The sequence below is a fragment of the Tachyglossus aculeatus genome, chromosome 7 (genome assembly GCF_015852505.1).
Source record: "Tachyglossus aculeatus isolate mTacAcu1 chromosome 7, mTacAcu1.pri, whole genome shotgun sequence".
In the NCBI taxonomy this organism is placed as follows: domain Eukaryota; kingdom Metazoa; phylum Chordata; class Mammalia; order Monotremata; family Tachyglossidae; genus Tachyglossus; species Tachyglossus aculeatus.
The window spans coordinates 35,687,335-35,831,513 of NC_052072.1; the positions used below are offsets into that span (position 1 = coordinate 35,687,335).

Here is a 144,179-nt window from a genome sequence, read left to right on the forward strand (position 1 = left end):
TAGAATATTGTGTTCTAATTCTATATTAGAATGCTATATTTTATTTTATATGGTATGCTGATACTTTTCTGGAGAAGCAGCGTGGCTCAGGGGAAAGAGCCCGGGCTTTGGAGTCAGAGGGCATGGGTTCAAATCCCGACTCCGCCAATTGTCAGCTGTGTGACTTCGGGCAAGTCTTTTAACTTCTCTGGGCCTCAGTTCCCTCATCTGGAAAATGGGGATGAAGACTGTGAGCCCCCCGTGGGACAACCTGATCACCTTGTGACCTCCCCAGCGCTTAGAACAGCACCCATATATGTGTATATATGTTTGTACGTTCTAGACTGCAAGCCCGCTGTTGGGTAGGGACCGTCTCTATATGTTGCCAACTTGGACTTCCCAAGCGCTTAGTACAGTGCTCTGCACACAGTAAGCGCTCAATCAATCAATCAGTCACTCAATCAATCAATCAATTGTATTTATTGAGCACTTACTGTGTGCAGGGCACTGTACTAAGCGCTTGGGAAGTACAAGTTGGCAACATATAGAGACAGTCCCTACCCAACAGTCTAAAAGGGGGAGATAAATACGATTGAATGAATGAATGTACGTATTTATTACTCTATTTATTTATTTATTTTATTTGTACATATTTATTCTATTTATTTTATTTTGTTAATATGTTCTGTTTTGTGGTCTGTCTCCCCCTTCTAGACTGTGAGCCCGCTGTTAGGTTGGGACTGTCTCTAGATGTTGCCAACTTGGACTTCCCAAGCGCTTAGTATAGTGCTCTGCACACAGTAAGCGCTCAATAAATACGATTGAATGAATGAATGAATGCTTTGCACATAGTAAGCGCTTAATAAATGCCATTATTATTATTATTTCTAAAATTTTATGGAATTGGTCCATCAATGGTGTTTATTGAGCGCTTACTGTGTGTAGAGCACTGTACTAAGAGCACGGGCGAGCACAATCTGAGTTGGTATTCATTCATTATTCATTCAGTCAATCGTATTTATCGAGTGCTTTACTGTGTGCAGAGCACTGTACTAAGCGCTTGGGAAGTACAAATCGGCCACATATAGAGACGGTCCCTATCCAGCAACGGGCTCACAGTCTATAAGGGGGAGACAGACAACAAAACATGTAGACAGGTGTCAATGCCATCAGAATACTTCCCAAGCGCTTAGTACAGTGCTCTGCACACAGTAAACGCTCAATAAATACGAGTGAATGAACGAATAGAATTATAGCTATAAGCACATCCTATAGCGAAACAGCGTGGCTTAGTGGAAAGAGCCCGGGCTTAGGAGTGGGAGGTCGTGGGTTCTAAACTTCCCAAGCGCTTAGTACAGTGCTCTGCACACAGTAAGCGCTCAATAAATACGATTGATTGATTGACAGTGAGCCCCCTCCTTCCTCTCCCCCTCGTCCCCCTCTCCATCCCCCCCGCTTTACCTCCTTCCCTTCCCCACAGCACCTGTCTATATGTATATATGTTTGTATGTATTTATTACTCTATTTATTTATTTATTTTACTTGTACATATCTATTCAATGTATTTTATTTTGTTAATATGTTTGGTTTTGTTCTCTGTCTCCCCCTTCTTGACTGTGAGCCCCCTGTTGGGTAGGGACCGTCTCTCTATGTTGCCAACTTGTCCTTCCCAAGCGCTTAGTACAGTGCTCTGCACACAGTAAGCGCTCAATACGATTGATGATGATGATGAATAAATACGATTGATTGATTGATTGATTGATTCTATTTAATTTTGTTAATGTGTTTGGTTTTGTTGTCCGTCTCCCCCTTCTAGACTGTGAGCCCACTGTTGGGTAGGGACCGTCTCTCTATGTTGCCAACTTGTCCTTCCCAAGCGCTTAGTACAGCGCTCTTCACATAGTAAGCGCTCAATGAATACGATTGATGATGATGATGAATAAATACGATTGATTGATTGATTGATTCTATTTAATTTTGTTAATATGTTTGGTTTTGTTGTCCGTCTCCCCCTTCTAGACTGTGAGCCCACTGTTGGGTAGGGACTGTCTCTGTATGTTGCCAACTTGTACTTCCCAAGCGCTTAGTACAGTGCTCTGCACACAGTAAGCGCTCAATAAATACGATTGATTGACAGTGAGCCCCCTCCTTCCCCCGGCCTTCCGTCCTTCCCTTCCCCACAGCACCTGTATATATGTTTGTACGGATCTATTACTCTATTTATTTATTTATTTTACTTGTACATATCTATTCAATTTATTTTATTTTGTTAATATGTTTGATTTTGTGCTCTGTCTCCCCCTTCTAGACTGTGAGCCCACTGTTGGGTAGGGACCGTCCCTCTATGTTGCCAACTTGTCCTTCCCAAGCGCTTAGTCCAGTGCTCTGCACACAGTAAGCGTTCAATAAATAGGATTGATTGATTGATCGATTCCCCGCCTCCCCCGTCGCCCGCCATGACGAGAACAACTGCGCTCGGGTAGGCCGCCGAGCCCGACCGCGCATGCGCAGGGGCGGGGGGCGCAGCAAGGCGTGATTGACAGGCGCGGCCACCAATGAGAGGCCGTCCCGCTCCCAGAAGCCGTTGAACGGCCGAGTGGGGTCCCGCCTTCCTCTGCTCCCTCCCCTCCCGCCATTTTTTTTTTTTTTTTTTTTTTTTTTTTTTTTTACCTCAGGAGGCCTGTCCTTTTTTTCCTCGCCTTCGTCCCCCATTAAGACTGTGCTGTGCACCCATTAGGCGCTCAATAAATACTATTGAATAACTAACTGAATGTCCCTCAGGCTCGCCCCCCATTAACACTGTGCTGTGCACCCAGTAGTCGCTCAATAAATACGATTTAATAGCTGACTGACTGAATGTCCCTCAGGCTCGCCCCAGTTCCCCTTTCATCATCAATCATCATCATCAATCGTATTTATTGAGCGCTTACTATGTGCAGAGCACTGTACTAAGCGCTTGGGAAGTCCAAATTGGCAACCTATAGAGCCAGTCCCTACCCAACAGTGGGCTCACAGTCTAAAAGGGGGAGACAGAGAACAAAACCAAACATACTAACAAAATAAAATAAATAGGATAGATATGTACAAGTAAAATAAATAAATAGAGTAATAAATATGTACAACCATATATACATATAGACAGGTGCTGTGGGGAAGGGAAGGAGGTAAGATGGGGGGTTGGAGAGGGGGGAGGGGGAGAGGAAGGAAGGGGCTCAGTCAGGGAAGGCCTCCTGGAGGAGGTGAGCTCTCAGCAGGGCCTTGAAGGGAGGAAGAGAGCTAGCTTTCCCCCTCGCCCCCCATTAACACAGGGCTGTGCACCCAATAGCCGCTCAATAAATCAATCAATCGTATTTACTGAGCGCTTACTGTGTGCAGAGCACTGTACTAAGCGCTTGGGAAGTCCAAGTTGGCAACATGTACAGTCCCTACCCAACAGTGGGTTCACAGTCTAGAAGGGGGAGACAGAGAAAAAAATCAATCAATCAATCGTATTTATTGAGAGCTTACTGTGTGCAGAGCACTGGACTAAGCGCTTGGGAAGGACAAGTTGGCAACATATAGAGACAGTCCCTACCCAACAGGGGGCTCACAGTCTAGAAGGGGGAGACAGAGAACAAATCAATCAATCAATCAATCGTATTTATTGAGCAATTACTGTGTGCAGAGCACTGTACTAAGCGCTTGGGAAGTCCAAGTTGGCAACATATAGAGACGGTCCCTACCCAACAGGGGGCTCACAGTCTAGAAGGGGGAGACAGAGAACAAAACCAAACATACTAACAAAATAAAATAAATAGAATAGATATGTACAAGTAAAATAAATAAATAGAGTAATAAATATGTACAAACATATACATATATACAGGTGCTGTGGGGAAGGGAAGGAGGTAAGATCATCATCAATCATATTTACTGAGCGCTTACTGTGTGCAGAGCACTGTACTAAGCGCTTGGGAAGCCCAAGTTGGCAACATAGAGAGACGGTCCCTACCCAACAGCGAGCTCACAGTCTAGAAGGGGGAGACAGAGAACAAAACCAAACATACTAACAAAATAAAATAAATAGAATAGATATGTACAAGTAAAATAAATCAATAAATAGAGTAATAAATATGTACAAACTTATATACATATATACAGGTGCCGTGGGGAAGGGAAGGAGGGAGGATGGAGAGGGGGACGACCCTCAGGCTCTCCCCAGTTCCCCTTTCCCCCTCGCCCCCCCATTCACACAGGGCTGTGCACCTAATAGCCGCTCAGTCAATCAATCAATCGTATTTATTGAGCGCTTACTGTGTGCAGAGCACTGTACCAAGCGCTTGGGAAGTCCAAGTTGGCAACATATAGAGACAGTCCCTACCCAACAGGGGGCTCACAGTCTAGAAGGGGGAGACAGAGAACAAAACCAAACATACTAACAAAATAAAATAAATAGAATAGATATGTACAAGAAAAATAAATAGAGTAATAAATATGTACAAACATATATACATATATACAGGTGCTGTGGGGAAGGTAAGGAGGTAAGATGAGAGGGATGGAGAGGGGGACGAGGGGGAGAGGAAGGAAGGGGCTCAGTCTGGGACACAGGGGTGTGCACCCAGTAGCCGCTCAATAAATACGATTGAATAACTGACTGACTGTCCCTCAGGCTCCCCTTTCCCCCTCGCCCCCCATTAACACAGGGCTGTGCACCCAATAGCCGCTCAATCAATCAATCAATCGTATTTATTGAGCGCTTACTGTGTGCAGAGCACTGTACTAAGCGCTTGGGAAGTACAAGTTGGCAACATATAGATAATCAATCAATCAATCGTATTTATTGAGCGCTTACTGTGTGCAGAGCACTGTACTAAGCGCTTGGGAAGTACAAGTTGGCAACATATAGAGACGGCCCCTACCCAACAGTGGGCTCACAGTCGAGAAGGGGGAGACAGAGAACAAAACCAAACATACTAACAAAATAAAATAAAGAGAATAGATATGAACAAGTAAAATAAATAAATAGAGTAATAAATGTGGAGGCTTAGAGAAGCAGCATGGCTCAGTAGAAAAGATCCCGGGCTTTGGAGTCAGAGGTCGTGGGTTCAAATCCCGGCTCCGCCAGTTGTCAGCTGTGTGACTTTGTGCAGGTCACTTCACTTCTCTGTGCCTCAGTTACCTCATCTGTAAAATGGGGATGAAGACTGTGAGCCCCGCGTGGGACAACCTGATCACCTTGTAACCTCCCCAGCGCTTAGAACAGTGCTTTGTACATAGTAAGCGCTTAATAAATGCCATTATTATTATTATTATTATGTACAAACATATATACAGGTGCCGTGGGGAAGGGAAGGAGGTAAGATGAGGGGGATGGAGAGGGGGGTGAGGGGGAGAGGAAGGAAGGGGCTCAGTCTGGGACACAGGGCTGTGCACCCAGTAGCCACTCAATAAATTGTTGCCGACTTGTGCAACCCAACACAATAAGTTGTGTTGCCGACTTGGACTTCCCAAGCGCTTAGTCCAATCAATCAATCAATCAATCAATCAATCGTATTTATTGAGCGCTTACTGTGTGCAAAGCACTGTACTAAGCGCTTGGGAAGTCCAAGTTGGCAACATACAGAGACGGTCCCTACCCAACAGCGGGCTCACAGTCTAGAAGGGGGAGACAGATTTGCCACCTTGTATTTCCCAAGCGCTTAGTCCAGTGCTCTGCACACAGTAAGCGCTCAATAAATACGATTGATTGATACTAACAAAATAAAATAGAATAGATATGTACAAGTAAAATAAATAGAGTAATAAATATGTACAAACATATATACACATATACAGGTGCCGTGGGGAAGGGAAGGAGGTAAGATGAGAGGGATGGAGAGGGGGACGAGGGGGAGAGGAAGGAAGGGGCTCAGTCTGGGACACAGGGCTGTGCACCCAGTGGCCGCTCAATAAATAGTTGCCGACTTGTGCAACGCAACACAATAAGTTGTGTGGCCGACTTGTACTTCCCAAGCGCTTAGTCCAATCAATCAATCGTATTTATTGAGCGCTTACTGTGTGCAGAGCGCTGGACTGTGAGCCCACTGTTGGGTAGGGACTGTCTCTATATGTTGCCAACTTGGACTTCCCAAGCGCTTAGTACAGTGCTCTGCGACATATAAGTACAAGTTGGCAACATATAGAGACAGTCCCTAACAGTGGGCTCACAGTCCAGCGCTTTAGCACACAGTAAGCGCTCAATAAATACGATTGATACGATTGAATAACTGACTGACTGTCCCTCAGGCTCCCCTTTCCCCCTCGCCCCCCAGTACCACAGGGCTGCGCGCCCAATGGCCGCTCAATAAGTACGATTGAATGACTGTTTGGACGTCCCCCAAGGCCCGCCCGCGTGACTCGAATGTCAAAGAGGGAGGGGACAGGGCGTCACGGGCCGGCCGCCCTCAGGACCCGTCATGGCCCCTCAGCGGGGCCTGAGGCAGTTGTTGTTGCTGCTAATGGCGGCCTTCTGCCCCCTTGGCTGGACCCTTTTCTCCAGACGGTTCAGGGCGTTTCCGGCCCCTCTGGCCTCGGGCCCGAGCGAGCAATGGTTCCAGCAGAGGCTGGACCACTTTAACGGGGCGGAGGGCCGAGTCTGGGACCAGGTAAATCAATCAATCAATCGTATTTATTGAGCGCTTACTGTGTGCGGAGCACTGTACTAAGCGCTTGGGAAGGACAAGTCGGCAACACATAGAGACGGCCCCTACCCAACAGTGGGGTCGGAAGAGCTTGACAGGGAACATGGCGGCGGGGGAGGGCGGACAACGGTTTCCCTGAGGCCCAACACGGCCCTGAGGGGAGCCAGGAGGCCGTGGCCCTGAGAGGAATAATAATAATAATAATAATAATAATAATAGCATTTATTAAGCGCTTACTATGCGCAAAGGAATCAATCAATCGTACTTATTGAGCGCTTACTGTGTGCAGAGCACTGTACTAAGCGCTTGGGAAGTCCAAGTTGGCAACATATAGAGACAGTCCCTACCCAACAGTGGGCTCGCAGTCTAAAAGAACTGTTCTAAGCGCTGGGGAGGATACAGAGTAATCAGGTTGTCCCATGGGGGGCCCCGCAGTCTTCATCCCCATTTTCCAGATGAGGGAACTGAGGCGCAGAGAAGCGAGGTGACTTGCCCAAAGTCACCCAGCCGACAAGCGGCAGAGCCGGGATTTGAAGCCATGACCTCCGACTCCAAAGCCCGGGCTCTTTCCACCGATCCCCATTTTCCAGATGAGGGAACTGAGGCGCAGAGAAGTGAGGTGACTTGCCCAAAGTCACCCAGCCGACAAGCGGCAGAGCCGGGATTTGAAGCCGTGACCTCGGACTCCAAACCGGGCTCTTTCCACCGATCCCCATTTTCCAGATGAGGGAACTGAGGCGCAGGGAAGTGAGGTGACTTGCCCAAAGTCACCCAGCCGACAAGTGGCAGAGCCGGGATTTGAAGCCGTGACCTCGGACTCCAAAGCCCGGGCTCTTTCCACTGATCCCCATTTTCCAGATGAGGGAACTGAGGTGCAGAGAAGTGAGGTGACTTGCCCAAAGTCACCCAGCCGACAAGTGGCAGAGCAGGGATTTGAACCCGTGACCTCGGACTCCAAAGCCCGGGCTCTTTCCACCGATCCCCATTTTCCAGATGAGGGAACTATTTTATTTTGTTAATATGTTTGGTTTTGTTCTCCGTCTCCCCCTTCTAGACTGTGAGCCCACTGTTGGGTAGGGATCGTCTCTAGATGTCACCAACTGGGACTTCCCAAGCGTTTAGTCCAGTGCTCCGCACACAGTAAGCGCCCAATAAATATGATTGATTGATTGATTGATTGGTATTTGTTAAGTGCTTACTACTAATTTAATGACGGCATTTATTAAGCGCTTACTATGTGCCAAGCACTGTTCTAAGCGCTGGGGAGGTTACAAGGCGATCGGGTTGCCCCACGGGGGGCTCACAGTTTTAATCCCCATTTTCCAGATGAGGGAACTGAGGCACAGAGAAGTGACTTGCCCAAGATCACACAGCTGACAAATGGCAGAGTCGGGATTAGAACCCATGACCTGTGACTCCCAAGCCCGTGATCTTTCCACTGAGCCACGCTGCTTCTCTATGCTGCTCCTCACAACGACCCTATTTAATAATAGTAATAATTCATTCATTAATCGTATTTCCTGAGCGTTTACTGTGAGCCCACTGTTGGGTAGGGACCTTCTCTATATGTTGCCAACTTGGACTTCCCAAGCGCTTAGTACAGTGCTCTGCACACAGTAAGCGCTCAATACATACGATTGATTGATTGATTGATTACTGTGTGTAGAGCACTGGACTAAGCGCTTGGAAAATACAATTCAGCAACAGATAGAGACAGTCGCTACCCAACAACGGGCTCAGTGGACAGGTATCAATGCCATCAGAATCGATAAATAGAATTATATATATATATATATATATATATATGCACATCAGTAATAAAATAGAGTAAATGATGATGGCATTTGTTAAGCGCTTCCTGTGTGCAAAGCACTGTTCTAAGCGCCAGGGTAGATAACAATAATAATAATAATGATGATGGTATTTGTTAAGCGCTTACTATGTGCCAGGCACGGTACTAAGCGCCGGGGTGATGACAAGCAAATCGGGTTGGACACAGTCCCTGTCCGTGGCTCAATGGAAAGAGCGCGGGCTTTGGAGTCCGAGGTCATGGGTTCAAATCCCAGCTCTGCCAATTGTCAGCTGGGTGACTTTGGGCAAGTCACTTCACTTCTCCGGGCCTCAGTTACCTCATCTGTTAAATGGGGATTAAGACTGTGAGCCTCCTGTGGGACAACCTGATCACTTTGTAACCTCCCCAGCGCTTAGAACGGTGCTTTGCACATAGTAAGCGCTTAATAAATGCCATTATTATTATTATTATTATTATTATTAATCCCCATTTTACAGATGGGGGAACCGAGGCCCAGAGAAGTGAAGCGACTTGCTCAAGGCGACCCAGCAGAGAAGCAGTGTGGCTTAGTGGCAAGAGCCTGGGCTTGGGAGGATGTGGGTTCTAATCCTGGCTCCGCCACTCGTCTGTGAACTTGGGCAAGCCCCTTAACTTCTCTGTGCCTCAGTTACCCCCCACTGTAAAATGGGACTTGAGACTGGGAGCCCCACGGGAGACAACCTGATGACCTTGATCCAGCGTTCAGAACAGTGCTTGGCACACAGAGAATCAATCAATCGTATTTATTGAGCGCTTACTGTGTGCAGAGCACTGTACTAAGCGCTTGGGAAGTACAAGTTGGCAACATATAGAGACAGCCCCTACCCAACAGCGGGCTCTCAGTCTAGAAGAAGCAGCGTGGCTCAGTGGAAATGGAAAGAGCCTGGGCTTTGGAGTCAGAGGTCATGGGTTCAAATCCTGGCTGCGCCAATTGTCAGCTGTGTGACTTGGGGCAAGCCACTTCACTTCTCTGTGCCTCAGTTACCTCATCTGTAAAATGGGGATTAAGACTGTGCACCCCCTGTGGGACAACCTGATCGCCTTGTAACCTCCCCGGCGCTTAGAACAGTGCTCTGCACATAGTAAGCGCTTAATAAATGCCATCATTATTATTATTGTTATTATAGTAAGCTGGCTGTTTTGTTTTGTTGTGTGTCTCCCCCCTTCTAGAATGTGAGCCCGCTTAGTACAGTGCCAAGTGCTTAGTACAGTGCTCTGCACACAGTAAGCACTCAATAAATACGATTGAATGAATGTTGGATAGAGATTGTCTGTATTTGCCGAGTTGTAATAATAATAATGACGGTATTTGTTAAGCGCTTACTTTGTGCCAAGCACTGTGCCAAGGTTATCAGGTTGTCCCACGTGGGGTTCACAGTCTTAATCCTCATTTTATAGGTGAGGTAACCGAGGCACAGAGATGTGAAGTGACTTGCCCAGGGTCACACAGCTGACAAGTGGCAGAGCCGGGATTAGAACCCATAATAATAATAATAATGATGGCATTTTTAAGTGCTTACTATGTGCAAAGCACTGTTGTAAGTGCTGGGGAGGTTACAAGTGATCAGGTTGTCCCATGGGGGGCCTCACAGTCTTAATCCCCATTTTCCAGATGAGGTAACTGAGGCACAGAGAAGTGAAGTGACTTGCCCAAAGTAACACAGCCGACAATTGGCAGAGCCGGGATTAGAACCCATGACCTCTGGCTCCCAAACCCGGGCTCTTTCCACTGATCAGCGCTGCAAAGTGTACTTTCCAAGCGCTTAGTACAGTGGTCTGCACATTGTAAGCGCTCAGAAACTACAATTGAATGAATAAGCGCTTAACAAATGCCATAATTATAAGCGGCGGAGGTAGGATTAGAACCCACGTCCTCCTGACTCTCAAGCCCGGGTTGTTGCCACTACGCCCTACTTTCATTCAATCGTGGTAGGGCAGAACTTAAACTAGGCAGTGTGGCTCAGTGGAAAGAGCACGGGCTTTGGAGTCAGAGGTAATGGGTTCTAATTCCGCTCTGCCACTTAATGATAATAATAATAATGATGGCATTTGTTAAGCGCTTACTATGTGCAGAGCACTGTTCTAAGCGCTGGTGGGGATACAAGGTGATCAAGTTGTCCCACGTGGGGCTCACAATCTTAATCCCCATTTTACAGGTGAGGTAACTGAGGCTCGGCGAAGTCAAGTGCCTTGCCCAAGGCCACACAGCAGACATGTGGCGCAGCTGGGATTCGAACCCATGACCTCCGACTCCAAAGCCTGGGCTCTTTCCACTGAGCCACGCTGCTTCTCGCTTGTCAGCCGTGTGACCCTGGGCGAGTCCCTTCACTTCTCTGTGCCTCAGTTACCTCATCTGTAAAATGGGGATTAAGACTGGGAGCCCCCCGTGGGACACCCTGATCACCTTGTAACCTCCTCGGCGCTTAGAACAGTGCTTTGCACATAGTAAGCGCTTAATACATACCATGATTATTATTATTATTATTACTACAGCCCCCCACCCCCAGGCAGTGAGGGGCTATTCATTCCCCTCAATAAAGCGCTCAGTAAGCACTCAATAAATACGATTGATTGATTGATTGATTCATTCATTCATTCAATCGTATTTATTGAGCTCTTACTGTGTGTGCCTCTAGAGCACTGTACTAAACGCTTGGGAAGTCCAAGTTGGCAACATATGGAGACGGTCCCTACCCAACAGTGGGCTCACAGTCTAGAAGGGGGAGACAAAAAGAGGGGGTGGGTGGGTGCATTATTCCCAAATTCTGTGGGCTGGGGGATTCTCGTTTTACCTTGGATTTAAAGTAAACTCCCTTTGGCTCTGAACTGGCCAGATGGTGGGTCCTCCCTTTTGATTCTCCCAGAAGGTTCGGGTTCCCGGTCGTTGAAAATGTCGAGACTTCTCTATTTTGCAGTTTGGAGCATTTGACCCCAAGAACTCGGAGCCAGGAAATTCCCCAAATTTCCTGCCGGTCAACGTGCTTCTGAAACCGCGGCCAAGACGGCCCTTCCGTCTGTACTGTTTAACCTGGTGCTGTCATTCTCGTTTCCCCTTATTTTATTTCGTCAGTGTGTTTGGTTATATATACATATATATGTGGTGTGTTTGGTTATATAAACTTATATACATATATACAGGTGCTGTGGGGAAGGGAAGTGTGTTTGGGTTTGTTCTCCGTCTCCCCCTTTTAGACTGTGAGCCCACTGTTGGGTAGGGACTGTCTCTATATGTTGCCAACTTGGACTTCCCAGGCGCTTAGTACAGTGCTCTGCACACAGTAAGCGCTCAATAAATACGATTGATTAATTGATTGAGTTGTGAGGGCGGGGGAAAAAATCCCCTAAAAGTACCATCGTTTTGCAGACTGAGGCGGAAATTGGCTTTTGCTGCTCGGGGAATTGAGAGGAAACAGTGCTGTCAGCTCCATTCCCACGTATGTCCAATTTTAAACATGCTGCTCAGGCGAAACGGCCATGGAGAAAATCTTTTGCCTCCAGGAACGAACACTGGAAGTAAAATAACTTTTGAAGGTCTCTGTCCAGGAGAGAGTAGAGATCGAAACCCCTAATTTTTTTATTCCAACCATCCTATTTATTTTATTTTTAATATGTTTTGTTCTCTGTCTCCCCCTTCTAGACCGTGAGCCCGCCGTTGGGTAGGGACTGTCTCTATATGTTCCCAACTTGTACTTCCCAAGTGCTTAGTACAGTGCTCTGCACACAGTAAGCGCTCAATAAATACGATTGATTGATTGATAAACTTGTTAACTTTAGCACTGCATTTTTTAATTTCCCTCCCACATTGAAAGGGAACAAAGCGCAGGGCATATTTAAAAAAAAAAACTTGCCCGGAGCCTTACCACTTATTCTAAAAGTGGGTTTATTTTTATGGCCATATTTTAATTAAGGTGTATCTAGATGTTTTGATAGGTTATAATTTCCCTGGGTCGTTTTAAAGTTTACCTATTTTAAAGCCACACGTCCTTCTGCATTTCTTCTTCAATCGATTAATATTTATTGAGCACTTCTAATAATATTAATGACGTCATTTGTTAAGCGCTTACTATGTGCCAAGTTCTAAGAGCTGGGGGAGACATAAGGTAATCAGGTTTTCCCACACGGGGCTCACATTCTTAATCCCCATTTTACAAATGAGGTCACTGAGGCACAGAGAATTAAGTGACTTGCCCAAACGTGCAGAACACTGTACTAAGTGCTTGGGAGAGTACAATGCTACAAAATTAGCAGACATGTTCCCTGCCTGTAATGGGTTTACAGTTGAGAAGGGCAGATTGAAGTTAAGAGCAGCGTTGCTCTTACCCGGGCTTGGGAGTCAGATGTCAAATTTCTAATCCTGTCTCCTCCACTTGTCAGCTGTGTGACTTTGGGCAAGTCACTTAACTTCTCTGGGCCTCAGTTACTTCATTGGTAAAATGGGGGTGAAGACTGTGAGCCCCACGTGGGACAACATCATCACCTTGTATCCCCCCAGCGCTTAGAACGGTGCTTGGCACATAGTAAGCGCTTAACAAATGCCATTATTATTATCATTATTATTATATGTGACTTAAAGATATATTCTTTGTTGCCAGTCAGAGATCATCCATTTTAGGTAAAATTATTAAATTCATTATAGGCACCACTTCTCCACTTTATTGCTGGAAATGTTAGACCAATTGCTGGAACTTTACATATGCGTGCATTGATGAAGAAATTCCTAAACATTGTACATCAGGTCTCATCCCTCTTACTTAAGAACTTGTTTTCCACTACATCCCAATTGTTATCCTTAATTGCTCTCAAGATAACTTACTCATTGTCTGTAGAAGTTCCCAAACTGCCTGGTACTTTCTGTTCATTCAAATAGGATGGGCCACGGATCTCTTTCTCTTCAAAGCCCCTCATTTATTCATTCAGTCGTATTTATTGAGTGCCTGCTGTGTGCAGAGCACTGTACTAAGCGCTTGGGAAGTACAAGTCGGCAACGTATGGAGACGGTCCCTACCCAACAACAGGCTCAGAAATCACATCTCCTTCAAGAGGCCTCTCCCCTGATTAATCTCTAATCTTCCATAATGACAATAGTCATCGTATTTGTTAAGTGCTTACTATATGCCAGGCACTCTATTAAGCGCCAGGTTGATACAACATAATCAGATTAAATATAGTCTTTGTCCCCCATGGGACTCAGTCTAAGGGAAAAGGAGAACAAGAATTGAATCCCTGTTTTACAGATGAGTGTCCCACATGGGACTCAGTCTAAGGGAAAAGGAGGACAAGAATGGAATCCCTGTTTTACAGATGAGGAAACTGAGGCAAAGAGAAGGTACCTAATTTGCCCAAGGTCAAACAGCAAGTAAGTAGCAGAGCTGTGATTAAAGCCCAGGTCCTTGATTCCCCCCAGGCCTGTGCTTTCTTCACAAGGCCACTTAATAGCCTCCTCTTCCTGTTGCCTGCTCAGTATGCTGAGAGGCACCACATAAGTATTCGAGTACTCACAGTGCTCAGTAGCACTTCCATGCGTAGCTTACTCACTACCCTATTATTTAAGCACCAACTCCTGTACGAATATCCTTTTCCTTCTTCCTTCTATATATGCTTTACTTTGGAGTCTGTCTCCCTTAAGCAGAGTGGCTACGTGGAAAGAGCCCGGGCTTTGGAGTCAGTAGTCGTAGGTTCAAATCCTGGCTCTGCCAGTTGTCAGCTGTGTGGCTTTGGACAAGTCACTTCACTTCTCTGGGCCTCAGTTACCTCATCTGTAAAATGGGGATTGACTGTGAGCCCCCCGTGGGACAACCTGATCACCTTGTCACCTCCCCAGTGCTTAGAACTGTGCTTTGCATATAGTAAGCGCTTAATAAATGCCATTATTATTATTATTATAAGATCCTTGAGGGCAGGAATTGCCTACTGTCTTAACTCTTTCCAAACATCCAGCAGTATGCATTCATTCATTCAATCGTATTTATTGAGCACTTGCTGTGTGCAGAACACTGTACTAAGCGCTTGGAAAGTACAGTTTGGCAACAGATAGAGACTATGTCTACCTAACAGCGGGCTCACAGTCCAGAAAGGGGAGACAGACAACAAAATCGATTTATCGATTGAGAAAATGTATCTCTTTTCAAAACTTGTTTCTTGATTGACTCCCCTTCCAATGTTCTTTTCTCTCTTTACTCTCTGTCTTTGAGGTAGGAAAATCATTTGGTATGTGGGTGTATGCATTAGGCAAAATTTTGTTCCATTGGCTATTAGGCCAACATTCAGAAGAAATAAGAATCATTAATTACTCTGACTCTTACATACCCCGGAATCAGTCAATCCATCGTATTTATTGAGTGATTACTATGTGCAGAGCCCTGTACTAAGCACTTACAATATAGATAACAATATAACAAAGTTGGCAGACACGTTCACTCCAATGAGTTTACAGGTCCAGAGTACGATCCAGTGTCCCTCAGTGCCTCAGCCTTGAATGGAAAACAATTCAATATTCTTCGGCTAGATTTGTGAAGTCATATTATTGAACGCCACGGAAATGTGTAATTGGAGTAACATCAGCTACTTATTTCTTACCTGATGCACCTCATTCCTACCCTTGTTGGTTTTGACAGCTACTGGAACCTGATTCTAACAGAGATCAGTTTTAATGTTAGAGTTACTTTTCCTGTGGCATAAGAAACTGGATGCTGGAGCATCTTTGTGTTTAATGTGTTTTTTGCGTGTCTTGGAGTACATTTTAAATCTTACCCTTAGATATATTTAGAAGGCAGGTTTCTTGTCTGAGTATAGGATAGTAGATGGAAACAGTGAAAATTGCAGAATCTGTTTAGTTGCTAATAACTATATTGCTTAGTCTGGTTACTTTCCCTTTCTTTTCAACTGTCACATTTGACTTTAGATTTGTCTTGAGGCTCGGAAGCATTTGAGTATGTAAAGGTCTTTGATAAGGTGAACTCTCTGGGAGAAGCGTTCGAATCAATGATTTCAACTCAGTGCTATGTCTGTTTCTAGAAGGATGTCTGACTGCCAACTTGTACTTCCCAAGCGCTTAGTACAGTGCTCTGCACACAGTAAGTGCTCAATAAATACGATTGATTGATTGATTGACTGATAAACAATCAGTGGTCAGCCCCAAGGGCAAGTACTAATTCATATGTCCTTCAGTTTGCAGGGTATATACGGAAAGAGCCTTTGACAAGGTATTGGCAGGGATTAAAATCAAACCGAAAAACAATCCCTAAGGAAAATCCGTAAATATTTCTTGCCCTCTCTCTTCGCAGCAATATTTCATTAATGATACATTCTATAAAACCGGCGGCCCAGTGTTCTTGATGATTGGAGGAGAGGGCCCTGCCAATCCAGCCTGGATGCAACATGGTACCTGGCTAACGTATGCTGAAAAACTGGGAGCTCTGTGCCTGTTGCTGGAACACCGGTTTTATGGTAAAAGCCATCCCACCAAGTAAGTTTTTATTTTGTTTTGTGTTTTGTGGGGACTTTTGTTTAAAGAAATTTTCAACTCAAGGTGGCTGACCACACGGAGGCAGTAATGACCGGCTGTAACAAGTGATTTCTACAGTCTCATAGGATGTCAAGGCTCCAATTTAAATTGCAGGGAGAGGGTAAAAGATCTGTATTCGTCTCAAGATTGTTTTGCTCATTCTCATTCCCACCTTTGATTTCACGGGATACTTTTTCAAAAAACCTGGCTTGTTTGCTTTGAGTCTTGGTAACCAAGTATGTTAAATTTGAATTTAAAACTTCTTATGAAGGTTGCAGAAAACCTATGTAAAAGAATCTCTTATTTATGTACATTCAAATAGCAGCTGTATTTCTAATTACCAATATAATGAATGTGTGTGATGTATATTTTTGAATAGAAAACCCTTCACAAGTTTTGATTAACTCGGTTCAAAGTGAGGATAGTTTCTCCCTAAACACTTTGGAAGTCAGTCTCAATAGAAAACCCTTCACAAGTTTTGATTAACTCGGTTCAAAGTGAGGATAGTTTCTCCCTAAACACTTTGGAAGTCAGTCTCCACTAATTTTTCTTTTTAATATGATAATAATGATGGCATTTGTTAAGCGCTTGCTATGTGCCAAGCACTGTTCTAAGCACTGGGGAGGATAGAAGGTGATCAGGTTATCCCACGTGGGGCTCACAGTCTTAATCCCCATTTTCCAAATGAGGTAACCGTGGCCCAGAGAAGTTAAGTGACTTTCCCAAAGTCACACAGCTGACAATTGGCAGAGGCAGGACTCAAACCCATGACCTCGGACTCCCAAGCCCGTGCTCTTTTCACTGAACCACGCTGCTTCTCAGCGTGGCTTTTTAGTTACTTCTGTGAACCTGCAGCTTTGAAGTCCTTCCCTTTCTGTGTGAAGCTACCGCAACCAAATGAGATCTCTGAGTGAATTGTGAATTCATCTGCTGCAATTATATACATTTCAGATTAGTATTTCTATTGAAGGAATCAAGAACTTTCAAAAATGGTATGCATATTGGAAGGCTCTCATGAGAACCAGAGTGGCTTATTGGAAAGAGGTTGGGCCTGTTAGGGAACCTCGATTTTAACCCTGGTGTTGCCCTATTGCCTGCTCTGTGACTTTAAGCAAGTAACTGAATTTCTCTGTGCTTCAGTTTCCTCATTTGTAAAACAGGGATTAAATGCCTCTTCTCCCCTCCACTTAAACTGTGAGATCCTTGCGAGGTAGGAGCTGTCTGGTCTGGTTATCTTAGTATCTACCCTAGCACTCATTCAAGTGCTTGACACACAGTAAGTGCTTAATAAATACCACTATTTCTTCCTTTGAAGCAAATATGGGAGATGTGGGAAGTTTCTGTCATAGATGCTCTTATTCTTGACTTTATGAAAGCTTGAGGAGTGATTGAATTGTTAACAGCCTATTCCTAGGAAGCATTATGTGGAGAGCTTCCATCCAGGTCAGACTATGATTCTTCATTGGCCATGTGGTTACATGACTGTTGTCCAGTTGAAGTGAAATAAATGGATTAACTTATTCCTGAGCACTTACTGTGGGGAGAGCACTGTACTATGTTCTTGGGAGAGGACAATATGACAGAGTTGGTAGACTAGTTCCCTGCCCAAAGTGAGCTTACAGTCTAGAGGGGAAGAACAGACATTAATATAAAATGAAACCATGGATATGTTCATAAATGCTGTGGGGCTAAAGAAACTGGCTAAACCGTCCACTTGGTTTTTGTCTCAGTGCACACAGAATCACAAAGAGGCAGACTTTTCTTGATATTACCGAATTATTCCTTCACTTACAAACCGTCACATTTTCCCAATGAACAAAGCGCCGAGCTCGCCTAGCTACCGTCACTCTTCAAATTTTAGATTGAAGGTTGAACAAGGAATATCTGTTTCCACAGCGAACTCATATTGTACTCTCCCAAGTGCTCTGCATTTAGTGAGCGCCCAGTGAAGACTTGCCCAAGATCATACGGGAGGAAAATGACAGAGCCAGGATTAGAACCTTAACTGACCCCCGGGCCGGGTCTCTTTCCACTAAGCCACACTGCTTCTCAACACTAGCAAGGACAAGAGGGTAGTTTGGGAGGCAGTAAAATGTGCTTAATAGTTGGAGGAATAAGATCAATGAAACCCTTCAGGGCTTTCATTGTTATGATGACCATTAATCTACCTAAACAATGCCAACATCACTGAACATTTATCGATCAAGGAAACAGCAACTGAAAAGTATGAGATCTTCCCAGGGTACGCAGCAAATCAATGGCAGAGTAATGATTCTTCTTCAGTGTCTTTTGAACGCTGGTTAAGTAGCCAATGAGACAAAAAAATCATACCCAAACATTCACAGTGAAGATTGATCTGATGCACTACAGTTGGTTTAAAAATGCGTGCTACAGTAATCTTCTCACCTGACAGATGAGCCTTAAGTGGGATTCCAGTCAACTGTAACGGTCTGTTTAACATTTGGTTCGTAGGGATCTGAGCACTTCCAACCTCCACTACCTCAGCAGCCGGCAAGCTTTGGCCGACCTCGCCCACTTCCGAACCGTGATGGCAGAGAAGCTAGGACTGGGCAATAACAAGTGGGTTGCCTTTGGAGGTTCTTATCCAGGATCTCTCGCGGCGTGGTTTCGACTGAAATATCCTCATTTGGTTGATGTCGCAGTAGCCACCAGCGCACCCATGTACGCTGTGATGAACTTTCCCGGTGAGTACACGACAGTTAGCGATTTCTGGTGACAGGAAATCTGAGACTCACTCGGCGGTTAGGCAAATGCCCGCAGAGATTTGGAACAGCAGCTTCAATAAGCAGGCCGTAGGGACACGAGAAATAGACTGCACTGTACTTTGTGGTATGGTGGGAGGCTCCCTTGATACTTACGAATACTTTCTGGAAGTCATGGATCCAGCCAGTGCCCCCAGAATTGCTCCGTGTAGGGATCGTAAGCGCGTTATGGGCGGGGAACTAGCGCTCAATAAATGCGATTGATTGCTAATTCTGTCATACTTTCCCAAGCGCTGTGGGCTGGGAATGTGCTTGTTCATTCATTCAGTCGTATTCACTGAGCGCTTACTGTGTGCAGAGCACTGTACTAAGCGCTTGGGAAGTACAAGTCGGCAACATATAGAGGCGGTCCTTACCCAGCAACGGGCTCACAGTCTAGAAGGGGGAGACAGAGAACGAAACAAAACATGTAGACAGGTGTCAAAATCGTCAGAATAAATAGAATTATAGCTACATGCGCACCGTTAACAAAATAAATAGAATAGTAAATATGTACAAGTAAAATAAATAGAGTAATAAAGCTGTACAGATATATTCAAGCGCTGTGGGGAGGGGAAAGAGGTAGGGTGGGGGAGAGGATTATATTGTAAGTGCGCAAATACGATTGACTGACTGACTGCTCTACACATAGTAAGTGCTCAGTAAGCTGCTTCATGGGAAAGATCATGGCATAATGCATAGAGCACGGACCTGGGAATAAGAAGGTAATGGGTTGTCATTGTCTAATGTGTGGCCTTGGACAAGTCACTTCACTTCCCTGTGCCTCAGTTACCTCATCTGTAAAATGGGGATTAAGACTGTGAGCCCCATGAGGGACAGGGATTGTGTCCAATCTAATTCGCTTGTATCCACCTCAGTGCTTAGTACAGTGCCTGGCACATAGTAAGCACTTAACAAATACCATTATTATTGTTAGTAGTAGTAAAAAATACCATTGTTCTTTTTTTTGTTGTTGTTTTTTTAAATGAGTTTTCTGGGAATCTCCAGAGATGGTCTGGGAGAAACTGGTGGCTATGAATTTGTTTTCTCTGGTCTAGAAATAACTAGGTCAAGAATCAATCAATCAATGAATGGTATTTATTGAGCTCTTACTGTGTCCAGATCACTGTACTAAGTGCTTGGGAGAGTACAACAGAGTTGGTAGAGATTTTCCCTGCCCCCAAGGAGTTTACAGTCCAGAGGGGGACCCAAATTTAATATAAATACACTCAGACTGAGTGTTTTTTTTTTTTTTTTCCTATGGTTTTCAAGTCACCTCAACCCTGAAGAAAAATAGCTTGCTCTGTCAAGTATAAGATTAAGGAATTGACTTAATATACTGATAAATCATAACTTGTATGTGTACTTCAGAAGTGGGGAGAGAGGAAGACTACCTTCTTCTTGGTCGATTTAAAACTCACTTATTGCAAAACTTCATGCCTTTCTTCCCTTTCAATCATGGATTGCCTCTTTTAGAGTAGACTGCACGATGAAGTGATTTACTGTGAACACCGTAAATTCTCCTTTGTCGTACTGGGATCGAATGCTGTAAATGTTTTCATGTAAATGTATTCATTCATTCAATTGTATTTATTGAGCGCTTACTGTGTGCAGAGCACTATGCGCTTTGGAGAGTAAAAACTAACAAACGGACAACAAACCTCCAAACTCTTGACCTCATTCGAGAGAGGCTTCCTAATTATAATGGTTTTTGTTAAACACTTGCTATGTACTGAAGGCCGGGGCAGATACAAGATGTAGGTCTTGCCCGCCCTGGGGCTCACAGTCCAAGTAGGAGGGAGAGCGGGTATTGAGCGCTCAATAAATACAATTGAATGAATGAATGAATCCCCATTTTACAGATGAGGAATCTGAGGACCAGAGAAGTAAAGTGACTTGCCCAAGATCAGATAGCAGACAAGTGGCAGAGCTGGGATTAGAACCCAGGTCCTCTGGCGCCTGGGCCCATGCTCTTTCCACTAGGTTTTGCTGGCTACTGGAGGAAAATGCTTATTATTTTCTGAAACTTTCATTTTGATTGACTCCTCCAATTCTCATTTCTGCCTTTACTCCCAGTTTTTGAGTGAGGAAAATCAACTGGAGATGGTTTGTTGCTCTTTTGTGAATGTTTGGGTATGATTTTTTTGTCTCACTGGCTACTTAACCAGGGTTCAAAAGACACTGAAGAAGAATCATTACTCTGCCATTGATTTGCTGCGTACCCTGGGAAGATCTCACACTTTTCAGTTGCTGTTTCCTTGATCGATAAATGTTCAGTGATGTTAGCATTGTTTAGGTAGATTAATGGTCGTCATAACAATGAAAGCCCTGAACATTGATCTTGTTCCTCCAACTATTAAGCACATTTTCCTGCCTGCCAAACTACCCTCTTGTCCTTGCTAGTGTTGAGAAGCAGTGTGGCTTAGTGGAAAGAGACCCGGCCTGGGGGTCAGTTAAGGTTCTAATTCTGGCTCTGTCATTTTCCTCCCGTATGATCTTGGGCAAGTCACCCAACTTCTCAGTGCTTGCCTCCTCATCTGAAAAATAGCCATTCAGGACCTCATCTCTCTCTCCTATATACCTTAAGCCCCATATATAGCCTATATCGTGTATCCATCCCAGTGCTTTAGCTGAATTGTCAAAATGCAAACGTCCACAAAAGGAACTACAAAATCATGAATGAAAGTCGCTGTTGACAAAAATTCTCTATAATTCCTTTACTAAAGAAAAAAAAAAAAAATATATATATATATGTATTTCCTTAAGGACAGGGACTGTGTCTGATCTGAAGATCATATATGTACCCCAGTGCTTAGTACAGTATTTGGCCCAGAGTAAGCACTTAAATACCGTTATTATTACTACTACTGGGTCCGCTGATTCCACTGTTGCTGTCCATGTTATTAGAACCAGGCCATAAGCTGGTTCCTGGTGAGCAATGTAGGCATTTTAGCTTAGATCCTCCTCTCCATCATGAATGTGCTGTACACCCACCCATGGCATTGCCTATCAGCCACAGACCCACCTTGCTTTCTCCAATAAAAGTCTGCCTCCATCCATTGAGGACAGTTCAGTCAATTCCTCTATAGCACAGGTTTCAATTAAGCCTTTTCCATAGGACAATATTAGGGACTTTGGAAACGTTCTTGCAGCAACGTGTGTGTTTTGGAGAAATGATTTCCACATGTTCAGGGTGACCGTCAAGACCTGAGTGCTCTAGCACCTGTTTTTCGAGCCCATCTCCCTGCAGGGTGAATTTCCACTACATTCTCTGACTCCTGACCATCATTTATTTCAGTCGTACATCACCGATAGTGCTGACTGGTGTGTCGCCTTGCTCCTGAACAGACACAGATTGATGTATGGGCTGCAGTTTATTTGAACAGTATAGGCTACAGATGATTTGTACAGTTATCAGAGAAGTTATATCCTATTTTTTTCCGTTTCTTACAGAGTATCTGGAAATAGTTCAGAAATCCCTGAGGACGTTTAGAAGAGAATGCCCAGAAATCGTAAGAGAGGCATCAGACACCGTGGTGGAAATGCTGAAGTACCAGGCAAACTACCTTAAGATCACAAAAGATTTCAAGTAAGCCACTTGATTTATGTGAGGAATTGCTGGAGAAAGGGGAAATACATATATATATATTTTTTTTTTTTCTTTAGTCAAGGAATTGTAGAGAATTTTTGTCAACAGCGACTTTCATTCATGATTTTGTAGTTCCTTTTGTGGACGTTTGCATTTTGACAATTCAGCTAAAGCACTGGGATGGATACAAGATATAGGCTATGTCCCACCTAGGGCTCAGAGTCTAGGAAGGAGAGGGAACAGTAGTCCTTAGTGTCAAATCAAGCTGGTATCATTTTGACCAGAAGGGATCTTATCGTCATTCAGAATTACTTTTCATTAATGAAGTTCAAGAAATATTTTGTTCCAGTGAGCCACAGGTTAGAGGAATGGCCATTTCTCCCAGGGGAATTCCATGGGAGACAGTAGAAAATGCCCCTTTGAAGCGTGGGTGCGGGCCACTGCGATCAGGTGGAACAGTCTTGGATTGTGTTTCTGAAACTTCTGGGTGCATTTTGACTTCCTTTCATACGGACCTAACATCCAGCTTCGTATTTAGAGGAGGGTGGTATGGCTTGGAGTTCCCAGACATACAGCGTAATCCAATTTTGAGCCGGCCCAACCAGTCCAGAACTGATGTGCCACCAGATTCCTTTATGTTCGGTATTCTTATTTTTACCCATCCAGGCTCCCTCGGCTTCGGCTCCCGCTGCCTATTTCCAGGGATTAGGGGTGGTGCCAGTGTTTTCAGGGGCCTGGGAGGGGAAAGCAATGACTTGGTAACAGTGAAGGGGGTCAGGGCTCAACCTGGTGACATCCTCAGCAACTATGTAAATTCTGCAAACTGCGGCAAAGAGCCTTGCACGCGTCCTTGCGATGGATTTATATAGCCTTTGGAAATTACATTAGTGTCAGCAGAGAGAGGCCCAGAATTCTTCAGTGCCATCTGTAGTCAACGTCGTTTTTTAGGGGCTCACAGCAGCTCTGCTGAAAAGGGAAGAGGCTGAGATTTGAAAGTTAGTCTAATACTGTATAGTGTGGAGATTCGTGGTGGATAATACCATGACATCTTCTTTGCATTTGTTCCATTGTTGTGGGCCAGAGGAATTAATTTTCCTGAATATTATTTGACTAGTAAGGGGTGCCACCTTGATCTTCATGTCCAATATAACTAAAGGAATATTCAGTTCATTCATTCAGTTGTGCTTACTGTGTGCAGAGCACTGTACTAAATGCTTGGAAAGTACAATTCGGCAACAGATAGAGACAATCCCTACCCAACAACGGGCTCGCAGTCTAGAAGGGGAAGACAGACAACAAAACAAGTAGACAGGCATCAGTAGCATCAAAATAGATACATAGAATTGTAGGTATATACTCGTCATTAGTAAAATAAATGGAATAAGAAATATGTACAAATATCCACAAGTGCTCTGGGGCGGGGAAGGGGGTAAAGCAGAGGGAGGGAGTAGGGGCGATGGGGAGGGGAAGAGGAGCAGAGGAAAAGGGGGGCTCAGTCTGGGAAGGCCTCCTGGAAGAGGTGAGCTTTCAGTAGGGCTTTGAAGGGGGGAAGAGAGCCAATTTGTTGTCAGACTTTTGTCCAACCTTCTTCTAAAATTTTTTGGTTTTGTAAAGTATTTTTCCTTTTTCCAAAGTGCCGTACTACCAGTGCATGGCTAATAGAAAGAGCACCAGCCTGAGAATTAGAGCACCTGGTTTCCAATCTCATCTCTGAGGCTTGCCTGCTATGTGACCTTGGGCAAGTCCCTGTATTTCTATATGTCTCATTTTCCTCATCTGTAAACTGAGGATTAAATACCCATCGCCCCGTCCCCCTTTTAGACTGTGAGCCTTCTCTCTCCTCTACCCCCAACCCCCGCCACAGTGTGGGACGGGGGGACTGTGTCCAACCTGATTATCTTAGAACAGTGCTTTGTACATAGTAAGCGCTTAATAAATGCCATTATTATTATTATTATTATTGTATCTACTCCAGCTCTTAATACTGCATTTGACAAAAGGAAGAGCTTAACAAATGTTGTTGTTATTATTTTTATTATTGCTATTGTCATTCCTTATAGCATCCCTGGGAGGTAGGGCGAGACGATTGGTATTTCCATTCTAAGTTGAAGGGACTGAGGCTCAGAAAGGTAATGTGACCTGCTCAAGTTCCCACATAGAATTGGGACTAGAATTCAGGCTTCCCGTATCCATGCTCTGCCCACCAGCCCTTGCTGAAGTATGAAAGCGCTCTTCAATATCTCAACATCGAGAAAACCGGGGAGGCATCTTGAATTTCGCTAATCATTTGGCAATCCCAGTCACATTCCTGAAAGGCACAAGAAGAGGGAAAGCATATATATCAATGAAAAGGAGTCTGCAGATTTTGATCGGGGGGCAGTAGGGTATGTGACAGTAAAGGCTGTTGGTGAGCACATCAGTGTAGTTTGGTAGGGCCAGAAAACTAAAGTGGTCCCAGGGCCCCCTTCAGTGTGTTTATCGGTTTATGAAATGGATAGAGCCCAGTCCCGGTACTGAGAATGTCATGGGTTCTAATCCCGGCTCCGCCACTTGTCTGCTGTGCGACCTTGGGCAAGTCGCTTCGCTTGTCTGTGCCTCAGTTACCTCATCTGTAAAATGGGGACTGAGATTGTGAGCCCCACGTGGGACAGGGACAGTGCCCAACCCAATTTGCCTGTATCCACCCCAGCCCGGTGCGTAGTAAGCTCTTAGCAAATACCATAATTATTATTATTATGAACCACCACGAGGCCCGGATCTGCTCTCGTTTCCCCACAGAACCTTCAAACTAAGAGATTGTTCTTGCCAGAGCAGCTGAGAGCTGGAGTGCACTTACTATCATCAATCGTATTTATTGAGCGCTCACTGTGTGCAGAGCACCGTACTAAGCGCTTGGGAAGTACAAATTGGCAACATATAGAGACAGTCGCTACCCAACAGTGGGCTTACAGTCTAAAAGGGGGAGACAGAGAACAAAACGAAACATACTAACAAAATAAAATAAATAGAATAGATATGTACAAGTAAAATAAATAAATAAATAAATAGAGTAATAAATATGTACAAACATATATACATATATACAGGATATATGCATATATACTTACTAGATCTCCTTCTGGGGACAACTGGGGTCCCTGAAGATTTGCCAGTACAGTCAGCAATAGACAGCAGCTGTCCTGCTCATCTTTGGGATTTTTGAGTTTCCTTTGGACATGTAAAACCTTGATATGAGTGTGTAAAGTGACCAGAAAAATGTTCATTATGTTGAAAGCCTGCTATGTCCCAAGTTACCTTTTTTTTTTTTTCGGTGAGTGGGGAGGGATTTTGTCATTCATGGGCCCATTTATTAGTTCATTCTCCAGACTTCTCTTAATGCCCTACAGTCATGAGTTCCCATCGTATTCACTAATGATGTGTTCTTGGCTCAGGAATAGGACAGTATAGCTGTCTGGAAAGTATTTTAAGCAGTATTTTAACCGAGCGTCAAGACTTCTGGTTGGTTGAAAGGAAGACCCCTTTAGTCATAGTTAGGTCAGGTGTCCCCTCTTTCTTCTCACCTTCAGGGCCCATATATGCATTTAAAAATAAGGGCTTGATTCAGACGTTCAAAGGTCTAGGGCTATTGATTTGAAGGAACTCAGGTTTGGAGCATTATGACCTTATGTTTCATATACTTACGAGGCATTTAGAAATGGGGTCTCTTGCACAGTTAACAGCCGTGGCCATAACCTGTTATTAAAAACATTTTTATTTCCCTCTTGCGTCTGTCTCCTAAAATTACAGCCGTGAGTCAGGGTATGCTGGCTGGTTACCTGTTTCATAATTTAAAGGAAAATTCAGGCAGGATTTCTTCACCCCCACCACGCTCCCTTAGAGTTGGGCTTGTTATGAAGGAGAAATAGAATCACTCCTCCAGGAGCTATAAAAGAACAATGTAACTTCCAGACTTGAGAACCAAATGGCAACTCTTTGGCCCTTAGCACAATCAGCTGAAGACTTTGGGGAAGTCAAGGTGGAGTTATTAACAAGATGGGGCTGCAGGAGAGTGAAACCCTACCCCCGTGATCTCCACTAAGGCAATCTCTAACCTGATGGGGTAGAGGAAAGCCCCTTGGCCTAGGGGAAGAGGTCAATCCTGGAGTCCAGTACATACACAGAGACTTCTCCCCTACCCCTGGACCCCAAGCTCCACCAGAAGTGTGAGGAGCCCCCAGGTTTTTCCTCTCCCCTCATGTGAAAAGTTGGCATCCTCCTAAGAATTCCAAAATCCAGCTGGACCATGCTAACCAGCATGGCCTAGCGGATCGAGCAAATGCCTGGGGTTAGACTGTGAGCCCACTGTTGGGTAGGGACTGTCTCTATATGTTGCCAACTTGTTCTTCCCAAGCGCTTAGTACAGTGCTCTGTACACAGTAAGCGCTCAATAAATACGATTGATTGATTGATTGATTGATTGGACCGTGCTAACCAGCATGGCCTAGCGGATCGAGCAAATGCCTGGGTTTAGACTGTGAGCCCACTGTTGGGTAGGGACTGTCTCTATATGTTGCCAACTTGTACTTCTCAAGCGCTTAGTCCAGTGCTCTGCACACAGTAAGCGCTCAATAAATACGATTGATTGATTGATTGATTGATTGATTGATTGGACCATGCTAACCAGCATGGCCTAGCGGATCGAGCAAATGCCTGGGGTTAGACTGTGAGCCCACTGTTGGGTAGGGACTGTCTCTATATGTTGCCAACTTGTACTTCCCAAGCGCTTAGTACAGTGCTCTGCACACAGTAAGCGCTCAATAAATACGATTGATTGATTGATTGATTGATTGGACCGTGCTAACCAGCATGGCCTAGCGGATCGAGTAAATGCCTGGGGTTAGACTGTGAGCCCACTGTTGGGTAGGGACTGTCTCTATATGTTGCCAACTTGTACTTCCCAAGCGCTTAGTCCAGTGCTGTGCACACAGTAAGCTCTCAATAAATACGACTGATTGATTGATTGAGTCAGAAGGACCTGGATTATAATCCTGGCTCTGATACTTGTCTGCTTGGTGGCCTTGGGCCCGAGTCACTTCACTTTTCTGTGCCTGTTACCTCATCTGTAAAGCCCGTTTTGGGGTAGGGACCGTCTCTATATGTTGCCAACTTGTACTTCCCAAGCGCTTAGTACAGTGCTTTGCGCCCAGTAAATATGATTGAATGAATGAATGAATTGGCTGGCTGCCCCGTGTCAGACACAGACTGTGTCCACCCTGATTAGCTTGTATCTGTGCTTAGAGTACCCTTCTAGACTGTGAGCCCACTGTTGGGTAGGGACCGTCTCTATATGTTGCCAACTTGTACTTCCCAAGCGCTTAGTACAGTGCTTTGCGCTCAGTAAATACGATTGAATGAATGAATGAATTGGCTGGCTGCCCCATGTCAGACACAGGCTGTGTCCAACCTGATTAGCTTGTATCTGCGCTTAGAGTACCCTTCTAGACTGTGAGCCCACTGTTGGGTAGGGACCGTCTCTGTATGTTGTCAACTTGTACTTCCCAAGCGCTTAGTACAGTGCTCTGCACACAGTAAGCGCTCAATAAATACGATTGAATGAATGAATGAACGTAGTATGCTCTTCAATGCCTTAACTCTTAAAAACGCAATACCTATTCTTTCATTCATTCAATCGTATTTATTGAGCGCTTACTGTGTGCAGAGCACTGTACTAAGCGCTGGGGAAGTACAAGTTGGCAACATATAGAGACGGTCCCTACCCAAAAACCTATCTCTGCTGAGAAATGACTCAGTGGCATTTATTGAGGGTTTTCTGGGTGTAGAGCACTGGATTAAGCTCTTGGGAGAGTAAAATGCAACAGAATCGATAAACATGTTCTCTGCCCCTCTACAGTCTACAGTAAAATGGAGAATAATAAATAATAATTGTGGTATTTAAATGATTATTTTGTGTCAAGGACTGTACCAAGTACTGGGGTAGGAGCAAGATAATCAGGTTGGACCACCCTTGTCCCACAGAGGGCTCATATTCTAAAAATGAGAAAACAGTTTATTTTATTTTGTTAATATGTTTTGTTCTCTGTCTCCCCCTTCTAGACTGTGAGCCCACTGTTGGGTAGGGACCGTCTCAATATGTTGCCAACTTGTACTTCCCAAGCGCTTAGTACAGTGCTCTGCGCACAGTAAGCGCTCAATAAATACGATTGAATGAATGAATGAATGAATCTCCATTTTGCAGGTGAGAAAACTGGCACGGAAGTTGTGACTCTCCATGGCCACTCACACAGCAGGCAAATGGCAGGGGCAGGATTCGAACCCAGGATGCCTGACTCCTGGAACCTTGGCCTTCCCAGTAGGTCCCGTTTGCTACTTCCAGCTCAGTATTTTGGTTGACAGGAGCATCAAGAGCCTCTTAAAGAGGCTCTGCTTATTGCCTTTCTTTGAAATGTGCGTTTAATACTTCATGAGCCTGAGGCTGTCCGTCCGTTGAAAAGAACAGGCTGACCAATCCTTGAAGGGATTTCAGGAGGCAGAAGGGGACTTGTGTGTGCGTCGAGCTCTAGAAATAGCACATCAATCGATCAATCAATCGTATTTATTGAGCGCTTACTGTGTGCAGAGCACTGTACTAAGCGCTTGGGAAGTACAAGTTGGCAACATATAGAGGCAGTCCCTACCCAACAGTGGGCTCACAGTCTAAAAGCATATGGCATTGTTTAGGGGAAAAGGCCAGGTTTTTGCTTCTGGTTAGCAGTTCATTCATTCAGTCGTATTTATTGAGCGCTTACTGTGTGCAGAGCACTGTACTAAGTGCTTGTCCCACTGTCAGCAGTTCTAAGAGTTCTAATCTAGTTCTAATCTATCCATCATGATTTTTTCCTTCCCAAATAATGGGTTAAGCCGTTTCTGATGGCCTGATATAGGCAGCGGTGACAAGGTAGAACTAAGAACGAAGTCCTAACACAGCAGAACTAAGCAGTTCCACTTGTCAGGCTGCCCCTCACAGTACTGCATTCATTCATTCATTCATTCATTCAATCGTATTTATTGAGCGCTTACTGTGTGCAGAGCACTGTGGGAGGCAGCAGATGGTTCCCCTCCCGGGGAGTCCTTCCATTTGCACCGAAAACAGCCACAGATTTAGTACCAGCAGAGAACTAGGAGGAGGAAAAAGAAGGCTGTGTTCCTTTCCGAGGCCACCAACGGTGATTTATCCCACCTTCAGAGCTAGACTCAATAGCTTTAAGCACACAGTGAAACCTACTTTCATTCCAGTAGCGCATTTCAGCTCTCCTTTTGTTTTTAATATTGGAGATGGTAACTCTGGCTAATGAGTGTATTTTTTTGGCTTCATAAGATTATATAAGAGCAGGCTTATAATTCTTCATTGAGCTAAAATAGACTGTCTGCATTGGAGGCAACCAGTTGGATGTGGTCATTTCATTGCATGTTTATCTGGAGTTCTTCTGACCCATTTATTGAAGAACTTTCACTTTAAGAATACAGCCACCTTGGCATTTCTTTAATGGATTTTAGGAACACCCATTTAGACTGTGAGCCCACTGTTGGGTAGGGACTGTCTCTATATGTTGCCAATTTGTACTTCCCAAGCACTTAGTACAGTGCTCTGCACATAGTAAGCGCTCAATAAATACGATTGATGAACCCATTCCAGTCAGTCATATTTATTGAGTGCTTCCTATGTGCAGAGCACTGTACTATTCTATTTATTTTATTTTGTTAATATGTTTTGTTCTCTGTCTCCCCCTTCTAGACTGTGAGCCCACTGTTGGTAGGGACCGTCTCTATATGTTGCCAACTTGTACTTCCCAAGTGCTTAGTACAGTGCTCTGCACACAGTAAGCGCTCAATAAATACGATTGAATGACTGAATCATAACGGAGTTGGCAGGCTCATTCCCTGTCCACAATGAGCCTACAGAATACTCTTGAGTCTTTTAGTTCCCCAGTAATTCTCAAGACGTGCTTCCTTATCCGCAGCTACTTTGGAGGTTTAAGTGACTTCAGCAAGAAATAGGACTTTGGTTCCTGAATTATTTAGGTGAACTACACCTCTTTACAATCAATCAATCGTATTTATTGAGCGCTTCCTGTGTGCAGAGCACTGTACTAAGCTCTTGGGAAGTACAAGTTGGCAACATATAGAGACGGTCCCTACGCAACAGTGGGCTCACAGTCGAGAAATATTTTACAATGAAACAATGCTCATTCATTTAAAAATAAAAACATCTGCTGCTTCCTTTGGGGTGAAGTCCTTTGCTGCAGGTCTGCTCCACCTCCTCCACCCTTAGGGCAGGTTTGCTTCCAGATCACTGGGACTAAACATTGCCCTGCCAATTGGTGGGGCAGGTAATTTTTAGCCCTGGAAAGTACAGGTGAGAATCGCACTCCCTTGCCATTGGCCTCTAAGCCTTCAGGGCCTCTAAATAGCCTGACTGTGGCCAGCTGGCTAATGAGGAAGAGGTGGAGGTAGCAGCTAAATAGGTGGGCGGAGGAAGGTGACAGGAAGAGTTCTGATAGTTGAACTGTGGCTAAGGAAGCGGGCAGTGTGCTACGGTTGACATTAAATATCTATTTTTAAATATGGCTTATGTGAAGCCCTTTTTGGGACCATTTTTAAGGTGTCTTTTACCAACACCATTTGTGTAAAAAGCAAACTGTGACAAGTTATAAGACAAAGCGTGATGATTTCCAGTGATGACTTAGGACTATGAGGGTCAGTATTTTCTGCAGTCTGTTATCCTTTATTCTGTCACGGTGGCCGTTTTCCTTCAACCTTTACCTTGAGCCTTTTGGGGAGGGGAAGGAGCAACTAGCTATGGATTCCCTCAGATATCTATTTTTCTTTGTATTCCCTTTGATTTCTGTTTCTTTTTCCTTCATCTTGGGGAAGGGCTGATTGCAACCATTCCCGAACGTTATTTCCTCATCCTTCAGCACATTATTTCCTCATCCTTCAGCTCCTGAAAAATGGTGAGCACTGGGGCATGTTATCCTTCATGAGTTTTTCCTTCCCAAATAATGGGTTAAGCCATTTCTGATGGCCTGATATAGGCAGTGGTGACAAGGTAGAGGTAATCTTTATGCTCTGGGCCTTCATGGTCTGTTTTTTATTATTATTTAAGCGCTTACTATGTGCCAGGCACTGTAATAATAATAATTATAATGGTATTTGTTAAGTGCTTACTATGTGCAAAGCACTGTTCTAAGCGCTGGGGAGGTTACAAGGAGATCAGGTTGTCCCGGGGGCCTCACAGTTTTAATCCCCATTTTACAGCTGAGGTAACACAGAGAAGTTAAGTGACTTGCCCAGAGTCACACAGCTGACAGTTGGCAGAGCTGGGATTTGAACCCATGACCTCTGACTCCAAAGCCTGTGCTCTTTCCACTGAGCCACACTGCTTCTCTATCTATATCTGTACCAACCGCTGGGATAGATACAAGCTAACCAGATCGGACACAGTCCCCGTCCCACATGGGTTCACAGTCTTAATCTATAGACGGAGCTCATTATCGGCTGGGAATGTGTCTGTTAATTTCTCTTGTACTCTCCTCAGTGCTTAGATCAGTGCTCTGCATAAAATAAGTGTTCAGTTACTTGCCCAAGGTCACACAGCAGACAAATGGTGGAGCTGGGAATAGAACCCAGGTTCTCCTGATTCCCATCCCTGTGCTTTTTTTCAGTAGCCTTCGCTGCCTCTCAACCCTTTGAGGGATGTTCTTGATCCACAGCGATACCAGACGTGCAGCTAAGTTCAGGCTTTCTATAAATAGTTCTGTCTCCTTTTTAAAAAATAGTATTTGTTCATAGTATTTATGGTATTTGGTAAGCACTTACTATGTGCTAAGCACTGTTGAGTGAAGAAAGTATTTCTTGGTGGGCCCTCTCATTACATATCCTCAAACAAGTGCTTTTCTGTTTTCAACATTGTGGTGCCCCAAAGGACTGAGGCAGGAGATGTGTTCGTTTTCGGTGATATAGATTACCTGGTTGACCTTTATTGGAAATGGGGTTGTTAGAAGGAGACTTTTCTGAGGCTAAGGTGAAAGTTTTTTTTTTTTTTAAAGGCGTTTTTGCCCCAAGTGCTACCTACAGATAGGCAGAGGAATTGGAGTTATGAAATGAGACTATTTTTAAAAATCCCCATGTTTTTATGCCAATTGTAGGACCAAGTGTACAGTTTTTAATATGCTGGCAGATTGTTCATCAGTGCTTTTACAAACAGACACAGCCAGGGTAGGTGTATGAACTAAATATATTAACTCTCTGTCTGGGGCTCAGAATAAGTGACTCGCTGTCCTATACGACCATAAGACAAGAAGTTGTGAAAGGACACTCACTTTGTTGATCATGCTAAGATCGTTTTGTTTAGGAAGATCGCTGCTAGCCTCTGGTGTCAGTGAAACAATCGGTCATAAAGGGCATGGAAATTATATTCATTCATTCAATCGTATTTATTGAGCGCTTACTGTGTGCAGAGCACTGTACTAAGCGCTTGGGAAGTACAAGTTGGCATGATCACTGATGGAAATCACTGTTAATCTGGGGGTGGAGGGAGAAGAGAGAGAAGGGGGAAAGGGGACAGAGGAAGGGAGGGACAGAAGGAAGGAAGAAGAGCGAGAGACAGAGAGAGAAAATGGTATTTATTAAGCACTTACTAAGTGCCGGGCACTGTACTAAGTGCTGGGGTGGATATAAGTGCAGATGGTTAGACTAAGGTTTTCCCCAAATCCTACTTTGACCAAATTAAACAAACTGGAAGAACTTTCTGCTTTCACTTGATGCAGCCAGTATTCTAAGTGCTGTTCATGATGCTTCTAATTGCTCTTCCATGTACAAATTCAAACCGTTGAAAACTAAGCGAGCTATTAACCACTGTGACATCGAAGTCTTCCCTAAAAGGTTCAACTTTGTGTCCAAGCTAGCCAGTGCAAAGATGTGGAGCCCTGGCTTTTATAAAGCGAGAGAGGTACCCCTACCATTCCTCAGGGCTAAGAGACTACATTTGTGTCTAGGCTCACAAGGGTAAAGTTCTGAAACCCTGATGTTTATAAGATGAGGAGCGATAAATTCACTGTTAATCAAGGCTGTGAGACTACATTTCCTAGAAGGTGCTGCCTGCTGAATTTGGACTTGACGTAAAAGCCCTTATCCTCCTCAAACCATTCACTTTCGGCCAAGTGGATCTGGGCTGGGAGGAGATTCATGAGGAGGTAGGGACAAGGGGCAGGATCGGTTCATTATCCTGTCAGCTCGACTGGTTCCAGGTAGATTGGGGCCTGCCTTTGTTTCGATGTTTTCGGCAAGAAGGTACCAGAGGCCTTCTTCCTCTTGGCCTCCCTCTCTGAGAGCAGGTGACGGGGAGGGTGCCTGAAGACAGATGGGCCTGATGGCTGAGCAGGTGAGAGCAGCAGCGGGGAGCAGTTGGAGCTGATCTGCTTCATGCTGCTGCCCAGGTTATCTTTGTCCAGAAACGCTCTGGGCATATCACTCCCCTCCTCAAAAATCTCCAGTGGCTACCAATCAATCTGCGCATCAGGCAGAAACTCCTCACCCTGGGCTTCAAGGCTGTCCATCCCCTCGCCCCCTCCTACCTCACCTCCCTTCTCTCCTTCTCCAGCCCAGCCCGCACCCTCCGCTCCTCCGCCGCTAATCTCCTCACCGTACCTCGTTCTCGCCTGTCCCGCCATCGACCCCCGGCCCACATCATCCCCCCGGGCCTGGAATGCCCTCCCTCTGCCCATCCACCAAGCTAGCTCTCTTCCTCCCTTCAAGGCCCTGCTGAGAGCTCACCTCCTCCAGGAGGCCTTCCCAGACTGAGCCCCTTCCTTCCTCTCCCCCTCCTCCCCCTCTCCATCCCCCCATCTTACCTCCTTCCCTTCCCCACAGCACCTGTATATATGTATATATGTTTGCACATATTTATTACTCTATTTATTTATTTATTTATTTTACTTGTACATAGCTATTCTATTTATTTTATTTTGTTAGTATGTTTGGTTTTGTTCTCTGTCTCCCCCTTTTAGACTGTGAGCCCACTGTTGGGTAGGGACTGTCTCTATATGTTGCCAATTTGTACTTCCCAAGCGCTTAGTACAGTGCTCTGCACATAGTAAGCGCTCAATAAATACGATTGATGATGATGATGATCTGCAAAAGTCGCATTCTTCCCCCCAACTTTCCCAGCTTTTGCAGCTGGTGCTACCTTGCAGGGGCGTTCCCAAGAATCTGGCAGCCTGCAACACTCTGCCGCTCCCTGAGTCTGAGCAAAAATGCATCTAATAGTAGTGAGTGGCATATTAACCTGAAGGATGTTTAGGAACGTCGTTGAGCCCACTGTTGGGTAGGGACCATCTCTATATGTTGCCAACTTGTACTTCCCAAGCGCTTAGTACAGTGCTCTGCACACAGTAAGCGCTCAATAAATACGATTGAATGATGAATGAATGCTTGCCCACAACCATTTTTAAGCCCAGGATAATTTAACTCTGGTCTTGAGGACCTGTTCTGATCATCCAAACCAAGAAATAGATCTTTTTAGCGTAATAATAATGATGGTATTTATTAAGCGCTTACTATGTGCAAAGCACTGTTCTAAGTGATGGGAAGGTTACAAGGTGATCAGGTTGTCCCACGGGGGGCTCACAGTCTTAATCCCCATTTTACAGATGAGGTAACTGAGGCACAGAGAAGTGAGGTGACTTGCCCAAAGTCACACAGCTGACAATTGGGGGAGCTGGGATTTAAACCCATGACCTCTGACTCCAAAGCCCGGGCTCTTTCCACTGAGCCACACTGCTGCTTAGATTTTCATGCTGCCGCAGCCATAGTTTTTTGGAGCAAGCCATTCACAACTTATCCTTGTGGAAACAGTCGCTTAGTACAGTGCTCTGCACACAGTAAGCGCTCAATAAATACGATTGAATGAATGAATGAATGCGTGCCCACAACCATTTTTAGGCCCAGGATAATTTAACTCTGGTCTTGAGGACCTGTTCTGATCATCCAAACCAAGAAATAGACCTTTTTAGCGTAATAATAATGATGGTATTTATTAAGCGCTTACTATGTGCAAAGCACTGTTCTAAGCGCTGGGAAGGTTACAAGGTGATCAGGTTGTCCCACGGGGGGCTCACAGTCTTAATCCCCATTTTACAGATGAGGTAACTGAGGCCCAGAGAAGTGAAGTGACTTGCCCAAAGTCACACAGCTGACAATTGGCGGAGCCGGGATTTAAACCCATGACCTCTGACTCCAAAGCCCGGGCTCTTTCCACTGAGCCACACTGCTGCTTAGATTTTCATGCTGCCACAGCCATAGTTTTATGGAGCAAGCCATTCACAACTTATCCTTGTGGAAACAGTCGCTTAGTACAGTGCTCTGCACACAGTAAGCGCTCAATAAATACGATTGAATGAAAGAGTCAAGGTTTCCTGGGTGAATAACCACGTTCTGAGGGATTTAGAAGATACCCTTGTCCTCTCCCTTGGTTACTCTTCTTGTACCTCTCTGTCTTGAGCCTTCCCTGGTTTGTTCTACTTCCCGTGGTCCTCTCCTTCCTGCTCCTCCCTTCCACCTCCCTTCCTCTCCCTAGTACCATAATTCATTCATTGTCTTATTTATTGAGCGCTTACCATGTGTAGACCACTGTACTAAGCGCTTGGGAAGTACAAGTCGACAACATATATAGACGGTCCCTACCCTATAACGGACTCACAGTCTAGAAGGGGGAGACAGACAGGCATTTGGCCTGTAACAAACTATTATTTAAATTGTATATTATAAATTATTTATGGTAATGTCTGTGTACCTCTTTAGACCGTAAGCTCATCTTGGGCAGGGAATGCATCTTCCAACCCTGCATTCATTCATTGTCTTATTTATTGAGCGCTTACCGTGTGTAGAGCACTGTACTAAGCGCTTGGGAAGTACAAGTCGACAACATATAGAGACGGTCCCTACCCTATAACGGACTCACAGTCTAGAAGGGGGAGATAGACATGCATTTGGCCTGAAACAAACTATTATTTAAATTGTATATTATAAATTATGTTACTGTCTGTGTATCCCTTTAGACCGTAAGCTCATTTTGGGCAGGGGAATGCGTCTTCCAACCCTGTATTGGGCTCTCAAATGCTTAGTACAGTGCTTTGCACACAGTAAGCACAAATGCTATTGCTAATGATGACAATAATAGCTACAATATCAAAGGGTGTAGCAATTCAAGAACTGCTTGAATTTAACAGTACTGGGCCCTTCTCGTTCATTTATTCCTCCAGTAGTATTTTTTAAGCACTTACTGTATGCACAGCACTGTAATGCCTTCTGAGGAGAAATACAAGAATTAGATGTGGCTCCTGGCCCCAGAGGGGCTCACGAGTTTAAGAATGTGAGGAGAGAGGGTTGGTGACAGATATCTTATTAAAGATTGAAATAAAGCAACAAAACATAAAGAAACAAAGATAGCAATAAATACAGTAAGAGGAGCAGTTTCAGGCTTCTCACCATGCGGGCATAGTCCCGTTCTGAAGTTGGGGTGGTGTGTGTGGCGGAGGGGAGAGGGAGAGTGAGTGTTGGATTTGTTTATAGTTCAGGATTACTTAAAAAATCTGGAACTGTTCTGGCTAATCTGGATTTTATAATCATCCTATCAGAAAACTGTCAAGCAATTTTAAGGTGTATCACGAGTGAAAACAGCTTGACAACTCCCAATTACCCAGAATACTAGTCCTAAAATACACGGTGGCTAGAAATGAACATTTTAAAATAACTGGACCTTTTATATGCTTATATGTTGCTGTACACTGTTCTATGGTACAAAGCACATCTCTTCCTTAGTCAATTCTATTGAACACCTACTGTGCAGAGCGTTGTACTAAGCACTTGAGAGAATACAGCAGAGTTAGAAGACAAAATCCTTGCCCTCAAGGAGCTGACACTCTTACATGGGAGACTGACACAAAATAACTTAGAAGTCAACAGAAAAGAAAATGGATATGTAGATACATCCCTAAGCATCATCATCATCATCATCATCATCATCAATCGTATTTATTGAGCGCTTACTATGTGCAGAGCACTGTACTAAGCGCTTGGGAAGTACAAATTGGCAACATATAGAGACAGTCCCTACCCAACAGTGTGCTCACAGTCTAAAAGAAGGGAAGTCAGTAGGTAGAGAAGTGCTACAGGTGGGTATGAGTTCATAAGTGCTTAGGTGGTACAGGAGTCTTGAGGTGAAAGTTGGAGGGAGAAAAGAAATAAATCCAGGAAGCCTCACAGTCTTAATCCCCATTTTACAGGTGATGGAACTGAAGCACAGAGAAGCTAAATATCTTGCTCAGTGTCATGCAGCAGACAAATGGTGGAGCTGGGATTAGAACTCAGGTTCTTCTGAATTCGAGGCCCCAGCTTTATCCACTAAGGCTTGCTGTCTCCTGTCATCTGGCCTGCAGGGAATAGAGGGAATACTAAAGTCCCAATTATCTAATTTAGAGCTCGGATTATTCCCTCTTCACACCCCACCCCCGGGCCAGAAAGCCAGAAAAACGTATCCCAGAAATTTGGAAAATGCCTTCAGAGTAGCGGGAAGGCCCTTGCTTCTGTCATGGTATATCCATAACTGCCATCTAATGGATGATGGTAATATGGAAATCTGCTATTAGAGTAGATGGAAAATATGCATATGCTACCCTCTCAAATGTAATTACCCTTTGATTGCTATTCCTTGATTGTAATTCCTAGCATCGTCTAACGTCGAGAGTACTGTGTATTATTAAAGGCCTCATTTGTCTAGAGAGCTTCTCTGGCGTGAAGATAGTTACATGGAAGGTATGAGACACTGTTAGCATTATTGTATTAAGTGCTATCTGACAAGCAGTATATTAAGCACTGGGGTTAATCAGGTTGGGCACAGTCCCTATACCTCATTTTTTTAATGGCATTTATTAAGCGCTTACTATACCTCATTTTTTTAATGGCATTTATTAAGCACTTACTATGTGCAAAACACTGTTCTAAGCACTGGGGAGGTGACAAGGTGATCAGATTGTCCCACGGGGGGCTGACAGTCTTAATCCCCATTTTACAGATGAGGTAGCTGAGGCATAGAGAAGTTAAATGACTTGCCCAAAGTCACACAGCTGACAATTGGTGGTCAGAATTTGAACCCATGACCGCTGACTCCAAAGCCCAGGCTCTTTCCACTGAGCCACGCTGCTTCTCATGGGGTTCATGGTGTAAGTAGGAGGGAAAACAGGCATTGAATCCCCATTTTATAGTTGGGTAAACTGAGGCACAGAGAAGTTAAGTGACTTGCCCAAGGTCACAGAAACAAGCAGCTGGCAGAGCTGGTTTTGATCTCAGGCCCTCTGACTCAGGTCTTATTCTCTTTCCACTGGCCACGCTACCCCTTATTGGCAAAGGATTTACAATTGGACAAAAGAGGTACACATAGAAAAAAAATTAATTAAAAGCAAATTAAAATGACCAATCCATTTTCTCTTACCTTACATGTTTACAATACTGTAGAACATTCTAGATGAAAAATGTAGTTTTAGTTAACATTAGTATGGTCAACCTCTCTTAATGAGGTTGCCTTGAATTCTAACCTCAGGCTCTTTTTAGCTTTGAAGAAAACTCCCTTTTACTCGCATTGAATTCTGACTGGTGGAGGAGAAAAATCAACTGAACTTTGGCAGGTGACTAAAAAGTATTTTCCAAAATGCACTGAGGGTTTTTTTTTGTTTTTTCGTTTTTTTAAATTGAGTTACTGAATCTCCTCCACTGGTTAGGGCAATTCTCTACCAGTTCTTGCACCTGCCAGTCCTCTCTCCCTTGAGTCTTCCTCTGCCCACAGAATCTCTCTTCCTTGGATATATGACTTTGTTCTGTAGAAGTTTGGTGTAGCTGTCAAAACATTAACTAACCGTTTAATTTTGAACTGCCTTATCAAATTGTTTCAGTGGAACCAATCTCTTCCCTCCCCCCCCCCTCTCAAAAAGAAGCCATCTGGTAAAAACACAAAACCTTCAAAAATCATGGGATGTGAATATCAAATCTATGTAATGTTATGTAAGCTAAAGAGATGTTGCGTTGGCTTCTGCTTTGTCCCAAGAGCTGCAACACGTAACTTTCAAACCTTCTAGACTGTTAAGCGCCTTCTCGCTCTCCTTTTTTTTTTTTTAAGGGTATTGATTAAGCACTTACCCTGTGTCAAGCACTGTTCTAAGCACTGGGGTAGATATGTTAACCAGCTTGGATATAGTCCCTGTCCCACATGGGGCTTGCAGTCTAAGTAACAGTCTAAACCACAGCCTCCTTGTGTGCAGGAAATTTGTCTTCCAACTCTGTTGTACTCTCCCAAGCCCTTAGCTCAGCACTCTGCATGCAGTAAGTGTTCAATAATACCATTGATTGACTGATTCAAGAAATGGAGCAATTGTCAATTAGGAAAATAATGTCTCTGAACAATCTTTTTGTTTTTTTCTGTTGAATAAAATTTAGTTACCTGTCTTCCACCCCCTCTGCAGTATTCTACAGAGTGGAGTAGAAATCACAGCCGAAATGCTCCAGGAAGGCTAGTTTGGAATGGCACTGAAAACTGCGATATAACTAGCCTTATTCTACATTAATCTGTCCTGATGTGCAGTCCAGCAGAATGAGAACCATTCAAATTGGTGGTGATTATTCAGAAATAAGGCAGATTTCTTTCTCTCTCTCTCTCTTTTCTTCTCTCTCCTTGTCACTGTCTCTGACTCTGTCTTTATGACTGGGTCCTTTGTAGCCAGTATTTTGGCTAGTCTGTTTTTCTTAACCACTGATGAGTTTAGTTTCATTTTGGGGTGCAGTCTTTTATATGTAAAGAAGCAAAAACAAATCTGTACCAAAATCTATTTTGTTTTGGGCAGATGAGGCAGTTCTGAATGATACCATACTTACTAGTGCACTGTACGGTACACGGCCAATTATTTTGTGTTAACTATCTTGTGAATTCCTGAGCAATTAATATGAACTACGGGTGACAGAATTTGATGACTCTGTGGCATTAGTAATCTCAAAGAGGTTTGACTTGATTCTTCAGGTGTTTAGCCATACAAATATGGCTTTGGGTCTTTCGAATATTTCTCGGGAAATGTCCGTTTAAAATGAGCATCAGTCAACAAACTTGGAATCCAAAATAAAACACATTTGACTCGATTACCAGCAGAGTCAGAAGAGTAGGGGCGGGAAGAGATGGGTAAGCGGGCAGGTCTTTTGGATCTGGGAGAGGGAAACAGGGGTGATGGTGTGGTCGCCTGTCTGCTTCAGAGCCCCGGAGGCAGTCAGCGTGGAAAAAGTGAAGAGGGCTCCTGTTCCTCTTCTCCCTGGCCTGACAAGACTGTCTATCCCTGAGGTTGGGAAGAATCCGTAGCTACAGTTCCATAGGATGCAGCGTAGCCTGGAGGAAAGAGCATGGGCCTGGGAATCAGAGGACCTGTGTTATAATCCCAACATCTCCCACTTGTCTGCTGTGTGACCCGTGAAAATCACTTAATTTCGTGCTTCTGTTTCCTCCCCTGTGAAATGGGGAGTAAAACAGTGAGCCCACATGGGACAGGGTCTATGTCCGACCTGATTATCTTGTATCCATCCCAGCACTTAGAACAGTGCCTGGCACTTTAGTAAATGCTTAACAAAAACTATTATTATTTTATTAGCACCGGTACTATCTGAGGGCATTTCCCTCTCCATCCCCCCATCTTACCTCCTTCCCTTCCCCACAGCACCTGTATATATGTACATATGGTTGTGCATATTTATTACTCTATTTATTTATTTATTTTACTTGTACATTTCTATCCTATTTATTTTATTTTGTTGGTATGTTTGGTTTTGTTCTCTGTCTCCCCCTTTTAGACTGTGAGCCCACTGTTGGGTAGGGACTGTCTCTATGTGTTGCCAATTTGTACTTCCCAAGCGCTTAGTACAGTGCTCTGCACATAGTAAGCGCTCAATAAATACGATTGATTGATTGATTGGAGGGGCAGGAGGAGTCGAAGGGGAAATGTTAAGATAATGGCTGCCCTGGGCCTGTGGCCCCACTGTCTTCTGTTTACTAGTAACGTCAAGGTAGCAAAGGTACTTGTGGCTACCATGATTATCACGTTTAATAAATAAGCACATTTTATATGTGTTAAATACTGATGCAAAGCGTCAGCAAAACTTAAGTGTTCAGTTTTGTAATTCTTTTGTTTCAAATCACAAAACGAAAACAAACCAAACGTGCTGTGTCCAGCATTTTTCAGCACCTCGTAGATACTTAGTTTTAGTACTTGTTCTCAAGCTTTAATACTCATTCTCAAGCTGAAACTCTTGGGTTTCACTGACGTATCTCTACCAATTGCTTGGAATTTTTTTCTGGTTAGATTTTTAGAATTCAAAATTCCCTTTCTTTGCAAAGTAAAAGCCCCGATACAGCTAACCTTTTAAAGCTATTTAGTTGTCTCTCTTTACTATATTCTGCATATTAAGGACAGTAAGTTAAAATGGAATAATATGTCAAAGTGTCCTGGAAACTAATACTGTGTTTTCTTTCCCGCAGATTATGTGAACAGCTTCAGATAAACTCAAACATGGACTCTGCATATTTCCTTGAAAGTCTGGCTAGTAATTTCATGGATGTGGTTCAGTACAATGAAGATAACAGAGCTTTTGAGGTAAGCAAAAAAGAAATATCAAAGGGGAGAATAACTTGTCAGAAAATAGGAATGGGGCAAGGGGTGAGAAGTCTAATTGTCAAAATGCCTGGGAATTGAATGTTTTCTTAGTCAAAAATTAAACCAAGTACAAATCCCCAGCCCAAAGAAATGACTAGTTAGACAAAAATTAAACCAGTCCAGTCCATAGAAACCATAATTATTTAGCATGATCCAGTACCAAGTGAGTGACAAGGGTATGTCTGCCAATACATTTTTTTAAATCCCATTTCTTCTTTCCTCTTCTTTTGCATCTTTTATTTCAGGGGAAAAAATGTCACTTAAAAGGCCGTAATGTCAAGGAATAGCTCTTCTTTGGGAACTTAGTCATAGACTTTCAAAACTAGTTTATCCATGTTAAACCTAATCTTATCGTTTCAGTGTAAAGACAGTATCAACAGTGCCTTTCACAAGGACCCCACAGTAGCAAAAATGATTAGGTAATGGAAAATAACAGAATTGTAGGCTTTTGAAGGTGGGTATAGATCTACTATTAGGTCTCTCACTTCCTTCTCCTTCTCATCTCTCTCTTCCCAGTCTATTTTCCCCAACACTCTCTCCATAGAGTGTGTCCATAGTTCCTGGTGGTGCTTTAAAACCAATATTTTTTTCTGACCTGTTCATTGTAGGTCAGAGAAGCAGCATGGGCCTAGTCGATAGAACACGGGAGTCAGAAGGACCTGGGTTCTTGTCCCGGCTCTGCCACTTGTCTGCTGTGTTACCTTGAGCAAGTCACTTCACTTCTCTGTGCCTCCTTTACCTCATCTGTAAAATAGGGATTACTACTGTGAGCCCCATGTAGGGCATTGACTGGGTCCACGCTGATTGTCTTGTATATGCCCCAGTGCTTAGAACAATTCCTGGCACATAGTAAGTGCTTAACAAATACCATTAAAAAATACCATGTACTGAGTTGGCTTCCCTCTTCTTGTGACCGCTCATTTAATGCCCCGTAAAGCACTGACTGGTTGGGACACTAGTAAGCCCAGCTATTTACAATAGCTAGCTTTATTTCTTATCTTATGCAAATGTCAACCCTTCTAGACCTTCTAAGGTGAATTTCACATAGCTAAATTCTACTGATGTGGACAACACTTCAGATGCTACCTTGAATTCTGAATATAACTGGTGATGTAACTGTATATAAGACAAAATTGGGAGCTGCCGTTAAGTTTTTTAATTTTCCCATCCAATCTACGAATCAAACTTCTGCAAACTTGGTTTTGCCTGTGCCAAAAATACGTTTTGATTAAAGTGAAAGTTCAAATGAGAATGGCATGTCGTGTTACTTGGGATTGAAATGACAGAGGAGCAAAAAAATTCCCAAATGGATGAGTCAGTAGGATTCCTCGAGCTCCAGCTATGTGCGGAATTGTACTAAGCCTGAGGGAGAGTACATAAGAGGTGGAAGACCCCATCCCTGCCCTCAAGGAACTGGAGTCTAACAGAAGAAATAAACACAAAATAAATAATCAGTGAACTGTTACAAATATAGTATAGTCAAAGTGCTTATGCTATAGGAACTATAGGACCTTTTTGTCCCTTTCTAAAAGGGACCATTTTCTCAGTGTGATTCAACCTTTTCTCCTAATTTCTCATTATGTGATAGAGAAACAATGTGGCCTATTGGAAAAAGTATAGGACTGGAGGTTGGGAGACAGGTTCTTTCTAATCATATTTCTGCCTCCGATCTGCTGTGTGTTCTTGGGAAGTATACTTTACCTCTCTGGGCCTCAGTTTTCTCAACTGTAAAATGGGGATAAAATAGATTGTCATGTGGAACAGAGACTGTATCCAGTCTGATAACTTTGTTTCTACCCCAGTGTTTGGCTTAGTTAAAATTTTGTTAGAAAAGGAATGAATTAACAAAGTCTAAGTTGCCTGACTTTTGCAGTCAATTTTATTATTAATATAAAATGCTTCCTCCTTTAGCATTCTTCAGGACTACTTACAACAATGTTGTAGCCTACTGCAGCTCTCTAGACCACAAAAAGTATATGAAAACGGTGGTTATATCGCCTTTTTAGTCATGTTGGAAGCTCTGATGGTAATTTAAAGTTTTGGTAATGAGAAAAGGAAAGTCAGAGCCTTTTTGTGTTTTCAGTTTGCCTTTACTGAGTCACTGTATAATCCATTCCTCTGAGGGATTCCTATGGATAGGAAATGTGAATAAGGATTTTACTTGAGTATATTTCACAGGGGAATTTAAAGAGGCAGATTGAAAATGGTGAGGAGGATGTTTTGTGTGAAGCTACTAATTAGGATGCTGGAGTTAAAGGTTTTCTGTGACCTGGGGAAGTTTGTGCGTGGCCTTAGCAAAGTACAAAAGGGAAACTCCATTTCATAGCTCTTATAGACGGGTGTAGAACTTAAGTAAGGAGAACGTGAAAGCTGTGCTTATTTCCTAGTCCCTGCAGCCATGTACACATTGGACCCTTCATCGTCATCATCATCATCATCATCATCATTGTCAGTGGTTTTTGACACTTCGTGTCATGATGATGATGTTTCCTCTTATTAACCAGTAATGCTTAGTACACTTAAATCTTTACATTGCTATGAATTGATTGTAAGTGGGCAGGGAGCATGTCTACCAACTATACTGTATTCTTCCAAGTGTACAGTGCAGTGCTCTGTACATGAAAGTGCTCAATAAATATCATCATTAATTGCTCGAATAGGAAACATCTCTCCAGTGGGTTGAATGTGAAGTAGAGAAGCAGCATGGCATAGCAGATAGTGCACGGGCCCAGAGGTCAGAAGGACCTTGGATTCTAATCCTGGCTCTGCCACTTGTCTGCTGTGTGGCCTTGGGCTAGTCACTTATCTTCTCTGTGCCTCAGTTACCTCATCTGTAAAATGGGGATTACTGCGAACCTCATGTGGAACAGGAACTGTGTCCAACCTGATTAGCTTGTATCAACCTCAATGCTTAGTACAGTGCCTGACATATTTAGCGCTGAACAAATGCCATTAAAGAAAGATATTTTCAATGCCTACATAATTGTTTTAAAGGTCTAGTTAATCAGTGGTGTTTACAGAGTACTATACTAAGTGCTTGGGAGAGTACAGTATAGCAGGGTTGGTAGACGTGTTCCCTGCCCACAAAGATTTTACACTCTAGGGTGGAAGGTGGACATTAAAATAAATTAAAAATCTGTACATAAGGGTTCTGGGGCCGAAGGTGAGGTGAATAACGAGTGTGTTAAAAGGATACAGATCCAAGTGCATAGGTGACACAAAAGGGAGAGGGAGTATTTGGGTGAGAAGATCGGGATCTGTTTGGAACATTCATTCAGTCATATTTATTGAACGCTTACGGTGTGCAAAGCACTGTAGTAAGTGCTTGGAAAGTACAATTTGGCAACAGAGACAACCCCTATCCAACAATGGTCTCACAGTCTAGAAGAACATGGAACATGTTAATGGTAATAATAATAATGATGGTATTTGTTAAACGCTTACTATGTGCCAAGCACTGTTCTAAGCGCTGGGGTAGATAGATATAGGGTAATCAGGCTGTCCCACATGGGGCTCACAGTTTTAATCCCCATTGTACAGGTGAGGTCACTGAGGCACAGTGAAGTGACTTGCCCAAAGTCACACAGCCAATAAGTGGTGGGGCCGGAATTAGAACTCATGACCTCTGACTCCCAAGCCCGGGCTCTTTCCACTGAGCCACGCTGCTTCTCTGTTAAGTGTTATGTTAAGTGTGAGGTGACAGTGGGGCATCCATGTAGAGATGTTCTGAACGCAGGAGAAAATGTGAGACTACAGAGGAGAAAGAGCAGGGCTGAAGAGGTAAATTTGAGATAGTAGTTGAAGCCATGGGAGCGAATGACTTCTCCAAGGGCGTGAGTGTTGGTGGAGAATAAAAGGGGACCCCAAACTGAGCCCTGGGGGACCCTACTGTTAAAGGGAGGAAGGAATCTGCAAAAGAGATTGTCAGAGATAGGAGAGGAACCTCGAGAGTACGTGTCAATGAAGCCAAAATTGAATACTGTTTCAAGTAGAAGGGGCTGATCCACAGTGTCCAAGGCACCTGAGATGTCAAGAAGGTTTAGGTTGGAATAGAGGCTGATGATGCAGTCAAGACAGTCATGGGTGACCTTTGAGCGGGCAGTTTCTGTGGAATGAACGAGGCAGAAACCAGATTGGAGTGAATTGGAGGAGAGGAAGTGGAAGCAGCAGGTGTAGACGGCTCACTCAAAGAGCTTGGGCATAAGTAGTAAGAGGGAGATTGAGGCAATAACTGGAGGAAGCCGTGGGGTCAAGGAAGGGTGTTTTTAGGATAGGGTATACAAGAGCACATGTTTGATAGCAGTGGGGAAGAAGCCATTGAAAAGTGAATGGTTGAAGAAGGAAGGGGGCAAGCGTTTTGATAAGGTATGAAGGAATGGGGTCAGAGGCACAGGTCGGGGGGTAGATTTTGTGAGGAGGGAAAGGTCTCCTGCGATACTGCTGGGAAACTGGGGACGTGCAAGAGCGGGGAAGGAGGAGGGAGGGCCTGGAGAGGAGCGAGGGAGAGTTTCCATTTTACAATAAAATTTGTGGCCAGAGCGTTTGGGAAGAGAGGGGAGGGTGAACAGAGGTTTGAGGAGGAAGTTAAACATCTGGAACGGTAGGCCTGCCAGTGGGCATGGGGGTGAATAAGGATGGAGAAATAATGTTGCTCGGCAGAGGGCAGAGTTAAAGTAGGGGAGGATGAATTGTAAATGGATGTCAACCCGGTGTCTGGATTTCCACCTGGAGTGCTCCACAGCTGATGACGATGATGGGGGTCACCATCATCACTGGAGAAAGTGTACTGTGCAGGTCATCTAGGGTTGCGGGTTAGTGGTATGAGATTGGCAGAGGGGCACAGGAGCAATGGACTAGTCCAGTGCTCTGCACACAGTAAGCGCTCAATAAATACGATTGAATGAACAAATTAATGACTAGAGGTCAGTGGAGAGGATTGTGTTGAGGGTGCTGATTTGCACGTGAAGAAAAGATATTTTGGATATGGAGACCAAATGGGGTATGTTGACTTTAGAAAATTGGAGGGGGTTGAAAGATTGGAGGTCTCTATGGGAAATATGGCTGATTTGCGGGGAGTGGGTATCATCATCATCATCATCAATCGTATTTATTGAGCGCTTACTGTGGGCAGAGCACCGTACTAAGCACTTGGGAAGTACAAGTTGGTAACATATAGAGACAGTCCCTACCCAGCAGTGGGCTCACAGTCTAAAAGGGGGAGACAGAGAACAAAACCAAACATACTAACAAAATAAAATAGAGTATTTATATAAATAAATAAATAGGGTATGTGGAAGGAAAGCAGGTGAGGAGACTGTGGTCTGAGAAGAATTTCAGAGTTCATGAGAATAGAGATTGTACAGTGACTAGAGTTCATGTGATCAACTGTGTCTCCAAGTTGGTGAGTGGGTAAGGTAGGGTGGAAGTCACTGGAGCTGAGGAGAGAGAAGAGGTGTACAATGAAAGGATCGTTGAGGATATCTACATGGATATTGAAGTTCCCAAGGATCGAGGAAGTGATGGATAAAGAGAGAAGGAAAGAGGGATGGAAATCATTCAGAAAATTGGAGGTGGGGCCTGGGGTCGGTAGATGACCGTGACTTAACTGGAGTGGGTGGAAGACACAGATGTTGCGGGCTTCAGAGGAGGGGAAAGAGAGGGATGGGGCTAGACTGTGAGCTCGTTGAGGGCAGGGAATGTCACTATTTATTGTTGTACTGTACTTTCCCAAGCACTTAGTACAGTGCTCTGCACACTTTAAGCACTTAATAAATATGATTGAACGAATGAGATGGGATGCTGTGAAAGTGGCATTGGGGTAGCAAGGAGAATGCCGGATTCTTTCACTTCCCCAAGGAGTCTTGGGGAGGATAGACAATGAGGCCCCCCTCCATTAGAGAGAGGCCAGGGAGACTTTACCATGTTGAGTGAGCCAGGTTTCAGTAATACCTAAGAGGAGCAGGAAAACTGTGAGTGGCTCAACCTTAACAGATCAACCTTTTCCTCTAAAGCCAATTCTTTTCTTTAATGGGAAGCAGTAATAGGACGGAACAGTTAAAAATCCATAAATAAGGAAAAAACTCATTTAGCCACTTCTGTATCACAAAACCTTTTACCAGAGCTGCTAATAAGTAACAACATTTGACAAATTTATTTGACTTTTTATGAACTTTGCCCACTGCTTTGGTCACGATTCTCATGAGCAGCATTCAATAGACTTGCCCCCTCCTATCTTACCTCACTGATCTCCTTGTACAGACAGTCCAGGCTGTACACTTCGCTCCTCTGGCACCAGCTAGCTCACTGTGCCCCTTTCTTATCTCACTGCCAACCCCTTTCCCACATCCTCCCTCTGGCCTGAAACTCCTTTCTCCTCCTCCTCCTCCTCAATATCAGCCAGACCACCACTGTCCTCTCCTTCAAAGCCTTGGTATTCACCCCACGCTCAGCCCCACAACACTTATGTCCACATCCGTGACTTATTTATATAAATGCCTTTCTCCACCTTTAAAATGTGTGCTCATTGAGGGCAGGGAACCTGTCCACCAACTCTCTTGTATTTTACTTCTTCAAGTGCTTAGTACCTTGCTCTGTACCCAGTCAGCACTCAGTAAATACCATTGATTGATTTAAATGAACTGCAGTCAACAGAGGAGAAGTCCTGCATACTCTTCAGATGAATATCTCGTTGTTGAGGCATCAAGATTGTAATAGTCAACCTTGCATTCCCAGGAATTAGAGTTATGAAGCTCATTGCAGTCTCTGAAGTCGGTAGCCGATTAGTCCTATTGTAAACATATAATTAGGCGCTCGTGTTCACAAGGTCATGTCTCCCTATCACTCTTGGGGTCCACTGCTCCCTTCAACCATCTTATATAGCATCCCATGAAAGGACTGTAAACTCTACTGGGCAGGGAAGGCTCATGGAGCCTGTGACCTTGAAAACCCAGCTCTGGGTCTTTTTTTTTTTTTTTAAATGGTATTTGTTAAGCACTTACTATGTGCAAAGCACTGTCCTAAGCGCTGGGGAGGTTACAAGGTGATCAGGTTGTCCCACGGGGGGCTCACAGTTTTAATCCTCATTTTACAGATGAGGTAACTGAGGCCCAGAGAACTTAAGTGACTTGCCCAAAGTCACACAGCTGACAGTTGGCGGAGCCGGGATTTGAACCCATGACCTCTGACTCCAAAGCCCGGGCTCTTTCCTCTGAGCCACGCTGCTTCAGAAGCAGGCAATCGCTTGCCTTTTGAGGCTCACAAGTTCTAGACTGTGAGCCTGTTGTTGGGTAAGGACCGTCTCTATATGTTGCCAACTTGTACTTCCCAAGCGCTTAGTACAGTGTTCTGCACACAGTAAGTGCTCAATAAATACGATTGATTGAATGAATGAATGAATGACCATGAAACAAGTGGCCAAAGAGGTCACCAGAATTAAGCAACACCTCAAACCATGAAGTTGCAAATTGATAAGGACTAAGTGGACTAAATCTTGTTCCTTTTTCTTTATACTTTTTTGGTGACTTTCTGTTCTCAAGAATAGTAATGATGATGGCATTTATTAAGCACTTACTATGTGCAGAGCACTGTTCTAAGTGCTGGGGAGGTTACAAAGTCATCAGGTTGTCCCACGGGGGACTCACAGTCTTAAACCCCATTTTACAGATGAGGCAACTGAGGCCCAGAGAAGTTAAGTGACTTGCCCAAAGTCACACAGCTGACAAGTGGCGGAGCCGGGATTTGAACCCATGACCTCTGACTCCAAAGCCCATGCTCTTTCCACTGAGCCACGTGTTAGTACTTATCCTGTATGAAGTAATGTCTGATGGCCCTGACTACATACATATGATTTTTGGAATTTTTCTCTGTTGAATAAATCCAAGGTTAGAAAAATGGCAGGGCACACCATTAACTAAAGGTCCATCTTCCTAAAAAATAGATGGGTAAATGGTTTGGTCAGAGTACTTATACAGTCATTTTTCAAAATAATGTTCTTAAAAGTACTTATCAAGTCAGAATGTAATACTAAGCTATGACCCTCCACTGTGTGGGGAGGAAGTAGCAAGTCCATAGTCTGCAGTTAATTCGAGGCCCAGTAATTAAATTTGTTGAATGCTTAGGACTGCTGCAGGCTACAGCATTTGTCAGGGCTGATGAAGCCAACCGATTTAGTGCTTTGATGGAAAAAACACCAGGCCACCTTCTAATTAGAACCTCATGGTTTATTTTGGTCATGAAAAGTTTAATGCCAAAACACAGAAATCATCAGGAATAGAGATAAGGTTGCAATAGCAGATCACATCCTCCCTAAAAATGTTTAACCAGTCAGTCAATGGCATTTATTGAGGGAGCACCGTAATAAGCGCTTGGGAGAGAACAATTCAGCAGAACTGGCAGATACGATCCATGCCCATAATGGGCCAGTGAGAAAATCCACTTTTTGCTCTTCCTGCAATTTGACATTACAGAGGCAAAAATTGATGGCTTTTGTCAAGCTAAACTGGACAGTGATAGAGTACTTTTGCAAAACCATTATAACAAGTGATCATTTCTTAATGAATGAGGTACCAACATTGTTCTGAACACTGGCAGGGCACAAGAACATCTAGTGAACAAGAGGTGACAGTTGCATGGGAGCTCTTTAAAATAAAAATAGGAAGTACCCAGAGAAACACTCCATCTGTACACTCAGTTTACCTATAATGTGAGGTTTCGTGCCTATCGAGTCCAAAGTTAAGGTCACAATTCATTCATTCATTCAATCGTATTTATTGAGCGCTTACTGTGTGCAGAGCACTGTATATCTCCCTCTCATCACTCTTGCCAATAACCTTTAGCTCATACCCACTCTTCTGCCTGCAAGTTTTTGGGGTTTTTTAAATGGTATTTGTTAAGTGCTTACTATGTGCCAGGCACTGTACTAAGCGCTGGGGAGAGTACGGTGCAGCAGAGTTAGTAGACAGATTCCCTATCCACAAGGACCATACAATTTGCCTTTCTTGAATAATTCATAGTACTCTAGTTGCAGTAACCGAACAGCCATTCTTGGCTTTTATGTGTTGCAATTATACCTTCAGAATTTATGAACCTATATGTTTATTTATATTTTTCATTTGTGTATTCAATGATCTATTCAGCCATTCATCCAGGTATATTGGTACTACGTCCTGTTATATCCTTATTCGTCCTGCTTACAGTATTTGTGACTACCTTTTACCTGTCTTTGTCTCCCCTCTTCAGATTGTGAGAGTGCCTTCTAAGTAGGAAATTTGTGCCTTGCTTCTGTTGCACTATCCCAAATGCTTGGTATAATGCTTTGCACTCAAAGGGAGCTCAATGAATACCATAGATTTCACTTTGGTCCAGATTTTTTATTAATATCAATACATATATTTTTAAGAACTGAAATCTTTGCTTTCATAGGGAGTGAAGGGGACAAATATCACTATCAACGTGCTGTGTGACATTATGTCCGATATTTCACTTGGGACACCATACGACAGATATGCAACAGTTGTTCGTCTGTTGCTGAACGCTTTTGAAATGACATGTCTGGATGCGAGCTACAGTAATTATGTGCAGGAAATGACTAACTTTTCCTGGGATGGGCCAGCTGCAACAGGAGGTAAAAAAAAAAAAAATCTTCCCTAAAATTCCGCTTTGGCAATTGAGAAATTAGTCAACCAGTCAACTACATTCAAAGTCTAGATCACACGAGCTCTGCTGTATTTATCCAATCTCCTCCAAGTGAGAGCTAGTCTCCAAATAGATGGTCGTGGGCTCCATTTGGTTGGGAGTCGCTCTGCACTGGTCCAAGTGGAGCTAATTTTCTTGATGAGTAAGTTGGTCAGTAAGTGAATTTGGGTGTTTTTTATTTTCAATGGTATTTCAGTGCTTACTATGTGTCAAGCGTTGTTCTAAGAACTAGGGTGGATACAAGTCGATCAGGCTAGATACAGTCCCTATCCCACACATCTCACAAGTCAAGGAGGAGGGAGAGCAGGGACTGAATCCCCGTTTTGCAGTTGAGGAAACTGAGGCATAGAGAAGTTAAGAGACTTACCCAAGGTCACACAGCAAGCAAGTTGTGGAGCCGGGATTAGAACCCAGATCCTCTAGCTGCCAGGCCGTGCTTTATCCACTAGGCCATGCTGCTGGTTTGGGGTTTTTTTTCTTGTTAATACTGACCATTAGCTGTTGTCAGTGGTTTATCATCTCTTAGATTCTCCTAGTGAGCCTGAAATTTTCACTGTCAACAGCAGCCGACCTTCCAGAAATTTCAAGCTCTGATGTGAACAATACTTTGATTGGTAGATTTTGTGACTTAGGCTTCAAAAACTTATTTTATTGTGCTGTAATATAATCAAGATTTTTAAGGGCTAAGGAAAAATGCACTGGCGTAGGATCATTTGTCTTTTTTTTGTTCCGGGCCAGATCTCTCTCGTCCAAAGTAAGAAATTGTCTGCATAATAGCTATTTCCGTTCACTGGTAACATGATAGGAGGAAAAAAGAGTGGGTTTTTTTAGTAGTTTAATGCATGAAAGGATGTTCAGACTTATGGTCAGAATTTGGGGAAACCAAGACTTGCATGGCCCTTAATAAAAGGGTATTGGTCAATCCTCAAAGCCCTTTTTAAAAATTAAAAAAACCCTCATGTATCAGTTCCATGAGAAGAATGTAATTAAACGGAGTCAAAATATCTTTTTATAGGCAGGCAGTGGGTGTATCAGACTTGCACCGAATTTGGCTTCTTCCAGAGCACCGATTCCAAAAAACAGCCCTTCTCTGGATTCCCTTTGCGGTAAGTATATGTATTAAAATGTAGCTTTAGTGCAGTATTCAACTCTGTGTCGTGCAGGATTTAAAAGGAGGTTTAAACCAACTAGAACCATCTCCTCCAAGAGGTCTTCCCTGACTTAAGACCTCTTTTCCTTTCCCTCAACTCCCTTCTGCATCGCCATGACTTGTTCCCTTTATTTATCGCCCATCCCAGCCCCACAGCACTTATGCACATATCTGTAATTTAAATACTTACCTTATGTGTCTCCCCCTCTAGACTATAAGCTCACTGTGGGCAGGGAATGCTTGTTCTACTGCATTCTCCCAAGCAGTTAGTACAGTGCACTGCACACAGTAAATGCTCAATAAATTGACTGACTCCAAAGAGACAAATATGGTAACAATGAAGTTGCATTTCCAAATGGCAGCAGTTGAGGTCTGTGTAATTCAATAAAACTAGGCCAAATTAAATTTGGGCACATGGTGTTGTGTTCATTTTAGAAATTACTGCTCGAGAATGTGGAAGTTCAAATTGATCTAGGCACACTCATAAGTGAAAAGAGTGTTTCTTGCTCTTAATATTCCTTCAAAATTTATGGGGTAGATATGTTTGTGCTTGAACTAGAAAGATCCAACAGAATCTAACTCTTGGAGGTATAAAAAGCACAAATATATCCTTAACAGAGATTGCAAGAGATTCACTTGTTTGATTTTGGAATCTTACAGACATTTTAGACTGTGTGACACACAGCAAGTAACTACCAATGCTAGGATCCAACGCCATCAGTTTTTGGAGTGATAACAATCACTTCATGAACGTTCATCATATTGAACATAAAAAAATTTGTCCCTATTCCAGGGGGTGCTTCTGTCTGAAATTAGATGTGATCTTAGATGAAGGTGAAAGAATTTCAGCTAAATAACTTCCCTGGTGATTTCTCCCAGAAGGATAAGAGGGAGGATGGAGGGATAAGTATTGAGATTAAATAGGAACAGGAGCACAGTGAAAAATATCCTGGAAGCCAAAGGCAATGCAGGATTGTAGGGTAAATGGAAGTCCAGAGCTAAAGTAGAGCTGGGATATGTCCATGCAGAGTTGGTAACTCAAGTCTTGTAAAGGGATGAGCTGCAAGATGTCAACATTAAGAAGATAAAAGGCAGAAGAGAAGCCAGAGAGAGAAATTAAGAAGGGGCAATCGGAGAGGTAGGAGAAAGATCAGGGTAGTATCATGTCAACAAAGCTGAGGCCTTATCAGATTCTAAGTGTGAGGGACAATAATAATAATAATGATGGCACTTATTAAGCACTTACTATGTGCAAAGCACTGTTCTAAGTGCTGGGGAGGTTACAAGGTGATCAGCTTGCCCTGTGGGGGCTCACAGTCTTAATCCCCATTTTACAGATGTGGGAATTGAGGCTCAGAGAAGTTAAGTGCCTTGCCCAAAGTCACACAGCTGACAATTGGAGGAGACAGGATTTGAACCCATGACCTTTGTCTCCCCCTTTTAAACTGTGAGCCCACTGTTGGGTAGGGACTGTCTCTATATGTTGCCAATTTGTACTTCCCAAGCGCTTAGTACAGTGCTCTGCACACAGTAAGCGCTCAATAAATACGATTGATGATGATGATGACCTCTGACTCCGTGCTCTTTCCACTGAGCCGTGCTGCTTCTCAAGTAGGACTTATGGCTCCATTTTACAGGCTGGAGGGAGCCTGTAATGGAATGGAATGGAAATAGGTCAAGAATTCCAACATGGATTCTCCTGATTCTGTCTAAGATACAAGATGTCCAACCTCCACCGTTTTACATTCTATATTAATGACCCAAGCAAACTGACTCATTTAACCACAGATGCTTTTATTGCCTTTCCCTTATAATCTTTCCATTCTTTGTTCCTCCCTAAAGCCAAAATGACATGTTTTTCTGTCCTTTGGTGAGAAGTGACCTGAGAGCAGGGAATGGGCATCCTCTGGATTCCCCTGCATTGCCTGAATTCAAGAGTGGGCCTGGCTTTTTAGATGAGACTGTATTAAAGTATCTAAAGAACATTTTTTTGGTTGAGGGGTAAAAATAGATTAAAAAAAAATAAATTTATTGCCGGAACAACTTCATTGCTAAAAAATATCCAGATAAAACACAAAAATGGAGTTGTGAACTATCCCAATTTAATTATTTAGGAAATTCTTTGTCAGTGTGATATACATTGCTTGTTTTTATCCCAAGAGTGTAACAAGAACCCATTTTCTAAGCTTTTTCTGAGTGGTTATATCATTGATAGAAAAACAGCGTGGCTCAGTGGAAAGAGCACGGGCTTGGGAGTTGGAGGTCATGGGTTCAAATCCCAGCTCCGCCAATTGTCAGCTGGGTGACTTTGGGCAAGTCACTTCACTTCTCTGTGCCTCAGTTACCTCATCTGTAAAACGGGGATTAGGAGTGCGAGCCCCACAAGGGACAACCTGATCACCTTGTATCCTCCCCAGCGCTTAGCATAGTGCTTTGCACATAGTAAACGCTTAACAAATACCAAAATTATTATTATTATTATTATTGGATCCCCAAGAGGTATAGATGGTAGGGCCATGTCTCCCCAACCCCTAAATTAACCCATTCTCATTGTTTGCAGTTATCATCTTCAGCAGTGCTCAGATTTGTATGGCCAAGAATTCAACAGCACTCTAATTGCCAATGCCATTCGGGACACCAATGAGAATTACGGAGGCTTTAATATCACGGGCAGCCGGATAGTCTTTCCAAATGGCTCAATTGATCCATGGAGTGCATTAGGAGTCATCAGTGACATCAGTGAAGACTTACTAGCCACTTTCGTCAAAGGTAATCCATTTACTCGCGGTCGGAGGCAGGAGAGTCAGAAATGAGGCATGGATGGGAGAAGGTGAGCTTGAGAGGAAGAAAGAGTGAGCTGATATTCATTCATTCATTCAGCCATGCTTATTGAGCACTTATTGTGTGCAAAGCACTGTATTAAGTGCCTGGAAATTGCAATACAGCAATAAAGAGAGACAATCCCCGATATTAATGCCTTAAAGCTAATTTCAGCTTGATGCAGAGGGAAAAAGGGTAACCATTACAGGTGTTTTTGAGGAATGGGGAGGGGTGTGGAAGAAGAACAGTTTAAAAAGATGATCCTCTTAGTACAGTGTCTGGCATGTAATAAGCGCTTAACCAAATGCATTTAAAAAAAGTGTGGTGAAGTATGAACTGCAGACCGTAGGCAGGAAGACGAGTGAGGCGGTGGATACTGTTGTTGTGAAGAGATATGAGAAGGGCCAGAACCTTGTTGGCTGGGTGGCAGCTGTTTGGATAGTGGGAAAGGGGCAGTAGATCTGGGGAATACTATGGAGGAAAAACTGGCAGGATTTAGCAGCTAACAAGATGAGAGTTAAGAAGGAGTGAGGAGTCAAAGAAAATGCCAAGGTTGCAAGCTTTGGAGACGGGGAGGATGTCGATATTGTCAGCAGTGATAGGGAAGTTAGGTGGATGAGAGGATTTGAGAGGCAATATACGAGGAGATCAGTTTTCAACAGACTGAGCTCAAGGTCCCAGCAGAATATCCACGTGAAGGTGTCCTGGAGGCAAAAGGAAATGTAAAATTACAGAAGGGAAGTGAGTTCAGGGTTAAGTGTAAATGAGTATAAAGTGAGAAGAATAGAGGACCCAGGACAGAGTCGCGAGGAGCTCCCACAGGTAGTGGAGTGAGTGATGGAAGAGGGAGAGGAAAAGAGACAGAAATAACCATCGAGTTAGCAACAAAACCAGGAGGCAGTTGAGTTGGTGAAATCAAGATTAAATAGGGTGTTCAGAAGAAGGTGACTGAAGGCTGTAAACTTGTGGGCAGAGAACGTGTCTACCAATTCTGTTACAATGTACTCTCCCAAGTGCGTAGTACAGTGCTCTGCACACAGTAAGCGCTCAGTAAATTACTGATTGATTCGAAATGTTAAAGAAATCACCTCAGACAATGATAGACACCATTAGATTTGGAAAGGATGAGGCGATTTATTTTCCTTGAGGAGTGCATTTTCAGTGGAGTGAAGGGAGTGGAAGCCAGACCATAGTGGGCCATAAGGGGAGTCGGAGGAGAGAAATTTGGAGGCAGTAAGTGTATACAACCCATTGGAGGAGTTTGGACAGGAATGGGAGTGGGGAGTTGGGGCACTATATCATCAATAAGCAGGGTGACCCCTAGGATATGGGTGATCACGGGACTGTTCTTTTATACCCCATACTTTGATGGAGGGGGCAGGGGAGGGCTTTCACTCTGTCAATCCTATCACTAACTCCTCTCCGTGTTTAGAAAAGTGCAGGCATGAAAGGGAAAGGCGGATAGATGCTACAAATCGTGGCCACAGGGTAACCCCCAAATCAAAGGCTCTGGCAGGAAAGGGGGAGATCTAAGGAGGCAGTTGTACTACTTCCAAAGCAGTGTGGCAAAGGAGTTTGTGTAATGGCTTGTTTGTCATTGCCAAATACATACAGAACTGGGATCGCACCATCAGCAACTTCGTTTTGAAATACGGTGGATGGCCGTAAACATACATGCTACGCTAGGCACCATGTTCTCTGCAAAGGGAGAAAGTTTTAAAATGCAGTCCACTTTGTCAAATCTATTTTAGAAATTTTTTCAAGCTCTTATCCACAAGTCTGGAGAAGAATTTTTCTGGCTGTGTGATATCAGGGTTTTAATGTCATTATTTTGGATGAAGTTCTGTTTACCCTTTTAGTCCTTCTGTTCTGATACTACTTTTTTCCATTACAGGTACAGCCCATTGTGCGACTATGTACCCTGAACGAACCGAAGATTCAGTTGAGCTCGTAAACGCACGAGTGCGCGTGTTCAGGTTGCTGCAGAAGTGGCTTAAACAATAAATCGCCTAGAAATACACTGTTGAAGAAATGCAATGATTATCCTTCCCTCTCATTGCTTAAAGTCAAAGCCCGCTGAAAGGAGGAAGCCAAGTGAGCCAGCAGAAAAGCATGGATGGACAAAATTTTATCAGTCAATATCTAAGTTAGTTTTGACTTTATGAGTTTAGAAGAAATCTCATGTGGATTTTTTTTCCAAATAAAAAAAGCTCAGTGGCCAGTACCCCTGGGCCTCAGCTGTCAATCATGCATACTACAGGAAGCTGGCACAAGGAAGTAAAGCCATGAGCAGGATAACAAGCCCAAACAGATGGTTTCGAAATGAACCTGGTTCAGTTCAAACAACTATGGTGGTTATCAAAACCACTGTTCATTGGATTGAATCAAGGCCCTAAATGTTTAGCAGCAGGCGGGATCCACTCAGGATGCCTTTTATTTTGTGCTGCGCCATTTAGTTCCTCTGCTTTAAGCATAGTATCTCATAGAGAATGCACACTGCAGTTTACTTATATTTTTTTATCCTGAATATAAAATTTAAAAAAGCCCTAGAAATTGTATAGCTAGCATAATGATTTATACTAGGGACGTTTTCAATCACTGTTCTATTTATGCATCCAATAAATGCTGTTGAATGAATTACAGTGGATGGGGTTTGTTTTAATGCAGCAAAACGTGTAAGTTTACATTTTTAATGCTGCATTTCAATCTTTCCCCAATATTTCCACCAAATGTAAAATCTTTGTACCCTTTTAATACACCACGCTTTTCCAGGGTGTAACAATTGCCAGATTTTGTGTTTTGAACAACCAGGGGGGTTTAAACCAGTCAGTGGTATTCATTGAGTGCCTACTAGGGATAGAGCACTGCGATACGATGCAACAGGGTTAACACACATTCCCTATCTACAGAGGACCACATCAGGTGCATCTTCAAAGAATTAGAATATTCTTTAAATGGAATTGGTGACGTATTTAAATGATGGGTCCTGTAATAGTGATTTCAAATGCCATGTCCACTGAGATTTGCTACAGTAGTAATAGTACTTATTGAGCATCTGCCTTGTGCAAAGGATTGGGAAATGGAAGATTGTGAAGGCCTTAGGAACCAGGGACTGTGTCTAACTCTCACTGTGTCTAAGAGCTGGGACATGCACATGAGTGAAAATTAGACACAGTCTCCGGTTTCCACGGGGCTCACAATCTTAACAATAACGACTGAGGGGGGTCTGGCGATGGACGTGTATAGGAAGGTGAAGCGAAACACAGAAACAATCTAAAAGATAGGGAAATTTATAAACATAAAGACAAAAAGAGCAAATAGGACAGGGTTAGAGGAGCAGAGTTTCAAGCTCCTCAAGGCTCAGACTCCAGTGATCTCAGCCTCAGTAACTGCTCCCTCTCGGCCTTCTAAGTGGCTGCTGCCTTTCCATTGTGGCCCTGCGGTCACTGCTCCCGGGCTTCCCATCCCACTGGCTCAGAGAAGGCCGTGGCGATGTTTTGGGATGGCACAGAGAGGGGCGGAGGGAGTGACCAGCAGTGGAACTCACTGGATGGGAGACCAAAACCGCACACTGCCAGGGTTTAGGCCCTTCCCATCCCGGAGGAATCCCCTCCGCTCTTGCTTGTAGGAACAATTTTCTTCCCTCTATTTTTCACCTCAGTGCTCTAGTCGATCGTATTTTCAGTCAATCATTTACTGAGCATTAACTGTGTGTGCAAAGCACTGTACTAAGTGCTCGGGAGAGTACAATATAACAGAAACAGTCCCTGCCCACAGCGAGCCTACAGTCTAGTCTACAGTGACTGTAGTTGAGGGATATGTGGGTTTTTTAGGTTCTATCACATGGAGAATTGTTCATGAGGAGGGTTGACCCATTTCCCTCAGCTAGGCAAAACATATTACTGGCATGATGTCGGAGTCGGCTACAAATATAAAGGTATTTAATGTTGCCTTAATTTTCACCATTTGGGCTCACAGTTGTTTGAAAATAGTGAATGTTTTCAGTGCCACTCCCTAGTTTCCAAATGTGAGAAAAATTGTGGTGTAAAATGAGATACAAGCTACTTCAAAAGTATTTTTATTAGTTGTACGTAGTTTTTCATTGTCACTGTATACATTTATATTAGAGAAATCAATAGAATTATGGAGAAAAATCATTTTCATCAGTCATGTGACAAGGGTTCGTTGTGATTTCCATTGTCAGGTCATTTTTCTGCCTAACTTTACTTTGCTTCTCTGAGTATTAATATACCTAGTAAAGAAGCTTAAGTTATGAAGAAAGAGGTTGAAAAGCGTACCATTTCGTCGTTCCTCTTCAAAGCAGGAATCTTCCTGAATTGTAATTTTGCCAGTACACCCTCCCCTTCTTAAAGTCAATTTTGCAAGTGGGGCAAAAGTTATTCAACTAATCTTTAAAGAAAAATTATTGAAGTGAATTTAGGTTGTATGCATCAGTTAAGCCGCTGAGAACTTGGACCTGCAGTTATGGAATACATGTGGTTTGCAGCTGAAAGTCAGTTCCTAGGAAAACATTGAGGCGATTTTTTTTAGTTTTTCATTTTAGCATAAAGGCAAAGTCTGAACACTTATTCTGTGCAGAGCAGTGTACCAAGTGCTTGGGAGAGTACAAAATAACCCAGTTGGTGGACATGTTCCTTGCCTTGCCTTGCCTTGTTTCAGCTTACGGTTGAAAAGCAGTGTGGTTTAGTGGAAAGATCACGAGCTTGGGAGTCACAGGATGTGGGTTCTAATTCTGGCTCCACCATTTGTGTGCTATGTGACCTTGGGCAAGCCACTTAACTTCTCTATGCCTCGATTACCTCATTTGTAAAATGGGAACTTAGACTGTGAGCCCCACTTGGGACAACCTGATTACCTTGTATCTACCCCAACACTTAGAACGGTGCTTGGCACATAATAAGCGCTTTACAAATCCCATAATTATTATTACTATTATTAGAGGGATATAGAGACATTAGATAAATTACGGATATATGCAGAAGTGCTGTGGGTCTAAGGGAGGGAGTGAATAGAAAGGGTGTGAATCCAAATGCAAGTTTGACACAGAAGGGAGTGGGAGGAAAGGAAAGTTGATGAAGACCTCTTGGAGGAGGCATGTTTTTAATAAGACTTTGAAGGTAGGGAGTGAATGTCTGTCGGCTAAGAAGAGGAAGGGTGTTCCAGGCCAGAGGCAGGATGTGGGTGAGAGGTTGGCAGCAAGGTAGAAGAAATTGAGGTACAGAAAGTAGGTTGGCCCGGGAGAAGTGAAGTGTCGTGGGCTGGGTTGTAATAGGAAATCAGAGAGGTAAATGAGGAGGTAATAAGATGATTGAGTGCTTTAAAAGTGTATGATAAGGACTTCTTGTTTGTTGCGGAGGTGGCTGGGCAGCCACCGGAGGTCCTTGAGGAGTGGGGAAACATCGACTGGGTAGAAAAATAATCCAGGCAACAGAGTGAAGTATAGACTGAAATGCCGAGAGGAAAGAGGCAGGGAGGTCAGCAAGGAAGCTGAATCAGTAATCAAAGCGGGATAGGAAAGTGCTTGGATTAACATGATAGCTGTTTGGATGGAGAGGAATGGGTGAATTTTAGTGATGTTGTGAAGGCTGGTCTTAATTTCTGATAATAATAATGGTATTTGTTAAGCAGCGTGGCTCTGGAAAGAGCACGGGCTTTGGAGCCAGAGGTCGTGGGTTCTAATTCCGGCTCCTCCAACTGTCAGCTGTGTGACTTTGGGCAAGTCACTTAACTTCTCTGGGCCTCAGTTACCTCATCTGGAAAATGGGGGTTAAGACTGTGAGCCCCCCGTGGGACAACCTGATCACATTGTAACCTCCCCAGTGCTTAGAACAGTGCTTGGCACATAATAAGCGCTTAATAAATGCCATTATTATTATTATTAAGCACTTACTACGTGCCAAGCATTGTACAAGATAATCAGTCACACACAGTGTGTCTGTGATTTCTCTGAGTCATTTTATTCAGGCTGGGTCATTCAGAATATTGAAATGAAAACACTTCCCAAAATTCTCCTGACAATTTGCGAAACGACATGGAAATTTGGATCTTTGCCCCCTTTCACAGGTTATTTTGGGTCATATTTTGGGGACATATTTCTTTATTCCATTTCTGCCCTGGGTCTCTTCCCCTCCCTTCCCAGCCACTCCAGGCCTACAAATACTTGAGAACTTTTACCTCCCATGGGTTCTTTTGACCATTTTTTTCCTAACACAAATTCTTTCCAAAGGAAACAATCACTAAAGTAACTCTGTGTCAGAAAACATTTGCAGGTGATTATAGTGGAATTTTACTGTGAGATTTTGATCACTGCAGTAGCAGCATGTCCTAGTGGACAGCGTATGCGCCTGGGAATCAAAAGATCTTGGATTCTAATCCCAGTTTTGCCAATTTCATTCATTCACTCATTCAATCATATTTATTGAGCGCTTACTGTGTGCAGAGCACTGTACTAAGCGCTTGGGAAGTACAAGTTGGCAACATGTGTGATCTTGGGCAAGTTGCTTTATGTCTTTGTGCCTCAGTTACCTCATCTGTAAAATAGAGATTAAGACTAAGCCCCATATGGGACATGAACTGTGTCCAACTTGACTAGCTTATATCTATCCTAGCCTTAGTCCAGTGTTTGGCACTTAGTAAATACTCAACAAATACCATAAAAAAGTGACAAGATCAATCAATTTTATTTATTGAGCACTTGGTGCAGAGCACTGTACTAAGCACGTGGGTGAGTACAATGCAACAGAATTAGCGGACACATTCCCTGACCATAATGAGTTTACAGATGAGCTTAGAGGTCTAAAGATCTGTATGCTTCAATTAACATTTATTTTCATTTATCTGTATGTCTTCTGTGGAAGTTACTCTCTTCAGTCATCTCACCCAAGAAAAATATGATGAGCTGAATTCTCCCCCTAGGACATCAGAGGATACAAAAATGTACCTTCAAAGGAACCGTTTTATACTCAATTCAATCAAGATTCACTCCTTGGGAGGTAGCACCCTTCTAACCAAGGACGCTTGTGCATTTCCAAGAAACGTTCACGGGAGCTGTTAGAAGGAATGAGAAGTGGCCAGCTAACACTCCAAAGTTTTTTTGCCTTCTTTGCTTCAAACATCCTGTTCTTCGTCAGACACCCTTTTAGCTGTTCCCCTCAGAGAGTTTTTACCTCCGTGGTTATCGTGTGCCCAGCCAGCAGCATCAGGGTCACTAAAACTAATCACCATTAAAATGCTTTGGGTTCTTGCGACAGTACTATAGTTTAAACTCGTCTTGCTTGGCAAGATGGAGGATGAAGTGTTAATTTGATTTTTAGTATGAGAGAAGGATTTCCAGAAAAAACATTTCCAGTAGCTGTAAAAAGTTGTTCCTGGGCTACATGACAAGAATGCCTGCCCACGGCCTTTTACCACGGATATGCTTGGGGCCTTCTAAAAGCCAGGGCCCCGACTCCACAGAAACGTCCTGCACAATTCCAGGATGGAAAAACTAGGGATTCTTCCAACCCAATCTAAAAGAGTTTAGGTTTTTATGCGGCCCGGTTTATACTACTACTAGAAGGCTATGGGCACCAAAGTCTCAATTGTACAGCAAATGCATATGAAACAGGCATCTTAAACACAGCCCAAGTACTTCCTTCTCCACTGCCCTCCTTGTTCTAGCTCCTTCCATATCCCCCCCCATTCCTCCCTGCTACAAATCCACCAGACTTCAGCCCTCCCCATTAAAAAAATCCTCTTTTAATCCTGCCTTTGGGAAGCTCCCTCTTATTCATTCACAACATCCAAATCTCGTCAACCCAACCTTACCCTTAGAATTCACACATTCCATTCCTATCCTCGGCAGTTTGTTTCATTATATGAAATATTTTTAATTATTCAGCTATACATTTCCTTCCTGATACATTTCCAGTATTTCCTACTTGTTCTTCCTGCTCCTGCTACTGTGTTTGTAAATACTGTATTTTACAGATACTGTATTTTAGTCCATCCATTAAATTCTAAGCTCCTGGAGGACAACTGTAGTCTCCCAGACTTCTGTGCTGTGCAGAGTGACATGACAAGTATTAGTAATAAATAGAAATCCTGATTTTATATCTTTGCAATAATACAAACCTCATGATTTGGTTGTGGAGTAGAATGCGGCTCTACTATTCAGGTCACTGTAGATGAGACTGCCTAGGAAAGCTGGATAGTATTTGGATTTGAGATGAATGGTGAGGGGTGATGTAGAAATCTCTTGCAAAAGAGAGTACTTTTAGAAGAATTTCAAAAAGGGAATTTTTTCAAATATGACTAACACCCCTACAAATTTTCTTAAGCTAACGGGAAAGGCAACAGAAAGTTATTTACCGTCACTGGCCCAAAAGAGGTGTGGGTTGAATGAGCTCTGTTTTTCAGGATTACCTCATTAATGCTGGAAGGGAATATCCATCTCCACAGAGTTCAAAAGCTCTTGAGCAGCATGGATCGTTATCACTTCCCTGGCCTACAGGCTTGACTTTTAGACCAATGCTCTTCCTCACATCTTCATCTCTGTTCAAAAATAGGTCTTTTTCTTTTACTATTATAAAATCATTGTGGTATTTAAGTGCTTATAATGTGCTAAGCAGGGTGCTAAGATGCAAGATAATCAGATCAGACAAAGTTCCTGTCCTATTAATTCCACACTGCCCTGAAAGTCCTCGGGATTTATTTAGCATAAGATACTGAGAGTGAAGTATGATTGATTCAGAGAGTCAGGAAGGATCAATTGAGCAGTGACACTTGCTTTTGTCTTTCTCTATGCCCTTTTTGAATAACTGCCAAGTTGAGCCATTCACTTCGGAATATCCCTTTCCTAGCTCCTTATTCCAGCATCCAGGAACAGCATGGCCTAGTGGAAAGAGGATGTGCCTGGGAGCCGCAGGACGTGGGTTCTAATCCTGGCTCTGCCCGGCGCCTTCTGTGTGACCTTGGACAAGTCACTTATCTGTGCCTCAGTTTCCTCACCTGTAAAACGGGGATTTAATTAGGCTAGTCTCCCTCCAATGTCGCATGGAGTCCATATGGGACACGGACCGTGTCTGACCCAATTAACTCGCATCTATCTCAGTGCTTTAAACAGGACTTGACACATAGTAAACACTTAATAAATACCATCCATAATAGTAATAATAATAAAAATAATAATTATAGTCCAGAGACTGGTGGTCTCTTGCTAGTCTTTTCTCACTGATTCATTCATTCAATCGTATTCATTGAGCATTTACTGTGTGCAGAGCACTGTACTAAGCACTTGTCTTCAGTTCAAGTCCTTCCGTGCAATCTGTTAGACTGTGAGCCCCATGTGGGGCAAGGACTGTGTCCAACCTGTTGCATCTACCCCAGCACTTAATGCAGTACTTAACATTGCTTAATATTATTATCATTATTATCCCTTCTAAAGTCATTCCATCCCAGTGCTTAGTACAGTGCCTGGTACCTAGTAAGTGCTTAACAAATACTACAGTTGTTGTACTGGCCCCTACTCCGTTCTGATTCTGGCCCATATTCATTCAATCGTATTTATTGAGCACTTATTGTGTGCAGAGCACTGTACTAAGTGCTTGGGAACTACAAGCTGGCAACATGGTAGAGACGGTCCCTACCCAATAACAGGCTCACAGCCCAAGAACAGTGCTTTGCACATAGTAAATGCTTAATAAATACCATTATTATCATTATTATTATTATTATTATTATTATTGTTATATCCCAGAGAGGTTCTGGTCTCAACTCTGGAAGGCTCAAAGTCCAAGCTCCACTTGCGTCTGTCGGCTTGATCCCTCTTTATAGGTTTGTCAGCTCTGCCTCTAAGTCTCTTTTGTGCCTAGTCTTCTGCCTCTCCAGTCTCCTTCCTGCATTTCTTCCTGGTTGGGCCTGGATTGCTCTTTATTTTAGCCCTTTGTGTGCCCTCAATTTCCCAAAGTCATCATGGGTGTCCTCAGTTTACTCGTGCTGTTGCCCATTAGTTGATTCATTATTCATGAGAAGCAGCATGGCATAGTGGAAAGAGCTCGGGCCTGTGAGTTAGAGGACCTGTGTTCTAATGCCTGCTCTGCCACCTATTAGTTGTGTGACCTTGAGCAAGTCACTTATCCTCTATCTTCCTTAGCGCTTAGAACAGAGCTTGACTCATGGTAAGTACTTAACAAATACAACAATCATTATTGCTATTATTTTTTTGTTAATCTTAATAATTATCTTAAGCTTTACTAGAATTTATTCTTATTCTGCTTCTGGCCCCTTCCTCTAATCCTCATATTTTGGCAGCCCCTGTCAGACCTCCATAGGGATGATTAATACATTTAAGCATGATGTTCAGTATATTCCTTTGGGACGCCCAAGCGAGGTATGGCAGGTAAGGTTTCTTAGCCTGTTGCGGGGCTAGGGATGCATGGGCTTCAGAGTCAGAAGGTCATGGATTCTAATCCTAGCTCAGCTATGTGCCTGCTGTGTAACGTTGGGCAAGTCATTTAACTTCTCTGTGCCTCAATTACCTCATCTGTAAAATGGAGATTGAGATTGTGAACCCCAAAAGGGGCAGGGATCGTGTCCCGGCTGCTTGGCTTGTATTTATCCCAGTGCCTAGTATAGCGCCTGGCACATAGTAAGTGCTTTACAAATACCATAATTATTATTAATACTGAGTGTGTTGCCTCAGTTTTAACACTGGCACTTTGATGCAAACTGCATCCCATCCGTTGAGCAACGGCTATTGGTTTCCAGTCACCTAAATCAGTTTCTCCTGGCTACTCGGCAACTTTTACCTTTTGTGAATTGCTCCTCCCTGATCTCCGTTTTCCGTTCCCTGTGCTGCAACTGAAACTAGAAAATGTCAGGCAGGGCTGGGGCCGAGAAATCAGAGAAGCTGTTCTTTACCGGCTCAGGAAGTTGGGACACTTATCATCTTTTGGACAAGTCCACCCTAGCTCATGACAGATCAGGGTGCCCATGTGATCTGTCTCCGCTCACCTTTGGAGGGATTTTCGCTTCAGAGAAAGAGGCGCTTTAAGGTGCTTGCGCTCCTTTTCTATCCTCGGACTCTGGTCGAAGTAGGAAAATCATCATGACGATATGACAGCGGATCTTACCGATAGGAACCAGGCTAGCTTGTCAAGTCTTTCACACCTAGTTTTGATGGAAGTAGTAACAGGAGAGAAAAGCAAAGTACGTCTCGGAAGATTGCATTTTAAATGTCATTTCTACATTGACATTTGGAGACTTCAGTCATTCCTGCTTCTTATTGATTCCTGTCTGTATGCTTGGTACTGTTGGAAGTCTAGGGACAGATTTGGGGGTATTTGCCAATGGAAATAAGACATCAGTTTTGGAGGAGTAAAATAGCATCACTGATATTCATTGTAGACAATGGCCTGATTTAAATATTTAATTGCATCTTTGGTTAGAATAGCAGGGCACTGAGACATGGTACTACTGACACTTTCCTAGCCTGATTTAAATATTTAATTGCATCTCCGGTTAGAATAGCAGGGCACTGAGACATGGTACTACTGACACTTTCCTATTTTTCTGAATTGACTCTGAGTCATTGTAAAACCTTGAGTATAAGAACTTTGCCATTGCTATTTCAGTAACTGTTGATAATCCGTCACTGGTATTCATTGAGTTCTTACTGTGTGCCGAGGGCTGTATTAATAGTTTGGGGGATATAAACTGTAATTCCTCAATTTCCCACTCTTGTTCTCCTCCTCTCCCATTCATTCAAAATATGATCCCACGTTGGACAGGGATCGACTCAGGTTTGATTGTCTTGTAACCACGAGAGTGTAGCACAGTGTTAGGAAAATGATAAAATGTCACTGTGTGACAGGCACTGTACTAAGTGCTGGGGTAGGTACAAACTAATCAGTTTGGACACAATCCGTGTCCCACATGGGGCTCAGAGTCTTAATCTCCATTTTACAGATGAGGTAACTGAGGCACAGAGAAGTGAAGTGACTTACCCAAGGTCACACAGCAGACAGGTGGCAGAGCTTGGATTAGAGCCCATATCCTTCTGATATGGGCTGCTGAGAAGCAGCGTGGCTCAGTGGAAAGAGCACGGGCTTTGGAGTCAGAGGTCATGGGTTCAAATCCAGGCTCTGCCACTTGTCAGCTGGGTGACTTTGGGCAAGTCACTTCACTTCTCTGGGCCTCAGTTCCCTCATCTGTAAAATGGGATAAAGACTGTGAGCCCCATGGGGGACAACCTGATCACCTTGTAACCTCCCCAGCGCTTAGAACAGTGCTTTGTACATAGTAAGCACTTAATAAATACCATCATTATTATTATTATTATTATTCCAGGCCCATGCTCTATTCATTAGGCCATGCTGCTTCTCAATTGTTATTGTTAATAATTGTTATTATTTTGTGCTGCTGTGATGCATGTGTGTGTTGTCCTTGGCTTTGTTACTTGTCCATCCTGAAATTTCTTTTCTTCCCCTCATTACCTGGGAAAAAAACAAGTTCAACATTATTGAGCATATCAAATCAGAGTAACTTTTTAATGTATTAACTATTCTGGGTTTAAAATAATTGACAAAGCCTTTTAAACATTTCTAACGTATTAAAACAAGAGAATGGTGGAGATGTCAATTTTTAGTTACTGGCCAGAAACCTCAAATTACATTTACTTGACCCATTAAGCAGTAGGCAGCAACTAATTGAAACCAAGAATGAAAAGTCTGTAGGAAACAGAAGTCAAGTTTTTTGTTGTGAAATATTTCCTGTGTTTTCCTTCCTGGATTTGACTTTAATTTTTCTCCCCTTTTCTATAAGAGGGGTAATGAAAATGTTTGCTAGAAAAAGGTAAATGATGTACCTCTGTGAGATTTAATTTAATCAGGATCTGTTTGAATCCAGTTTTCATTGTTGAGAATGGTTATTTATTCTTTAGTACCCCTGAACCGACTGCAGTAAAAAGCATTACTTTAGAAATATCCTTGTTATAAATTGAATCCAGCAGATAGAAAGGAATAGATGACAGCGATAAAAGTATGGTTGATAGATCTGAATTAGAAATCATTGCAAATAATAAAACCAGATAGGATCAACATGTGTTTTATGGTCCCATAAACAAATTTATTGGGAATAGGTCTAATAGGGTTTAATTTAGAACAAATGTAAAATATCCAGCGTCATTTCTAGAAACTTCAAGCAAAAAAAAAACCCCAAAACCTTTGTGGAGAGAGGAGAGGGGTTGGAGAAGGGAGGGCTGTAATAAGATGTGAAGTTTCTTGGGCAACTTTTCCACTTGACACCTGTCCACATGTTTTGTTTTGTTGTCTGTCTCCCCCTTCTAGACTGTGAGCCCATTGTTGGGTAGGGACCGTCTCTATATGTTGCCGACTTGTACTTCCCAAGCGCTTAGTACAGTGCTCTGCACACAGTAAGCGCTCAATAAATACGATTGATTGATTGATTCTCTGTGCCTCAGTTACCTCATCTGTAAAATGGGGATTAAGACTGTGAGCCCCCCCGTGGGACAACCTGATCACCTTGTAACCTTCCCAGCGCTTAGAACAGTGCTTTGCACATAGTAAGTGCTTAATAAATACCATCATTATTATTACATTAAAAAGATCCATTTCTTGGTTTGGATGATCAGAACAGGTCCTCAAGACCAGAGTTAAATTATCCTGGGCCTAAAAATGGTTGTGGGCAAGCATTCATTCATTCATTCATTCATTCAATCGTATTTATTGAGCGCTTACTGTGTGCAGAGCACTGTACTAAGCGCTTGGGAACTGAATGAGTGAATGAATGAATTTAAGCACAAACATTTACAAAGCTGAACTTCTAATAGATAAATGTACAATCACATGAATTAGATTTTTATCAGGCCCTGTTCTCTCTCCCTCCCTCCAGGCTCGGCTCTCCTCCTGTCTTCAGGACATCTCTACCTGGACGTCCTCCTGCCGACTAAAACTCAACATGTCCAAGACTGAGCTCCTTATCATCCTCCCCGAACCCTGTCCTCTTCCTGACTTTCCCTTCACTGTTGACGGCACTACCATCCTTCGCGTCTCACAAGCCCGCAACCTTGGTGTCGTCCTGGACTCCGCTCTCTTATTCACCCCACATATGCAATTCGTCACCAAAACCTGCCGGTCTCACCTTCACGACATCACCAAGATCCACCCTTTCCTCTCCATGCAAACCGCTACCACGTCAGTACGATCACTCATCCTATCCCCACTGGCTTACTGCATCAGCCTCCTTTCTGATCTCCCAACCTCCTGTCTCTCCCCACTTCAGTCTATACTTCACTCTGCTGCCCGGATTATCTTTCTACAGAAACGTTCTGGGCATGTCATCCCACCTCCTCAAAGATCTTCTAGGCTGTGAGCCCACTGTTGGGTAGGGACCGTCTCTATATGTTGCCAACTTGTACTTCCCAAGCGCTTAGAACAGTGCTCTGCACACAGTAAGTGCTCAATGAATACGATTGATTGATTGATTGATTGATCTCCAGTGGTTGTATCAAGCAAAAACTCCTCACTATTGGCTTCAAAGCTCTCGATCACCTTGCCCCCTTCTACCTCATCTCTCCTTCTACACCCCAACCTGCACACTCTGCTCTTCTGGTGCTAACCTTCTCGCTGTGCTTCGCTCTCGCCTGTCCCACTGTCGACCCCTGGCCCGTGTCCTACCTCTGTCTTTGTCTCCCCCTTTTAGACTGTGAGCCCACTGTTGGGTAGGGACCATCTCTATATGTTGCCAATTTGTACTTCCCAAGCGCTTAGTACAGTGCTCTGTGCACAGTAAGCGCTCAATAAATACAATTGATGATGATGATGATGGAATGCTCTCCCTCCTCAAATCTGCCAATCTCACATCCCCCATTCAAAGCCCTACTGAAGGCTCACCTCTTCCAGGAGGCCTTCCCAGATTAAGCCCCCTTTTCCTCAGCTCCTTCTCCTCTCCCCATCGCCCTGACTCGTCCCCTTTGCTCTACCCCCCACCACCCCACAGTACTTTTTTTTAAATGGTATTTATTAAGCGCTTACTATGTGCAAAGCACTGTTCTAAGCGCTGGGGAGGTTACAAGGTGATCAGGTTGTCCCACATGGGGTTCACAGTCTTAATCCCCATTTTGCTGATGAGATAACTGAGGCCTAGATAAGTGAAGTGACTTGCCCAAAGTCACACAGCTGACAAGTAGCGGAGCTGGGATTTGAACCCATGACCTCTGACTCCAAAGCCCGGGCTCTTTCCACTGAGCCACGCTGCTTCTCCTACTTTATATATATATATATATATATATATATATATATATATATATCTATCTCAAGTATATATATATACATATATATATATTCATTCATTCATTCATTCATTCAATCGTACTTATTGAGCACTTACTGTGTGCAGAGCACTGGACTAAGCCCTTGGGAAGTCCAAGTTGGCAACATATAGAGACGGTCCCTACCCAACAACGGGCTCACAGTCTCGAAGGGGGAGACAGACAACAAAGCAAAACATGTGGACAGGTGTCAAGTCCATCAGAATAAATAGAAATAAAGCTAGATTCACATCATTATATATGATGATGATGGCATTTGTTAAGCGCTTACTATCTGCAAAGCACTGTTCTAAGCACTGGGGGGGATACAAGGTGATCAGGTTGTCCCACGCGGGGCTCACAGTCTTAATCCCCATTTTACAGATGAGGTAACAGGCTCAGAGAAGTTAAGTGACTTGCCCAAGGTCACACAGCAGACATATATTTATATATCATATATATATCATTATATATATGTAATTCCATTTATTTATATTAATGTCTGTTTACTTGTTCTGATGTGTATATATATCTGTAATTCTATTTATTTATATTGATGCTTTTTTACTTGTTCTGATGTCTGTCTCCCCCTTTCTTCTGGACTGTGAGCCCATTGTGGGCAGAAATTGTCTCTCTTTGTTGCTGAATTGTAGTAATAATAATAATAATAATGGTATTTAAGCGCTTACTATGTGCCATGCACTGTTCTAAGTGCTGGGGTAGGTACAAGGTAATCAGGTTGCCCCATGTGGTGTGCCGTCTTAATCCCCATTTTCCAGATGAGGTAACTGAGGCCCAGAGAAGTTAAGTGACTTGCCTAAAGTCGCACAGCTGACAAGTGGCAGAGGTGCAATTAGAACCCACGACCTCTGACTCCCAAGCCCGTGCTCTTTCCACTAAGCCACGCTGTACTTCCCAAGCGCTCAGTACAGTGCTCTGCACACAGTAAGCACTCAATAAATACGAATGAATGAATGAAATGAAATCTAGCATGCTGACGAGTTTATTTACAAATGTAAAAGCTTTTATTGAGGTTGTTAACTTTTTATCCGACAATACTAGAAAAAATCGCCATGATGTAAACTGCATCCCTGCATGCTAAAGGAGGATTTGGTCCCCATTTATTAGGGCTGATGAGAAGCAGTGCGGCTCAGTGGAAAGAGCCCGGGCTTTGGAGTCAGAGGTCATGGGTTCAAATCCCGGCTCCGCCACCTGTCAGCTGTGTGACTTTGGGCAAGTCACTTAACTTCTCTGTGCCTCAGTTACCTCATCTGGAAAATGGGGATTAAAACTGTGAGCACCCCGTGGGACAACCTGATCACCTTGTAACCTCCTCAGCACTTAGAACAGTGCTTTTCACATAATAAGCACTTAACAAATACTATTATTATTATTATTATTATTATTATTATTATTATTATTATTATTATTATTCCAACAAGGACAGTTCTGAATAACCGCCTCTGGCATTTGTGTATGTGGAGACTGTGAAAAAGCCTCTCCTTAGTCCTACAGCCATTGTAAGAAAAGGATTAAATATCAAAACTGAAACCAAGCTTCGATTATTACTGCTGGGACCCCTTGGCAGCCACTAAAATGAGCCAGAGTGGATTAAAGCTGAACTGTGAGAGCAGTTTCGAAGCCATTCCAGAGACTTAGTACTTTTTGCCCTGGGATTGTGACTTATTTCCAAATCCTGGGAACTCAGGTTGGTAAAAACAATGCAGTCCTTGTAATTTTTACAAATTATTATATTACACTGAAGATGAGGCATTTGGGGGCAATGTTTATTCTTAAAAAACAAAGCCTCACTTTCAGATCTTTTTCCAAACGATCGTGCACAAAATCCCGCTCCAGTGCAGCCCAGAAGTTGGGGTCAAGGGAAGGCAGCACAGTAAGATCTTCAAGTGTTTGAGTAAGAGCACTGGCTGTTGTTTGGATCATCAAAAACAAGGGAGTGTTTTTAACATTGAGTAAAAATAGCTTTTATTACAGCTTTATGCAAAGAGCTGGTGAAAGTACAGAAATAAAATGTGATCCTTGCTCTCAAAGGACCTGAGAGTCTAATGTGGTAAGCAAGCAGATGCAAATTGACAAATACTATTAACATGTCTGTTGAGAAGGGGAATGGTAAAGAGGGCGTACGACCTGCAGAGACAGGAGAAGCAGTGTGGCCTAGTGGAAGGACTGGGAGTCCGAGGATCTGGGTTCTAATCCTGACTCCACCACTTACTTGCTGTATGACCTTGGGGAAGTCGCCTGACTTCTCTGTGCCTCAATTCCTTCATCAGCAAAATGGGGATTCAATACCACCCCAACGTTGCCCTCTGCCCTCTTCCTACTTAGACTGTGAGCCCTGTATGGAACCTAATTATTTTTTATCTACCCCAGCGCTTAGTGTCAGTGCTTGGCACATAATAAGTACTTAACAAATACCACAACGAGTATTATTAATAATAATGTGAAAAAGCTGATACATTCAGTATATTATTATTATATCGTTCCATTTTGAAGCTTCAGATTTTTAGGACTTGCCTTTAATTCGGTGTCATTTCAGTTTCAGAGAAACACAGTAGGAGCTTTACTTGACCCTGATCGAAATGGACTAACTTGTGTCACCATATGTAAATTAGAAACGGGAAGCAACGTAGAATGAAATCCCAATCAGTCAGTCATATTCATCAGTCGTATTTGAGCGGTTACTGTGTGCAGAGCACTGTACTAAGCGCTTGGAAAGCACAATTCGGCAACAAATAGAGACAATGCCTCCCCAACAACAGGCTCACAGTCTAGAAGGGGGGGAACAATATGACAGTTTAACCGAGTTGGTAGACACGTTCACTGCCCATAATGACCTTACAGTCTAGAGGAGACAGGCTTTGATATAAATAAAAATATAAATAAAAATAAATTATGGGTAAAAGTTGTGGGGCTGAGGGAGGGGTGAATAAAGGGAGCAAATCCAAGTGCAGGAGCGATGTAGAAGGAAGTGGGAGAAGAGGAAATGAGGGCTTAGGGAAGTCCTCTTGGAGTTGTGCCTTCTATTAAGCTTTGAAGGTGGGGAGAGTCATTGTGAAATAGGAAGAAGGAGGGTGGTACCAGGCCGGAGGCAGGATGTGGCCGAGAGGTGGATGATAAGATGGAAAATATCGAGGTACAGTGAGTAGGTTGCCATTAGAGAAGTGCAGTGTGTGGGCTGGGTTGTAGTAGGAGAGAAGCGAGGTAAGGAGACGACATAAACAACCCCATTAGTCTGCCTTCTAAACTCTTGATGAAAGTGAAACCAGATTGTCTGGAGTAATCTTGTCATGTCAAAAGCAGAGGTGAAGGACCCGTTTCACAGCAGCACTGTGGACATGAAGCATCTGAAAGGAAGCCAGCGACAAACACAAGTAGAAATACAGTGGCTGAAGGAGGAGAGGGAAAGGACTATTTGGCAACTGCTAAAGGAAGTAATTACCAGGGCAGCCTGCATCATAGTTAACAGAAGCAAATCTCCAGAGAATACTGCTGCACATCTAAAATAGGTGACCTGTTTTGGATGGCCTACAGTCTAGATATTTTAAATCTCACTAGGTCTTAAATCTGGGGAATTCTTTGTCTGACTGTAAAGGAATGAATCTTGTATATAGAAGTACAAATCTCTGAACAGCCAGTGCCTTGATAGGAGAACAAATACGAGTCTTTACCTTTGCACAGTGACAGCTGGAATAGTTTTTCTGAATCTTGTTTCACTGTAATGAATGGTTTTGAAACATGAGAGCAGTCTGATCCTAGTCCTAAAAACCATGTCAATCAATCAATAAATCGTATTTATTGAGTGCTTACTGTGTGCAGAGCACTGTACTAAGCACTTGGGAAGTACAAGTTGGCAACATATAGAGACAGTCCATAACCTAAAGCACTTATCTAGTGTCCTCACCTTTACAACTTGCAGAAAAATTTATGGCAGACATTTCCCTTTTAGAAAGAGGGTAAGTGAATGTGTGAGTGAGTGTACAGTGAGGTCATTATGTATTTTGCATGGTTTCCATTATGCATAGCCAATCAATTGTGGGGGCCTTTCCTTTTGTATGCAGAATGCATTCATTTTCCGTGATACAGAACTGCTAAAACATGCAGATACCTCCTCTTATAACCATCTCTACCACATTGTTCAATTTTTCTATGATTACATATTGTTTCATAAATATCACATCCTGTGGCCTTTGTTGCTACTGACTGATAAATGGGCAAGGATCTTGTCTACCAGTTGTTTTGTATTATATAGTTCCAAGTATTGAATACAGTGTTCTGCTGATACTAGGCCCTCAAGGCTGTTAGCTCATTTTGGGCAGGAAAAGTGTCTACTAACTGTTACATTGTACTCTCCTGAGCTCTTAGTACAGTGTTTTGCACACAGTAAGCACTCAATAAACACTACTGATTAATTGATAAGTGCTTTGCCATGAGTTCAAAAATTGAGAGAAAATTCATTCATTCAATCATATTAAGCGCTTACTATGTGCAGAGCACTGTACTAAGCACTTGGGAAGTACAAGTTGGCAACATATAGAGATGGACCCTACCCAACAACAGGCTCACAGTCTAGAAGGGGGAGACAGACAACAAAACAAAACAGGTGGACAGGTGTCAAATCGTCAGAAAATTGTTCTGAATCTGTGAAGGAGCAGAAAAAAGTGTTCTTTAGTTCTAGACTAATGTTGGATAGACTAAGGATAAAGGAATATGATCAATGGCCAAAGCTTATTTAATGAATCAGCCATGTTGGACTTAACTTCTCTGTGCCTCAGTTTCCTCATCTGTAAAACTAGAGATGACACCTGTTCACCCTCCTGCTTCGACTGTGAGCCTCCTATAAGATAAAGGCTGTGTCTGAATTGCTTTCATTGTATCCACCCCAGCGCTTAGTTCAGTGTTTGGCCCATGTTAACAAACACCCACAATTATTATAAAGAAGTTGCCAGAAGTGAACCTAAAGGCACTAAATACCATTCTATACTTTTGATTCTGCCACAAAAAAAGAAGGGAGAAACTCTGAACATGTACTCTACTAAAAACAGAAAAATGAGTTCCACTGAATCTTCAAATGGCCTGAGAACAAGCTAAGAAGTTGTTTAATTTCTTAAAATGGGATGTTGCTTCATCTTTGGCAGAAAGAAGTATAGCCAAACCATTTGCTTTATTGCCAGGAAGGGACAACTTGAGAATTTCAAAACTACATGTTGGCTGTACACTGTTAAATTGGTCAGTGAAGCTGCATGTTCAGACCGTGAAACAACAAAGTTTCCACATGAGGGGAAAGGTTAAAAACGGAAATAGAGGGCCTGGTGGTGTCTGTTACTGTTCAAGTCTCAGAGACATTAAGTTTTGGGACCATAGACCACACTTGTTTTCTCTAAAACCTGCCTCACAAGGCAATTCAGAAACAATCAATCAATCAATGGTATTTATTCTTTATGGCATTTGTTTCATGTGTACTGTGTGTCAAGCATTGTTCTAATCACTGAGCTGTGTACAAGTTATTCAGGTAGGGCCCAGTCCCCATCCCACGTGGGGCTCACAGTCTAAGTAGGAGGGAGATGAGGGATTGAATCTCTGGTTGAGGAAACCGAGGCACAGAGAAGTTGTGACTCGCTCGAGCTCACACAGCAGGCAAGAGGCAGAAACGGGATTAGAACCCAGGTCCTCTGGTTCCCAGGCCTGGGGTTCATTCCGGCGCTTTGTACTCAGCAAGTGCTCAATAAATATCATTGAGTAGGACTTTGGCTCCTACCCCACCACTGGGTTTCCACAGATATATGTTGCCAACTTGTACTTCCCAAGCACTTAGTACAGTGCTCTGCACACAGTAAGCGCTCAATAAATGCGATTGATTGATTGAGGCACAGAGAAGTCAAGTGATTTGCCCAAAGTCACACAGCTGATCAGTGGCAGAGTCGGGATTAGAACCCATGACATCTGACTCCCAAGTCCATGCTCTTTCCACTATGCCATGCTGCTTCTGAATCCTGGGTAAAATAAGTGTCATTGAACAAAAAACAGATGAACAAAAGAACAGATTCATTCATTCATTCAGTCGTATTTATTGAGTGCTTACTGTGTGCAGAGCACTGTACTAAGCTCTTGGGAAGTACAAGTTGACAACGTATAGAGATGGTCCCTACCCAACAATGGGCTCAAAGACTAGAAGGGGTAGACAGATAACAAAACAAAACATGTGGACAGGTGTCAAGTCATCAGAATAAATAGAAGCAGAGCTACAGATGACCCAGAAGACACTCTCTCTGGATAACTGCAGGGTAAAAGAGGTCATTTGCTGCGGAAAATCATCTTTCCAAAATTGGAAATCTCACTCAAGTGAGAAGAAAAGGAAAGTTCATAAAGTGTGACATTATTTGAAGATCACTGCAATTGTGGGAGAAAGGGGAGAGGACAAACAGGAGAGAAAGGCAAGGAGGTTTGACAAGCAGGAGAGCAGTGTGATCTAGTTTCCCAGACTGAGCCCCTTCCTCCAGACTGAGCCCCTTCCTTCCTCTCCCCCTCATCCCCCTCTCTATCCCCCCATCTTACCTCCTTCCCTTCCCCACAGCACCTGTATATATGTATATATGGTTGTACATATTTATTACTCTATTTATTTATTTATTTATTTATTTTACTTGTGCATTTCTATCCTATTTATTTTATTTTGTTGGTATGTTTGGTTCTGTTCTCTGTCTCCCCCTTTTAGACTGTGAGCCCACTGTTGGGTAGGGACTGTCTCTATGTGTTGCCAATTTGTACTTCCCAAGTGCTTAGTACAGTGCTCTGCACATAGTAAGCGCTCAATAAATACGATTGATTGATTGATTGATCTAGTGGTTAGTTCACTAGCCTGGGTGTCAGAAGAATCAAAGTTCTAATTCCTCTCCACAGCTCGTCTGGTGTGTGACCTTGGGCAAGTCACTTAACTTCTCTGTGTCTCATCTGCCTCATCTGTAAAATGAGGATTAAGACTGTCCTCCATGTAGGAAATGGACTGTGTCTAACTCGATTAGCTTGTATCTACCCCAGGGCTTATTACAGTGCCTGGAACCTAGTATGCGCTTAACAAATAACCGTAAAAACAAGACATAAGTTTGGTCTGGGGCTACTGATCTATAGAATATCCCTCAGAAGTCGTTATTCCTGGTAGAGAATTCCAGTTTCTTCCCAGATGCCCATGGCAGTAGACTTAGAGATCCAAACACTACTGACACCGTCCTGTTTGGGGTAGCTAAAGTTTGTCCATTTTCTATTTATTCCTAATAAAGGCATTCACGTTTGGTTGGGTTCTTCTCTGTGGATTTAAGGGTGCAGCTCTCATTTAGAAGTCAATTTTGGAGTTATAACTGAGCAAATAAATGTAGCACGGACGGTTGGGAAACCACCCCTTTAGACAGACCAACCTGGGGCACAGATTGTCAAAGGGGGAGGCTCTCCTCCAATGGAGACTTGAAAATTAGGATCCCTGGAAAATAGAAACTAGGCAGCACAGCAAAGAACTAACAATGAGCACGTACTTAAGAATATAGGGTCGCAAGCATTTTTCTTAGCTACCTGGCTATGCAAGGATTGGAGTTCACCATCCTCACAAAAAAGAAATCACAGCTGTACAATGTATGGGTAAGAACAATGACATAATCAAATCCTTTTGCTTCGATTGGGGTGTTGTCAATTCTGACAAAATGAAATATTGGTTCTAATATAATCCATGTATGCACAGCGCATTGTTCAGAAGGAAGGTGCTATCGAATTAATCATTCCAGTCCTTCCTTGCTAAAGATGCTTCCAACTCTGCCATGCAAGTTCTTACGCAGGATTACTCTATTTCCCTTAGGAATGTAAGGCACTTTGTCAAGATTGGCATAAAATGGCTGTTTTTATTTCAGCGAATCAGGCTTTGGGACCCGGTCACAGTGACTCCTAACAAGTTTGAGATGAAGTGTCACAAGGAGTCCATTAATTCTAGTTCAGGGCTTGTCAGTGGTTTAAGCTTCATTTTCTCCTAGCAAATCCAATTCCATCAACTTGGCACTAATCTTCCAGTTTGGCTTTAAGAAGAAAATGCAGCAAAGCAACCAACCAATTCTAACCAGTTCATTTAGCACATCAGCTTAATATGATACTGCTTCAACTATGGAATTTTGCTTACGGTATAAAGATCTTGGCATTTACCAGTGAATTCTCCAGAAGAGTTGGGGAAATCTAGGGCCTGTAACTGATGTTTGTATATCTTAATATAATAACTGTGGTATTTGTTAAGCGCTTTCTTTGTGCCAGTTCTATGTACTAAGAACTGGGGTGGATACAAGCAAATCAGGTTGGGCACAGCTCGTATCCCACATGGGGCTCACAGTCTCGATCCCTTTTTTACAGATGTGGTAAGTGATGCACAGAGGATAACAATAATAATAATTATGGTATTTAAGTGCTTACTATGTGACAAGCACTGTTCTAAGTGCTGGGGCAATCCAAGGTAATGAGGTTGTCCCAAGTGGGGCTCACAGTCTTAATCCCTATTTTACAGATGTGGTAAGTGATGCACAGAGGATAATAATAATTATGGTATTTGTTAAGTGCTTACTATGTGACAAGCACTGTTCTAAGAGCTGGGGCAATCCAAGGTAATGAGGTTGTCCCACGTGGGGCTCACGGTCTTAATCCCCATTTTACAGATGAGGTAACTGAGGCACAGAGAAGTTAAATGACTTGCCCCAGGTTACACAGCAGAAAAGGGGCAGAGCTGGGATTAGAACCCAGGTCCTCTGACTCCCAAGACCGTGCTCTTTCCACTTGACTTGCCCAAAGTCACACAGCAGGCACTTGGAGGAGCTGGGATTAGAACCCATGACCTTCTGGCTCCCAGGCGTGTGCTGTATCCACTACACCGTGCTGCTTTAGCTTTAGGAAGTGTGACTCCTAGTTTTAAACTTCTCCCATCGAGCAAAAAATCCTGACCGTCAGCCTTAAGGCCCTCAATTAGTTCTCTCTCACTTACTCTCTCTCTCTCCTCTAGATGTAAGCTCACTGTGGGCAGGGAACATGTCTACCAACGCTGGTATAGTGTACTCTCCCAAGTGCTTAGTACGATATCCTGTGCACAGTAAATGCTCAAATGTGTTTGATTGATTCTCTTCCAGTCCAGCTCAGCTCGCATGATCCATTCCTCTCTAGCTAAGCTAGTCAATTGGCTCTGTTATTATTATTAATAATAATAATAATAATAGCATTTGTTAAGCGCTTACTATGTGCAGAGCACTGTTCTAAGCACTGGGGCGGGATACAAGGTGTTCAAGTTGTCCCACGTGGGGCTCACAGTCTTAATCCCCATTTTACAGACGAGGTAACTGAGGCTCAGAGAAGTTAAATGACTTGCCCAAGGTCACACAGCAGACATGTGGCGGAGCAGGGATTCGAACCCATGACCTCTGACTCCAAAGCCCGTGCTCTTTCCACTGAGCCATGCTGCTTCTCTGTTCACAGCTCTCCTGTTACTCACCTCTTGTTCATTCATCTTTAAAGTCATCATCATCGTCATCAATCGTATTTATTGAGCGCTTACTGTGTGCAGAGCACTGTACTAAGCGCTTGGGAAGTACAAATTGGCAACATATGGAGACAGTCCCTACCCAACAGTGGGCTCACAGTCTAAAAGGGGGAGACAGAGAACAAAACCAAACATACTAACAAAATAAAATAAACAGAATAGATATGTACAAGTAAAATAAATAAATAGAGTAATAAATATGTAGGGAATCACATCTTTTCCCTGATTGATTTCTAATTTTCCTCCCTGCTATTCTCCCCAGCTGTCACTTCATCACTTCCAAACCACCTAAGCACTTCAGGAATCATGCACCACCTTAGCATTTAAGAGCATGTTTGTATTTTTAAACCGTAGGCTCACTGTGGGCAGTGGCTACCAATTCCACCCCAAACACTTGGTACAGTGCTCTGCGCACAGTAAGTACTCAATAAATTCCACTGATTGATTATACTCTATTACTTCTATCAGTCATTTACTCTATTGTCCGTCTCTTCCCTAGACTTCAATCTATTCGTTTATTTATTATTTACATATTTATTTATATATATTCAGATCTGTCTCCCCCTCTAGACTGTGAGTTCATTGTGGGCAGGAATGTGTCTGTTGTTATGATGTACTCTTCCAAGCATCTAGTAAAGTGCTTTGCACATAGTAAATACTCAATAAATATGATTGAATGAATGAATAATCTCCTGGAGGGCAGATGTCTACTACTTCTATAACAGTGCTTATAGAATGTGGTGCACAAAAATACTTTTAGCTGTATTTAGAGTGAAGTCTACGTCCAGTGGCAAATAGCCAAGACAACTGAAGCTTCAAATCTGACAGACTTTATTTTCCCTTAGAGTATCCTTATTGGCTCCTCTTGTAGGTACATGGAAATTTAATGGTAGAGACATCTGGCCCAGCTCTTTGCGCCCAATTTGTGAATGAAAATATAAGCCCACGACTGTGGCATGCCCCAGCATTGAATGGAAAGAGTACAGACTTGGGAGTCAGAGGACATGTGGTCTAATCCCGGCTCTGCCACTTGTCCGCTGTGTGACCTTGGGCAAGTCGCTTAACTTCTCTGTGCCTCAGTTACTTCATCTGTAAAATGGGGATTAAGACTGTGAGCCCCACCTGATTACCGTGTAGCCACATCAGCGCTTAGAAAAGTGCTTTGCATATAGTAAGCACTTATCAAATACCATAATAATTATTATTGCTATTATTATTATCAGTGTGCCCCGACTGATGGCATCTTCAGGCCCACAACCATTTCTTCCTCCAAAACCACAATCATATTCTATCCAGATAGACGTATGTTGTTAGAAGAGCGTTTCCTAATTCCTTAACAGCATTCTAGCATAACTGCATAATGAAAGCAGGTTTTATGGGACAACTAAGTGACTTTTTCTATATTCATGACTACTGAATGAGTGGGGCGGGTATGCCTCTGATCTATTTAGCACATTCTTTATTGCTGCTTTTTGTTCCTTTATAGCCTTTCACAACCCTCGGAAATGATGACCATTTTGCTGAGAGGAAAGGAGTCATCACAGAAGTTTTCGCATTAAACAAAAAGATCCCAGACCTCAGGTCCTGCAGAATTGCAACCCTGATGGTGAGTAACATCATTATCTCTTAGACCTTCCCTTATTATGCCTATATTTTAATCAATCAATCAATATCATATTTATTGAGCGCTTACTGTGTGCAGAGCACTGTACTAAGCGCTTGGGAAGTACAAGTTGGCAACATATAGAGACAGTCCCTACCCAACAGTGGGCTCACAGAAAGCTTTCATGGCTTTTATTATATTTGTTAAGCGCGTATGATGTGTGAGGCACTGTGCTAAGCGCTGGGGTAAATACAAGCAAATCGGGTTGGACACAGTCCCTGTCCCACATGGGACTCACAGTCTCAATCTCCATTTTATAGATGAGGTTACTGAGGTACAGAGAAGTAAAGTGACTTGCTCAAGGTCACACAGCAGATGAGTGGCGGAGCCAGGATTAGAACCCATGACCTTCTGACTCCCAGGACCGTGTTCTATCCACTAGGCCATACTGCTTTGAGTTAGATTAAGAGGAATATGACATGTAGGGCATATGACTTGACATCAAGAGTAATCCTTGACTTTCTTTGCACTGTTTGCCTTTTTACACCCTTCTTCTGGAGCCTAGGCCTTCCATGTAGAAAATATTGGCAGTCAATCAATTAGGGGTATTTGAGTACTCACTGTATGCAGAGCACTGTACTAAGAGTTTGGGAGAGTACAATACAACAGGTATCATAAAAATGCAATAATAATTAGATTGCCTATTCAACCTAACTTACGGTGGTATATAACAAACGAGAAAGCCATATGTTCTCTTTTTTTCCCATTCAAAATTAAGGAGTAGTTGTGGAGAGTAAAGATCAGTGACTTTCCCAAGACAGAGGAGGATTTTAGTAATAGGATCATACTCAGAAATAGTGGCCTTTCCCACATCCTGTTCATCATCATCATCATCAATCATATTTATTGAGCGCTTACTATGTGCAGAGCACTGTACTAAGCGCTTGGGAAGTACAAATTGGCAACATATAGAGACAGTCCCTACCCAACAGTGGGCTCACAGTCTAAAAGGGGGAGACAGAGAACAAAACCAAACATACTAACAAAATAAAATAAATAGAATAGATATGTACAAATAAAATAAATAAATAAATAAATAGAGTAAAAAATATGTACAAACATATATACATATATACAGGTGCTGTGGGGAAGGGAAGGAGGTAAGATGGGGGGGATGGAGAGGGGGACGAGGGGGAGAGGAAGGAAGGGGCTCAGTCTGGGAAGGCCTCCTGGAGGAGGTGAGCTCTCAGCAGGGCCTTGAAGGGAGGAAGAGAGCTAGCTAATCAAATTGACATCAAATTGACATCAAATTGACGTGTATAAATGCTTCATCATTTTCAGGTTCTCAAGAATTTTTATTCCAGTTTAATCAATCAATCAATCATATTTATTGAGCGCTTACTGTGTGCAGGACACTGTACTAAGCGCTTGGGAAGTACAAGTTGGCAACATATAGAGACAGTCCCTACCCAACAGTGGGCTCACAGTCTAGAAAATTTATTAGCTAAGTAAATTTATTTACTGTGGTCCTTCTTCATGTAGTTTGTCAATGGTGGTTTTTAGTCAACCATCATCAGGGGGTTTCAGGTACTGAATGTAATGGTGTTTCCACCTCTCTCCTGGATTATGTACATAATCTTTCAATTATGTATTATATTATATAGCTATATTATAAATTAATTATTTATATTAATGCCTGCTTTCCTCCTCTAGACTGTGAGCTCATACTGTGTACAGGGAATCTGTCTAATGTTGTATTGTACACTCCCAAGCACTTAGAACAGTGCACAGTGTTCTGCCCATAGTAGGCACTCAGTAAATACCACTGATGGATTAATTCAGTCTTTTAATGTCTGGTGCTCCTTTTTATCAGCAAGTCAAAGCAAACTCTCTCTTAGAATTCAGTTCTTAGCAGATAGCAAGACTGGAGGAACTGGTTTCTCCATGCTCTCAGCTGCCCTGTCTTTCCAGACCTCAAAATAAGGCAACCTGTGTTTTCTCAATGGAGCTAGGTTCCCCTTAAAGAACAATGGCTTACACGTCTAATCTTTGTACTCTTACTAGTGTTTTATACTTTTCCAAGTTCTTAGTATAGTGCTGTGCTCACAATAAATAATCAATACCATTGATTGATTGAATTTAGTATAAGGGTGCCAAAACAAATCATGACGTATTCTGGATTTTCCCTTATTTCATTGCTGGGTCCCTTTTTCACAGAAAGGTTTTTTGGGAGTTGATAGAAAATGATCCCATATTTGAGTGATACAGTTACTGCCATTCTGCAGGTGTGGATGGCCAGGGAAAACAAACATAATTCTGGAAACTCCGCAGAACAGAGACCCAACAGAAATCAGGTGGAAAGATGAAGAAAGAGTTAGATTGAGCAAGATTTGTGACTTCTTACTTCCCACTGAGGTCATTGCCATTCCAGGATGCTTCCCCAGCTATGTGAGTTAATATTTTTCTTGGGTAACTGAACCACCCCGCATCTCATGCTAGGTTGCTTGTTTTCCTCTCAAAACCTGTCTCCTGTTTTCCTTCACTTTCATTATGTCTCGCATGTGAGGACTCTTGAGTGGGTTGGTTCTTCATTGCCGTTTCAAATCATTCCTGGAGCCAATCGTCTTGGTTAAAGACTTGAAAGTGACCAAATTAGGAAGAAGATGATGTGCAGCAGTTGAGGACAGAAGAGAAGGTTGCCATTGAGTAGAACAGAGTCGAGGCCCAGGATCTGGAGGAGATTTAAGCCTATTAGACACACCCACCATGTGTCTTTTAAGGGCATGGAAACACAGCTAGTGAAAATAGAAACCACTTCGATATTTGCCAAGGGGGAAAAGGAGGAGAATCTCCAGAAATCACCTTTTCATCTTAGGATATGATTAGGGACACTGGAGCTCCATTGCATTTTGTGTAGGTTGTGGGCAGGGAATGTGTCTGATAAACTGTTGTGTTGCTCTCTCCCAAGGGCTTAATGCAGTGCTCTGCACACAGTAAGTGCTCAAAAAATATGATTGATTGCACACATTACCCACTGCAAAGGGTCTTTCTGGTGTCCTGGATTCAATAAACTCTTCAGGATTCACAGTTCATTTTTCACTCTTTTCTTCTTCAAGTTTATTGCATAGGAGTACTTAATGACAAAGAGCTTCCTTTGTTTAGAACTTACTAATGCAATCAACTCCCAGTCGCAATTTTTAAGATCAGACTGATGGTCCAGAGCCTTTTCAGCTTAGGTTCCTCTTTTAAACTCTTTCTCAGGTCACTGGTTCAATCCAGAAGCCACATAATCTTATAAAGCTCTAAAAGCTCAAAACTGCAACCCCAAAAATTTTAAATGGGTCACCCAACTTGGCAAGTTGCTTGTTCATAATTTCTGACTAAAGAGCAGAAATTGGCCTTCTCTAACAACTGTGCACTCGCAAATCTGATCTGACTTTCATTTCTCATTTCCCTTGGGCTACACTGACTTTCATATGGTGAGACACTGACTTGGTAACTTGCTAAAAATAAAATATCATCGCCTTATGCCTGGAAAAGATGCCCTTCTTGGTGGTGATGTGATTCAAGCCATGAGTTTTCCTGCTCCTGGAAGCTCCCTCCCCAGTAATCTCCATGTGCTGCAAGAGTGATGTAGCTGAGAATAGTGTCTGTAGAGAGGAGGGATGAGTGGGAGGGAAGGAGGAGGGAAGAGAAAGATCTTCTTAAACGGGAGCGAGAACCCAATATGTAAACATGAGAAATGCCGCGACTTGGCCAGACCACTGGGTCCTTACAGTGCAACATTCTGTTTCCAATTATTTCATGAAAGGATGCTTGGAAGAAAGTCTTACCCTCCTTACCACCATCCACATAGTTAGAAACCCATTTTTAACATCCTTAACCTCCTTCCTCATAACTCATCATGGACCTCATAACTCATTCAGGAATCTAAATAAACCCTTATGCTTTATTAAATCCTTACTTTCAACCAATCCTACTTATTGAGCACTTACTGTGTGCAGAGCACTGTACTAAGTGCTTGGGAGGGTACATGAAACCGAGTTGGCAGACACACTCCCAACCCACAACGAGTTCACACCGATCTCATTGACATTTTGTGCTGTACCCCTTTTTATAGTTTGCCCTCTAGTTTGGGTTTTGTGTGTGAACAGCAATTCCCTGTTCATCCCAGAAACCCTCTTCATCATTTCATGAATTTACTTCTTTCCTGTCCCCTCTCCACCTTCATATCTCCAATCAATTAATAATATTTGAGTGCTCACTGAATGCAGAGGAATATATGTGTCTGATAGAGTTCAAGAATAGGATAACACATGTTCCATACTTTCAAGGAGCTTATATTCTAATGGGAGAGATAGTCATGAAAATTATTTACAAATAGTCCGAACAAGAGGAAGTACTCTCCCAAGTGCTTAGAACAGTGCTCTGAGCCCAGTAAGCATGTAAATATGGTTGATAGAATAGGCATTACAGCAGTACAGATGTCAGGATGAAATAGAACAATTGAATATATGTGTGTATATGGTATGCATACATGTGTGATTGTCTATATGTATTAACCTAGGTCTTGAGGCATGACATACGAGCTGTGGGTGAGTGTTGAATAGTCATTCTCTGTTTAAGGTCTTCAAGGCCAGAAAAGAAAATGTTTGAGGTGAAGAAGGAGTATATTTGCTTCATGTAAACCACCTCCTCCTTTTATTTCTCTACCTAAGGTCTTCAGGGCCAGAAAAGAGAATATTTGAGGTGAAAAAGGAGCAACTTGCTTTATGCAAATAACCTCAAGCTTTTATTTCTCTCCCTCTGGTCTTCAGGGCCATCAAAGATAGATTATATGAGGTAAATTTCCCCCTTCTAGACTGTGAGCCCGTTGTTGGGTAGGGACTGTCTCTATATGTTCCCGACTTGTACTTCCCAAGTGCTTAGTATAGTGCTTTTCGCACAGTAAGTGCTCAATAAATATGATTGAATGAATGAATGAATGACTTGGGATGCGTGGGATTAATTAGGGAAGGCTTCCTGAAGGATTTGGGATTATAGGAGGGTTTTTATATGGAGTGCTACGGCCTGGCATATTTGAGGGGGTTCTAGGCTGGGGAAAGAGCACGAGCAAAGAGTTGGAGATGGGTAAATTGAGAGTGAGGTAAAATTAGGTGAGGTTGGGAGTGAAGAGTGCAAGCTGGGGAATAACCGGTGAAGACTCCTGAAGTGTAAGATGGGGAAAGTCCCTTTTAGACTGTGAGCCCACTGTTGGGTAGGGACTGTCTCTATATGTTGCCAACTTGTACTTCCCAAGCGCTTAGTACAGTGCTCTGCACACAGTAAGCACTCAATAAATACATTTGATTGATTGATTGATTGATTGAAAAGCTGCTTGATGGGGAAGAGTCCCAGAGTCATTAGAGATTTTTGAGGATTGGGGAGATGTATGCTGAGCAATATATCAGAAAGATGATTTGGACAGTGTGTAGTATAGACTGAATCAATCAATCAGTAATTTTTATTGAGCACCTACTGCATACAGAACACAGTACTAGGCACTGGGGGAAGTTGAATTAGTAGATGAGTAGATAGGTGGGAAGATTTTGAATAATAGTAATGATGGCATTTATTAAGCGTTTATTATGTGCAACGCACTGTTCTAAGCACTGGGGAGGTTACAAGGTGATCAAGTTGTCCCACGGGGGGCCCACAGTCTTAATCCCCATTTGACAGATGAGGCACAGAGAAGTTAAGTGACCTGCCCGAAGTCACACAGCTGACAACTGGTGGAGCCAGGATTTGAGCCCATGACCTCCGACTCCAATGAGAGACTTTTTCAGGATTAAGTTTTAGAAATGATCGGGGTAGCAATGGGAGGTGCAGCCTGGAGAAGAGAGAGACTGGAGGCAGGGAAGTCAGCGAGGAGGCTTGATGCAATGGTCAGGCCTGAATGTAACAAGGGGCTGTACCAGTGCAGTAGCCCAGGGGTGGATTCTGGAAATGCTGGGGAGGAAGAACAATTGGGATTTAGTAACAGAATGAATATGGGGATTGAAAGAGTGGGTGTCAAGGAGCCAAGGCTACAGCCTTGAGAGGCAAGAAGGATGGTGGCTTAGTCATTTGTTGTCACAGTGTTGGAAAAGTACGGTGGAGAAGATCTGGGAGGAAAGATTAGGAATTCAATTTTGGATATATGTGAGCTAGTGGTGCTGGCCTGATGGTCTTGTAAAGGTTAGTCTGGAGGCAGAAGGAAATGTGAGCTTGTGGGGAAAGAGAGAGGCAGGGGGTAGGAAGGACCATTTGGGAGTCATTCCCAGACTGAACCCCCTTTTTCCTCTCCTCTTCCCCATCGCCCCCCACCCTACCTCCTTCCCCTCCCCATAGCACCTGTATATATGTTTGTACAGATTTAGTACTCTATTTTACTTGTACATATTTACTATTTTATTTATTTTGTCAATGATGTGCATCTAGCTTTACTTCTATTTATTCTGATGACTTGACACTTGTCCACATGTCTCTTGTTGTCTGTCTCCCCCTTGTAGACTGTGAGCCCGTTGTTGGGTAGGGACCATCTCTATATGTTCCCAACCTTTACTTTCCAAGCACCTAGTATAGTGCTCTGCACACAGTAAGCGCTCAATAAATACAATTGAATGAATGAATAAAAGTGATAGCTAAAGCCATGGGAGAGGATGGGGACTCAAGACAAAGCCAGTGAGTGCAGACTAGTTATTTATATATTTTATTTTTTATACCACATTTCAGTATCCCTACCCACCTATACAGTGAAATCTTTCGTGATCATCAGCTTGTCAGATCTTGGGTCAGATCATTATATAAATTTTCATTCCCTACTTTTTGATTTGTCATTGTTGCTGAACATACATTAATGATGGTAGCAAGGACTTTTTGCTTTAGAGACAGCTATTAGGTTATTAATCATTCTCTTGTGCTATCAGGAAGATTTGAGTGGCAAGAGACTGAGGACTGTCTGATTGGAAATCTATCTCCTTGATGAGCTCTCTCAAGAGAGAAGCAATTTCTTTAGAGAAGCAGTGTGGCTTAGTGGAAAGAGCCCGGGCTTGGAAATCAGAGGTCATGGGTTCTAATCCCTATTCATTCAATCGTATTTATTGAGTGCTTACTGTGTGCAGAGCACTGTACTAAGCCCTACCCCACCATATATCAGCTGTGTGACTTTGAGCAAGTCACTTCACTTCTCTGTACCTCAGTTCCCTCATTTGTAAAATGGGGATTAAGTCTGTGAGTCCCACGTGGGACAACCTGATTACCTTGTATCTACCCAAGTGCTTAGAACAGTGCTTGGAACATAGTAAGCACTTAACAAATACCATCATTATTATTAGTTAGAAGGTGGTGTAACCAGAAGCTGTCTCTCTGAGCTGTCTTTCACTTGTAGGCTAATTTCATTCAGTGCCATGGAATCTGTCCAGGTCAATCCATTTCATGTCATTTTCCTGTATGAATGATTGCTGTTATCATTGTCTTGTAGCTTGCAGTTGTTCTAGTTGTATTTGCTGAGCACTTATTATATTTCTATTTGTTGAGAACTGCAAGATTAGAGTTCACCGAGCATGTTTTCCTGGTGAACCAGCGTTGAGGGTGGCAGTTTCAAGGCTCATTTTCTAGCCCCTTTACTTTTCGGGTTGAGCAGTGCATTTATCATTGGAACTGCTCAGGAATCAGTGTCACAAGTGCCTCTGCTGCCCCATTGGTGTTTCAAACAACCGATATTCTGTATCTAATACCTGTAGGGGTAAGGGGCTCCCTCATCTGCTGCGGAAAGTCATGGGAGTGGATCCCTCTCCCAGATCTGTCGGGCATCCCTGCTCCGGGACCCGGGCTGGAGCGCTGATCCTATCTCATTCGCCTGAGTTTCTGGTTTCCAGGGACTTCATTCATTCATTCAGTCATATATTAATGCCCGTTTACTTGTTCTGATGTGCATATATCTATAATTCTATTTATTTATATTGATGTTATTGATGCCTATTTACTTGTTTTGGTGTCTGCCTCCCCCCTTCCAGACTGTGAGCCCGTTGTGGGCAGAGATTGTCTCTCTATGTTGCTGAATTGCACTTTCCAAGCGCTTAGTACAGTGCTCTGCAAACAGTAAGCACTCAATAAATACAACTGAATGAATAAATAAATTTATTGAGTGCTTATTGTGTGCAAAGCACTGTACTAAGCACTTGGGAGATTTCGATGTAACAATAAACAGACACATTCCCCGCCCACAATGAGCTCACAGGCTAGAGGGGGAGACAGACATTAATATGCATAAATAAATAAGTCAATTACAGATCTATATGTATATGACATAACCAGAAGCTGTCTCTCTGAGCTGTCCTTCACTAGTAGGCTAATTTCATTCCATGCCATGATGTCAGCACTGAATCTGTCCAGGTCAACGCATTTCATGTCATTTTTCTTTATGAATCATTGCTGTTATCATTGTCTTGTAGAATGCAGTTGTTCTAGTTGTATTTATTGAGTGCTTATTACATTTCTGGGATCAGGCCCCTCACTGGGCTCCCTGACTCGACCTCTCCTCAGTCTGTACTGCTTCTACTGCCCAAGATATCTTCCGAAAATGTTGTTTGACACTTGCCACCCACACCACAAAAACTTCCAAAGGCTACCTATTTGTCCCCCACCTCCAATCCTTTGCACAGCCTTCTCTGTCTGGAACTCCCTCCCTATCCATTCAAATCTACCAGACCATAATCCTCCCCATCTACAGTGTGTGCATATTCATTCATTCAATCGTATTTATTGAGCGCTTACTGTGTGCAGAGCACTGTACTAAGCACTTGGGAAGTACAAGTTAACATATAGAGATGGTCCCTTCCCAACAGCGGGCTCACAGTCTAGAAGGGGGAGACAGACAACAAAACAAGACATATTAACAAAATGAAATAAATAGAATAAATATGTACAAATAAAATAGAGCAACAAATACATACAAACATATATACATATATACAGGTGCTGTGGGGAGGGGAAGGAGGTAAGGCAGGGGGGATGGAGAGGGGGAGGAGGGGGACAAGAAGGAGGGGGCTCAGTCTGGGAAGGCCTCCTGGAGGAAGTGAGCTCTCAGTAGTGCATATGTGTGTGTGTCCCCATCTACAGTGTGTGTATATGTGTGTGTGTTTGTGTGTGCGTGTGAGAGAGAGAGAGAGACCCCCTTTGTACCTGTGCACTTTAGCCACCTTTGATAACTCCCGAGTCCTCGGTGACAGCAGCCATACTGCCTGGGCTGGGGCCGCTCTAGCCCAGAGGCAGTACTTTTCTGAGGTCAGGGTAGAGGCTGGCTAAAGGCCTAGATCATTTGACTGAAACAAAATTTCAGTCAGTGTCTCCCCACTCCTCAAGAACCTCTAGTGGTTTCCCATCCACCTCTGCAACAAGTGGAAACTCCTTACCATCAGCTTTAAAGCACTCAGTGAGCTCACGCCCGCCTATTTTACCTCCAACCCAGTCCTCGTATTTTGGTCCTCTGCAACCAACCTACTCACAGTACCATAATCTTAGCTTTCTGGCCTGCCTCAACGCCTCGCCCACATCCTCCTTCTGGCCTGAAACGCCCTCTCCCTTCATATACGAATGACTCCCGCTCTCCCCACCTTCCGGGTCCTACTAAAATCACATCTCCAAGAATCCTTCCCCACCTCAGCCCTCATTTCCCCCTACTCCTTCTCCATTCTGTGTTGTCTCCGTTCTTGGATCCTTTAAGCACTTGACACTCACTCTCAGCCCCGCAACACATATGTACGTAGCCTTAAGTTATTTTAACGACTGTCTCTTCCTCTAACCAGTAAGCTCCTCTGGGCAAGGATCAAGTCTACCAACTCTGTTGCACAAATAAATAACAATGACGGTATTTGTTAAGCGTTTACTATGTGCCAAGCACTGTTCTAAGCACCGGGGGAGATACAAGGTGATCAGGTTGTCCCAGGTGGGGCTCACAATCTTAATCCCCATTTTACAGATGAGGTAGCTGAGGCACAGGGAGGTGTAGTGAGTTGCCCAAAGTCACACAGCTGACAAGTGGCAGATTCGGGATTGCTGTTGCTGTTTCCACTAGGCCATGCTCTGCACACGTGAGCGCTCAATAAATAGCATTGATCGATTGAGTGAAGGCTTGGATCATGCGTGCACAACTTGGTTCCAGAGCAGGGGCGACAGTGGGGATCACGAAGGATTAGGGGGCTGAACATGCTTCAGGTTGGACCACAACATCATACCTCTATAATGTCACCCTCCAGTCAGCTCCGAGAATAACACCGCTTATCTGTGACGATGGGGAACCCGTTCGGGAGAAATAGCAGGGCCTAGTGGGAAGCCCGGGCCTGGGACTCAGAGGATGTGGGTTCTAATCCCAGCTCTGCCACATTCATTCATTCAATCGTATTTATTGAGCGCTTACTGTGTGCAGAGCACTGTACTAAGCGCTTGGGAAGTACAAGTTGGCAACATATAGAGACGGTCCCTACCCAACAGCGGGTTCACAGTCTAGAAGGGGGAGACAGACAACAAAACAAAACATGGGGACGGGTGTCAGGTCAGCAAAAGAAATAGAAATAAAGCTAGATTCATTCATTCCATCGTATTTATTGAGCGCTTACTGTGTGCAGAGCACTGTACTAAGCGCTTGGGAAGTACAAGTTGGCAACATATAGAGACGGTCCCTACCCAACAATGGGCTCACAGTCTAGAAGGGGGAGACAGACAACAAAGCAAAACATGTGGACGGGTGTCAGGTCAGCAAAAGAAATAGAAATAAAGCTAGATTCATTCATTCCATCGTATTTATTGAGCGCTTACTGTGTGCAGAGCACTGTACTAAGCGCTTGGGAAGTACAAGTTGGCAACATATAGAGACGGTCCCTACCCAACAGTGGGCTCACAGTCTAGAAGGGGGAGACAGACAACAAAACAAAACATGTGGACGGGTGTCAGGCCAGCAAAATAAATAGAAATAAAGCTAGATTCATTCATTCATTCAATCATATTTATTGAGCACTTACTGTGTGCAGAGCACTGTACTAAGTGCTTGGGAAGCACAAGTTGGCAACATATAGAGATGGTCCCTACCCAACAATGGGCTCACACATCTTTAATTCTATTTGTTCTGACGATTTTGACACCTGTCTACATGTTTTGTTTTGTTGTCTTTCTTCCCCCTCTAGACTGTGAGCCCGTTGTTGGGTAGGGACCGTCTCTATATGTTGCCGACTTGTACTTTACAAGCACTTAGTACACTGCTCCGTGCAAAGTAAGCGCTCAATAAATATGATTGAGTGGATGAATGAATGTCTGCTGGGCAAGTCAATTCACTTTTAGTCTCCCCCTTTTAGACTGTGTCTCCCCCTTTTAGACTGTGAGCCCACTGTTGGGTAGGGACTGTCTCTATATGTTGCCAACTTGTACTTCCCAAGCGCTTAGTACAGTGCTCTGCACACAGTAAACACTCAATAAATACAATTGATTGATTGACTTTTCTGGGCCTCAGTTACCACTACTGTAAAATGGGGATTAAGAGCGTGACCCCCCCCAGTATGGGACAGGAACTGTGGCCAAATTGATTGGTTTGTATCTACCCCAGCACTTAGAACAGTGCTTGGCATGTAGTAAGTGCTTCACAAATACGGCAGTTATTATTGTTGTTATCATCATCATCATCATCAGTCGTATTTATTGAGCGCTTACTATGTGCAGAGCACTGTACTAAGCACTTGGGAAGTACAAATTGGCAACATATAGAGACAGTCCCTACCCAACAGTGGGCTCACAGTCTAAAAGGGGGAGACAGAGAACAAAACCAAACATACTAACAAAATAAAATAAATAGGATAGATATGTACAAGTAAAATAAATAGAGTAATAAATATGTACAAACATATATACATATATACAGGTGCTGTGGGGAAAGGAAGGAGGTAAGATGGGGGGGATGGAGAGGGGGACGAGGGGGAGAGGAAGGAAGGGGCTCAGTCTGGGAAGGCGTCCTGGAGGAGGTGAGCTCTCAGCAGGGCCTTGTTATTATTATGTGACAGTAAAGTGACTGGAAAAACTCTGCTGCTTCCTATTGTCCATCTACAATCCTCCGTGAAATGGGGATATAATACTGACAGGAGCAGTGGGGAGACTGTCAGGAGCTCCTGCTCATGGGAAGTGCCCTGGCCTAGTTGATGGATCCAGAGCCTAGGAGTCAGAGGGACCTGGGTTCTGGTCCTGGCTGCGCCATGTATCTGCTGTGTGACCTGGGGCAAGTCACTTGACTTCTCTGAGCCTCATTTACCTCACCTGTAAAATGGGGATTAAGGCTGTGAGCCCCATGTGGGACTGGACTGTGTCCAACCTGATTACCGTGTATCTATCCCAGAACTTAGAACAGTGCTTGGTACATAATAATAATAATAATGATAATTTTGGTATTTGTTAAGTGCTTACTATGTGCAAAGCACTGTTCTAAGCACTGGGGAAGATACAAGGTGATCAGGTTGTCCACACCTGTCCACATGTTTTGTCACCTGTCCGCATGTTTTGTTTTGTTGTCTGTCTCCCGCTTCTAGACTGTGAGCCTGTTGTTGGGTAGGGACCGAATCTATATGTTGCCGACTTGTACTTCCCAAGCACTTAGTACAGTGCTCTGCACGCAGTAAGTGCTCAATAAATACGATTGATTGATTGAATGAATGAATGTAGGGCTCACAGTGCTCTGCACACAGTAAGTGCTCAATAAATATGATTGATTGATTGAATGAATGAATGTAGGGCTCACAATCTTAATCCCCATTTTACAGATGAGGTAGCTGAGGCACGGAGAAGTTAAGCGACTTGCCCAAAGTCACACAGCTGACAAGCGGCAGAGCCGGAATTAGAACCCAAGCCCGTGCTCTTTCCACTGAGCCACGCTGCTTTTCAGCGCTTTACCAGTGCTATAATTAGTGTTATTATTATTAATAATGGAAAAAATTCTACGTTGAGTCTAAACACCTTCCCGCCCTCATCCATCAACCTCAGGCAGGTTCTATGGGCAAATAATACAAAAGGCATTCCCACTGCGCCTTCTGCAGCTCCACTGGTTTTCATGCAGCTCTTTTGACTTGTTGGTTAGACCTGACGTGAGAATGCGTGCAGGGGTCTACATCTGTGGGCTGAAGGATTGCGATTTCAGGTATGGAAAAAGTCCCCTGGAGGAGCGGGACTCTGCTAAACAGAGTCGTCTTTGTTTTGGCAGATGCCTTCGGTAGAAACGAAAGAAAGCGCACGTGGTAATCATTTGATAATATTAACAGTCACATTGTCTCTAAGCATTTTTTTTTAAATCAAATTGTATCCAGAGGCATTGGCTCCTTAATTCTTCATAACAGGATCCCACATATTCAAACTGGCTTCTAAAACCCCGGCTGGGAGGGATGAATTAGGAAGTGCAGAATCAGGGCTGATACGTGATCGTATTATAACGATGGCTCCTGAACATTTTCATCCTGAGCTTCCCTCCCGAGGGCTACCATAAGCTCTCTTGACGCCGTGCCGTACATCACTCCTCTACCACCCTCAAAGAAAAGTCGCCGTTTTGTCTTTTGCATAGTACTTCCATTGATCTTAACAAATGCCATTATTATTATTATTATTATTATCATTATTATTATTATTATCTAAACGGCTGTGCGGAAAGAAGAGCAGGACGTTTGAGAGCAGCATGGCCCTAGTTGATAGAGCACGGGCTTCGGAGTCAGAAGGACCTGAGCTCTAATCCTGGCTCTGCCACTTGCCTCCTGTGTGATCTTGGGCAAGTCACTTCATTTCTCTGTGCCTCAGTTCCCTCAGTTGTAAAAGGGGGATTAAGACTGTAAGCCCCATGTGGGACGTAGACTGTGCCCAACCTGATTAGTATTCATTTAATCACAACTCTTAGTACAGCGCCTGGCACAGAGTAAGCACTTAAAAATGCTAGAGAAGCAGCGTGGCTCAGTGGAATGAGCCCGGGCTTTGGACTCATTGGTCATGGGTTCAAATCCCGGCTCCGTCAGTTGTCCGCTGTATGACTTTGGGCAAGTCACTTAACTTCTCTGTGCCTCAGTAAAATGGGGATTAAGACTGTGAGCCCCCCGTGGGACAACCTGATTGCCTTGTATCCCACCAGCGCTTAGAACAGCGCTTAATAAATGCCATTATTATTATTATTATATAAAAAGAGGAGGTAGCAGTGGCTGTCCACAGGATAGTGCTGCGGGGCTGAGGGAGGATGAGAATAATAATAATAATAATGGCATTTATTGAGCACTTACTATGTGCAAAGCACTGTTCTAGGTGCTGGGGAGGTTACAAGGTGATCGGGTGGTCCCACGGGGGACTCACAGTCTTAATAATAATAATAATGATAATAATAATAATAATAATAACAATAATGGCATTTATTAGGCTTAAGGAGTCCATGGCCATGAGAGAGATGTAAGATACATCTGACTTGCTATCCTCGGCCTTTCCAAGCATGAAAAACTGGGCCAATCAATCAGTGGTATTTATTGAACACCGTACTAAATGCTAGGCAGAGCACTTTTCTTTTCTCCCCAACTCTCTCTCCCTTCTGCGTCCCCTGCAAGCTTCGATCTGTCCTCTTTAAGCCTTCTAGACTGTGAGCCATAAGTCTTCTAAACTGTGAGCCCACTGTTGGGTAGGGACTGTCTCTATATGTTGCCAACTTGGACTTCCCAAGCGCTTAGTACAGTGCTCTGCACACAGTAAGCGCTCAATAAATCATCATCATCATCATCATCAATCGTATTTATTGAGCGCTTACTATGTGCAGAGCACTGTACTAAGCGCTTGGGAAGTACAAATTGGCAGCATATAGAGACAGTCCCTACCCAACAGTGGGCTCACAGTCTAAAAGGGGGAGACAGAGAACAAAACCAAACATACTAACAAAATAAAATTAATAGAATAGATAGGTACAAATAAATTAAATGAATAAATAAATAGAGTAAAAAAAATATGTACAAACATATATACATATATACAGGTGCTGTGGGGAAGGGAGGGAGGTAAGATGGGGGGATGGAGAGGGGGACGAGGGGGAGAGGAAGGAAGGGGCTCAGTCTGGGAAGGCCTCCTGGAGGAGGTGAGCTCTCAGTAGGGCCTTGAAGGGAGGAAGAGAGCTAGCTTGGCGGATGGGCAGAGGGAGGGCACGATTGATTGATTGATTCTCCGGCTGATCACACGGCCAGCAGTCTGCGGCTGCCAGCGAACAGCTCCTCTGAGGTCTTTAGCTCTCGTATCTACAACCTTCGCCCTTGAAACCATTCCTCATGGGCTCTGTGGGGTTAGGAACAGCAACCTCCCAGATCCTGATGGCCCCTTGCTATACACCCTGGTTCAAGTTCTCATTCTCAAGTTCTCATAATCAGGGCTGATACGTGATCGTATTATAACGACGGCTCCTGAACATTTTCATCCTGAGTTGTCCTCCCGAGGGCTACCATAAGCTCTCTTGACGCCGTGCTCTGCATCACTCCTCTACCACCCTCAAAGAAAAGTCGCCGTTTTGTCTTTTGCGTAGTACTTCCATTGATTTAACGGCTGTGCGGAAAGAACAGCAGGACGTTTTAGAGCAGCATGGGGTTAGGAACAGCATGTGGGGTTAGGAACAGCATCCTCCCAGATCCTGATGGCCCCTTGCTATACACCCTAGTTCAAGTTCTCATCATCTGTTGTCTAGGTTTTGGGATCAGGCCCCTCACTGGGCTCCCTGACTCGACCTCTCCTCTCCTCAGTCTGTACTGGTTCTGCTGCCCGAGATGTCTTCCGAAAAGGTTGTTCGACATTTGCCACCCACACCACAAAAACTTCCAAAGCTGCCTATTTGTCTCCCACTTCCAATCCTTTGCATAGCTTTTTCTCCTCTGTCTGGAACTCCCTCCCTACCCATTCAAATCTACCAGACCACAATCCTTCCCGTCTACAAAGAGTGTGAGTATGTGTGTGTGTGAGAGAGAAAGAGAGAGACCCCCTTTGTAGTTGTGCACTTTAGCCACCTGTGATAACTACATATATATTGACTTATGCACCCCCTCTTGTTTATTCACTTATTCATTTTTCACTCTCATTATTACCAGGTCTATACCATTCTTCTTTGTCCCACTATCTGTTATCATTCATTCAATCATATTTATTGAGTGCTTACTGTGTGCAGAGCACTGTGCTAAGCGCTTATCAATTTATGCCCGCCTTTCACCCCCTCTTGACTGTAATAATAATAATAATAATGGCATTTATTAAGCGCTTACTATGTGCAAAGCACTGTTCTAAGCGCTGGGGTAGATACAAGGTAATCAAGTTGTCCCACGTGGGGCTCACAAACATAATCCCCATTTTACAGATGAGGTAACTGAGGCACAGAGAAGTCAATAATGATGGTATTTATTAATTGCTTTATGTGCCAACTGTGCTTGATGTAAAATAATCATTCATTCAATAGTATCTATTGAGTGCTAACTGTATACAGAGCACTGTACTAAGCACTGGGGAGAGTACAACGCAACAATCAACAGACACACTTCTTGCCCACAGTCTAGAGGAGCAAATTGCCTGTCCCACATTGGGCTCACAGCTTTAATCCCCATTTTATAGTTAGGTAACTGAGGCCCAGAGAAGTGAAATGACTTGCCCAAGGTCACATAGGAGACAAGTAATAATAATAATAATAATAATAATGGCATTTATTAAGCACTTACTATGTGCAAAGCACTGTTCTAAGCACTGGGGAGGTTACAAGGTGATCAGATTGTCCCCCGGGGGGCTCAAAGTCTTCATCCCATTTTACAGATGAGGGAACTGAGGCCCAGAGAAGTGAAGCGACTTGCCCAAAGTCACACAGCTGACAATTGGCAGAGCCGGGATTTGAACCCATGACCTCTCACTCCAAAGCCCGTGCTCTTGCCACTGAGCCACGCTGCTTCTCCAAGTGGCGGAGACAGGATTAGAACTCATGTCCTTCTGGCGCCCAGGCTTTATCCACTAAGCCAAGATCAGACATGATCTCTGTCCTGCACAGGACTCATAGTCTTGGAAGGAGAACAAGTATTTTATCCCTACTTGATAGATGAGAAAACTGAGGCCTAGAGAGGTTAATTGACTTACCCAAGGTCACACAACAGGTCAGTGGTGAAGCTGGGACTAGAACATGGATGTCTTGATTCCCAGGCTCAAGCTCTTTCCACTAAGCCATGTTGCCTTCTTCAGCTGCTTGAAATCCAGGAGAATGTCTATTACCTTTGTTGTGCTCTTCTGAGCAGTTAGCACAGTGTTCTGAACTCAGATTTTCTCAGTAAATGCTATTGATTAATTGGGCAAGTCATTTAACCTCTTTGAGCCTTGGTTTCCTAATGTGAAAAATTGAGATTAAAGTTGCCTCTCTCTAAAATATGATCATCGAAGGGAAAGAGCTTTGGAAAGTACAAACTCAAGACGTTGTTTTTATCGTTATTGCTATTATTATTATCATTATTATTCCTCACTGTTGTGAGTGCTTAGTAGCAAACAAGCCTCTGAAAGCAGATAATTAAAAAAACAAATAATTTAGCCATCCATTGAATAATGGAAACTCAAGATCACTCATTGATCAAAGATTATAGCTCCATCCTATTCTTCATAAATACTGAAGAGTTTTTGATCTCACGTTATTATTCAGTATCCAAGATACTTTCAATTTATAGGAATTGGAAGCAGTGGCTGCCATGTGTGATGTGAGAGATAAAACAACCCTCTAAAAGACCACCTGTATTGGAAGGTAATGTAATTGAAAGACTAACTCTTCTGAATGTGGATTTTTAGAAATTATATCGGAAACCCGTATTCAGTGTTCACCTGTCAATAATAGCAGTTTTTTATAGGATGGCTCGTGGTCTTCCCAGGGAGTCTTATGGCATTGAATTAGAGAGCAGGTTGGAAGTTATAATTTGAATCATCACAGCAGTGAATGTTTCTAATATACAGCCTTGGAAGTCAATAGTCATGTTCTCTGCTGTAAAAAAAAAAAGGATAATGGGCATGTGGTTGTTTAGATGAATTGGAAAGAAATGAATGCTAAACAGAAGTCTCAATCCAGCCGTGCTTCTGGACTGTGAGCCCGCTGTTGGGTAGGGACCGTCTCTATATGTTGCCGACTTGTACTTCCCAAGCGCTTAGTACAGTGCTCTGCACACAGTAAGCGCTCAATAAATACGATTGGATGAACGAATGAATGAATGTATCTCCATCTCGACGCTGACCTCCCACCCACATACTGCCTCTGGCCTGGAATGCCCCCCTTCTTCACATCGACAGAGAGTCACTCTCCCTCCTTTCAAAACCTTTTTAAAAGCACATCTCTTCCAAGAGGCCTTCCCTGACTAATCCCTCATTTCCTCTCTCCCACTGCTTTCGGTATCATCCTTATACTTGGATTTGCACTCTTTATTCACCCCTCCCTGAGCCCCACAGCCCTTTGTACATATCCATAATTTGTTTATTTATATCAATGTCTGTCTCCCCCACTAGACTGAGAACTCATTAACTGTAATATTAGTTGTGGTATTTGCTAAGTGCTTACACTGTGCCAAGCACCGTTCTCAGCCCTGAAGTAAATACAAAATAGTCAGGTTGGACAGTCCCTGTCCCAAATGAGGCACACCACGCAGTCTTAATCCCCATTTTACAGATGAGGTAACTGAGGCACAGAGAAGGTAAGTGACTCGCCCAAGGTCACACATTAGACATGTGACAGAGCGGGATTAGAACCCACATCTTCTCCCAGGCTGGGGCTCTTTCCAGTAGGCCATGCTGCTCTTCGTTGTGGGCAGAGAACATGTCTACTGATGCTGTTATGCTATCTTCATCCAGGCATTCATTCATTCAATCGTATTTATTGAGGCTTACTGTGGGCAGAGCACAGGCACTTAGTACTGTGTTCTACACACAGCGGACACTCAATAAATATAATAATAATAATGGAATTTGTTAAGCATTTGATGCATTGGCTCTAAGGCAGAGAACCAATTTTTTTTTTTTGATGGCTTTATTAAGCGCTTACTATGTGCAAAGCACTGTTCTAAGCGCTGGGGAGGTTACAAGGTGATCAGGTTGTCCCACGGGGGGCTCACAGTATTAATCCTCATTTTACAGATGAAGGAACTGAGGCACAGAGAAGTTAAGTGGCTTGCCCAAGGTCACACAGCTGCAGTTATATCCTTCAAACACGTTACATATTTGAATTCACTCCATGCAGTCCACCTCTTCTTTAAGCAAATATTGCCATGATTATTCTCATTTGAAGAGGGACTCTTCTGTTAATTAAAGAAATAAAAGTTGGAGGTGAATAGAGGTGAAATTCCCGCTTCACTTCTGGTATATCTTATTGCTGCTCACTGGCTTTTATATTCTCTCTTTTGGTCTCCTTTGTTCTTCTGTAATGATGGTATTTGTTAAGCGCTTACTACGTGTCAAGCGCTGTTCTATGAGCTTCCCTGTCCTAATTGGGTGACGCTGAGTCCTACTAGGATGTCTCTCCTCCCCTCCAACAACTCAGAGCTCTGAAAATAGGGACTTAATAATAATAATGATGGTATTTGTTAAGCACTTACTATGTGCCAAGCACTGTTCTAAGCACTGGGGTAATAATAATGACGGTATTTGTTAAGCGCTTACTATGTGCAAAGCACCGTTCTAAGCGCTGGGGGGAAACAAGGTGATCAGGTGGTCCCATGTGGGGCTCACAGTCTTAATTCCCATTTTACAGATGAGGGAACTGAGGCCCAGAGAAGCAAAGTGACTTGTCCAAAGTCACACAGCTGACAATTGGCGGAGCTGGGATTTGAACCCATGACCTCTGACTCTTTCCACTGAGCCACGCTGCTTCTCTAGGTAATCAAGTTGTCCCACGTGGGGCTCACGGCCTTACTCCCCATTTTACATATGAGGTAACTGAAGCACAGAGCAGTTAAGTGACTTGCCCAAAGTCACACAGCTGATAAGTGGCAGAGTCGGGATTGGAACCCACAACCTCTGACTCCCAAGCCCGTGCCCTTTCCACTAAGCCACGCTGCTTCTCTGACTTATTCCCAGGACCTTTAGATCTCAGTCTGCAGATTGGGGGATTCCTATTAATAAAAAGGGATGACTAGAACTCGAGCCTTCAGAGAAGAATCTGGAAACTTAAAAAGGAATCTTCCTCTAAGAAGGGGATGTGAGAGTGTGAAAAGATTGAACATCAATCAAGAAGGGGCTTCGAGAGGTCTTGGAGTTCACTGTTTTTCAGAGCTTTCAGGCACCGGTCCCTTTTCTGTACCATCCAAGGCCGAGGGACAGCTTCTAGACCCAGAACGAAGAACTAAAATAACATTTACAGACACATACCAAATAGGAACAGTAAATCTCCCCTTTAAATTGGTGAAACTCAACACTTATCTACAGCAAACCAGTACAGCCCGCTCTCCTATAATGTATGTTTTTTGCTACGTTTTGGCTAAAAAACTGTGAAGGAATTAGGGAACGTGCTTCTGACAAGTCGGGGCATCAGTCAGAAGACACGGTGGTGCGAATGTCTGAGGCGGTATTCGAAGCAAGGGTGCAACCACACAATTTCTTCACATTGTAGAATTAACTTACATCAGTTTCTCTCTCCGTACCTTAATGAAGTAAACCCTGTAGCGGTTTATCCTAAGAGACGTGGGTTGGCAAACATCTGGTGTGCTATGATGGACGACTAAAATGAGAAGCAGCTGTGGCCTAGTGGATAGAGCAGTCCTGGAAGTCAGAGGGACCTGGATTCTAATTATGTCTGCTGTGTGATCTTGGGCAAGTCATTTACCTGCTTTTTGCCTCAGTTACCTCAATTGTAAAATGGGGATTAAAACTGAGACTCATGTGGGCTATGAACTGTGTCCAATCTGATTAACTTGTGGCTACCCCAGTGCTTAGTACAGTGCCTGGCACCTAGTAAGTGCTTAACAAGTACCATAAAAAATAAACACAGGTTGGCGGGGCTCTGATTTAATTCAACCCATTTGCTTCTGGGAAGGTGGCTCTCAAACCACCCTGAAGCAGCGTGGCTCAGTGGATAGAGCACGGGCTATGGAGTCAGAGGTCATGGGTTCAAATCCCGGCTCCGCCAGTTGTCAGCTGTATGACTTTGGGCAAGTCACTTCACTTCTCTGGGCCTCAGTGACCTCATCTGTAAAACGGGGATTAAGACTGTGAGTCCCCCATGGGACAATCTTATCACCTAGTAACCGCCCCAGCGCTTAGAACAGTGCTTTGCACATACTGAGCGCTTAATAAATGCCATCATCATTATTATTATTACCTTATCTAAAAAGGCAGCAGCCTACGCAGGAAACTGCCACAGTGTCTTTCAGAAAGGCGTCCTACTTCTGTCAGAAAAGCCGTCTTAAAGCGATTCACAGTAATCCAGGGTCAACCTCTGCATTGTGCTGTTAGCTTTGGCAGCGTCTGTATGTTGGAACCAGTCGCGGCTGTATTAGGAAAGGCTGGAATAAAGATTGATGTCTAAGGTTAACATCTGGCTGACCACAAGGTTAAAGGAAGGGCCAGATCATGGCAGAAAAAACAAAAATCAAAGTTGGCTCCTTGTAAAGGAAAAAGCTTAAATATTCTGTCTTAAAAAGTCTCACTGGCCTCACAAAAGCAAGATGAAGGCTTCCTGCTCTATTTCCTCGGTCGATTTTAAAAATGAATTTCTGCCGGGTACTGAAAGTTACGCTATAGACCTATTGTGTCCTTAGATAAGGCTTAAAATTTGCCACAAAGATGGTTTCTCCCTTTAAAAATTGCACATTCAAGGTAGAGAGAAAAACTAGCAGAAGCAACCTTTGTGATTCTTCCTTTGGTGCTCTCAGCTCTTTCTCTATCGCTTCCAAAGAGGGACTAGAAAATAACGCTTCTCTTGGTGCAGAAAAGAGTGTTTAACTTGAAAGATTTCATTTTCTCAATTTCCTTCATGTTTAGCTCCAATTGTCTAACCCTTGGACTGGAAGATTTGAACTCTGCTAGTGATAGGGTGAGTGTTTATCATTCATGGAAATGGGGGACTGCCAGACATTCATATTCAATCATATTTATTGAGTGCTTACTGTTTGCAAAGCACTGTACTAAGCGCTTGGGAGATTACAATAGAACAACAAAAAGACACGTTCCCTGCCCACAATGAGCTCATAGTCCAGATAGAGATATTACTATACATAAATTACAGATATAATAAATGCATTACAGATATAATAAATTACAGATATTAAAGCTCAGGGAACAGATTATGCCTTTATTTGGTGATGTTATTGCACCTAAGCCTCAACATCAGTGGTGGAAGTGTGTTGAGGAAAATAAAAAAAAACTACTGAGATTCCCTGTGAAAAGGGTAGAGGCACCTTTCCTCTTCATTCATTCATTCAATCGTATTTATTTAGCGCTTACTGTGTGCAGAGCACTGTACTAAGCGCTTGGGAAGTCCAAGTTGGCAACATATAGAGACGGTCCCTACCCAACAGTGGGCTCACAGTCTAGAAGTGGGCTTCAGTGATGCCGTGGTAATTTTCAAACATCTCCCTGGGTCTCACTGCCATCTCTCTCATCGCTAACCTCTTCCTCACAGATGGTACTAAAAATGGATTGGGATGGATTTTTTTCCTGTGATGTCAGAGTCATAAGAGTAAGCTACATCTTTGGCACTGGGTTTCTGCTGCATGGGTGCAATTGGATAGAAGCAGCCATTATTTCAAGGATGAAGACCGCTCAACCATCTTATGGCCTCCATTAACAGTAACAGTAAGAATAGACTTGATCCTTAGGGACAGGAGTTTAAAAAGTGTGTGTGTATGTGTGAAAAGCGGAGTTTCTGCTACATGGGTGTGATTAGAGAGAAGCAGCCATTATTTCCAGGATGAAGACTGCTCAACCGTCTTATGGCCTCTGTTATCAGTAACAATAAGAATAGACTTGATCCTTAGGGACAGGAGTTTAAAAAGTATGTGTGTATGTATGAGAAGCAGCGTGGCTCAGTGGAAAGAGCACAGGCTTTGGAGTCAGAGGTCATGGGTTCAAATCCTGCCTCCGTCACTTGTTATCTGTTTGACTTTGGGCATGTCACTTCACTTTTAGACTGTGAGCCCACTTTTGGGTAGGGACTGTCTCTATATGTTGCCAACTTGTACTTCCCAAGTGCTTAGTACAGTGCTCTGCACACAGTAAGCGCTCAATAAATACGATTGATTGATTGATTCTCTGTGCCTCAGTAACCTCATCTGGAAAATGGGGGTTAATGTGAGCCCCCCGTGGGACAACCTGATCCCCTTGTTACCTCCCCAGCGCTTAGAACAGTGCTTTGCACATAGTAAGCACTTAACAAATGCTGTCATTATTATTATGTGTCTATTTTTATACACACACATCTACATACACACACACACACAAATATAGCTATAAAATGAGGATTAAAACTGTGAACCCCATGGATTGTGGCCAATCTGATTATCTTGTATCTACCCCAGCATTTAGCACAATGCCTGACTCATAGGAAGCACTTAACAAATACATTAGTACAATCATGCATTAGTAGAAAAGCAGCATGGCTCAGTGGAAAGAGCCCGGGCTTGGGAGTCAGAGGTCATGGGTTCCAATTCTGGCTCCGCCACTTGTCAGCTGTGTGACCTTGGGCAAACCACTTTCTTTTCCTTAACTGAGTTATCTAGGATCTCTTTATTTTGTTAGTATGTTTGGTTTTGTTCTCTGTCTCCCCCTTTTAGACTGTGAGCCCACTGTTGGGTAGGGACTGTCTCTATATGTTGCCAACTTGTACTTCCCAAGCGCTTAGTACAGTGCACTGCACACAGTACGCACTCAATAAATACGATTGATTGATTGATTGATTGATTTGAGCATGTCCTGCCTCTGGGTAATTTTAGATCACAGGGGACAGTGGAAGCCCTTCAGGGACAGGAGGAATGCATGGAGATTGTTAATCATTCTCAATCAAACAATCAATGGTATTTATTGAGCACTTACTATGTGCAGAGCACTATACTAAGATCTTGGTAGAGTAAAATATAACAGAATTAGAAGACATGTTCCCTTCCCATAACGAGCTTACAATCTAGAGGAAAGTGAAGCCTAACACCCTGAGCTAAAAGAGTCGTTCTTGTCAACTTGTCTGAAGGCTTCAGGCAATTATTTCACACCCTACCTATTGAGAGAAAACAACCAGTGCTCTGAACACAGTAAGCGCTCAATAAATACGATTGAATGAATGAATGAGTGAACCAGTGTTGAGACTTTTCCAAGATGGTGGGTCAGGTCTTCCACTGTGGGTTTCCAATCTTTAATGAAATCAAGCAGAGTAAGACAACGGGCCATGGAGACGAGACCTAAGAGAAGCAGGACACTGGTGAGTGGAGTCATTTCCCCCGAGGCTTTTGAGCAGTTGAGAGATGAGAGCCGAATGTTTTTTAAAAAAATAAAAATAAAATGATCCAGGCATCAGAGTGAAGAATGGACTGGAGTGGGGAGAGACAGGAAGTAGAGAGGGCAATGAGGAGGTTAGTACAGTAGTCAAGGCTGGAGTAAAGTGCTTGAATAAATAGAGTAGCAGCTTGGATGGGCAGATTCTAGGTATGTTGTCTCCTAGAGGATCTGGGATCTTAGGACCCAGCACCAGGGAAATGCCACGCTGGATTGAGGCTGGGGCAGAAGAAACTAGAATATTTTGCGAGGGAAAATGTAGAAGGAAACAAGAATTCTAGTAAGGCATTTAAGACAAAAGAGATATAATGAGAGCCTTGGGAAAGGAAGATGGTCTTAGTAGCCAGGTTATGTGTAAATGTCTGAGGAGGTAGGGTACTATTTCACAGAGAACAAAATGTGGTGGCCTAATCCTAATGGCCTAATGGCTTGGGAAGGTGTTAGAGTGGGAGAAGCAGCATGGCTCAGTGGAAAGAGCCCGGGCTTGAGAGTCAGAGGTCATGGGTTCTAATCCCGGCTCCGTCACTTGTCAGCTGTGTGACCTTGGGCAGGTCACTTAACTTCTCTGTGCCTCAGTTCCCTCATCTGTTAAATGGGGATGATGACTGTGAGGCCCCACGTGGGACAACCTGATCACCTTGTATTCCCCCCAGCGCGCAACCTGATCACTTGTATCCCCCCAGCGCTTAGAACATTGCTTTTTTTTCAGCACTTAGAACAGTGCTTTCCACATAGTAAGCGCTTAAACAAATGCTTTCATTATTACTATTATTATTAAATGGGTATTAAGACTGTGAGCCCCACATGGGACAATCTGATTACCTTGTAGCCCCCACCCCAGCACTTAGAACAGTGCTTTGCACAAAGTAAGCACTTAACAAATACCATCATTATTATTATTATTATTATTGTAGTAGAATCCTGAAATAGGAACCAACACAAACTTGGTCCGGGTGAAACTTTTTCTCTAATTTCAGACTGTCGTTTGTCAAAATGAGTCGAGTTAAATATCAAGGTGATTTCTAAACTAGCATTTAGAGAAATATGAGGTCAATGTCTCCACGCTGGCAGTTACTGAGAAAGGAAATGTCTAGTTCACCTCGATGCTATCTATAACTGCCAGAGCCGGAAGTGGGAAACAGTAAAAATCTCACCATAATTACTGTGACTAACATTTATAAAGCTTTTCTTATGTGCAACATCCTGATCTAAGCACTAAAAGGAAACTAAAGAAAATAAATTAATCCACAGTCATGGCCATCACGGGGCACTGTAAGTGGGGGAGGACAGACATAAGGGAAAAGAAGAATACTGTGTAAATGTAATGAAGACAAGAAAGAGACAGTCATATCTGTAATTTATTTGTATTGATGTCTGTCCTCCCCAGTCACTGTGGACAGTGAATGTGCCTGTTGTATTGTACTCTCCCAGGCACTTAATTCAGTGCTCTCTATCAACCAATCAATCATATTTATTGAGCACTTACCGTGTGCAGAGCACTGTACTAAGCGCTTGGGAAGTACAAGTTGGCAGTGCCTGGCCTATAGTAAACTCTTAACAAGCACCATTTTTTAAAAAAATACCCGAAAAGCCCCGTTCTCATCCCGGCTCTGCCTTTGGTCTGCTGCGTGACCTTGGGCAAATCACTTCACTTCCCTCAACTGTAAAATGGGAGTAGGATCCTTCTTCTCCCCACTCCTTAGGGTATGAGCCCCAGGAGGGGCAGGGCTTATGTCCGACCGGAACACAGTACACAGTAAATGCTCAGTAAATATGATTAAATGAACGAATGAGTAAAGTGCAGCAAAAGAAAATGCTCATAATGAAAATAAGAGTATTAGTGATGGTGCTTGGAAGGGACAGTCTCTCAGGCCACAGTCTTGCCAATTAAATAGTCCTTGGCCATAAAGTGTTAGAGCCTTTTCAGTGTTTGAAAATTGGGGAATGGTGGGTTTTTTCAACACTCCTTCATTCCGCAGGGGTGGGGCTTGGCTCTCTTGGTTGTTGAGTGGAAGGGGAGAGGAGAGAGGTCCAGAGGTCACAATGGCAGCGTGGGAAATTTGTCTCCCAGGCAAAGCCAGATTGTTGTGGCACCCCATGCTGGTCTTCCATCCTTCCCCACCCACCCCACACGATGTCACTTAGGTCAACTTGGGTCTTTGGCTTTGTGGCTCTGTGGCAGAGAAACAGCGTGGCCTAGTGTACAGAGGCACCGTCCTGGGTGCCAAAAGGACTTGGTTTCTAGAGCTGACTCCACCAGTTGTTTGCTGTGTGACCCTGAGCAAGTCTCTTCTCTTTGCCTCATCTGTGAAATGGGGATTTTGACTTTAAGCCCCATATGTCCAACCTGATTACCTTGTATCTACCTAGCGCTTAGAACGGTGTCTGGCACATAGTAAGCGCTTAACAAATACCATAAAAAAATATTTCCCTGATGTCCCCATCAGTAACCACTCGCTGTGGCCCCTGAGCCCACTATTTCTGTCTCTTTGGCATCTCTCTTCTTCCTCCATGACAGTCACATTCATTCATTCATTCAATCATATTTATTCAGTGCTTACTGTGTGCAGAGCACTGTACTAAGCGCTTGGAAAGTACAAGTTGGCAGCATATAGAGACAGTCCCTACCCAGCAGCGGGTTCATAGTCTAGAAGGAGGAGACAGAAAACAAAACAAAACATATTAACAAAATAAAATAAATAGAATAAATATGTACAAATAAAATAAATAAATAAATAGAGTAATAAATACGTACAAACATATGTACATATATACAGGTGCTGTGGGGAAGGGAAGGAGGTAACACGGGGGGATGAAGGGGGAGAGGAAGGAGGGAGCTCAGTCTGGGGAAGTCACATGCTTCTAACTGGACCCACCCCTTGTTTCACAACCACCACACACCACCCCCAGTTTATGGCACAAATCTTCTGGGATTGCCAAAGCTCTGAAAATGGAGGGAATGGAGTTGGAGTATTGGGCTGGGTGGAGGAGAGTGGCAGTGGCCCATCTCAAGCCTCCTCCCCATCCAACCCTTCTGATCCCTGCCGCTTTAGTGATCCCAGCAGACCACTGGCTGTGAGCTGAGAAAGGGGCAGGAGATGGCAGTGAAAAAGTTTTTAAAAAATCTACTCTGGGCGGTGCCCATATGGGCACAGAGGGGCACCACAATGGAGGTAGAGAGAGTGCGTGGTGAAAGTAATTGCAGAAGGTGGAGCCAACTGGGGTGGGGAATGGACAAGAGTGTGGGATGCTGCAGGAACATAGCTTTTCCAAGAATGCACATTTGTCACCCTTCTGCATCCCCACTGAGGCAGTGAGTGGTTCCCAAAGGCCCAGTGTCCTGAGGACCCCCTGAGACGAAGATCCAGGCTTCCGCCCCACCTCCGCTGTAGAACTATGGACTCCCCACTTCACGTCTCTCATTCCTGAACTCTTTTGGTGAGAGCGAAAAAGCTTCTCTGTCTCCACAAACTTCATTCTTGGGCTTCCGCTCCAGGTGACAAAGCCAGTTGGCACCTGTCCCTGTCTAGGGACAGCTTTACAATTCTGACTGGGAGCACAAAGAGCACGAGGAATTGGAACACGAGACTCCCGGGGTTATTTCCAGGAAACCCCCAGCCTGGGACTCAGAAATGGTTTTCAGCACTCCAGAAACAGCAATTGTACATTGGCCCTCAACCAAGCAAGGATGGAGTTTGCAGTAACTACCTTTGAAACCCACTCCTCTGCCTAGAACTCACTGGGATTCTGATGAAATAAATCAAGACAGATGGAGTTCATTTACTGCTAGCCTGAGAGAGAGCAAGAAGAGGAGAAATCAAGCCAGGGTTTCCTGGTCACAAAACAAGCAGAGACAATGAACTCTCCCTGGGATGAGCTCTGGCTTTTTCCCTTGGTGGCCCACCGTGTGGCTCTGGCTTCCCATGGAATCACCTCAGGCTCAATCAATCAATCAGTGGTATTTATTGAGCACTTACTATGTGCAGAATACTGTACTAAGCACTTGGGAGAATACAATATAACAGGGTTGGTAGACACATTCCTGCACATAATCAGTTTATAGTCTAATGGCCCCATCCAAGATTCCCCATTTTCTCCTCATTTCTCATTCTCCTCTTCCTTTCTAAGTTTCAGTTGTTCCTTAACCATCCCAGAAGTCCCTCTACCTCTGGAGACTGTGGACATTATGGAGTTCCGTGGTAAGAGCATAGGCCTGGGAATCAGGATCCCTGGATTCTGATCCTGGCTCTGCTGTGTCACCTTGGGCAAGCCCTTAACTTTTCTGTACCTGTTTATGTTTCTATAAAAATGGGAGTAAGATACCTGTTCTCCCTCCCCTTTAGAATGGAAGAACAAGAACTATGGGACAAGAACTGTGTCTAATCGACTTAATAATAATAATAATAATAATAACGATAATTGTGGTATTAAGCACTTGCTATGTGCCAAGCACTGTTTTAAACACTGAGGTAGATACAAGACAATCGGGTTGGACACAGTCCCTATCCCACATGGGATTCACAGTCTTACTCCCCATTTTACCGATGAGGTAACTGAGGCACCGAGAAGTTAAGTGACTTACCTAAGGTCGCTCAGCAGACCTTTGATGAAGCTGGGATTAGAACCCATGTTCTCCAACTTCCAAGCCAGTGCTCTTTCCGCTAGGCCAATGCTGCTTTTCTACTTGTATCTACCCAGGACTGAGTAATAATAATTTTGGTATTTGGTATTTGGCACTGTACTAAGTGCTGGGGTAGATATAGGATAATCAGGTTGGACACAGCCCTTTTCCTGTACAGGGCTCACAGTCTAAGTAAGAGGGGAAAAGGTATTGAATCCCCATTTTACAGATGAGGAAACAGACACGGAGAAGGGAAGTGACTTGAAAAAGGTAACCACAGTCAAGGGGGAAAAAAAATCCAGAATACCTGATAACATAGGAAAACATTTGAGTATTTAAGGGACATGGCCTGAAGGTGGGACTCATCCTTCAGAGGAAAAATTCTCAGAAAATAAATGCTGGCAGCAATAGCCACGTCTTTGGGAAAATAATGGCATGACAACTCCAGGTTTTATACGTGGGCCAGGCTGGGATGGCCAGTTGGAAAGAGGAATAGAGAAGGGTATTGATTGAGGAGCTTAGGTGAAGCAAGGATGAAAAGGGTGCTGTGTCCCTGGCAGAGAGCTGAAGCAGGCATTGGCAAATCATGTGTTTGGGCTGGTTTGGGCTTCTTGGCCCTGTCTACTTGGTAGAGGGGTTAGGGGCTAGTTCAGATACTTTGAAATTGGCCTTATTATATGAAATTGGCAACCAGAAGCACAGCGCAGGTCTTTACCCTGCTGAAAGTCTGGCCTATACCCAAAAGGGAGAAATAAATGTCCGTGCGAGATGATTTGGCTGAAAGTGTGAGTACTTTGCCAGTGAAAATTCAGGACCACAGGAGTGGGGGGAAAAGGGGACTATGGAAAGAACAGTTGTTCCCTTTATACCTGGGATATCTCCTTTGGAGACCTGTGGGAAAGAGGTGGGGAATAGCCACAGCCTCTGGGAGCATTGGGGGTGGGAATGGAGTTAGACTGGGAGCTCTTTGAGGGCAGGGACTGGGTCTTTACTTTAATTGTACTGTTTTTTCCTAAGTACCCAGTCCAGGGTGCTGCACACAGTAGGTACTCAATCCTCACTACCGAATAAATGAGTGCAGAGGAGGATAATAATGAAGGCATTTGTTAAGCGCTTTCTATGTGTCAAGCACTGTTCTAAGCGCTGGGGTAGATACGAGGTAATCAGGTTGTCCCACATGGAGCTCACAGTCTTAATCCCCATTTTACAGATAAGGGAACTGAGGCACAGAGAAGTGAAGTGGCTTGCCCAAGGTCACACAGCAGGCAAGTGGCGGAGCTTGGATTAGAACCCATGACCTCTGACTCCCAAAGCCGGGCTCTTCCCACTGAGCCACACTGCTTTCAGGGAGGATGCCTTCACATGATGACAGAGAGGATGGTGAAGCAACAAAGGTACCTAGAAAGGGGAAAAGGAGCTCTATTCAGCATGGCTCAGTGGAAAGGGCCCGGCCTTTGGGGTCAGAGGTCATGGGTTCAAATCCCAGCCCCTCCAACTGTCAGCTGTATGACTTTGGACAAGTCACTTCGCTTCCCTGTGCCTCAGTTACCTCATCTGTAAAATGGGGATTAAAATTGTGAGCCCCCCGTGGGACAGCCTGATCACCTTGTAACCTCTCCAGTGCTTAGAACAGTGCTTTGCGCATAGTAAGCACTTAACAAATACCAACATTATTATTATTATTATTATTATTTAAAGGAAACTGTCCTGTTTCATGGATAATTCATTGAGAAGCAGGATGGCCTAGTAGAAAGAGCACAGGCCTGGGAACCGGAGGACTTGGGTTCTAATTTTGACTCTGCCCCTCGTTTGCTATGTGGCTTTAGGTTAGTCACTTCAGGTCTCTGTACTTCAGTTACAGAGAAGCAGCGTGGCTCAGTGGAAAGAGCCCGGGCTCGGGACTCAGAGATCATGGGTTCTAATCCCGGTTCCGCAACTTGTCAGCTGTGTGACAAGCTGTGTGACTTTGGGCAAGTCATTTCACTTCTCTGGGCCTCAGTTACCTCATCTGCAAAATGGGGATTAAGACTGTGAGCCCCACGTGGGACAATCTTATCACTTTGTATCCCCCCCAGCGCTTAGAACAGTGCTTTGCACAGAGTAAGCGCTTAACAAATATCATCATTATCATCATTATTATCACCTCATCTGTAAAATGGGGATTAAGACTGTGAACTCCATGTGGGATATGAATTGTGTCCAAACTGATTATCTTGAATCTACCCCATTGCATAGTACAGTGTGTGGCACATCGTAAGGACTTAATAATAATAATAATAATGATGATGGTATTTGTTAAGTGCTTACTATGTGCAAAGCACTGTTCTAAGCGCTGGGGAGGTTACAAGGTGATCGTGTTGTCCCGGGGGGGCTCACAGTTTTAATCCCCATTTTACAGATGAGGTAACGGAGGCACAGAGAAGTGACTTGCCCAAAGTCACACAGCTGACAGTTGGCAGAGCCAGGATCTGAACCCGTGACCTCTGACTCCAAAGCCCAGGCTCTTTCCACTGAACCACGCTGCTTCTCAACTTAACAAATGCCATTAAAATAAATCATTTCTTGGTCCCTGATTCTGGCTTTGCAGGGCACAGAGGGTTGCTTCTACTTACTCTTTAAGAATTCTCAGGCATAAAGAAATTCTCACCCCCCTCTACCTGGGCAGAGAAACTAGAAAAGCTCATCTCATTTCTTCTCAGCCATATAGAATAGATAATGCTTTGAAAATAAGGGTTTTGATCTGAGGCTCTTGATTTGAGGGTATCAAACATAAATCCACACACAGAAGGTTTCTCTCCTCTCCAATCTCGGGGGCTGAGGAAGCTGAATTTCAGCTTTCAATCCCTTCTAGTGCACAGGTTCCAGGAACTCATAGTTTCCGATGCTGGCCTGCTTTTCAATCATTCTTAGCAGGATCTTGTTTTCCAAGAAGGAAGCAGGGAGTTTCTTACTGGTGACTTTTGATTTCCTGGGGGCAGGAGGGTAAAAAGTCTTCAGAACATATAGTTCTCATGTATGAAAGGGATTTTACTTTTGTCAGGAATCTAGGGGAGGAATTGAGTTTCTCAAATATGTCCAAATGGTGCCCAGGTGGCGTGAAGAAAACCCAACTTAGGTTTCCTGGGAAGCATTATACTTGAGGGGTGAGGGAGAGAGGGGTTGCTCTTCCCCTATAACTTGGCAATCTGCTCCAGTTTCTAGTTTTTATTCTGGTTTGATCATTTGTGATTTAGCACCCCCAAATTTAAATTGGATTTCAAGGAAACCTGGAATCCAGTTTATAAGTTTCCTGGAATCCGAAATCCTACCGTTCTTTGGCTTCCCATTGGATCCTCTAATCTGTAAACTCATCTTCTAGACTGTAAGCTCTTCGTGGGCAGGGGTGTGCCTACCAGCTGTTATACTATATTGTTCCAATTACTTAATACAGTGCTCTTCACACTGTAAGTGCTCAATAAATACCATTGATTGATTGACTGATCTCCCTTCCAAATATGGTCAGTGGGAAGGAGAGATTCCAAAGGGATGGTGCCTAAGAACTGGCTTTAAGCCTCCTGAAGTAACAGTTTGTGGCTTTGTTTCCCCCCCAACCCTCTTTCTCAGGAGTTTTCAGACAGTGTGAAACCTGAGGCAATGCTCAAATCAGGTGGACAGGCGATTCTTCCTCCCACCAAGCCTGACATTAAGTCTTCTACTCCTCCCTATAGCTTGAATGTGAGGTTTTGGCTTACAGGAATCCTACTGTGCTTTTTGGCTAACTCAAGGGTGAGCACATTGTTCCAGAAACAACCCTGGCTTCATAACTCTGCACAGCCTTTCCTGAATAATAATAATAATAATAATGGCATTTATTAAGCGCTTACTATGTGCAAAGCACTGTTCTAAGCACTGGGGAAGTTACAAGGTGATCAGGTGGTCCCATGGGGGGCTCACAGTTTCAATCCCCATTTTACAGATGAGGTAACTGAGGCACAGGGAAGTTAAGTGACTTGCCCAAAGTCACACAGCTGACCATTGGCGGTGCTGGGATTTGAACCCATGACCTCTGACTCCAAAGCCTGTGCTCTTTCCACTGAGCCACGTTGCTTCTCTTGAGTGGCATCAAGGGCATCTTATTAGTGCCTCTGTGACCTAGAAAAGGCTGCCATTTTGGCTCCTAGCTGAAACTGCGATGTTGTTAAACCACCTCTACCTGCAAGTAAAAATAAGAGGAAAAAGGAGGAGAGAGCAGCGTGATAGAGCCACGTCTGCTTGTGACTTTGGGTCAGTCACTTAACTTCCGAATGCCTCACTTACCTCATCTGTAAAATGGGGATTAAGACTGTGAGCCCCACGTGAGACTTGGACTGTGTCCAATCTGATAAGCTTGTATTCATTCATTCAATCATATTTATTGAGCGCTTACTGTGTGCAGAGCCCTGTATTAAGTGCTTGGGAAGTACAATTCAGCAACAAATAGAGACAATCCCTGCCTACAATGAGCTTTGAGTATGGTGCCTAGCACATAGTAAGTGCTTAACAAATACCATAAAAAAGAGAGAAGCCCTCAACTGATACTAGACTGAAAAGGATCATGCAAAGGAAGTGTTTTAGTCATAGAATCAAGATTCAAATAATAATAATTGTAGTTTCTGTTAAGCGCTTCCTGTGTGCCAAGCACCGTTCGAGATAATTAGGTCCCACATGAGGCTCCCAGCCTAAGTAGGAGAGAGAACAGGTATTGAATTCCCATTTTGCAGATAAGGGAATTTAGGCAGAGAATTTAAGTGACTTGCCCAAAGGTTACACAACAGGCATGTGGCAGAGCTAAGATTAGAACCCAGGTCCTCTGACCTCCAGGCCTGGGCTCTTTCCACTAGGCCATGAAGCTTCAAAGACAGATGTTAATTTAACTCTTGGTTGCCTACGTCTTTTCAATTATAGGTGACAAAATAAAACATGGTATTTTGGGAGTTTCTCTAAGAATGATTTTTATGAGGGATGACTCATTTCATCATCATTCTGTTCTTCCTGGGAAAGAGAGGAAAAAATATAGTCCCGTGGTTACCCTGAAAATTGGCCCGTGGACCTGTCCAAACTGACCTCAAAGGGGCTAGACATCAAACAAACCACTTCTCACCTTTCACTCTAGAAAAGAATGACCGTCAGAACAGTCAGAAAGTCAATTCTGTGGCGGAGGTACAGCGGCATAAAATATCCAATTCATAGCTATTTTTCAGTAATGACGGGAGAACTATATGGAAGAAATAGCCAAGATCTGTAACTGTTGTACAGTGGGTTGCTGAAAATGTCAGAAGTGATGGAGCAGAGGAATCCATTTGGGTATTAACTCCCAGCACAAAAATAGTGTTGAAACACTGTAAGGGTTCCCAGTGCTCCACAAAAGCTATCAAATGAAAAAGAGGTAATGGACAACACCTGAATCTTGACTATATCAAATCTTTGGACAGCCCTGTAATTTCTGATTATAAATAATAATGGGAAGTAAGACAGCCTTGGAAAAAACCTCAGTGAACTCGACAAACTTGGCAGGGACATGGAGTGTGTTTTGAAGCCGAGTGGAAAATGAAGATCAAAACCTGAAAGACTGAACCAAGGAAATAAATCAGCCACGTACATTAGTACGTATCCAGAACTTAGGGAAAACCAAGCCATTGTTATTATTATGGCCCTGTTGATTTGGTTTTCATGGGAATCTGGGCTGGTAAGAGGACTTGGGAAGAGTGAGGAAAAGGCAGAGGGATGGTGGATGTAGTGAGATCAAAGCAAATTTTACAGCCTCCTGAAAATTTTCCTGAGGGTTTAAACCTATCTATAGGCCTGGGTAAAATGATAAAAGAAATGTGAGCACAGTAATTACAAATCAGCCAGAGATTTACCCAAGAGGTACTTCTCGTGATTAAACTGGAGGGAAGAAACTCTCTTCCTGGATGTCCCTTTGCTGTACCGCAGTTGTGAAATTTCATATTTCATTCCACTGCAATTCATTTCGGTCACTTGTTAGCTGGTGACTTACCCTTCAACAGTGAAATTTTCCCTGAATAACCCTGCCCGTCCATTTCTTACTGCAGCCCCATCTCCTTCTCGTCTTGGTACCCGTTCTGAGACTGTCTCTATATGTTGCCAACTTGTACTTCCCAAGCGCTTAGTACAGTGCTCTGCACACAGTAAGCGCTCAATAAATACGATTGATGATGATGATGATGATCTCGGGAGGAAGGGCTGATTGGATCTATTTCCTTGCATTCCATTAGGGATTTCCAGTTCCCCGTACGTTTGAGGGAGCGGGCAGCAGCATCTCCTGCTAATGATAGGACCACCGAGACCGTTAACCTTGGGTCTGAGACCCCCTACAATCAATGCCAAACTACCTCTATCATGACCAATTTTCCAGACAAGTGAGAAGAGTTTTATTCCAGAACCGGGTTGGCTTAGGGGTGGGTTCAAAGTGACTGCTGCTCCCCATTCCTTCTTAGAAAAGGGCAATCGTGTGTCCCACAGTCCTCTGGGGAACTCTGACCCTACTTCCAATGGGTACTCTATTTATTTATTTTACTTGTACATATCTATTCTATTTATTTTATTTTGTTAATATGTTTGGTTTTGTTCTCTGTCTCCCCCTTCTAGACTGTGAGCCCACTGTTGGGTAGGGACCGTCTCTATACGTTGCCAACTTGTACTTCCCAAGCGCTTAGTACAGTGCTCTGCATACAGTAAGCGCTTAATAAATACGATTGATTGATTGATTGATTTGCTCTACTGGGGAATTGGGGCCCGTGTCTGGCCACCTGAAGAACTTGTCTCACTCCGTTTTCATCGTCATTTCAGGTATTTGTACTCAGTAAGCACTCAAATATTACTGAATTGAAAGAAAAGTATTTATTGAGTGCTTACTATGTGCAGAGCACTGTATTAAGCGCTTGGGAGAGTACAACACAACAGAGTTGGCAGACGTGTTCCCTGCCCACAATACGATTGATTGATTGATTGATTGATTTGCTCTACTGGGGAATTGGGGCCCGTGTCTGGCCACCTGAAGAACTTGTCTCACTCCGTTTTCATCGTCATTTCAGGTATTTGTACTCAGTAAGCACTCAAATATTATTGAATTGAAAGAAAAGTATTTATTGAGTGCTTACTACATGCAGAGCACTGTATTAAGCGCTTGGGAGAGTACAACACAACAGAGTTGGCAGACGTGTTCCCTGCCCACAATACGATTGATTGATTGATTGATTGATTTGCTCTACTGGGGAATTGAGGCCCATGTCTGGCCACCTGAAGAACTTGTCTCACTCCGTTTTCATCTTCATTTCAGGTATTTGTACTCAGTAAGCACTCAAATATTATTGAATTGAAAGAAAAGTATTCATTGAGTGCTTACTATGTGCAGAGCACTGTATTAAGCGCTTGGGAGAGTACAACACAACAGAGTTGGCAGACGTGTTCCCTGCCCACAATACGATTGATTGATTGATTGATTGATTTGCTCTACTGGGGAACTGGGGCCCGTGTCTGGCCACCTGAAGAACTTGTCTCACTCTGTTTTCATCGTCATTTCAGGTATTTGTACTCAGTAAGCACTCAAATATTATTGAATTGAAAGAAAAGTATTTATTGAGTGCTTACTATGTGCAGAGCACTGTATTAAGCACTTGGGAGAGTACAACACAACAGAGTTGGCAGACATGTTCCCTGCCCACAATACGATTGATTGATTGATTGATTTGCTCTAATGGGGAATTGGGGCCCGTGTCTGGCCACCTGAAGAACTTGTCCCACTCCATTTTCATCGTCATTTCAGGTATTTGTACTCAGTAAGCACTCAAATATTATTGAATTGAAAGAAATGTATTTATTGAGTCCTTACTATGTGCAGAGCACTGTATTAAGCGCTTGGGAGAGTACAATACAACAGAGTTGGCAGACGTGTTCCCTGCCCACAACATGTCTACAGACTAGAGAATAATTTAATAGAGTTGGCACTTCAGCTGCACTTTTAAGAGCTACACTTGGCCATTTATAACCATTAATGCTAGAGGAGGCATCTAAGTGGAGACTTACCATGGGCCGAAAATTCAACTGTGTGTAATCACAGGGCAGAGAAACCAGGTCTGGTTTTATCTGGTCTATCAAATGGATGAATGCATTCGTTCAGTCTCTAGACTGTAGACTCTAAGCTCATTGTGGGCAGGGAATGTGTCTGTTTGTTGTTATATTGCACTCTCCTAAGTGCTTAGTACAGTACTCTGAACACAGTAAGCGCTCAATAAATGTGATTGAATGAATGAACGGAGAGCAGTTCTGATCTGGTTCTCTCTGTCATCCCTGGTCTGGATTCTGTCTGCCGAGTCTATTGGAGAAGCAGCATGGCTCAGTGGAAAGAGCCCGGGCTTTGGAGTCAGAGGTCAGGGGTTCAAATCCCGGCTCCACCAATTGTCAGCTGGGTGACTTTGGGAAAGTCACTTAACTTCTCTGTGCCTCAGTTACCTCATCTGGAAAATGGGGATTAAGACTGTGAGCCCCTGTGGGGCAACCTGATCACCTTGTAACCTCCCCAATGCTTAGAACAGTAATAATAATAATAATAATGGTATTTTTTAGGCGCCTACTATGTGCAAAGCACTGTTCTAAGCGCTGGATACTTTGCACATAGTAAGCACTTAATAAATGCCATTATTATTATTACTATTAATAATAATTATTATTATTAGTGGAAAGAGTAGAAAGAGGAAAGAACCCAGGCTTTGGAGTCAGAGGTCATGGGTTCAAATCCCAGCTCCACCACTTGTCAGCTGTGTGACTTTGGGCTTGTTACTTAACTTCTCTGGGCCTCAGTTCCCTCATCTGTAAAATGGGGATGAAGATTGTGAGTCCCCCGTGGGACAGCCTCATCACCTTGTAACCTCTCCAGCACTTAGAACAGTGCTTTGCATATAGTAAGTGCTTAATAAATGCTATTATTATTATTATTATTATTATTATTATCGTACTTTGCCCAGCACTAGGATGGAGAAAGTCACCAATTACTGATTTTTTTTTAATGGTATTTGTTCAGTGCTTACTTTGTGCTAGACACTGTACTAAGCGCTGGGGTAGGTAGACGCTAATCAGGTTGGACCCAGTCCACGTCCCACATGGGGCTCACAGTCGGAATCCCCCTTTCGTAGATGACGTAACCGAGACACAGAGAAGTTGTGATTTTTCTGGGGTCACACAGCAGACAAGTGACGGAGTCAGGATTAGAACCCAGGTCCTTTTGATTCCCAGGACCTGCTCTATCCATTGGGCCATGCTGCTTCTCAGTGTTAGTTGATCCGGAGGACCTTGTTCTTGGAAACTCCACTGTGTCCATTCTCAGTAATTCCCGCAGGCCGTCCCCAGTCGAGAAGTTTTCCTCACACGGTTCAGTTATTTGGATATACAACCCTTGTCAATTGTACGTCTTTGATCCTTTTTCTGCTTTTTACTTAGAGGTAGAAAATCCCCGTAAAATCAGTTAAAGCAGCACAGGGGGCAAAAGTGATGCCGGGGGCCCATCGCCTAATTTTGCCCCCGCAGCAAAGAGGAGATGGTGCAAGGAAACTTTTGTCCTTTCCCTCTGGTTTAAAAAGGGACGAAGCATCTGAAGAATCTGGAGCCAGCCCAGGCTGAAAGGAATCTTCAGCGTAGCCAGAACGGCTGCATTTTCAATCTTTGGACATTTCTTAGGATGTTTTTACCCCATTGATCTAATCTTTTTTTATTGTTGACAGGCACTGTATTTCTGCATTTGCATCACCTCCGTACTTTAAACGGTCAGTTCTTTGAGGGTAGGGACCCTGCTCTCCACCACTGTATTATTATAGAATATAATATGTATAATATTAATATATTAATAATATATTAATTATTAGAGAAGCAGCGTACCCTGCTCTCCACCACTGTATTATTATATAATGCATATAATATTAATATATTAATAATATATTAAATTAGAGAAGCAGCATGGCTCAGTGGAAAGAGCCCAGGCTTTGGAGTCAGAGGTCATGGGTTCAAATCCCAGCTCCGCCAATTGGCAGTTGTGTGACTTTGGGCAAGTCACTTCACTTCTCTGGGCCTCAGTTCCCTCATCTGTAAAATGGGAATTAAGACTGTGAGCCCCCCATGGGACAACCTGATCACCTTGTAACCTCCCCAGCACTTAGAACAGTGCTTTGCACATAGTAAACACATAATAAATGCTACTATTATTATTATTATTCATTGTATAATAATATTCATTGTATAATAATAATGATAACATTTATTAAGCACTTCATATTCATATTCATATTCAATCATATTCATTGAGCGCTTACTGTGTGCAGACCACTGTACTAATCGCTTGGGAAGTACAAGTTGGCAACATATAGAGATGGTCATTCATTCATTCAGTCATATTTTTTGAGCACTTACTGTGTGCAGAGCACTGTATTAAGCGCTTGGGAAGTACAAGTTTGCAACATATAGAGACGGTCCCTACCCAACAGTGGGCTCACAGTCTAGAAGGGGAAACTGTGACAACGTGATCACCTTGTAACCTTCCCAGCGCTTAGAACAGTGTTTTGCACATAGTAAGCGCTTAACAAATACCATCATTATTATTATTATTAAGTGGTGGAGCCGGGATTTGAACCCATGACCTCTGACTCCAAAGCCCGGGCTCTTTCCACTGAGCCATGCTGCTTCTCCTACTTACTTCAAAGCACTGTTCTAAGCGCTGGGGAGGTTACAAGGTGATCAGGTTGTCCCACGTGGGGCTCACAGTCCTAATCCCCAATTTACAGATGAGGTAACTGGGGCACAGAGAAGTGAAGTGACTTGCCCAGAGTCACACAGCTGACAAGTGGGGGAGCCGGGATTTGAACCCATGACCTCTGACTCCAAAGCCCGGGCTCTTTCCACTGAGCCACACTGCTTTCCCCCCAGTACCTACAGCAGAACTCTAAACCCTGTAGGCACTTGGTGACTGATGAAATATTTTATTATTACAAAATCTTAGGACAAGACTAGAGCCCAAGAGGTCATCTGGTCCAAACCCCCGCCTTCAGGCAAGCCAGTGCTGAACTAGGTCAAACAGATTGTTGAATGTTGACTTCTTTAAGTATCATTATAGGAAGATATTCCAAGATCCCTTTTGCTCACCTAAACTGGTGTTTAATCATCCTCAGTGCCAAGAATTTCTTCCTTTCTCTCCGTGCGCTCATAATTAATTCTCTGTCTGCTTGTTCAGTCCTCTGAATGAGAATTGAGAGGACTTTTCCTGTGGAAAATTCCCTTCGTGCCATGAATTTGCAAAGGACAATTCCAGCTTCTAGGCCGGTTAAACCTGTGGAGAACGAACCTTGCAGAACGGATTACGTTTGGGGAGTTTCAGACCTCTGGTCCTGCCGCAGAACCTGTTCCTGGTGCTCCTGCTTTTATTTTTAATTATTATTTTCTATAGTATTTGTTAAGCACTAGAGCGTGGGCCTGGGAATCAGAAGGACCTGGGTTCTCATCCTAAACTCTGCCACTAATCTGCTGTGTGACCTTGGGAAAACCACTTAACTTCTTTATGTCTCAGTTACCTTATCTGTAAAATGGGGATTAAGACTGTGAGCCCCAAGTGGGTCATGGAATGTGTCCAACCTGATTACCTTGTATCTACCCCTGCCCTCAGAACAGTATCTGGCACGTAGTAAGAGTTCTACAAATACTATAATAATAATAGTAATAATAATAATAATGATGGCATTTATTAAGCGCTTACTATGTGCAAAGCACTGTTCTAAGTGCTGGGGAGGTGACAAGGCGATCAGGTTGTCCCTCCAGGGGCTCACAGAGCCCGGGCTTTGGAGTCAGCGGTCATGTGTTCAAATCCGGCTCCGCCAATTGTCAGCTGTGTGACTTTGGGGAAGTCACTTCACTTCACTGTGCCTCAGTGACCTCATCTGTCAAATGGGGATGAAGACTCTGAGCCCCACGTGGGACAACCTTAAAAACGAAATAAAAAAACAGTGTTCTAAGCTCTCAGGTAGGTGCTTAGAACAGTGTTTTGCACATAGTAAGTGCTTAATAAGTGCCATTAAAAAAAATCAATTAGGTCAGGTCCCTGTCCCTCACGGGGCTCACAGTCTAAGTAGGAAGGAGAACGGGCATCTCCATTTTACAGATGAGGAAACTGAGACACAGAGGAATTGAAGTGACTTGCCCAAGGTCACACAGCAAGCAGTGGCAGATTAGAACCCAGGTCTTTCTGGCTCCCAGGCCCTTGGTCTCGCCACTAGGCCTCGGTGCTTCTCTTACTTGCACATGGTTGACTTTTGGGTGCTTTTCCAGCTTCTAGCCTCGTCTCCCCCTCCTACGGCACCCATTACCGTGAAGTCTCTTGGGGCGAGGAAAGCACTGACCAAGATCCTCCGGAGCCCCAGGATGATCGCCCCTCCTTGTTGGCCAGATGGACGGCCTGTGGGAGGACACAATCTTACAGCCATGTAGCTTAATCCGCACCCTCAGAACCATTCGTTCCTTCAATCGTATTTATCAAGCGCTTACTGTGAGCAGAGCACTGGACTAAGCATTTGGGAAAGTGCAATGAAACAATAAACAATAACATTCCCTGCCCGCAGGAGCTCCCAGTCGAGAGGTGAGGGGACAGACATCAGTACTCATAAATGCTACGGGGCCGGGGTGGGGGGAAGAGCAAAGGGAGCAAGTCAGGGTGGTGCAGAAGGGAGTGGGAGATGAGGAAAGTGGGGCTTAGTCTGAGAAGGCCTCTTGGAGATGATGTGCCTTCAATAAGGATTTGAAGCCTAAGAGAATAATTGTCTGTCAGATTTCAGAGGTAGGACGTGGGCCAGGGTTGGCGTCGAGAGCAGTGAGATAGGAGGAGCAGCGTGGCTCAGTGGAAAAAGCCCGGGCTTTGGAGTCAGAGGTCATGGGTTCAAATCCTGGCTCCGCCAATTGTCAGCTGTGTGACTTTGGCCAAGTCACTTCACTTCTCTGTGCCTCAGTGACCTCATCTGTCAAATGGGGATGAAGACTGTGAGCCCCCCGTGGGACAACCTGATCACCTCCCCAGTGCTTAAAGCAGTGCTTTGTACACAGTAAGCACTTAATAAGTGCCATTATTATTATTATTATTATTGAGACACAGTGAGAAGGCTAGCACCTGCTGTAAATAATAATGATAAAAATTAATAACAGTAATAATAATGATAATGGTATTAATGGTATTAATGGCCCTACTGAGAGCTCACCTCCTCCAAGAGGCCTTCCCAGACTGAGCCCCTTCCTTCCTCTCCTCCTCGTCCCCCTTTCCATCCCCCTCATCTTACCTCCTTCCCTTCCCCACAGCACCTGTATATATGTATATATGTTTGCACATATTTATTACTCTATTTATTTTACTTGTACATATCTATTCTATTTATTTTATTTTGTAGTATGTTTGGTTTTGTTCTCTGTCTCCCACTTTTAGACTGTGAGCCCACTGTTGGGTAGGGACTGTCTCTATATGTTGCCAACTTGTACTTCCCAAGTGCTTAGTACAGTGCTCTGCACACAGTAAGCGCTCAATAAATACGATTGATTGATTAAGTACTTACTACATGCCTAGCACTGTACTAAAGCACTGAGGTAAATACAAGGCAGTCAGATCAGACACAGTCCCTGTCTCACAAGCGACTGGCAGTGTTGGAGAGAGGGAGAACAGACATTTAACTCCCATTTAATAATAATAATAATGATAATGGCATTTATTAAGTGCTTACTATGTGCAAAGCACTATTCTAAGCACTGGGGAGGTTACAAGGTGACCAGGTGGTCCCACAGGGGGCTCACAGTCTTCATCCCCATTTTACAGATGAGGTAAGTAGGGTCCAGAGAAGTGAAGTGACTTGCCCAAAGTCACACAGCTGACAATTGGCAGAGCCAGGATTTGAACCCATGACCTCTGACTCCAAAGCCCAGGCTCTTTCCACTGAGCCACGCTGCTTCTCCACTGAGCCACGTGATGAGGAAAATGAGGCACCGAGAAGTTAAGCGACTTGCCCAAGGTCACACAGTAGGCTAAAGGCAAAGCTGGGATTAGCACCCTGTTGATTCAGTGGGAAGAGCATTCCTCTGGGAATGAGGAGATCTGGGTCCTAACTGTACCTTCATTCATTCATTCAATCGTATTTATTGAGCGCTTACTGTGTGCAGAGCATTCATTCATTCAATCGTATTTATTGAGCGCTTACTGTGTGCAGAGCACTCAGTCATTCATTCAATCGTATTTATTGAGCACTTACTGTGTGCAAAGCACTGTACTAAGCGCTTGGAAAGTACAATTTGGCAACAAATAGAGACAATCCCTACCCAACAATGCTCTCACAGTCGAGACTGCCCATAGCTGGCCAGTGAAGACAAAGGCAGTCCACACACTTAACTCTTTGGTGCATCCCTACTCTCCTACTTGCCTTTTGCAATCAGGAAAAAAAAACTGACAGAGTTGAGAAAGTGCAAGTGGAAATGGCACTCATTAATTCTTTTGGGCAGCACAGAGTCAGTCAGTCGGCCAATCCTATTTATTAAGCACTTACTGTGTGCTAGGAAACTGTACTGAGCATTTGGGGAACTACTACACGACAATATAACAGACACATTCCCTGTCCACAACGAGTCCAATCTAGAGGGGGAGACAGGCAGTAATATAAATAAATTACTGATATGTACACGTACGGAGTCTCAGCTGATATTCCTTACTGTGCTCAACAGTATGTATTGAGCACCTACAGAGCTTGAGAGAGTATGATACCACAGAATTAGCAGACACTTTTCCTGCCCATAACAAGCTTACAGTCGATCACAAGCTGAAACAAACAGTTTCTGGGAATGCAAGGAGAGCTTACAGTTGATCAGAAGCTGAAACAAGCAGTTTCTGGGAATGCAAGGAGAGCTTACAGTGGATCAGAAGCTGAAACAAACAGTTTCTGGGAATGCAAGGAGAGCTTACAGTGGATCAGAAGCTGAAACAAACAGTTTCTGGGAATGCAAGGAGAGCTTACAGTGGATCAGAAGCTGAAACAAACAGTTTCTGGGAATGCAAGGAGAGCTTACAGTAGATCATCATCATCATCATCAATCGTATTTATTGAGCACTTACTATGTGCAGAGCACTGTACTAAGCGCTTGGGAAGTACAAATTGGAAACATATAGAGACAGTCCCCACCCAACAGTGGGCTCACAGTCTGAAAGGGGGAGACAGAGAACAAAACCAAACATACTAACAAAATAAAATAAATAGAATAGATATGTACAAGTAGAATAAATAAATAAATAGAGTAATAAATATGTACAAACATATATACATATATACAGGTGCTGTGGGGAAGGGAAGGAGGTAAGATGGGGGCGATGGAGAGGGGGACGAGGGGAGATCAGAAGCTGAAACAAACAGTTTCTGGGAATGCAAGGAGAGCGAGATAAAATTTTCGGTGTGCCAATTCCCTTATGGCCTGAGTGCAAAGTTCTGGTGGTTCCTTTCAGAAGCAGATGCCTTGGACATTTTTTGGGTAATGATTGTTGGCCGCATCCAAGGCAGATTTGGCCAGTCGGTCCCTCGTAGTCAGTGTTACGTAACAACCAAGTCAGTTGGAGTAGTTGTTTGGGTACATTTAAGTGATCCAAGATCTCACAACAAAATAACTTCTTCCTTTCCAGGATAAACAATCACTGGTCCTTTAACTTTTTCATTTAGGATTTGTTTTTCTCCTTTAGTCTTCATCTTCTTTTCGGTCTCCCCTGGACTTCTCCAGTTTGTCCATAACCCTTTTTCAGAATGCACCGACAGAACCTGGCCCCCAGAGTTGTGATTACTGCCAAGTGTAGGTGGAGGCCGGAAAATTATATTCCTGATAATGCAACACAGTATATCATGTCATCCAAGTAGATATTTAGAAATTCCTCTGCAGCATAAAAATTAGCGGTACAGACGCAGTGTTCACATCAAGATCACTCCATGCTGGGTGAATCCAAGTTCTGTTCACCTGAAAGGAGGAAAAATTCTGCAAGGCCTTGAGAAATCAGAGGCTTGAGAAGGGCAGCACGATGCAATCGGCTAAATGCAGATCATCCAGTATGAAGGCAGAGATCAATCTGAGTGATAGGGGAAAAAAAGCAGCGTGGCTCAGTGGAAAGAGCCCGGGCTTTGGAGTCAGAGGTCATGGGTTCAAATCCAGGCTCCGCCACATGTCATCTGTGTGACTTTGGACAAATCACTTAATTTCTCTGTGCCTCAGTTACCTCATCTGTAAAAGGGGGATTAAGACTGTGAGCCCCACGTGGGACGACCTGATCACCTTGCACCCTCCCCAGCGCTTAGAACAGTGCTTTGCACATAGTAAGTGCTTAATAAATGCCATAAAAAAAAAATGAGCATGGAATGTCCAAAATGTCAACAAAATTTACTATCATTTCTCAATCAGGTATATGGGAAATTCCATTTCTTTTCAAATTAAGTCAGTGGGTAACTTATTCGATCATAAGCTTCTAGACTGTGAGCCCACTGTTGGATAAGGACTGTCTCCATATGTTGCCAACTTGTACTTCCCAAGCGCTTAGTACAGTGCTCTGCACTCAGTAAGCACTCAATAAATACTATTGAATGAATGAATAAGCTGAAACAAACAGTTTCTGGGAATGTAACGAGAGCGAAATTATCCTTTCTTTACCTCACTTGAATGCTCTGCTTGATTTTACTCCACAGCTCTGCCAGGGAGATAGTTTGGATCAGTCGAAACCTGGCGTGAAAGAGAAGGAAAGCAGAAGACCAAGAATCCCAGTTTGGGTGGGATGGTCACTGTTCTTGGGGTTATATCCCAGAGGACTTGAGAAGCAGTGTGGCCTAGTGGATTGAAGGCAGGCCTGGAAGTTAGAAGTCCCTGGGTTCTAATCCTGACTATACCATTTCTCTCCTTGTGACCTTGGGCAAGTTATTTAAATTCTCTGTGCCTCAGTAACCTTGTCCGTAAAATGGGGATTAAGGCCCATGTGGGATATGGACTGCGTCCAACCTGATTATCTTGTATCTATCCCAGCACTTTGTAGAGTACCTGGCACGGATTATTTTTAACAAATATTGTAAAAAGAAAAAAGAGGCAATCTACCCTAGCACTTAGTAAAATTCATTCATTCATTCAGTTGTATTTATTGAGCACTTACTGTGTGCAGAGCACTGTACTAAGGGCTCCCAGACTGAGCCCCCTCCTTCCTCTCCCCCTTCTCACCCTCTCCATCCCCCCCATCTTACCTCCTTCCCCTCCCCACAGGACCTGTATATATGTATATATGTTTGTACATATTTATTACTCTATTTTACTTGTACATATTTATTCTATTTATTTTATTAACATGTTTTGTTCTGTTGTCTGTCTCCCCCTTCTAGACCGTGAGTCTGCTGTTGGGTAGGGACCATCTCTAAATGTTGCTAACTTGTACTTCCCGAGTGCTTAGTCCAGTGCTCTGCACACAGTAAGCGCTCAATAAATACGATCAAATGAATGAGTGAATGAATGAATGGGAAGTACAAGTCGGCAACATATAGAGACGGTCCCTATGCTTGGCACATAGAACTTAACAAATACCACAGTGACTATTATTATTCAGTTGAGGTTCTGCTTTTCGGCCCAGGTGGAGGGATACAATGCCCAAGCCAACGCAAGAAAGGCTGCTGGGACTGCTGTGGACACCGCTGGAGAAGAGGCAGAGAAGGTGAACTCCCTCTTGCTGACCCTGTCTTTTCTGTCGTGGCTGGATTCAGTCAGTTCTTAATCCATAATAATAATAATGTTGGTATTAAGCGCTTACTATGTGCAAGGCACTGTTCTAAGCGCTGGGGGAGATACAAGGTAATCAAGTTGTCCCACGTGGGACTCACAGTCTTCATCCCCATTTTCCAGATGAGGGAACTGAGGCCCAGAGAAGTGATGTGACTCGCCCAAAGTCGCACAGCTGACAAGTGGCAGAGCCGGGATTTGAACCCAGGACCTCTGACTCCAAAGCCCGGGCTCTTTCCACTGAGCCACGCTCCAAAGCCCATGCTCTGTCCACTGAGCCACGCTGCTTCTCCGAGCCATGCCATCTCTGGCTAGCCAACTGGCCTTCTCAGCCAGGGTTGGCAGGAAACACCTTGATGGCAGGGATCCTATCTACCTACTCATTCATTCACTCATTCATCCATTCAATCGCATTTATTGAGCGCTTACTGTGTGCAGAGCCCTGTACTAAGCGCTTGGGAAGTACAAGTTGGCAACAAGCTGGCATATGAATGGGGATGACTGCTGTTGGGGGGAGCCCACTGTTGGTAGGGACCGTCTCTATATGTTGCCAACTTATACTTCCCAAGCGCTTAGTACACTACTCTGCACACAGTAAGTGCTCAATAAATACGATTGATTGATTGAATAAAGAAAACAACGGAAAGAGGAAAGGTGACACAGATAGGGCAACTAAAGAGGGTAAAGGACAGACTCTCCCTCCTCTGATACCCACCTTTCAGGGCCACAGGCTGAGGAGTGGCAGCCCGCAAACCTCTGAGAAAAGAAGTGCCCCAGAGAATTGCCTGGTAGGCCTTAACCAGCAGAGGTCATGGGTTCGAGTCCCGGCTCCGCCGACTGTCAGCTGTGTGACTTTGGGCAAGTCACTTCTCTGTGCCTCAGTTCCCTCATCTGTAAAATGGGGATTAGGACTGTGAGCCCTCCGTGGGACAACCTGATCACCTTGTAACCTCCCCGGTGCTTAGAACAGTGCTTTGCACATAGTAAGCGCTTAATAAATGCCATCATTATTATTATTATATGTTTGTACATATCTATTACTCTATTTTACTTGTACATATTTATTCTATTTATTTTATTTTGTCAATATGTTTTGATTTGTCGTCTGTCTCCCCCTTCTAGACTGTGAACCCTACTGTTGGGTAGGGACCGTCTCTATATGCCGCTGACTTTGTACTTCCCAAGCGCTTAGTACAGTGCTCTGCACACAGAAAGCGCTCAATAAATACCATTGAATGAATGAGAACCGACCCTAGATAGCCCCGAATAGTAGGTATTTATTGAGCACTTAAAAGGAGCGGAGTACTGTACTAAGTGCTTGGGACAGTGCAATAGAGTTAGTTACTTGATTGTACTCTCACAGGAACTAGTTCAGTGCTTGGGACAGAGTACGTGCTCAATGAACACAATTGATTGATGGAGATCATCATCATCATCATCATCAATCGTATTTATTGAGCGCTTACTGTGTGCAGAGCACTGTACTAAGCGCTTGGGAAGTACAAGTTGGCAACATATAGAGACAGTCCCTACCCAACAGTGGGCTTGTCACACCATCCATTGCTCCTGAGCTCTCGTTCCAGACCCAGAGTGACATACTGGAAAGAGCACGGGCTTAGGGATCAGAGGACGTGGGTTTTGATCCTGGCTCCGCCATTTGTCCGCCTTGTGACCTTGGACAACTACTTAACTTCTCTCTGCCTCAGTGACCTCGTCTGTAAAATGGGGATTAAGGCTGAGAGCCCCATGTGGGACAACCTGATTACCTTGTATCTACCCCAGTGCTTAGACTAGTCCTTGGCACATAGTAAGGGCTTAATAAATACCTTCGTTATCATTATTATCATTATTAAATGGGGCCAGTGGGGACATTACTGCTCACAGCTCCCTTTCTGTGAATGCCCACTGCTGCCATGTGACCCCACCCCCTACTACACAAACACCCTGCACAGCTATCACTCACAGTTGCCCACGGCCACCTGGCACGGTTGGGCTAATACTGGCAGGTGGCCCAGCTGGCTAGTCCTCAGATCCAGTGTCAGGGAGTCAGAGTCCTCCCCCTCCCCATCCCCCCCGCCTTACCATCATCATCATCATCAATCGTATTTATTGAGCGCTTACTGTGTGCAGAGCACTGTACTAAGCGCTTGGGAAGTACAAGTTGGCAACATATAGAGACAGTCCCTACCCAACAGTGGGCTCACAGTCTAAAAGACTTAGCCTTACCTCCTTCCCCTCCCCACAGAACCTGTATATATGTTTGTACAGATTTATTACTCTATTTTACCTGTACATATTTACTATTCTATTTATTTTTTTTTTGTTAATATGTTTTATTGTGTTTTCTGTCTTCCCCTTCTTGACTGTTAGCCCGCTGTTGGGTAGGGACCGTCTCTATATGTTGCCAACTCGGACTTCCCAAGTGCTTAGTCCAGTGCTCTGCACACAGTAAGTGCTCAATAAATATGATTGAAAGAATGAATGGAGATCAGCTGACCAGATTTCTGTCCACTTTACACCAGCACTCTATCTATTCTTTTAGACTGTGAGCCCACTGTTGGGTAGGGACCGTCTCTATATGTTGCCAACTTGGACTTCCCAAGTGCTTAGTACAGTGCTCTACACACAGTAAGTGCTCAATAAATATGATTGATTGATTGATCCAGGGGATCTTTAATCCCTTCAACAGCTCTCCTGCTCCAACTTGACCTCCCTAATCTCCTACGACAACCAAGCCCGCACACTTTGCTCCTCCAACACCAAGCTACTCACCCTACCTCGATCTCATCTAGCCCACCACCTCCTTGCCTACATCCTCCCTCTAGCCTGAAGCCCCCTTCCCCTTCATATCCGACAGCCACCGCTCTCCCCATCTTCAAAGACGTCTTAAAATCGCATCTCTTCCAAGAGGCCTTCCCTGACTGGCCCCTAATTTCTCCATCTCATTCACTCTCCTTCCGCATCACCTATGCACTTAAATGGTCACCCCTTAATCATTTTGATATTCACCCCATCACCAGCTCCGCAGCACTTACATACATATCTGTAATTCTATTTATTTTGATGTTACTGATGTTATTGTTTTGTTGTCTGTCTCCCCCTTCTAGACTGTGAGCCCATTGTTGGGTAGGGATTGTCTCTTATCTATTGCCAAATTGTTCTTTTCAATCAATCAATCAATCCATCCATCGTATTTATTGAGCACTTACTGTGTGCAGAGCACTGTACGAAGCGCTTGGGAAGTACAAGTTGGCAACACATAGAGATGGTCCCTACCCAACAGTGGGCTCACAGTCTAGAAGCGGGAGACAGAGAACAAAACAAAACATATTAACAAAATAAAATAAATAGAATAGATATGCACAAGTAAAATAAATAAATAGAGTGATAAATACGTACAAACATATATACATATATACAGGCTAAGTACAGTGAATGCACACAGTAAGTGCTCAATAAATATGACTGAATGAATATCCTTGTACTCGGTTGCTTTCCTTGCCTGTAATTTATTTTAAGGTCCGTTTCCCAATTTAGACCGTAAACTCTATGAAGGTAGGGATTGTGCCTGTCAACTCTTTTGTATTATTCTCTCCCAATCGCCTAACCCAATGTTCAGCACACAGAAACCACTCAATGAACACTATCTACTGATTGATTGATTGGAAATGTTCTTCAGCTTAACCTCATAGTAAAGAAATTTCAAGGGTTTCCTCATGCTTACGATGAAAGGCAATCAATCAATCTGTGCATCCGTACATGTAATGGTTATTTCTCAAATGACTCGTATATAAAAATAACTTAACTAGGAGCTGGGCCTAGTGTTCTGGGCAAACTAATAATTAGTCGGTGGTATTTATTGAGCACTTACTATATGCAGAGTACTGTATGAAGCACTTGGGAGAGTACAGTATAACAGATTTAGCAGACACGTTCCCTGCCCATAATGAGCTTACAGTCTAGAGGGATCTTATAGTCTAATAATATTGAGAAAGTTTGGGATTTATCAAGTTTCAGTTGACAAAAATTTTCTTTTTTAACATTTGCCTAAATTATAATCATTCTGAATTCTAAGTCAGATATAGTTTACCTTTCCTTTTTTTTTTTTCTTTGAAACTCAGTAGGGAATTTGGTGACTAATCTTTTGGAAAGAAAAGGCTAACTGTGCAGAGGGAGAGATCTGAGAATTGTTTCCTTCTTTATCATGCCTAAATTGGCAAATTGAAAAAGATGTTCAGGAATCTGTGCAGATATGGCTTAGCTTGGCAACCTTGGCAGATACAGCTGTATCGTCAATTCAGTGACAGGGATCTTAGTAATTAATCTCCTGTTGCATTTCAAGGTTTGCCTTCCACTGGATTGTAAACTCCTTGAAGGTAGGGACCGTGCCTACCAATTGTATTGTATTTTCCCAAATGATTAGTACAGTGCTCTACACATAGTAAGCACTCAATAAATATGATTGATTGATCGAGGGGCTAGGTTGGCTCCTGGAGGCCAGATGGTAAATTTTTGGGGTGACTTTTTGTAATTATACTAGGAGGAGGGACAATTGGTCACTGATGTCCAAGCATCCTACTGGGCCTGCAACAACTCACCTGTACAGCAGTTTTCCTGGTCTAAACTGGAGTCCACTGTTGGGTAGGGACTGTCTCTATATGTTGCCGACTTGTACTTCCCAAGTGCTTAGTACAGTGCTCTGCACACAGTAAGCGCTCAATAAATACAATTGATTGATTAAGATAGGAGAGGGTCAGGACACGTGATGACTAAGCTTCAGCTGGATTCTGCCAATCACATTGGTAGGTATGTTGAGGACAAGATCTTTGAGGAAGCTTAGAGGCAAGACTAATGGCCCGTACCTCTTATCAATCAATCCAAATGGTATATTGAGTGCTATCTTGATAATAATAATAATAATAATAATGGCATTTATTAAGCACTTACTATGTGCAAAGCACTGTTCTAAACACTGGGGAGGTTACAAGGTGATCAGGTTGTCCCACGGGGGGCTCATAGTCTTCATCCCCATTTAACAGATGAGGGAACTGAGATACGGAGAAGTGAAGTGACTTGCCCAAAGTCACACAGCTGACATTTGGCGGAGCCGGGATTTGAACCCATGACCTCTGACTCCAAAGCCTGGGCTCTTTTCCACTGAGCCACGCTGAGCGCTTACTGTGTGCAAAGCACCGTGCTAAGTACTTGAGAGAGTACAATATAACAGAGTTGGTCGGTTATTACATCTATATCATCCAACCACCCCACTTGCCCAAACTATTGTGGCTAAAGCAAAACTTCCTACTGAGAAATGATCTAATTGCCCAGAGCAAACCTGGCATCCCTTCGGCAATCCATTGGTGATCAATTTTGTAAGACCCAGACAAGGGGAGAAAAGATCAATTTAAGTGGGGAGAGTTTGGAGGGTAAAAATGCGTTTTTCTCCCCTCATCCAGCATAAGAACCTTTGAGGTCCCTGCAAGAGGAATGCAATTGAGACCTCAAATATGGGTATGTGTACTCTCTCCCTCTCTCTCTCTCTCTCTTCCCCTCCTGCCAGACTGTAAGCTCATTTTAGGCAGGGAATAATAATAATAATGATGGCATTTATTAAGTGCTTACTATGTGCAAAGCCCTGTTCTAAGTGCTGGGCAGGTTACAATACTAATAATAATGATGGCATTTATTAAGCACTTATTATGTGCAAAGCCCTGTTCTAAGCGCTGGGGAGGTTATGATAATAATAATAATGATGGCATTTATTAAGCGCTTACTATGTGCAAAGCCCTGTTCTAAGCGCTGGGAAGGTTACAATAATAATAATAATAATGATGGCATTTATTAAGCGCTTACTATGTGCAAAGCCCTGTTCTAAGCGCTGGGGAGGTTACAAGGTGATCAGATTGTCCCACGGGGGGCTCACAGTCTTAATCCCCATTTTACAGATGAGGGAACTGAGGCACAGAGAAGTGAAGTGACTTGTCCAAAGTCACACAGCTGACAGTTGGCAGAGCTGGGATGTGAACCCATGACCTCTGACTCCAAAGCCCAGGCTCTTTCCGCTGAGCATTGTCCCACGTGGGGCTCACAGTTTTAATCCCCATTTTACAGATGAGGTAACTGAGGCACAGAGAAGTGAAGTGACTTGCCCTAGGTCACACAGCTGATCGGTGGTGGAGCCAGGATTAGAACCCACAACCGGACTCTTGCCACTAAGCCACGCTGCTTCTCTTAATGTGTCTACCAACTCTGTTAGATTGTTATATTGTTCTCTCCCAAGAGCTTAGTACATTGCTCTGCGCACAATAAATAAGACTGGTTGATTGATTCATGATCAGAGAAGATGTCTCTGATGGTGATGTTCGACTAAGAATGTGTTGGGAGTGAAAAGACCAATGTGGGACACATTGTGCACTGTTGCGCTGTTATGTTTGTTGTCGGCAGCAGCTGGTTCTAATTTCTTTCTTTCTTCCTTTTCTCACAATTTTAGTTTCAAATTTCTCACAGTTTCTCATCAATGGTACTTATTGAGTACTTATGTGCAGGAGTACTAAAAACTCCTTAGCATCGGCTTCAAAGCTGTCCATCACCTTGCCCCCTCCTACGTCACCTCCCTTCTCTGCTTCTCCATCCCAGCCCGCACACTCCGCTCCTTTGCCGCTAACCTTCTCACTGGGCCTCATTCTCGCCTATCCCACCATCGACTCCTGGCCCACATCCTACCTCTGGGAATGTCTTCCCTCCTCACATCCGCCAAACAATCCGTCTTCCCCCCTTCCAAGCCCTACTGAAAGCTCACCTCCTCCAGGAGGCCTTCCCACACCAAGCCTCCCTTTTCCTCTGCTCCTCCTGCCCTCCCCATCTCCCCGACTCCATCCCTCTGCTCTACCCCCTCCCTGCCCCACAGCACTTGTGTGTATATGTACGTATTTATTTTTCTATTTATTTTACTAACGATGTGTATATGTCCGTAATTCTATTTGCTTATATTGATGCTATTGATACCTATCTACTTGTTTTGTTTTGATTTGTTGTCTATCTCCCTTCTTCTATACTGTGAGCTCATTGTTGGGTAGGGTTTGTCTCTGTTGCCGAATTGTACTTTCCAAGTGCTTAATACAGTGCTCTGCACACAGTAGGCACTCAATAAATACAATTGAATGAATAAATGCATGAGAGTATTGTACAACAGAGTTGGAGGCATGATCCCTCCCCACAACAAGTTTACTGTCTACAGGGGGAGACAGACATTAATGTAAGTAAATGGTTCATAATATTAAAATTATATTTTAAGCAGTCACACAAATACCCATAGATAATTTTCACTGTCAGTGGCATCTTTTGAATATATAGATATATATTCTATATATATATATATATATATATATATATATATATATATCTATTCTCTCTCTCTATATATATATTCTATATATATATATTCAAAAGATGCCACTGACAGTGAAAATATATAAATATTTCACTGACAGTGAAAATATATATATATTTCACTGACAGCAAAAATATATATATTAAATATATACTATAATATACTATATATACTATATATATATAGTGTAGTATATAGACCACAGGCCTAGGAGTCATAAGGTCATGGGTTCTAATCCTGACTCCACCACTTAGCTGCTTTGTGACCTTGGGCCAGTCACTTCACTTCTATGGGCCTCAGTTACCTCATCTGCAAAATGGGGATTGAGACCGTGAGCCCCACATGGGGCAGGGACTGTGTCCAACTTGATTTGCTTGTATCCACCCCAGTGCTTAGTAGAGTGCCTGACACATAGTAAGTGCTTAACATACATCATCATTATTATTATTATTATGTAATTTGAAGATATGCATATAAATGCTGTGGGGTTGATAGTGGGGCAAATATCAAATGTCCAAAGGTCACAGATCCAAGTGCATAGATGATGCAGAAGGGAGAGGGAACCAGGTAACTACTTGATTGTAGTGTTCCAGGCTGGTCTATCTGCAGCAATGGACTCCTCATTGTCATCTGGAATGCAGCATTGTCTTGACTTTTGCTTTACTGTATTTGATATCGATTATAACTCAGAAGTGTTTCTGATGGAACTGCTCAAGATATGGGATGTGGCTGTAGAGAAGGTTAGACAACCACACAGCTCTGAGAACCTTGAGTCTGATCTGGAATCCAAAACCCTGCCAGTGCAACACTTTATTTGTCTCCCAAAGACACATCGGACTTCTGAACTCACTTTTCTATTTCCTTTTGTTTCCTTACATCGTTGGTCTGTGTGCTGCCTAGGTAACAGAATTCTGTGACCGCATTCAGCACAGCATCAGAACAAAATATATGTTCTTGTGTGAGAAGTACAACATAGCACTTTTTGGCAGTGTGGTCAGGGGCAGGGCAGTGGTGCATGCTGCCAGAATTAGCCAGAATATGTGAGAGAGAGAGAGAGAGAGAAAGAAAAAGAGAGAGAAAATATGACAAAGATACAAAGGCACACGGAGGGAATTATGAAATACAAAGAGAGAAAGGCATCCAGAGAGAGAATTTTGGACTACAGAGAGAGAATCACAGAGTGGCACATGAGACACATGTGGGAAATAATAATAATAATGGCATTTATTAAGTGCTTACTATGTGCAAAGCACTGTTCTAAGCACTGGGGAGGTTACAAGGTGATTAGGTTGTCCCACATGGGGCTCACAGTCTTAATCCCCATTTGACAGATGAGGTAACTGAGGCCCAGAGAAGTGAAGTGACTTGCCCAAAGTCACACAGCTGACAATTGGTGGAGCCGGGATTTGAACCCATGACCTCTGACTCCAAAGCCCAGGCTCTTTTCCACTGAGCCACGCTGCTTCTCTTCTTTTCTTTTCTCTTTTCTTTTTCTTTTCTCTTTTCTGATTCTTTTCTCTTTCAGCCTCACTCCCACTCACCCAGCCTTCTCCCTGGAGTTTAAGCACAAAGGGTGATGGTGAGTTAGACCATTCTGGAGGGAAAGGGAGGAGTCAAGTCAGAGTTATTGAGGGAGGGGGACCGAAATGGATCAGTACCAGGGAGACAAGTGAGATCAAAATCTGAGTCAACATGCCAGAGCTCTCCTTGGCCCGTGGTACTTCCCCTTTCCTTCTTTTAGGGAGAGGCAGGGCAGTAGCCTCCTCATTCATTCAATCGTATTTATTGAGCGCTTACTGTGTGCAGAACACTGTACTAAGCGCTTGGGAAGTACAAGTTGGCAACATATAGAAACGGTCCCTACCCAGCAGTGGGTTCACAGTCTAGAAGGGGGAGACAGACAACAAAACAAAACATATTAACAAAATAAAATAAATAGAATAAATATGTACAAGTAAAATAGAGTGATAAATATGTACAAGCACAGATACTTTCATTCATTCATTTAATCATATTTATTGAGCGCTTACTGTGTGCTGAGCACTGTACTAAGCGCTTGGGAAGTACAAGTCGGCAACATATAGAGACGGTCCCTACCCAACAATGGGCTCACAGTCTAGAGTGGGGAGACAGACAACAAAACAAAAGCACTTGAATACCATAATTATTATTATTATTCTCAAGTCTAGATGCAAGTCAAGGTCTAGATTTTCTTCCTCTTAGATATGTACAGGTAGTCCTAGGCCTAGTCTTTAGGACCTCATTCATTCATTCAATCATATTTATTGAGCGCTTACTGTGTGCACAGCACTGTACTAAGCGCTTGGGAAGTCCAAGTTGGCAACATATAGAGACGGTCCCTACCCAGCAGCGGGCTCACAGTCTAGAAGGGGGAGACAGACAACAAAACAAGACATATTAACAAAATAAAATAAATAGAATAAATATGTACAAGTAAAATAGAGTAATAAATATGTACAAGCACAGATACATTCATTCATTCGTATTTATTGAGCGCTTACTGTGTGCAGAGCACTGTACTAAGCACTTGGGAAGTCCAATTTGGCAACATATAGAGATGGTCCCTACCCAGCAGCGGGTTCACAGTCTAGAAGGAGGAGACAGACAACAAAACAGAACATATTAACAAAATTAAATAAATAAAATAAATATGTACAAGTAAAATAGAGTAATAAATATGTACAAGCACAGATACATTCATTCATTCGTATATATTGAGCGCTTACTGTGTGCAGAGCACTGTACTAAGCGCTTGGGAAGTCCAATTTGGCAACATATAGAGATGGTCCCTACCCAGCAGCGGGTTCACAGTCTAGAAGGAGGAGACAGACAACAAAACAGAACATATTAACAAAATAAAATAAATAAAATAAATATGTACAAGTAAAATAGAGTAATAAATATGTACAAGCACAGATACATTCATTCATTCGTATTTATTGAGCGCTTACTGTGTGCAGAGCACTGTACTAAGCGCTTGGGAAGTCCAAGTTGGCAGCATATAGAGCTCAGCAGCGGGCTCACAGTCTAGAAGGGGGAGACAGACAACAAAACAAAACATATTAACAGCAGCCAAGGCCCTGCCGTGGTGAGCACCCTTCTTACTGTTGGGGAAATATAACTACTGCTGCTTCTCATGGTCTGGGGCATTGAACTGACCTGCCTCCAGGGCCAGGGAAAGGTTAGTGGCTCAAGTTCGGACCGTCCTTTATTGGCTCATGATTCCTTGGAATGTGGGCTTGTTGTTCTCTGGAATTTTCTAGTCGGGGAAGGTTGGGGCGGGGGGGGGGGGGGCATACATATCCAAGAATCTTCAGAAAATACTGAAATGGCTGCCTCAAAAATGTATAAACCATTTAAAGAGGGAGAGCCCTGACTCTTTCTGGTTATAAAAACAAATCAGAATCTGGAATGGGATTGCTGTCAACAGAAGGTCAATTGGCTCCATGTTGATTTCTCTTGCCTTGACTCTGGCTTTCACCTTCATTTTGCAGACAGAAAAAAAAAAAGCAGCGGACCCAAGAAGCAAGAGCGGAGCGGTGTTCGCAAGGAGCTCTTCATAATCCCCGGGGGTGAGAGAACTGGATTTCAGTCTCATTCTTCACATCTTTAAACCCCACATATTTTTGTTTAGGAATCAAGAATTGCTTCTCTCTCCCAAATTGCTTTTCCTCTTTGTTTCCATCCGAGAGACCGAGTCAAGTTGTCAGTGTTAAACCAGCTTGCCGAAGCCTCAAAGGTGCTACTGTTCCGATGGACACCATTTGTTTTCTTCCTTAACTGGATGTGACTTGAGTACACTGGGAATTCTTGCAAATGATTTCCTGGATTCTAGGGTCTCTCTCCCAGCTGTGGTTTTTCTCAGAGTTGTAGATTGTGGTGAAGTCCAATTTCCCATGATGGTAGTATTTACTTTTTTCCAGCTCCGATTTTAATGTTTAGAAAGCTTTTCCCTAATTACAGACTCCTTGTATTTCTTTCAAGCAACAAGACAGTGAATCATTTGGAATAATTTGATTTATGAAACCTTTTTTTAAATGCCAAGAGTCATCTCAGTTTCATTATTTCTCAATAGAAATAACATTAATTTCTCTAACCACCTCAATGACTTTGTCATCCACGGAGAGTGTTTTAGAGTTTATTTCTCTGAGTGTTCAATGACTAATTTTATTTGTTTAGCTTCTATTCCCTTTGTTTTTCTCCATTTGAAGGAACAGACTTGGAATTCTGGGATTTTATGAATGAGTTTTGATGTTCCCAATGCACCATTTGGGGGAATGGAAAGTTTACCGATTTCAAGGTGTAATTTGCAGGAATCTGTTTGGGGTGTGTTGTAAAAAATGCCAATAAGTCTGGTCAAGATGGCCAAACTGCGGAATCCATGCTGCCTTGACAGAAAGACTCGCGTCAGAAATTACATCTACAGAACAATGCTGGGCTTAAAATTGGGTGGAAAAATCCAAGCCAGATGTTAAGTAAATAATTCTAACTACGATTCAGTATTTCCATAATGCCATCTGCTTTACAACTGTTTGTTGTCCCCTTTGTGATTTGGTAAACAGAGAGGCTCTTTTTACAAAAGGGAAAACGTAGAGGAAAAAATAGTGAAGTGAGATGTCTACAGACACCCAAGGCAGTGACATCCCTGGAAGCAGTGTGGTCTAGTGGGTAGATCATGGGGCTGGAAGGATGAGACACCTAGATCCTCAACCAGGTTCTGCCACTTGCCTGCTGGGTGAACTTGGGCAAGGTGATTCATTTATTTATTCAATCGTATTTATTGAGCGCTTACTGTGTGCAGAGCACTGTACTAAACGCTTGGGAAGTACAAGTCGGCAACATATAGAGACGGTCCCTACCCAACAACGGGCTCATAGTCTAGAAGGGGGAGACGGACAACAAAACAAAACATGTAGACAGGTGTCAAAACCATCAGAATAAATAGAATTAGAGCTATATGCACATCATTAACAAAATAGAGTAGTAAATATGTGCAAGAAAAATAAATCATCATCATCATCAATCGTATTTATTGAGCGCTTACTATGTGCAGAGCACTGTACTAAGCGCTTGGGAAGTACAAATTGGCAACATATGGAGACAGTCCCTACCCAACAGTGGGCTCACAGTCTAAAAGGGGGAGACAGAGAATAATAGAGTAATAAATAGAGTAATAAATCTTCACAAATATATACAAGTGCTTTCGGGAGGGGAAGGAGGTAGGGCAGAGCAGGGGGGATGGGGAGGAGGAGAGGAAAAAGGAGGCTCCATCTGGGAAGGCCTCCTGGAGGAGGTGAACTCTCAGTAGGGCTTTTAAAGGAGGAAGAGAGCTAGTTTGGCGGATGTGCGGAGGGAGGGCATTAAGGGCCAGGGGGAGGACATAGGTGGGACAGGCAAGAACGAGGCCCAGTGAGAAGGTGAGCGGCAGAGGAGTGGAGATGTGGGCTGGGCTGGAGAAGGAGAGAAGGGAGGTGAGGTAGGAGGGGCCGAAGTGATGGACAGCCATGAAGCCGAGAGTGAGAAGTTCTTGTCACTTCAGTGGGCCTCAGCTATCTCATTAGTGAAATTCAATCATATTTATTGAGCACTTACTGTGTGCAAACCGCTGGTGTGTGGATTAAAACGTGGATTAAGACCGTGAACTTCATGTAAGACATGGACCGTGACCAACCCGCTTACCTTGTATCTACCCCAGCGCTTAGCAGAGTGTGTAGCACAGAATAAGCGCTTAACAAAAGCCTTATAAAAAAGAAAAAGAGTCTTTCACGCCCCATTGTTTCCAAGAGACCAAGCGCACCAGTAACACCAGCGACTGTTGTTTTACAGAAGCTCCTTGAGGCATCAGTACAAATATTTTGGGCTTAACGTCACCAGGCTTATGATTCAGTTTATTTTAAAAGAAAAACATTTTTAGCCCTAGACTGAGTCCAAGTATCCATTTTTGCGTGCTTCCTGTTCAAACTGGATCTGGAAACATTCAGGGCATTGATTGATAAATAATTGGCTCTATTTTTCTCTTTGGTCCCAGAAGAATATTAAATGATCTGCTGGAAACCCTCCATTTATGGGATCGGCTGCCCCTCTTTGAGCAGGACAATTACAAATGTGGGAATCCAGAAGGGCCATGATGGGACCCATTAGAATTTCATTTTCGGCTAGTGTCCTGTCCCCATAGAGTAACAGTGGGGCTGCATACATCACAAGGAAACATGCAGAAGAAGCTGTTTATCTTCCTCTTCCTCAGTTGCTTTCAGTCAGTCGATGGTATTTATTGAGTGCTTACTGTGAGCTGAGCTCTTGGGAGAGTACAGTATAACAATAATAATAATAATAATGGCATTTATTAAGCGCTTACTATGTGCAAAACACTGTTCTAAGTGCTGGGGTAGATACAAGGGAATCAAGTTGTCCCGCGTGGGGCTCACAGACTTAATCCCCATTTGCCAGATGAGGTAACTGAGGCCCAGAGAAGTCAAGTGACTTGCCCAAAGTCACACAGCTGACAAGTGGCAGAGCCGGGATTTGAACCCATGACCTCTGACTCCAAAGTCTGGGCTCTTTCCACTGAGCCACGCTGCACAATAGACATATTCCCTGCCCATAACGAGCTTACAATCTAGAGAGGGAGGCAGGCACTAATATAAATACATTATAGATGTACATGCACGCTGTAGGGCTGGGATGGAGGATGAATGAAGGGAGCAAGTCAGGGTTAGGCAGAAAGGATAATAATAATAATAATAATAATAATAATAATAATAATAATAATAATAATGACAGCATTTGTTAAGTGCTTACTATGTGCAAAGCACTGTTCTAAGCGCTGGGGGGGATACAATGGGATCAAGTTGTCCCACGTGGGGCTCACAGTCTTAATCCTCATTTTACAGATGAGGTAACTCAGGCTCAGAGAAGTTAAGTGACTTGCCCAAGGTCACTCAGCAGACATGTGGCAGAGCCGGGAGGGAGAAGGAGAAGAGGAAAGGAGGGCTTAGTCAGGGAAGGCCTCTTGGAGCAGGAGTGCTTTTAAGAAGGCTTTGAACAGGGGGAGAGTAATGTCTGTCAGATACGAGGAGGGAGGGCGTTCCAGGAGAGAGGCAGGACGTGGGCGAGAGGTCGGCGGTAAGAAAGACGAGATGGAGATACAGTGAGGAGTGAAGAGTGTGAAGAAGCCATCCCCCTGACTATGTTATCACCAAAACCAGGGATGCCCTGGCCCATCTTGGTTTGTTTCTGGGAGTCTCCAATCCCATGGGAAACTGGAATAAAGAGGCCTGGGTTGAGCTGTTTTAGCCTGGTGGTGGGAAGGCTAGCTTGGGAGGAATGAAGGGTCTCTGTTCTTGCAGAGGAGAGCTCACACTGTAGTACCAGAAGCAGCATGGCTTAAAGTGTAGAGCACGGCCCCGGGAGTCAAAAGGACCCGAGTTCTAATTCCAGTTCCACTACCTGTCTGCTGTGTGACCTTGGGCAAGTCAGTTCACTTCTCTGTGCCTCAGCTTCCTCATCTGTCCAATGGGGATTAAGACTGTGAG

At 43.5% G+C, this 144,179-nt stretch overlaps 1 protein-coding gene across 1 annotated transcript; it reads left to right on the forward strand.

Moving 5' to 3' along the window:
• Positions 1-6,392: 6,392 nt before the first annotated feature.
• Positions 6,393-58,402, forward strand: PRSS16 (serine protease 16). Its single transcript, XM_038749648.1, has 9 exons — positions 6,393-6,605; positions 15,756-15,937; positions 18,449-18,681; positions 22,192-22,327; positions 41,928-42,042; positions 51,523-51,724; positions 52,811-52,901; positions 55,506-55,714; positions 57,660-58,402. Exons 1-9 carry the CDS (start codon positions 6,417-6,419, stop codon positions 57,767-57,769), a joined length of 1,467 nt encoding a protein of 488 aa, XP_038605576.1. The 5' UTR covers positions 6,393-6,416; the 3' UTR covers positions 57,770-58,402.
• The last annotated feature ends 85,777 nt before the right edge of the window (positions 58,403-144,179 follow it).

Excerpts from the sequence above, each read along its gene's own strand:
- PRSS16 (XM_038749648.1), top strand. The coding sequence starts at position 6,417 with ATGGCCCCTCAGCGGGGCCTGAGGCAGTTGTTGTTGCTGCTAATGGCG. Across the intron at positions 15,938-18,448 it reads GGTAAAAGCCATCCCACCAA|GGATCTGAGCACTTCCAACC; the intron begins GTAAGTTTTTAT and ends TTTGGTTCGTAG. Across the intron at positions 55,715-57,659 it reads ACTAGCCACTTTCGTCAAAG|GTACAGCCCATTGTGCGACT; the intron begins GTAATCCATTTA and ends TTTCCATTACAG.